The sequence below is a fragment of the Amblyomma americanum genome, chromosome 7, assembly GCF_052857255.1.
Source record: "Amblyomma americanum isolate KBUSLIRL-KWMA chromosome 7, ASM5285725v1, whole genome shotgun sequence".
Taxonomy (NCBI): Eukaryota; Metazoa; Arthropoda; class Arachnida; order Ixodida; family Ixodidae; genus Amblyomma; species Amblyomma americanum.
Window position 1 is genome coordinate 121,584,897 of NC_135503.1, and position 144,179 is coordinate 121,729,075.

The window sequence follows — 144,179 nt, forward strand, 5'->3', positions numbered from 1 at the left end:
CTCCCTGCTTTGGCAATGACAGGGCAGCTTTCGCTGGCCCTGCCTGGAACGTGGATGGCACTGCCATAGGCTATGTGAAAGCGGCCTTGGCAGGTGCCGGAGTACTGTGTGGTGCTATGCCCCTGCGCACCACATCAGCAAAGTTTTGTTTTGCTGTGAAGGAGAATGTGTGTGTAAGCGCAAAACGCCTTCTCGCTTCTTTAAATGAACTATTTTCCTTCGTCTTTATGGTGATTATCTTTTTTTTCTTCCAGGACGGACACGGCCTGGAGTATGGAGCGTGGTCTCCTTCACAGTTTGCACAGCGCGGGGCTGCGTCACACACATCAGACTGGTGATCATTCGAAGCACATTTTGCGCAAGTTTTGCGACCGCGGAAGCTCTGTGAGCCGTGGCCGAACCTTTGACAATTGAAACATCTGCGAGGGTTTGGTATGTATGGTCTTACATTGACTTTCAAATATCCTACGTCGTGTCGGGCAAGGTGGTGGTGTTGAACGTGAGGATCATGTGTTTTGTGTCTATTTCCTTATTGTCCTTCCGGATTTTGATTCGGTGGACATCTATGACGTCTTGGTCGGTGAGCCCTTCGAGCATTTCTTTTTCAGTAATGTGAACAAAATCATTTTCGGATATTACGCCTCAGACAGTGTTAAGTGAGCGTTGAGAAGTCAAGGAGACCGGGATTTCTCCTATGGACGTTAGGTTGGAGAGTTTTGAGTTCTGGACATTGTCACACAGTTCAAGCAATAAGTCGCCGCTGGCCGTATTTGCGAAGTTATAGCTAATGCTTAAGGTTTCAGTCAAGCACATTGACACAAGGAAGGGGGATATTATTCTTGCCTGTTTATCATGTTCTTCACTGTGGATCACGTGATATTTGTGGAAGTTAGTTTTCTTTTTGGAAAGAAGTCTGCCTCGTTCCGCCCTCTTTTGAGAGAGCGTACAGGTTTTTAAAGTAGGGGAGCCACAAAAAAAAATTGTTTTTCGGTCATGGTGCCAGCCACCCACCACGGAGTCCAACAAGGGGACAGGACAGGAACTTGATAGCAAGTCCTGCCCATGCCAGCTGTACACCACAACTATAACCAAACATAACGCGCAACTCAGGGTAGTTGGTAACACAAGGTTAAACCTCGCCGCCAGGAAAACCAAGTGAGTAGGAGATAGGAGATTTTTGAGCAAGAGATATGAATGTGAAAGATGGGGGAAGGATAGGAAAAGGCGACTGCCGATTCCCCTCAGACGGGTCAGGCCGGAGGTGCCGTCTACAGGAAGCTGGGGCCAAAGTGGTGTGTTGCCTCTACCGATGGGCCTTAATGGTCCAAACGCTCGGCGTCGGCTCAGCCACCAGGAGCCCCTTTTCCCCGGACACGGCGATGCCACGCACGGCTAGGCGCGGGTGCTCGGGTCCGCGGTGATGTACTGTTCACCATTCCTTGCGGGGATGTCCCTGCGGATGCTCCGGAACCCGTGGTGTCGCCACTCACCAACGCCGTCAAGCTGCAGACGCCCCCCTGCGGGGACAAAAGATAACAATGAATGGTCTGAAGTGAAAAAGAAAAGGAGGGAGCAGTGACACATTAAGATGCTATATCAACCGCTTCACTGCTCTGGCATTTTGATAACATGCTAAGCATGCATGCTGATAAAGCCGATCAGGTGGCAACTCAATCTACAGTACAATGTGTAGCAGAGGTGTTGGCAATGTGGAAATGTGCCCATAAGTTATAACCACGAACTGAATGGTGACATTACTGTGCCATATAAAATTGGTATATGTCACTAACGAAAATAAAAAAACTATTTCACATAAACATACAAGTAAAATGTACGCAACGCCTCAATACAGCAAGTGAGGGTTTGCATAAGTGCAGCCAAGGTACTCCAACCGTTCTAAAGAGGCAATGAAATTGTTTGGAAGCAGCGCAAAGGTGTCAAATCCGAATGAAACATAGAATATGAGGACCACTGTGAACAAGTAACTGTGTATACATGTCTTTCCGAGGTCATACTGCACCTGTAGTGCCATTCGACTGTGGAGCACAGACTGGCAACTCTTTAGAACTTTTTACATCTCTGATGTAACGTGTCTTGACCATGACAGTGGTGCGGAAACAGAATGAGATTTAAGGCTGCTCATTAAGAATGTGTAAAAACTACAATTCCTAGCATCAAGCTTTGGGAAGTGAAACAAGCTGCAGTACGGCATTGGTGACCTCTGTTGCTAGAGTGTGCTGGCTTGGCGTGCAGTAAAAAAACTGGCACAGCCAGCTATTGCCATAACAATAAAGACAACTTGTTCACAATAACAGGCAAAAAAAGTCGCAGAGCACCGTTAAAAAGCGCAGCAAAATAAAGCAGTGTGCTATGCTGGTGGCTATATCGCTTCACGTGTTGCAGCCAGAAAAAGAGGTGAGTGGCAGCCTTGTCAGGGTGACAACAAAACTTTCTGTACAACACACAAAAAGCAAAAAAGGACTTGGCTTCATGATAAACGATTTGTTGGAAAATTATTGCATTCCCAACTGGGTACAAGCTTAGTTGTCATAGAAAGCAATGCGTCTTACCTAACGGAGCGGCCCCTGATCTGTTGATGCCACATTGGGTGTGTCACAAGGATTGGTTTTAGGAGCGCTGCGTTTAGTAAACTTTGTTAAGAATCTTAGCGAAGGGATCTCGTCTAATATATGCCATTATGCCGATGTCAGTGTTATCTGCCAATTTCCTTGACTGTGTTGATTATTTTAAGTAATTAGGGTTATATTTCTCATCCCATTTCTAAAATTAACCCTGTCCTTTGCCGGATATGGTGCCAAAACTGGCAAAAGACAGGATTAATTGGAGATACACGAGGGAGGCCTCTGCCCAGCATGGAACTAACATATAAACAAATCTCCTTGAAACGCAGCGTCACAACTGCTTCCCGGACTCCCACAGGCGTTTTACCTCACAAATGTACGCCTCATTTTAGAATATACCTGTCCACACTGAGACGCACATAAGCACAACTGAATTAAGAAAATAGAACGCAACCAGAACTGCGGTGCACGTTTTCTCACTGTCTACTATAATTTGGGCTCAAACATAACTATTAAAAGTAAGCCTGGATGGCAAACCCTTGGGCAATGTGGATGTGGCTATATGGAGTAATTAGCTATATGCATGCATAGATAAATGAATGAAGGCTGCAAAAATGCTACAGATCAATGTTATACTAAGCTCGTGACTTGATAAAAGCACAGCAAACATTTGCTTTCCTGTCTTGCACAAACACATCTCTACCGGATGAAATTGCAGTCTCAGGGAGATACCGTTTGCAACAGACTGCGCACCTTGTGACCTGCAGCGATGCTGATGGCCAGAGAGATAACATGATGCTCCACTAGTTGCCAATGAACGGTAGCCAAAACCCAACACACACGACAAAGGCTCCATTCTGAGGGCACTGAGGACAGGGAAAAATTTGTTCTATTAGTGATGGATGGTGAATGCAAAGACTGTTCTCTTGGTATGCTACCGATCAATGTTATACTAAGCTCGTGACTCGATTAAAACACAGCGAACATTTGCTTTCCTGTCTTGCACAAACACATCTCTACCGGATGAATTTGCACTCTCAGGGAGACACCGTTTGCAATAGACTGCGCACCTTGTGACCTGCAGCGATGCTGATGGCCAGAGAGGTAACATGATGCTCCACTAGTTGCCAATGAACGGTAGCCAAAACCCAACACACACTACACAGGCTCCATACTGGTGGCACTGAGGACAGGGAAAAATTTATGTTCTTTTACAGATGGATGGTGAATGCACAAACTGTTCTCTTAGTATGCTACAGATCAATGTTATACTAAGCTCATGACTTGATTAAAGCACAGCGAACATTTACTTTCCTGTCTTGCACAAACACATCTCTAGCGGATGAAATTGCACTCTCAGGGAGATACCGTTTGCAATAGACTGCGCACCTTGTGACCTGCAGCTATGCTGATGGCCAGAGAGGTAACATGATGCTCCACTAGTACATAGCATCAACATACAGCCCACATTTCACGGATGGTATCATCAAGCCTGCATAACAACTCAGCTTCACAGGACCAAGCGAGTGGACTTTTCAACTTGCAAGTGGCCTCAAACCGAAATTTGCTGACCTGGTTGAAGCGACTTGTTGGCCATGATGCTTTGCAGACCGTATGCCAGCTTACAGAAACGAACACGTACCGCTCCTTTCTTCCAAGCAGTTCACGAGGAGTCGAATGGCTTGGAGGAGGTTGTGGCTGGGGAAAAGGGTGCAGGAGTAGGCCACAGAGCGTACGATAGGCGTGATGGATGGTCACATTCATGGCCACAGTTTACTCCAATAGCGCACGATGCTCACCTCATTTAACATTGAAATGCTCGCAGGCGCAAGGGCGACGGCGACCACTGCCACAATGTCGACTATGAAAGGACTTTGCCAAATGCTGCACATGCCACTGTAAAGAACACTGTGCACAGTAGCAACTTTTCACAACACTGAACAATCACACATAACCTCGCACATGAAGCACACAGCTTGAATCAGCACACCGTAGACTGCGTTTGTACAGCACCACTGAATTCGTTGCGGGGCACATCATCTTGATGAAGACAATGCAGTGATAAGTAAGCAGAGGCTTCCTGCCTCAGGGAAAAAATACTTCGAAGACAAAAAATTAAAAATAAACAGGAGAAACAAAGTAGCAATAATGCCAATCCTTGCTCGCAGGGTGACTGGTGCTGGCAAGGTGGCTGGTGCTGGCAAAGTGGCTGGTGCTGCCGAGGTGGCTGCTGGCTGGACATGCGAGGCTGGCACACAAATGTCTGCAGCAGCTGGTGACGCTTCTGTCTACCTGCCCGGTATAGAGCAGGAAACGCACCGTTGTCATCACAGAGGTTTCAGTGGGTGCCGGCTCACTCTGGGAACCCTGGAAACGAGGCTGCCGATAAATTGGCCCGAGGTTTGATTTGTTGGGCTCAGGACAGTCTCGATCCAGGATTCTCGAGGGAGCGGGCGCACACCTTTGCGGAGCTCACGCAAATACCCCGTTTGGACCGTCAGACTTACCCTCCTCCCCTCCCCTCTCTTACTCACTCCCGACAGATCCTCTTCAGACGCCTCCAGACCCGCTCTCTGTCATCCCCTCAGCTTTTATCCCACTACTGCGGCATATCCCCTGCATGCTCCCTATGCGGTGACCCCCCCGCCACACTCTCCCATATCATTTTTGGCTGCCCTGGCGACCCTCCCCCGCGGGAACATCACGCCATCTCGAGCTGGGAGGACTGGGAGGTCCTGCTTATGTCTGCAGACCCGACATCGCAGCTTGCTGCGGTGACTCCGGCTGCCGACGTCATGTCCCGGCATGACCTACTTGATGCAGTGCGGGACCGCGCAGTGGCCCAGGGACCCAGCTGGGTCTAAAACTCACTTGTTCAATAAGGTTTTTCTGTCTGTCTGTCTGCACAAGCTACATCAATCTTTGCTGCGACCTCCGGTTAGTAGTGCAGTGCGCGGTACCGTTGTAGACACCTGAACCGGCTCTTCAGGACACCAATCGTGCGCCCGACAACAGACTTCAGTGATGAATGTGCACTGTTGAACCTGGCAGCAGGACTGCCAGAAGTGTGACATCCTGGAATAGGCGTGGCCAACCATGGCTGCAGTGGGTAGGCGCCATCACCTGCAGGCCAATGAAGACTGACATTTTTCAAAATGCTTGCGCTAATAGTGCAGCATCTGCAATTTGCGCACATGAATTTTTCAGTTCATTATTTATTTCATCATTTATTACTTTTCTCCCCTCATTGTAAAGGTTGACGTTGAGGTGTTGAGTGCTACAGGTGGGGTTAGCCTTGCTTTGTCTGCCGGCAATTGCTCCACCGCAGCGTCCCTTCGATATTAACAATGCCACATCTACCCCGCTAAGCGCACAGTCTCTTATAATAGCACACATTCTCTCCCGCAGTCACCATCTATGCACACAATCAATCCATACAGTTCACATCACAGTCCACTCCAGAAGTCACCTTCTATGCACATATTCAGTCACAGTAGAACATAGGCCATTGTAGTGCCACACTCCATACACACATTCACTCACAGTATAAAGTAGTCCACTCCGGAAGACACCATCTACGCACACATTCAATCACAGTAGGCCATAGTCCGTTCCTGCTGTCATCATTTAAAAACAAGATCCGTATTCTGCAGAAATGTCTCTATTTGTGGTACAATAATAAGCTATGTGATCAGCCGGGATACTGGCGATTTGCCAGCCAGTACGTTTGCTGTATACAAATGGTGACAAGTACCTGTAGACATATCGGGTTTGAAGGAAAGCCTCGGCTGTATCTGACCTCACATTTTCTGAGCGACAGCATAAATAAATATTTCTTATTTTTTCACCCATTCGGTTTACAAGTATTTGCAAATCTGCATGTTGTGATATTCATGTTGTGGCATAGGAACAAAAACAAATATCTTAATTCTTACTCACACGATGTGCAGGAATAAGAAAATCTGCATCCTGTAGTATTTTTGTTATGTTATTATGTATCTATGTTACGTTATAATGACCTTGAAGAAAAGCCTCAACACTTTCTGACCTCTGATATCCTTAGCGATAGTAGTTTCAATAATGCAACACCTTCATTGACACCACAGCTGACTTGTGGAAACCCTGGATTTGCATTAATTTGAAAGCAAATTGCCTCAACAATGCATGCTCGGTGTTTACTGTACACTTGCTTAATCAGCTACATGCAACTGATCACACACCTGTGAAAAATCATGAACTAATATCATTTACTTTTTCACCCGCCCAATTTGCAAGTGCAAGCTAATCTTCGTACTATGATATTTACGATGTGGCGTAGGTGTATATTTTTTGTTGCAATAAAACAACTTCAGCCGCCGTCTCTGTTAGCAGTTGCTTTTTTTACTTTATGCCATAGTTTTTGCTAGCAAGGACAAGCACCAACACACTGACTTTCCTCCATTGCATTATCAACTGCACACTAGTACACTATGTTGCACAACAGAAGACAGTATACGAAAATCGTGAAACCAAACTGGTTGTGATACTTGACACAGATAAGAAAAAGAGGCTGGAAAACTCACTGGACTGAGCAATCAGAATCTAATCTCACAGTTAGAACACCCACATCACCCACCAGAAACTGTCATAAATAAAGAACATTTTACATGACATGAACTGTGCAAACAAGCTCATATTGTGTATTCCTTGTCCAAGAGTACGTTGTGCAACTCCCACTACTCCAGTAATGAGCACTGTTCTGCCAGTAATGTGCAGTTGCAGGGCTGAGAGCAATACATGGGCATGCAATGAGCTATGTGGGCAAATGCCAGTCCACTACCTATTTTGTTTCTACCTTTCAGTGTCACGTTGCCAGAATATACGAACTCAGACGCTGCAAAATACAGAAAATCAAAAAGGCTGTACTTCAGTCAGTTTGGAGGCTCCCTGCATAGTATGTTTCTTTTTCAGAAGGAACGATTGTGCCACTTTTTTGCTTTCCTTTACAGGCACAAATGTTGACCCGCTTTCTCCAGCAGACCATTCTCCCTTTAGTGTAATGAAACGTAGAGGTAAGCAGGCCGCAAACGAGTGCCGACGACGGCATGTTTCTGGTTACAGGAGACCAAAGGTCATGCACCGAAGAGCACCGCTACAAACCTGATTGTTATTGTTCTTACCACCATGACGTTCAAGGCATAGTACCCCATGCGGCAGAAGTTCGTCGGTCTGTTACCCTCGTTAGATGGTGCGGCTATGCAGATAAGTGTCCCATCGATGGCACCAACACATCCCGGGAATCTGTTGTCCAGCTGCTTGAAGCCTTCGCGCGCGGTCGCCAGTTCAGCGGGAGAGCATGAGAAGGGGATCCACTCGTGCCCCAGGCAGTTCAGAATCGCGTCGGAGACTGCATGGATGCAGCGACTCACGCTCGGCTGACTAACTGCTAAGTGTTCGTCGCTTGCGATCATGCCCTAAAAGCAGCCTGTGGCGTAAAAGCGGAGCGCACACAGCACCTGCTGCTCTACGGTGAGCGCACTTGACGTGTTGACACGTTGCCTCTCCAATCTTCCCGCAACTCGTCACACAGCTACCTCACCAAGTCCTTTGTCAGGCGAAAACGCCGCCTGAACAAGTCACCAGGCACCTTGAAGGCGTCTCAATGCTCACGATAATGCCTGTCCGACAGCACTGCTAGCCAGTCAAATACGGCGGGTAATGGCGGAAACAAAGCCATCGTCCGAACTTAGCGAACTTCTAGCTAGTCCGAACGTCGCAGGTTGCCTCCGCGCCTTCGTCGTCGTGGACGGTGGACTGATGATGCCGTAGTAACGTCTGCAAAGTGTTTGAAGCAGAAAAGTACGTAGAGACCTCCAGCGGCTATTAGCCTGCTTTGTATCTTCGTTCGAGTTCGTACAAAAATGGTGAGTCAACGTTGTATCCGCCATTATCTTATTACCATAATTCAGCCATCTCGCGCCCGTACCAAATTATGTCGGCCAAACGCGAAAATTTTATGTAATGGCGGCACTTACTTTGCGACACAAAACGTCATTTTGACTTTACTGAATTATGCGTGCGTATCACGTGATTCATGTGACATTCCTCCAGCCAATCGCATTATAGGAAGCAACCCTTCACTGTACGTAGTTTTTTTTTTCTCATAAGTGCTAAAACAAGCCAAGTGCCTCTCTCTCTGCCACCTCTAACTTCGTATCCCCCCCGACAATAACTCGTATTTGCCATCCAGGCACTAAGAATAGCTCTGCAGAAAGTCACTTCTCAAGGCCACGTCATCTTGACGTCAACGCAGAAAGAGAATTCGAAACCTAACGATTTCGCGCTACAAATTTGAAATATGTAAGTAGCATGTGGTTAATGAGAGAACCAATCTGAGAAACAAAACGGCGCCGAACGGCGGCCATGCGTGTCGAGAATAGGCCCCCTGGACGTGCTGATGCAATTCCTGGGCCCCTGTTAAACAGCACCTGCGCCGCTAAAAGCGTCAGCCCGCTCTCACTGCTGGAACCAGTCCTTGGCCAGCAGTCTTTGCCCACCACTCGTCACTGGCTGTGGCGGTGGCATGGAGCACATCGCGATCACAGCCGCCTTTTGTCTGATGCAGTTTGACGCAGCTACTGAGGCAAGGCATACAGAGCGAGGCAAATTATCTGCAACCACCGCGCTCCTGCTGCTATACCCGGACGTGCTGCTGCAATTCCTGGGCCTCCGTTAGGCACCACCTGCTTCAGGAGGCGCCGCTACTAGCGTCACCCCACTCTCATTGCTTGAAACATCCATCTACGAACAAAATTTTCTAATAAAGCCGAGAAACCATGTAAGAAGTCTCAAGAACCTTCAGAGACGCCGGAAATACTGAAAATTATTTCTGAGAAATACATGTTATATCACCAATTCTTAAAACCTCCAGACTCAGGATCCCGCAACTACCGACGGTGTCATGCAAGGCGGCCGCAAGGTGGACAAAGATGGAGAGGGTCGGTGTCCAGTGTGGACATAATCGATGCGTGGGTGGTATTGTGAAGCCCGTAGACGACGTACTACTTAGCAGCTGAGGTGGGCCACTCGATATTGCAGGCCTTAAGAAGACGGACCACGTCGTAAATGTACAGGGTGACGTCTTCATCTGGAGCCTGGCGCCGCGATTTCATCGTCGTGAATTTGACGTCGTGCCCACTGGCCAGGGGTAGAAAAGCGGCAAGAAGGGCAGCGGTCCAGGCCGGCCAAGTGGTGTAGCGGTGGCCTTCGTACAGGTGCCAGGCGCCACCACGGAGATGGTCTTCCGCGACGGCGAGCGTGGTGGCAGAAGACCAGTCAGGACGCCGGGCAGCAGCGTCGACAACTTTAATCCATGCTTCGGCGTCATCACAAGAACCATGGAACTACGGAAGTTGTACTGGCCGTAGTGGGCCCCCAGAGTACAGCGAAGCGCGGCCATGCGCTGCAGTGAAATAGGAGGATAACTCCCGGAGGGTGATGAGGGCTTCGGGAAGGAGGGCTAGGGCCGAATCCGCCGAGGAGGCATGGACGGCGTTCTCAGATAGGAGAGAGATCTCAGGCGCCGAGTGAGCCGGGCGTGTGACTGACCGGCCGCCTTCGTGACATGGCACAAACCCACGATGGGAGATTGGCCAGGGTTGAGTGGGGAGTCCCCATAGAATAAGGTAAACTGGTCCCAAACTAATGATTGTGCCTGGAGTGAAATTGTAGAGTAATTAAAAAGAAAAAGAAAAATAAATATCGGGAGAGAATATCAGAGAATTAAATATATTGTTGCGCCGCGGAGTTCGAGGAAGAAGAGGAGAGAGGCGCGCACAGTCTGACCTGGGCTCTGGGCCGTCGGCGACCAGCTTTCATCCACCGAGCTTTCACCTGTATAAAAGCCATTTAATCCGCTACATTTGGTGCTAGGTGCTGGGTAAATACGTCCTGGATTCGCCAGTACCTCGTCGCAGCCGCCGTGTAGCAGGTTTGCCACCTTTTTCGCCTCAACTGTTCTTCCCAATGCCTACCACGCAAGCGACGCAGACTCGGGTACAGCGACCTGACCAAGAGACGGCCTTGCTCCATCAGCGAGAGCCGCGTACGTTCCACGGCGAGACCGAAGAGGACGTTGAAGAATGGCTTCGGCATTATGAAAGGTGCAGCAAGTAAAACCGTTTGGACTCTACCGCCCGCCAGTACAATGTCGTTTTCTTCCTTGCAGGCACGGCTCTGACTTGGTTTGATAACCACGAGGAAATTCTCACTACCTGGAGCCGATTTGTCGAAGAAATCAGTAAGTCCTTCGGAGACACTCTTGCGAAGAAGGAACGCGCTGAGCAGCAACTTTCTCAGAGAGCCCAGCTGCCCGGAGAAACATGCACGCGGTACATCGAAGTCTTGTAACTTTGCCGCACTGTCAACCGGCAAATGCCAGAAGATGATAAGGTCGGACACCTTCTCAAGGGGATTGCTGAGGACGTGTGTCACTTCCTTATTTCACGCGACACCCTTGATACGGTTGCAGATGTCAGAAAGCAGTGTCGTGCATTTGAGGCGGTTAAAGCACGCCGGATAGCGCCCAAATTCGGCCGCCTCTCGAATGTCTCAACCGTCGCCAGCATCGACGTCCGCGACCCCGAAGACATTGCTTCTATAGTCAGGAGGACCGTACGCGAGGAGTTGGCTGCTCAGCGGCCACGTAAAAATTCTGATGTACATTACCAAGAGCCATCGAGGTCCGTGCCATCATGGGAACAGCCTACGCCATGGACTGCTGCCCGAAATGGCAACGGACCATGTTACACCACCGGCTCCGAGCGGACCCGGCAATCGACGTCGCACCCTTATTTCCAGCAGCGTCCGTCCCATCTTGGTGTAGTGCCTCGTGGTGCGCCCCGTCGCGTGTCTGTCGCCTCTCCTCAACCTCTACGGATCCTGATATGAGCTACCAGAGCCGCCAGCCGCCCATATGTTACGGCTGTGGATGCAGCGGACACATCTCCCGCTTTTGCCCGCGTCGACAACTTTCTCGACCCCCTGCACAACGCGCACCACGCTTCAGGAATGACGCCCAATGGGAGCGGCCACCCGGTAGCTTCTATCGGCCTCCTTCTCCCCCCCCCCCCCCCCCGAGGTGCACGCAATGACTCCCCTGTCTCCGATCGCAGTATCACTCCGCCGCCGCAGCGGCAAGGCCGTTCACCATCCCCACGTCGCCGCTGCGTTTTTCCACCGCTGGGAAACTAGGTGGTGCGACCAATGGAGGTAAGGTCGCCGGACGGTCAATTGCGAGAATACCTCTGCCTATCATCATGTTAAAGAACAAAGTGTCAGTGTGTGTTGACAATGTTGATACGGATGCTTTGGTTGATACTGGTGCCGCTGTGTCAGTTATGTGTCTTTCATTTAAGAACCGCCTTGGACACAAAGTTATGTTTGTGTGGGACAGAACTGGTACGTTTTGTGGAGTTGGGGGTGAAACTCTAGTTCCGGTTGGCCTGTGCTCGGCTTCAGTTGTACTAGTTGACGAGTGCTACAGAACAGAATTCGTTGTGCTGAGACGTACCACACATGACGTTATTTTGGGTGTTGACTTTTTGCGCGAGTGTGGTGCAACGCTTGACTTTGGTAGCGGTGAGATTTCTTTGAAGTCGAACACTATTCCGGCATTAGTGAATAACCTGTCCCGTTACCATGAAGGAGTTCTCTCCCTGACAGAAGATGTGCTGCTGCCTCCGATGACGGCAACATTTGTGCCCGTGAAATCATCGGACCATTTCTTGGGAAGACACTCAATAGTCGTCGAGCCAGATGTTCAGAACGGGGCGAAGAAAAATGTGTTGCTGCCACGTGCCATCCTGGAGGCAGTGGGTGGTCATGCACACCTCTGGACTGTGAATGTGTCAGAAGAGCCTGCTCGTCTTCCTTCTGGTCTAGTACTCGCGAGATTTGAGAACCATGTGACCCCCACAATTGAAACTATTTCTCATTGCAGCGGCGCCGCGCAAGCAAAGTCTGAATATGGTGCTGCGCTTGAGCGCATGGTCAACAAATCGCTCCCGTCTAGTGAACGCCATACCCTGAAAGACATTTTGACGGCTGATATCTAAGTATTCGAATTTGCCTCCAACGGATCTCGCAGCCATTTCCCTGCCTCTCGACTGCAGCATAAAATTGCCACTGGAAGCGCACCCCCTATTCTCCAGAAACCTTATAGAGTATCTCCGGATGAGCGCAAGTTAATTCAAGAACAGGCGGACGACATGCTGCAGAAAGGAGTTATCCAAGAGTCTTCTAGTCCTTGGGCCGCACCTGTGACCCTAGCCCGGAAAAAAGACAATTCTTGGCGATTTTGCGTTGACTACCGTCGTGTAAATGCGTTAACCAAGAAAGACGTGTACCCGCTACCCCGCATTGACGACGCCATCAATTGTCTGCAATCCGCCTCATATTTCTCTTCCGTTGATTTGCGATCTGGCTATTGGCAAATTCCCCTGCATCCATCCGACCGTGAGAAGACAGCTTTCGTAACCCCAGATGGCTTGTACGAATTTAATGTGATGCCCTTTGGTTTGTGCAACGCCCCCGCGACATTCGAGCGCTTTATGGACACTATTCTTCGCGGGTTAAAATGGGAAATATGCATGTGTTATCTGGATGATGTCATCATTTTCGGCAAGACCTTCCAGGAGCACAATGCCAGGCTGCGTGTTGTTCTCAAATGCATCGGCAAAGCGGGACTCATTTTGAACTCTAAGAAGTGCCATTTTGGCGGCCGGCAAGCTCTAGTTCTTGGCTTCCTCATCGACAAGGATGGCATCAGGCCCGATCCGCAGGAGATCGCTGCAGTCCGCGATTTCGAAACTCCACGCACCCTGAAAAGACTTCGGAGCTTCCTGGTACTCTCTTCTTATTTTCGTCGTTTCATTGCTGGCTTTGCGCAAATTGCCCACCCCCTCACATCTCTTCTGCATAAGTGTTCGCAGTTTGTGTGGAAACCCCTGAGTGCGAGTCCTCGTTCCATCTCCTCAAATCTTCTCTCACTTCAATACCCCTCCTGCGGCACTTCGACCCTTCTGCTGTGACGGAGGTTCACACTGACGCCAGCGGCGTCGGTCTTGGGGCAGTACTTGTCCAGCTGCATAGTGGGGCTGGGAACGTTGTTGCCTACGCCAGCCGCACGTTAACAAAATATGAGCGTAACTACACTGTCACCGAATTGGAGTGTCTCGCAGTTGTGTTCGCTGTGCACAAGTTCCGACCCTACTTATATGGACGCCACTTCACTATTATCACAGACCATCATTCTCTATGCTGGCTCATCGGACTTCGCGATCCATCTGGTCGTCGAGACAGCAAAGTTATATTCTTTCAAGCGCAGTGCCCAGCGCTTGCAAGAATATAACTTTGCTGTCTCGTACAAAAGTGGCCGCCGTCACGCTGATGCAGACTGCTTGTCCCGCCACCCATTGCCGACTTCAGTCGGCGATGAAGACTGTTTCGACGGTTGTTTAGCCTCGCTCGCGCCGACCTTCCCCAGTGAGGCGATCTTTCGGCGCGAGCAACGTCGCGAACGCTCACTGCAGCCCTTTATAGCAGCGGCAGAAGGAGGAGTAGATTCAACGCCCTTTACAGTCAAAGAAGAACTACTCCGTTGATGGTGCTGTCCTGCTTTTGGTCGTTCCGAAAAGTCTCCGTCGGCAAGTTTTGCACGCTATGCACGATGACATCACATCCGGACATCTAGGTTTCTCTCGCACTCTGCACCGACTTCGCCAGCGTTTTTAGTGACCGCAAGTTTATAAGAGCACCAAGCAATACGTTGCAACATGTGAAGAATGCCAACGATTTAAGCCACGAACCATCCCGCCGGCCGGTCCTTTGCAGCCCGTCAAACCACCCACTTCCCCTTTTGAAAAAGTTGGAACTGACCTTCTAGGTCCTTTCCCAAAGTCTTTTGAGGGACGTCGCTGGGTGATTGTGTGTGTAGACTATCTCACCAGATACGTGGAAACCGCCGCTCTTGTTACCGCAAAGGCTGATGCTGTTTCGACGTTTCTCCTACACACTGTTATTCTTCGCCATGGCGCACCCCGTGTTATAAAAGTGATCGTGGAAAGCAATTTACTGCTGATGTCACGGAAGAAATGCTCCGGTTTTGTGGATCGGACTACCGACACTCCACACCCTACCACCCGCAGACCAACTGTCTTACCGAACGCACCAACCGCACTCTGACGACAATGTTGTCCATGTACGTCTCGTCTGATCATCGAAACTGGGACGCAGTGCAGCCATATGTGACGTACGCTTACAACACTGCCATCATGAGGTCACCGGATATTCTCCCTTCTATTTGCTTTACGCCGCGTTTTTCTCGACACGATCTTCCCGTTTTCCTCCAACGAAAACGAGTCGGTTGGCCAGGTACTATGCCGTGCCGAAGAAGCCCGTCGTATAGCCCGTTTACCTACCCTGGCCTCGCAACGCCGTTCGAAAGAACATTACGACCTGCGTCATCGTGCCGTGACTTACTCTCCAGGAGACTTTGTCTGGCTGTGGACGCCAATCCGCAAAAGAGGGTTGTGTGAGAAATTCCTGTACAAGTACGATGGCCCCTTCGTCGTGTTGGACCAACTGACTGACGTGAATTACATCGTCGCCAAAGTGACGACGGATAAACGTCGTTCCCGCAAAAGACACAAGTTGTTCATGTGGCTCGCTTGAAGCGCTGCCATCGCCGATCTACCTAACTTTCTCGGGGACGAGAATAATCTGCACCCGGGGAAATTGTTACGCCACGGAGTTCGAGGAAGAAGAGGAAAGAGGCGCGCACAGTCTGATCTGGGCTCTAGGCCGTCGGCGACCAGCTTTCATCCACCGAGATTTCACCTGCATAAAAGCCATTTCATCCGCTACAATATGTAAATACCCAAACGTTCTCTTAAATGCGGAAATTTTGGAAACAATTAGCAAGGTAATCTGCCGGTAGCTGTTATGTAATTGTGGAGGTATTCGCAAACTTCATGCAATGCAAAACACCTGGCGCTCGCGCCGAAAGAGAGGAGGAGGGCAGTCGACAAAGTGAGTCCCAGCTTTGTAATGTAAATTTCTAGGTGTGCTCTCCTCTGGTGTGCAAACCTCCGGCAAGAGAGTATGAAATGCTCCACTGTTTCGACTTCACCACAAGCCGCACAAAGGTTTGTGGGAATGAACCCGCATCTATATAAGTAAAGATTTAAACGGGGAATCCTGCATCGCATGAGTGTCATCGCTACCTTACACTGCCGGGTTTTACATGCACGAGCCTTCCATGGGCACATGAGATGTTGGTAGTCAACAGTAAAGAGTAAGGGATCGTTGCACAAAGCGGTTATAAACTGAAAACGCTGAAATCGACTCATTCCGAAAAAACAACACTAGGGACGCTACAAGCAATAGGTGCCTTTGTAGCAGACTTTGCAAAAAGGTCTGCCGCTTCATTCTGTAAAATACCACAGCGACCTGGCAACCAAACAAAGTGCGCCTCTTTCACCCATCCAGGACCAAAAAAACTTGAGTGAGCATCTCAAAAAAGCGTTTCGTGTGGACTCCAGAGCCAACAAAACAGAGAGATAATCTGAGAGGAATATCACCTGAGAAGCGGTTGTGGGAATCTTTAAATCCGCCAGCCCAAGAGCCGTACACTCTGGTAGTAATATAGTTGTGTAATCCGGGACTCTAACCGAAAAGCTCCACGAGAGAGACTCTGAAAAAATACTAACTACTGCCTTCTGGCCGGCCCCAGACGCATCTGTTGCCCAGTATGGTGCCGGAAATGGGCAAGGTAATCAATTAGGAGCACAGTTAATGTCCTTGCAGGCAGATGCTTTGCGTTAGGTGAGAAAATATAATCAAAAGCAATATCCACAGGGGACGCTGCCCAACCAACTCTGCATACAAAATTGAGATCCACACCAATGCTCGATAAAAGGTTCTGAGTAAAAACAACTTGAGAAAGGCGGAACCTTTGCCAATGAGGAGTGAGAAAGAGGGCTGGGTGCAAGATGAAAATAGGTGTAGCCACACCAGGAACCGGCTCAAATGCCTGCAAAAAAGTCCTGACAGCTAAAAGCTGAAAATGGGAGTTATGGTCGGGATTACGGGCCTCTAGGTACAGAACTGCGGTGGAAACTGATTGAGGGAGACCTAGGCAGAGGCGCAGTGCGCGCCTTTCTAACAGCAGCAACGGATGAAGCTTATATTTATGGGAGCCAGAAAAGAGTACGCAGCCAAATTCGAAGATAACTATTGCATAGGCGATGTAAAGAAGTACAAGCGTGTCCCAGCGCATGCCGAATTTTCTATTACTTATTCGTAGTAGCCTACCTAGTGCACGCTCATATTTCTCAACGTTAGTCTTGATGTGGGACTGCCAATCCATACTGGCATCATAAATAACACCTAGATACCTCAGATTCCACCTGAAGTATGCTGACCGAGCGATAGTGTAGCGATATATATAAGGCATGTTGGTTTTAAAAAACTAGCACACTGCTTTTGTGAGCATTTAATACCAAATTTATTCTTTCCAGCCAAACCTCGAGTGCATTGAAGTAATCCTGCAGAGAACGATATAGGGCATGGATGTCTGTTGCAGAAGCAAAGAAGGCTATGTCATCTGCATAAACATCAACTGTAACATCTGGGTGCACTGGAATGTCGCACATCAGCAGATTGAATAGAAGTGGCGAAAGTACAGAACCTTGTGGCAGGCCTCTGGTCTGGGCATAGGTGTCTCAGGTGAAGGAACCGTCAGAGCAAAAGAACTGCTGTCCTGTTAAATATTCGCGGATCCATGCATAAATGTAGAATGTCGGGTGTAGTAATGCCAATTTAGAGAGAAGGATCGAATATTCAACACTGTCGTACGCTTTAGCAATGTCAAGCGTCCCAAATGCTCATACTTCATTCTTGGGCACAGCAAGGCGGATATGGATCGAGTGTCCACGGCGAAAGCCAATCTAAGCAGAGTTTAATGCGTTGACTTCTTAAACATGTGCTGATAGGCGGCTGTGCACAATTCTTTCTATGAGCTTTACCAAATTAAATGTTAGAGCTATCGGCCGAATGTTATCAATATGGAAGCCTTTCTTTGTATCTTTTAAGAGCAATATTACTTTCGCCAGCATCCAGAAGTGCGCAACCATGCAGTTTCAAATGATGTATTATTGACCAGATGGAGGGGGTCCTGAGTGAAGTCTAGCTAAGATTTTCAACATACCGACCGTGATACCATCCCAACCCAGAACAGAGAATTGCATTAAAGAAACTGTAGTTAGTAGCTATGACTTTTCAACCGCAACATAGTCTGAGCAGGTGTCCGGGGCGAACAGAGGGACTCTACGCTGCTCCTGTAAACGTGATGCAAGCCCTTGTGCGATTCGCTCTAACCCATCTTTCGCCTCATGTGGTGAGAGCACAAGCGAGCTGGTTAACTGCACGGCTGAGGAGTTCACGTTCCGTTCCGTAAAACGATACAAAGCCTTCTTATTCTTTGGGGTTGACAAATATGTGTTCGAATTTTGATTGTAGTCATCCTTTTCCTTTGCTATAGTTCGTTTAAACGAGGCCTAGAAATATTTGTAGTTGATCCAATTTGCCGGGCTCTGATTATGCGAAATGGTCCTCCACGCTGCTTTCCTCCGACGGAAAGCTGTCTAACACGCGTTATTCCACTATGGAGATGGTGATTTATTGCAAATAGCAGAACGCACAGTGAACTGCGAGCTCTCCGTAGCCTTCCAAACTGAAGAAAACACTCGCTGAGCCCTGTCGGTCCTACATGAATAAGGATCAGATGTAAGAGACGCGCGCAAATATGATTTGTAGGCTGCAAGATGAACTAATTTTCGGGCATAACCATGATTTCGGAGGCCACTCACCAATATGGTGAAAGTAATTGGCAGGTGTTCACTAGATGTGCCGCAGTTAATTGCGGACCAAGACCCTATACCTACTCCACTTGTTGCCAAGGACAAATCGAGAGCTGAGCGCGAGTGTCTGCAGATGAAGGTTATGTGAATCAGTATAGGAACCCTAGACGACGTGATGTGAGTTGAAGTCCCCTAGCTGCAATGATTACCCTGCTAGAATTTGCAAATAAGCTGTCTAGGTGGTTCTCCAATGGAATTTCCGCTCTATTGCATCTTCTCTTCTTGATTTAAAAATTATTCTATCTTCTCATAACCCAGATATTGTGCTCTTGCAAGAATCTTGTCTCTCCCCTGTAAAGTGTCTTTCTTTAAACAAGTTTCGTGTTTTCCGAGCGGACCGCATAAACGGTAGGGGCGGCGGGTTGGTGACCCTGAAAGAGCCTCTTGTAGCCTATCTGACTTGGAAGACATTCTAGAAGGGCCTTTTTTTTCTCTTGACCTGGGGAACGGACTTAGAAGGAGAGGTGGAAGCACGACGCTTCTGCGTAGAACAAGCTATTTCTACATCATTAGTGCAAGCAGTGTTGCGAGAAATAGTTACAGGGACGCTGTCGAGAGGCGGCACGTGAGACGGCACCTTGGGTGATGACGTGGCAATAAAACGTTGAGCACAGGCTTGCTGTGATGTTGATGCTAATGGAACTAGAGGCTGAGGCTGAGAAACAGCCTGATTTGCAACAATATCAGACAACGCCTGCGTAAAGCTGCTGAGCATGCGCTCGACCACAACGGAGAGTGCTTTTTCGACGGTTGAAACTATTAAGGCAGACAATGCGGCCTGGAGGTCAGGAGTAGAGGAACGCACAAGGCTGGCATAAGAATGTTTTTAAGGCGTAAAAATGTCTGCTAGCTGGCTGGAATGTCGGCAGGCGTAAGAATGTCTGCTCGTGAGCAGCGATACTGCTCAATTAATTCCAATATGCTTTGCTCCTGTGACCGACTTTCACAAGTGGCATCATCGGCGATGTGACTGTTACTGCATAGACAACAGCTTGGTTGCTCAGCGGTACAGCTGTCGGAAGAGTGGCCTTCACCACACACCCGGCATCTGGTCGCCGACGTATCCAACAGTTGGTGCATTGCAGGGGTCGAGGATTCAGCGGGTCCACGCGGTAGACAACTGGCCAAAGTTTCAACTCTGAGGGGCATGTGCGACCAGCAAATGTTATGACTGACTCCATTGAACACGCACTCCAGCCATCTTGCGAGAGTAGCGGTACACAGAAATAATTCCCGCCCAGGCATCCTGGAACTCCTCCAAAATTTCTTGAATTGAAGATGACGGGTCCAATCCACGTACAAGGCCCTTAGTCGACGCAAGCTGCTCAGGAATGAAGGGTTTAACCGGCAGAGAAGTGAAGGTATTACACCGGAGCAGATCCGACACACACTATAGGTTTGATGTTTTTTTTTATTTATCACATACTGCGGACCAAATACGGTTCAAACAGAATAGGCACAGTACAAAACAATGGAGTAGAAAACTTCGGCCCTGAAGGAAAGAAATCACATACATGCCGACGAAACAATTACTAAAAAAGGACGACCAACACTTATACAACGCTAAATATGCACAGGATGAAAGAAGCAAAACGCAGTGTCAACAACAAAGCGCGTCACGGGCAGCGCCAACCGATGGTTGAAATTACTCAGGGCAGGCAAGTAAAGGAGAATCATGAGGCAGTGCGTTCAAATCAGTAATCGTATCGAAAAAAAAAGAATACTTACAGGCATTCTTGCGGGCAAAAATGGGTTCAATGTAGTGTTTATGCTTATGACCAGATTTCTTAGATGACTGCTTAGTTATGTAATCCTGGGGGTCTATGCCTAGTTTTGAAAAATACAAACGACAGAGAAATGTAATTCGAGTCGTTTTTCTTCGTTCTCTTAAGCATTAAAGCATTGCTTCATGCAACTGGGGAGTCCCGGTGTTTGTAGTGGTTGTATATAAGACGCGCGGCTAGTCTATTTTTTTATTTTTTTCTATATCTACCGTTGCGTGAAGGTCCCACACAATACTAGAGTACTCCAACGAAGGTCTTACTGGCGCTTTGTACGCCTTGCTTGTCAGTTCACTTGACGATCTTCCTAATTTGTGCTTTAAGAAGCATAATTTTTTACGAGCTGAAAAGCATATGTTATTGATGTGCGCCGTCCATTTAAGCCTTTTACAAACAATGTCACGCCTCCCGAAAAGTCGCACTTCACAGGTGTCCAGATAGCGACTGGTTAGACTTTTCAGTTGTGGAATTGTTTTCGGATTCCTCATTTTAAGAATTCCATCCCCTGTCGGTACAAGCTCCACGGGAATCGAACAGACACCATTCTTTTGAAACGAGTTCAAAGGCAAGATTTCGACCGGCAGGCTGGCGAACCAGGCTGCCGAGTCTCATCCCGGGGAGGTGAAAGACATGCCTACACACAGCGCGCCGACAACCTTATATCACCCGCGTCAGCAGTGCTACCCTGAACGCTGGCAAAAACCCCTCGAACGTGGAACGGCCTCACCAAAAGAAACGCCCGGCACCACCAGGAAACGAAGCAGGTAGGCGGTGACGAAGACAGCTGACGGAGCACCGCTCGAGTGCCTAGCCCTTAATGTCACTTCCTTGTCCTCTTTTCCCAGCGCCTCCGATGTTTACTTGATCTCTGTTGTCCTGGCATCAGAGTGTTTATATTAAGCAATTTATGCTCTGGGATCATCATGTGGCCCATATAGAAAGTAGGTTAGCTCGTGTGTTTGGCACCTTTTGGAAATTCCAATGCACCTTAAAACTTATGATTTACCAAGCTCTGTTTTCGTCAATACTTACCTACTGCAGCCTAGTCTGGGCAGTACAAATACCGATTGAAACAAGCTTCTAACATTGCAGAAAGGCGCGTTAAAAGCTATAATTCCTATTCATTTAGGATCACCACCGGCTCATTTTTTTCCCTGATATAAAATCATTAAAGTTCCTGGCATATATGAGCAGCGTATTCTAACCTTACACAAGTCCTAGCTACACCGTAAAAGCTGTTTCCTTTCTAACATTGCTCAGTTAGGAACGTATACACATCATAAGAAGCGATACCATGAATACTGGCACGTCGCACATCCGCACACCAAGTATGGTTTCCAAGGATTATCCTATGCGCTACCTTTAACACTAAATATGCATTTTCTAACCAAATAAATTTTTTTATCTTCATTTAAGCATATACAAAACTTGTTTCGTCAACCTCTAACAAGAACATTTCCAAGTGACGCGCGGACTCTCGACTGTATTTGCCTACAACAACGACATCCTCGTCACGAGTCGTGCTCCTCAAGATCACAAGCGCCACCTCCGGGAGCGCTTTCACCGTCTCTAAGAATTTGGCTTGGTCATCAATTCCCAGAAACGTGTCTTCGGCCCTTCTGAGCTCAATCTTGGCTGGTCTTCAAGGAGTGGGGAGAACGAGTGACAGAACAAAAGTACGTGCTTTAGAGGCCGGGAGTCCATCGGAGGCAAGACGGTTCCTGTCTGCTGTTCCTTCTCGTGGCCCGCTTTAGTGCTAAATTTACTGCAGTACAAAACCAACTATCCCAACTTCATGCGCTTACGTTTCCTGTAACCGTGTGACATATGGCAAAAGACCATACCCCGCCACCTAGTTCGACGAGCGCCCATGGAAACCATGCCTACCACTGAAACCGTGTTCACGGGTGCTCCTATTAACATTGTAGGACCAGTCTAGCCAACCTCTGACGAAGGGAGCTGGTATATAACTACAATGGTTGGGGTCTCATGCGAACTAATCATGGCTCATGCTTTGTCATGAGGATTTCATGAGGAATTCAGTCAATTCCATTCGGTGAAAAAGTTGTTGAACATGCCCTACCATCCAAGTGCGACTGGCTTAGAAAGTTAACACCGCTGGTGTAGTGTGTGTGCCTACTTGCTCTTGTCATGCGTCCGTTTCGCTGCTTCCGCCATTGCGCATTATGAACCAACTAGCCCAGCAATTTACTCTATTGAACTGGATGTCTATGCCATGAGAATCCTAAAAGCTGGGACCGTTTCTTGGGGCGCCTGGTCTTCGCAAACAAATAGCTACCACAGGGGAGCACAGGATTTGCATTCTTTGAACTTATAGAGACCCGCGCGGCCAGGAGCAGTGCTCAGCCGAAGATGACGAAGTGTCGCCGGCATGCGCTGGAAAACGACTTGGTACCTTGGTCTTAGCAGGACGATGCCGCCACTGCTACCTGCCGCCGCCGATCTCTCCTCTCTGGCAGCCCTCTAATAAATGTGACCGCGGTCGGTTCCTAGGCGGCCTGAACATCGTGGTGACCAGACGAGCCATACATCCCTCAGCAGCGTTCTTAAATGGCTGGCTGGCACGACTCAGTCTTCGACCCGCCGCTACCGGCGTTCCGGCCACAAGTATTGGCGGGTGGTTAGCTCAGTTCGAGGCTGCGCTGTACCTCATTGGTATCATCCAGCCATCGAAGAACGTGGTCATCTGCGACATCCCCCCGCCCGACCTGCTGCGCCGACTCGTTTGCCCTTTATTGGGCTGCCGGCCATACTATGAGCTGCGCGCGGCTGCCTTGGCGGACTTCGGCGCCTGCTGCGTCTTGCTGCTGCTATACGACGCTGCAAACCCTCAACGCCACAGTCAGTCACCCGCCTGAGCCTCGCCTTCGGGCAAGGGCGTCTGCTTTGCACGACTTATTCGACGAACTGGCAGCGACTTGTTGCAAAAAATTTGCGCATAGCTCAAGCACATACCTGCTCTAATCTAGGGGAGGAGCTCTGTACCGACACGCGCGGCCAGCAGTGGTGATGAAGTGGCGCGGCCAGCAGTGGCGACAAGCGCTGAAGAAGGCCCTGGGACCTTGGCCTCAGCCGGGCGCTGCCGCCACTTCTCACTCCTTTCTGGAGCCCTCTAATATCAATGGCCGAAAAACACGTGCGAGGACCGATAAGTGTGCTGAAGGACCAGCGGACGAGCTGTTCGTGGAAGGGAAATCCACAAACGCTTATACAATGTAGTTGCGGGAGCGCTTGGATAACATCTGCACTCACGGAAGAGAGGAGCTGAAGACGGCCCAGTAGCTACAAAAATCATCCTACAATAAGTTGGCTGCGCTTACAAGGCTATCGTGCTCGCCGACTCGCGCGGTTCTCCACGGACGCTGCCTTGGAATGGATCATTCGGCATTTAAGAGATTAAATGACGTCGACTTGGCCGTCGGCTTAGGCCACAAGTTGACGCTCTTCTACATGACTATACTGAAGATATACGAGGGACGACCGATTGGTGAGCATGATTTATCAGCAGCTGTCATTACTACTAAGGACGATGCAAACGAATCATCGAAGGTGTCACATGCTGCACAGAATACACGATTCGAGAGACGTGGGTATATCGCCTGAGCTCACTACCGAGAAACGTCGAGACGCCAACAAGGTCGTGTAATAATTAATGGACATTATTCTCACTAATCTGCCGAAACTCAAAAACTGATTTTGAACTCCTGATACCTACAATGACATTCGTAGTCAAGTCTGCAAATCCCAATATCAACGGACGACACCGAAAGCCGGCAGAAAGGGCAGACGGGCACACCAGGACTAGAAAGTGAGGCACACTCAGCGAACGAACGCACGAGCCGGGGAAGACAAAGTAGGCTAGCGGGTGCTGTCCCACCACATGGCGGCGCCAGTAAATGGCTAACACTGTGGCAATATGAACACATTGTGTAACACTGCACAAGCTGCAACAATCTTCGCTGCGACCTCCGGTTCATAGTGTAGTGCGCGGTACCGTTGTAGACACCTGAACCGGCTATTCAGGAAGCCAATCGTACGTTCGACAACAGACTTCAGTAATGAATGTGCACTGTTGAACCTGGCAGCAGGACTGCCAGGAGCGTGACATCCTGGAATAGGCGCGACCAACCATGCCTGCAGCGGGTAGGCGACATCACCTGCAGGCCAGTGAAGACTGACATTTTTTTTTTTTCAAAATGAGTGCCACATCTGCAACCAGTCTTCCACGTCTTCGAACTTGTCACCATGAAATGACGTGGGAGGGCGAGGCGCATGAAGAAGCAGCGGTGGGGAAATGACGGCATTCTGGGTGGTCTGACTTGTCGCAGTGGACGTCATTGCGCGGTGTCGTGCCTTCAGGGGTCGGAACTCAGGATTTAGGCCTCGCAAGCGGCGGCTTGCCTTGTGGACAGGTGTCATGTCCACGGGTGTAGCTGGGCGTCGTCGGAGGCTCCCGGGAGCTCTTCGTGCATTGGGAAATTACCCAGCACCTGCACCAAACTGTCATCGATAGCCGGCAGAAAGGGCAGAAGGGTATTCTTTATTTCTGTATTGATGGCATTCAATTTCTGTACTGATGGCAGCTCTGCAGGTACTGCCATCAATACAGAAATGAAGAACATCGTAGATACTTTTGGCTTATTACGGTGTGTTCAGGAACCAACTAGGGATAAACATGTTTTAGATCTTTTCTTTTCGAACTCTCCGCATCGAGTTAATGCTGTCCATGTTGTTCCGGGCAACAGTGATCATCACGCAGTCATTGCATATATAAAAGCTGAGCATATCAGAGAAAACAAATGTGAATCTAGGCGTGTCTTCTTTTACTTCACTCAAATTTCTGAAAAACTTCTCAATCACTTGCCCGTTTTTGAGTGCTTTTTTGATGAGTGTGATGTGCACGAATTATCGCGTTTATTTGTGATGACACGGACTCATATAGGTTGAAAAAGCGTAAAAAGCCATGGGTGACGTCCAGTAGTGCCAGAATAAGAAAACGAAGGCGCGCGTATCTTAGATATAAGACAACAAAGAGTGACGATCACTTCGGAAGATTGCTTGAACTAACCCCAGTAGCACAAGGTGGCGGGCCCATGTGGGTCCGACATGGGCAATGAAGGCTGGTGGCTGCCCGCAATAAACCTACATGGGTCCCTCGTGGGCGCAGTGCTGGCAAAAAAGGTTTCGGCTGCCCATTTTATGCCTGAGTGGGCCCCTCGTCAGCTACGCATGGGCTTAAAAAGAGCGGCCAGCCCACCTGGGTCCCATCACAGTTACATGCGGGCAACAGTGCGGGCTCTATCATTGCGAAGTGTGGGCAGCCCCTCTTTGGGCTGCCCGTGCAGCGCCTTGAGGGAGCCACAGTGGTTTTGTGTGAGCAGAGAGATAGTATATCCGCCTTCGGCCTACATGGGTCGTGTGTGGAAAATACAGGGGCTAAACTTTGGGCTGCACAGCGGCGAAGCGTTGTAGGCATGCAGTTTGGGCTGTCTGAGCAACGCCTACGTTGGTCCCGCATGGGCTAGGCGTGGGCACATTTGTCATTTCCGCACCTTCCCCGCCTCTATCCTAAACAGGTATGAAAGGGCTAAGCATGGGCTGTATGCATGCCACCACAGATACATGCGGGCAACAGTGCGGGCTCTATCATGGTTCAATGTGGGCAGCCCCTCTTGGGGCTGCACGTACAGCACCTTGAGGGAGCCACGGTGGTTGTGAGTGGGCAAAGAGATAGTATTCCCGTCTTCGGCCTACATGTGTCCTGTGTGGAAAATACATGGGCTAAACCATGGGCTTCACAGTGGCGAACTGTTGTAGGCATGCAGTTTGAGCTGTCTGAGCACCACCTACGTTGGTCCCGCATGGGCTAGGGGTGGGCGCATTTGTCATTCCCGCATCTTCCCCGCCTTTATCCTAACCACGGTATGAGAGGGCTAAGCATGGGCTGCATGCAGTTCGTGTGCATAAAATATGGGGTTACATGATGGTGAAGTGTGGGCAAACCCAATAGAGGCGGCCCCTGCAGCACCCTCACGGATCCAAGGAGGCTAGCTGCGTGTGGGCAAACATACAATATTCCCGCCTACAGCCTACAAAGGCACTGCGTAGAAAATACGTCGGCGGCGCATGGGCATATATCAGCCATTCCCACACCTTCCCCGCCTACATATCTGGTAGAAAAGGGCTAAGTGTGGACTAATGCAGTGGCAAAATGTGTGTGCGTGAACCTGGGCTATACGACGGTGAATTTTCGGGCAACCGCGATGGGGGCTTCCCGTGCATCACTCTGACGACACTGTGTGTGGAAACAGGAGTATATTTCAGCCTGTACCTTCGTAAGTCCTGCGTCGATTCTTCTGGAGTTTGCAATGCAGAAACATCACGCGTAATGTTACCGATCGTTGCCCGGCGACACCTATGGACATGTAGTTCCACTTACGTTATCCTGGCTGCATATCCGACATTACATGTAAAACGGCTGCATGGGTACCACAGCGATGGAGCATGGGCGCATGGGTGAAGTGCGGGCATATATATATATATATATATATATATATATATATATATATATATATATATATATATATATATATATATATATATATGCTCCGTATATGGGCTGCCACTCAGCACGTTGATGAAGCCAGACGAATGTGGGCAAATAGCTTGCATTCCCGCGCTCAAGCTAAATATATTCTGCATAGAATATGCAATTAAGCATGTAATTTAAGTTATATTGGCTTCAAAATGACAAAGCATATAGGTAGACGAATTCCGGCTGCCAGCAATAACTGAGACGGTCACCTCTTCCGAAGTATACTCTGGTACAAGTGGTTCTTGTCAGTTTTGTTGGGGGTCATTTGATAGTTTGAATTTTTTATGGTCCTTTGATGTTCGACTTAATGAGATTTTGCAGTAATACACATTTTGTTGAAATCTACAATAGAACCTTTGAGATTAACTTTTTTTTGAAGTTGAGTAAAGCAGACTTGTTCTGCAGATCATATCTTTGTAGCATAAGGCGAAATGTGGTTTACGAGAAACTTGGTGCTGTGCTAAAAAATATGCAGTGAAAGCTCGTTAATCAGGTCGGCAAAAGACAAGAAAGGAAAGAGAAAAGCTAAAGAAAACAATTTGTAAAGTTGTTCTGCAAGGAGCTGAAACATTGTCGCCTGCTTTTGACATGAAAACTGCACGGCAATGATGCACGGAGGCGCGGAGCGCCTTAGTCTAACTGCAATTTTGTAACAGTTCGCAGTATATATTTACCATGACGCTAATAGCCACGCGCCAGCGCCTAGCGTACTTCCCAACGCCGTTCAAATCCAGCGCGCTGCTGCCAGGTCACGTGGCAGGACGCAGCACACCCTCCTCCCCTCCTCTCCCTCGGTGCATTCCGGAGTGATATCCGGCTAGGCCTTACGCCGCTCCGTGCCGTGGTGCGTGCTGCTGTTGTTCGTGTGCTGTTTGTGTCTGATTTCAAAATCGTTCCTTCAAACTTCCGTTTGGATTTGCTGCTTACCGTAGCTTGCGCCGCGTGTGAGCAATGCAGCCGTTCGCGTACTTTGTGAAAAGTGACCACGCCGAGAAGCATGGAGCCGTTTCATATTGACAACACGTTCGGCTTCAACCGTAGCAGCCGCGAAGCAAGAGAAGAAAGCGGTTACTGGAATGCGTCGAGTCTTCGTTTCCACAACACGTTCGACTTCAACCATAGCAGCCGCGAAGCAAGAGAAGAAAGCGGTTACTGGAATGCGTCGAGTCTTCGTTTCCACAACACGTTCGACTTCAACCATAGCAGCCGCGAAGCAAGAGAAGAAAGCGGTTACTGGAATGCGTCGAGTCTTAATTTCCACAACACGTTCGACTTCAACCATAGCAGCCGCAAAGCAAGAGAAGAAAGCGGGTACTGGAATGCGTAGAGTCTTCGTTTCCAGGTGAGACCCATAGTGTAGCGCAAGAGTGCGTGCAATTTGCGACCGCGAAAATAAACGAGCGAGCGCAAAGGCGGAACCAGAACCGGAAAGGACGAGGCGCTGTCAGCTCTGTCCTGTTCGTTTCCCTTCGGCATTGCGTGTGAGTCACTGGTTGTTTCCGCGGCAGCAAAGTGCATTCCACGTCGAATCATCAAACTGCTGGTCCGCCAGTGTTCACAGTGTATGCGTTGCGACGCGAGCGCCGAGGTGTATGCATAGATGCGTTTGCTGAATGGCAGGCACACGTAGGAGTCTTAAATGTAAATGTGGCAATTGTATACCGCCCAGCAAGGCGCGTGACTATGTTTTGGGCTTTCGTTAAGGTGGTTGCCCGACATCCTGTTCATTATTCGACGTGGAACGTGATCGTGCACTGCCTGCACTCGTGTTTTTGACACCAGTATCGGCTCGTTGCGGACTGCCGATAGCGTGCGCCGCTCGGTCTGTTTAGCGTTCTGTTATTCGCTACGCGTATGTGTGTCTTTATAGTGATCTGATGTGGCGTCTTAAGGTTAGAACACACCTCTACGAGCCGATTACACCAGCTGTCAAGCTCAGAGTGGGAGGGGTGTGACGCGTCAAGGCATGCAAGCGACTGAGTGAATTGAAGCGACGCGTCACTGCGATACCACAGCAGGTAGCTACCTGCTCGATCACTTTTGTAACATTGGTAACATTGCCTGCAGCTTGTAAAGTTCTTTTAGTTGCTGGCGGCCGTGAATAAAAATCATTGCTAAATGATGGCGAAGAAGTAACCCTGGAAAAAGAGCGCTTTGTAGCCCTTTCAAATTAAGTGGTTTTGAATAACCTAACGATGACTTCCAATCGCAGAGTTGGAGCACTTCTGGAGCAACGTTTCCTGCTCTTTTCGGAGCAACAGGGAGCGGTTGCCGAGCCGAGATTGCTCCGTGGAGCAGTCGGGACTGCTCCGCCGAAATCGGCGGATCCGACCGGAAGTTTGCGTGACGTTCTTATGCAGCGGCGATAGCGGCGCCCTACATGCTCTGGCCTGCATGCTCTGGCCAGAGCAAGTGTACTCCAATCGCAATTTCAGGTCGCGCGCTCTGCGCCGGATTCAGACGCTCTGTCACAGAGCGTGCAGACCGCCCCGGGCCTGCGATTGGAATTCACGATAAGTAGTACAGAGCTTATCATAAAAACTAGTGTGAGCAAGTGGCGTTATGTATATGAAGTTTGGGTGTTTAAACATTTTCTTGTGGTTGTGTGAAATGCCAGCAATACAAATAATTATCAGGAAGTGCCAGGCATTGTGGGTGCAAAATACACAGCTGGAAATTATTATGTTTATGCAGGTGAAGTGCTTTCTCTTCAGTAGTGAAGAGGTCTGAAAAGAGCTTCATCGGAGAAGATGTCTCCACTGTCCAGATTTGGGGCTGTTCTTGTCTGTGCCCGTTCAGCGTACATTGCAGAGCACAAGTATGTGTCGAGTTTTCTCAGATCTGTTTTTTTCACCTCTGCATTGAGATTAGTGTGTTGCAATGTCTGCTTTGGACCAGATGGCATGTATTGGCATTCCCCTATTCAAAATAACGTGTGTGTCCCTTCTCGATAGGTCATCATCAGATAGTGCCAGTTTCATGCTCAGAAAGAAGCAGTGCTTAAATACAGGGGGGTCTCGGCTGGCCTCGGAACCCTTACAAAACTAACGAGTAATCTGAGACTCCCTGTACTAGAATGTAGGGAGCACATGAATCCGAAGCAAGCAACCAATTTTCTTTTTCTTGTTAGTGGTGATTGGAACATTTCTCCTGTCATTTTTAAATTTCGTGGTGATTTTTAGCAAGAATCTTTAATACGTTTTCTTATAGCCAAGATGCAAAAAATGCAACAGAGCTGGCCGCTCAGCTCCAAGGCTACACAGCAACAATGAACACACTGGCATAGCCTCAGCTCAGCCGCTTTCTCTCTCTCCATCTCTAGTTCCCTCCCCACCTGTTCTCGAGTCACTAGAGACCCCCTTCAATGCAGCCAGGCTTTAAAAAATGTCAATATGAAGTAATGGGCTACAGGGCAGCATTCTGAGGTGATATTACAGCATGAGAACAATGCTTCTTGCCTCTAGTATCCATCTCCCATTGCACTCCTCATAGACAATCATAGTAGAACGATAACCATGTCAAGCTTCTGCAGTAATGCCGGTGTCACATGGCACTCCTCAGAGACTGGTCGAGCAAATACGTCTTATTTCACTTGATGAAAAGAATATGAATGGTGTTATATAGTGCAGCTATGAATGCACCTCAAAGGTGAAACATTAATTGGGGTTGACAGCTTCTCTTCTGTGGCCTCTCACTGTATAACGAAAGTAAAAACAGCGCTAATTTTTACACAAACCACACAGAAAGAACAGACAGGACAGCGCCCGTCCTGTCTGTTCTTTCTGTGTTGTTTATGTAAAAATTAGCGCTGTTTTTACTTTTGTTACACAATGTTACACCAACTAGTCCAGCAAGAGATACTGTTAAACTATCTTTTCACTGTTGTTGCAATATTTTTACTGCCTCTAGATCTGAGTGGAAAATAAGCACCGTCTACTGCAAACTACTTCAAAGTCTGTTGAATTATAGCCTGTGCGCAAAAAAGCTAAAAGTGTGTCACAAAGTTCATGCCTGCCCTGTCCAGCTTTGGTGGCAAGCGCTTGCACGTGTTGGGAACTGCAGAAGCGGATTGAATGCCCCGGCACTGTTCGCGGCCCCCAGTGACTCCTCGTGAGATTAAGGCTGTGCCGAATTCTTTCGACATTCCTTCATGTGTTCTTTTTTTATTTTTGGGAGCTGCATTCCTCTGTGCGTGGCTCCTGAAGAGTCTTCTTTTTTCCCTGTGTTGTTGTTTTTTCATTCTTTGCCAAGCGAAGGGGCGACGGAAACGCCGCGCGCTGGCAGTTGGTCTGGAGATTTCGGTGCGTGCGGTCGTGAGTAAGGTCAGCCAGGGAAGTGGTCGGCAAGGAGCCGAGGGGGAGAGCTCTGACGCGTAGAGCGCGGCGACGGTGGTCCCGAAGACGCGAGGCCCAAGTTCGCCTGTATCCGCAAGCCCCCCATCAACCCCGCGACGAGCAACCGCAGCCCGACGCTCCCTGCGACCGGACCTTGCCACTCCGCAGCTAAGCCATCGTTTCTCACCACTCACTTCAACTCTTTTATCTTTGTATTTTTGCTTTCTGTGTTTCTCGTAATCCTTTGTCCTGTATTTCCGTCTCGTAACATTTTTGTATAGCAATTGCCCTGATGTTTCTTTCTTTGTGTTAATTGTTGTGTTAACGTGTTCAATTGGTGCTTGTGTTATTTGCGTCACGTCAGTGTACGGCGCTACCTTGTCGGAAATATTGTAATACTTGGTTATTGTTTGCCTAATTAAATTAATTCGCTACGGAACTTGACCGGAGGCATGAGGCGCAGGCAACGACTAATCAGGCGTGGCCCCTATCGCCGGTCAGCAGTCGAATCACAATATTTCGCACGCGGGGTGGAGAAGTTTGTCGCTCCTCCCCCTCCGAACTTACGGAGAGTGCAGTGGTGGGCAGGTTGGCCCGATTAATTGTAACTTCGGCGCCAACCAACACCACAGCAGCCCACGATGTCTTGACAAAGTGCTAAATGAAAAAAGGTGAATGTTCACCATAAATTGTTACCTCTGTGATTATCTTGGTCAGTTTTGATTTTTTTTGCCATTTCACTTGCTTGGCGATGAGACTGTGCAAGTTCAGTGAATATGCTTGCTCTAATACACTTACAGGAAATTAGGAGCTTGTAGTGACCTGTTTGACTCAGCCTTTCAGCATGCTACCTGATATCATAGTTCAACAAAGCTTGAAAGAAACAGCATATACTATGGACACCAGTTGTTTGTTTGCGTCTTTTTTCAAATGCCTTAGACATTAATGTGCAAGCGCGGACAGAAGTAAACGGAGCGCGCCGCACAAGAAAGAACTGCTTTTCAGCGCCGCCTAGCAAAACCACACGTAAGCTCAAAATCGCGACACGCATATGCAGGCCCCCTACCAGCGCAACCCTCTCATTGCTCCGCTCGCCTCGCATTCGGCCGTAGTCAGGGTCACGCTGATGATGATTATCGTCGGATGGTTGTGCCCTTAGTAGCGAGCGGGCATTTCGGAGCGCACAGACCGCTGCCTTGATGCCACAAATCCCGCGGGGGTGACGGTATCATTATGTCGTTTCATCTGTGACAGCTGAAGGCGCGTTTCCATCGCAAATAGCGCGCGTCCTTCGAACTTTAGTTGCCTCTGGGATTCATTTCCATCTCGCTATAGACCAAATAAACTCAAAACACTCGATCCACCACCGCAGTTTCGGGTTCTTTTAATACAGTTACCGTTGATTTTCGGCTTGCACCCACGAGGAACCGATGGAGCGGCAAAGCATGCGCCCTGTGTGTCTGTACTGCACCACAGTGCTCCTGCATTGGAACCTCGCCTAGGAGGTCAGCTTAAAATGAGATGAAACCGCCGCTCTTGGCGCTTTTTGCAGCGCGATCCAGCGTCTCAAGGATAGTGACTGCTTCCAAATGTGCTGGATGCAGCTGTTGGGTTTCCACGCCTATCATCTCAAACAGACCAATGTCTATATGTAACCGGTAGCAGTGAAGTAATACAGCTCGCACAGAAGAGTTTGGATCGCTTGCCGGGTTCTGTCGTGGCTCATACTCTGATTAGTGGGCGATCACGGGTACTTATATGCCGAATTTCGCACGCGGGGCACGCAACAGTGACGCACTGCTGCCGCGGCATTCGTGTGGGTGAGACAGCGGGTGCTTGTAGTCATCCTAAGGATCCGAAGGTGCATGCGAAATGATTACCATGAGCTCTGCTCCGCACATGACAGCGCGATACGCAGCGCACTGTCTCGGTGGTGATAAGAGCAGGATCCAGTACAGGGGCAGTTTGTTTCGGGGGAGACAGGCAGGGTGCATGCACTAGTGCTGCGTCAGCGCCTGGTAGGGACAAGGCGAATCATCAGTGATAACTGTAGAAAATTAACACAAAACTGCGGCAGTATGCCGAGTGTTTCGAGCGCTTTTGCTTGCGAGTGAGACGCAGCAGAGTCCCAGCGGCAGCAAAAGTTCGAAACACGCGGGTTGTTTGCGGCGCAAACACGCCTCCAGCTGTCTCAAACGAAGCGGCTTAATGGTAGAGCCGTCCCAGCGCAATTTGCCTTACCAAGACAGCGGTCTTTGTTTTCCGGAATGTTCGCTAGCTACACAGAGCACGACCATCCGGTCATGATCATCATCAGCACGACACAGACACCGGACGAATGCGAGGCAAGCGGAGCATTGAGAGGGTCGCGCCGGAACCGGGCCTGTACATGCGCGTGGCGATTACGAGCTTTCGTCTAGTTTGGCTAGGCGGCGCTGACACGCAGTTCTTTCTTTTTCGGCGCGCTCCGTTTACTTCTGTCCGCGCCTGTACATGGACCACCCCGTGATATTTGCTCTGTGACTGGTAAATAATTTATAATTTATAATAATTTATTTATTCAGGCCTGCCATCAGGGCGCTCGGCGTCGTCTTTGATCGCACCCTCTCATTCATTCCCCACGCAGAAAGGCTCAAGGAGCGTGCCGAGACGCTGTCTGCCCGCTTGGCGACTTTCTTCCGCATAAGCGGCACACCGGCGCCTGCTCGTCTGAGGGCGCTTTACCGCCAGGTCGTGCTGCCTACGCTCGCCTATGCGTCGCCAGTTTGGTGGACTGAGCGTCCCCATTCTGGTTTGTGCTCTCGCTTAGTGTCGGTGCAGCGGTCCCCGCTTTTGTTGCTGGCGGGGGCCTATTCCACAACGAGCACGCGGGCGTCGCAGATTCTTCTGCACGCCCCACCCTTGGCGATTGACCTCGACAGGTTAAACGCGGAGTTCGACCTCTTCTCCCGTCAGCAGGACGTAGCTTTCGCGACGAGGTCCTTCCGTGCTCTCGAGGTCGAGGAGCCCTTCGACAGTTCCGCTCGGCACCCTTCGGAGGCTGTATGTTTCCCGCACAGTCGTTCGGATGTGGAGGCGTCGGCGGCTGCGGCGTTGTTGCCGGCGCATCACATCTACACCGACGGTGCTTACACCTCCGTCTCTGCTGGCGCTGCTTTTGTGCCGTTCGGCTTGCGCGGTCGCCTTCGGGCGGTCGGCCGTTTTCGGGTGGAGGGTGCGACCTCTGCCTACGCTGTGGAGCTGGTCGCCTTTACGGAGGCGGTCACCTTCGCGCGGTCGCTTCCGGTTTCGCCCGTTTGCTTTTACACAGATTGTCAGGCAATATTATCGGCCTTGGCTACATACGCCACACGAGATTACAACATTGACAAACTTAAATCAGACCTTTTGGCCCTAAAGTCTTCTAGACTGTTTAAACTTTTTCACGTGCCGGGAAATTCCGATGTCCTCGACAACGAAATTGTAGATGTGGCCTCGAGCGCGAGCTTGTCCCCGCGGGTGAGGCGCGTGCTGCGCCGACCCGTCTTGAAACACGGACCAAGGAGTCTACAACATGTGCGCGAGTCAATGGGTCTCTCGAAACCCAATGGCGCAATTGAAACGTGAAGGCCCTTCGCGGGCCGCGTTGCGATCCCGGACCGCACAGGGGTTCGGGCGCAGCAACGGCCCGTCCCAGGCGCTCACTTGTCGCCGGGACGGAGCGAGAGCGCACACGTTGGCACCCGAAAGATGGTGAACTATGCCCGGGCAGGACGAGGCCAGACGAAACTCTGGTGGAGGTCCGAAGCGATTCTGACGTGCAAATCGATCGTCCGTTTCGGGTATAGGGGCGAAAGAACAATCGAACCATCTAGTAGCTGGTTCCCTACGAAGTTTCCCTCAGGATAGCTTACGCTCGATGGGAGAGAAGTCACACCTGGTAAAGCGAATGATTAGAGGCATTTGGGTCGAAACGTCCTCAGCCTATTCTCAAACTTTCAATGGGTGTACGGGAGGCCTTCTGGGTTGAGGCCTCCCGCTGCGATTAGAGTGAAAGTTGTCCACTGGTAAGCAGAACTGGCGCTGTGGGATGAACCAAACGCCAGGGCAAGGCGCCCGAGTCGGGACGCTCATGAGAACTCATGAAGGGTGTTGGTTGCTTAAGACAGTAAGACGGTGGCCATGGAAGTCGGAATCCGCTAAGGAGTGTGTAACAACTCACCTGCCGAAGCAACTAGCCAAGAAAATGGATGGCGCTCTAGAGTCGCGCCTATCCCCGGCCGTCGCTGGCAGAGTAGCACGAACAGTGGGGGTGCTAAGCCGCGACGAGTAGGAGGGCCGCAGCGGTGGGCGTTGAAGGTGTCGGGCGCGAGCCCGCCTGGAGCCGCCGCTGGTGCAGATCTTGGTGGTAGTAGCAAATACTCAAGTGAGAACCTTGAGGACTGAAGTGGAGAAGGCTTCCATGTGAACAGCAGTTTAACATTGGTCAGTGGGTTCTTAAAGTAGGAGAAATCCTTTGAGAAGCGGGCGCGTTTGTGCAGCTCTGTCTGTCGAATCGGAGACGCCCCGCTGCAACCGAAAGGTAATCGGGTTAACAGTCCCGAACACGGCTACGGAGATCGGTCCTTCGGGGCCCAGTGCGGCAACGCAAACCAGCTCGGAGACGCCGATGGGAGCCCCGGGAAGAGTTTTCTTTTCTCTGTAAGGAGATGGAGTCCCTGGAATGGGTTCACCCCGAGATAGGGACGGTGGCTCCGTAGAGCAGTGCGGCTCTTGCGCTCTCCGGTGCGCTCCTGTCGGCCCTTGAAAATCCGAGTGAGGGAGTGTGATTTTCGTGCCGGACCGTACCCATATCCGCCGCAGGTCTCCACGGTGAACAGCCTCTAGTCTCTAGACCAATTTAGGTAAGGGAAGTCGGCAAAACGGATCCGTAACCTTAGGAAAAGGATTGGCTCTGAGGGCTGAGCCGGACGGGCTGGGGTCCAGAAGCAGGAATGGCACTGCACCGGGACTGGGCGAGGCTCGCCGCCGTCAAAAGCGGTGCGGCCGAGCCCGGACCAGCGTCGGGACCTTCCTGTGGAAAGCCACAGCTGTACTTGTTCCGGGGGCGTCGTGCCCGAGGTTCTTGCTTCGGCCGGCAGAAAACAGCCAACTCAGAACTGGCACGGACCGGGGGAATCCGACTGTCTAATTAAAACAAAGCATTGCGAGGGCCAGCATTGGTGCTGACGCAATGTGATTTCTGCCCAGTGCTCTGAATGTCAACGTAAAGAAATTAAAAAAAGCGCGGGTAAACGGCGGGAGTACCTATGCCTCTAACCCGAAGAAGTGCCTGGCTGTCTGTGGTGGCCGACGCAAAAAACAAGATCTCCAGAATCCAGGTTGACCAGCAGTTTTTTATCGCTGGAGAGAGGGTTCCCCAGGCCACCGCAACATCTTGGCGTTACCTGGGGCTTTGTTTCACTCCGACTGGAATGGAAACACCCCAACTGACTCCGGTTATTAAAGACTATATTTCAAAGTTAACGAAAGCACCACTGAAGCCCCAGCAGCGACTAGTCGCTCTGAGGTATTACGTTATCCCTCGCTTGCTCTATCAGCTTGTGTTGGGACCGATTTCAGCCAAACTGCTCAAGTGCGACAAAGTCTTCCGGGCGGCCATCCGTCAATGGCTACTCCTTCCTCATGACTTCCCTCTGGGGGCATTTTATGACCCTGTTAAGTACGGGGGATTGGGCATCCCGTGCCTCCGAACTTCTGTGCGGGCTCATCGCATCAAGCGTATCACCAAACTTGAAGCATCATCAAATAATCCATGCCGCATCCTTGCACAGATGGACTCTATTAAGTCCATAAGACGCCAGGCAGAGCTGTGCAACTTTCGAGGATTCACCATCGACTCGACGGCATCTGGTAACAACTACTGGAAATCATCTCTCCACAGTAGTAATTACGGCTCTCCCCTGCAAGGGGTCTCCTCGGCTCCTAGCTCATCTGCGTGGATCGCCGAAGGAACGAAACTGCTCCGTGGACACGCTTTTATCGATGCCGGGAAAGTTAGGTACAACTCTATGCCCAATCTGACCCGAACGAAGAGGGGTCAGGACGTACCTAAGCAGTGTAGAGGGGGCTGCAACTCCTCCGAAACATTGACACATATTCTCCAAAGATGCCACCGTACTTACAGGGCAAGGATTCACAGGTATAACGCTTTGGCAGCCTACCTGGCAGGTAGCCTCCGAAAGAGGGGCTACCAAGTCCTGGAAGAACCAATCTACGCCACCTCACTCGGGGACCGAGAACCAGACTTGGTAATCAAAAGGGATGATCAATTGGTGGTCCTCGATGTGCAGGTGGTGGGAGGCGGTATCACGATGTCCCAGGCCATCAATGCAAGGTTTCAAAGTACATGCTGCACGACTTATTAAGCCAAATTTCACGTGATCATGATAACCTTAAACCCATTGTTACTTCACTGACTTTAAGTTATCGGGGTGTTTGGGAAAGGGAATCTGTTAAATCCCTTAAACTTCTTGGTTGCCCAAAGAGTGACTTTAAAGTACTAACAGTTCGTTGTCTAGAAGGTGTGGTCCGGTGCTTTAGGATGCACCAGCGTATGACGGGCACGTTGGTGTCCTGAGGTTCGGGCCCTCCGGCTGCAGCCCCGCGCCACTACTAACATTGTACCACTGCGTCACAGTGGGAATCCGTTCGTTCTTGAAATCCTGCGCGCTAATGTAGCAGAATTCTGATTCGGCTAACGCGGCGCAGTTGCCGCTCCGAAGTCCCCCATTGATCTAAAGCTGATGAGGCCAGCCTGGCCTAGGGGGCTTCGTGAGTGACAGCGGCGGAGGTGGGGAGGACCGCAAAAAAATAGCCAAATGCCTCGTCATCTAATTAGTGACGCGCATGAATTGATTAACGGGATTCCCACTGGGATCGGCGGTACGAGTGCTTCAGCTCGGGTATCTACAGAAGGCACTTTCTCACAGCACGAAGAGAAAGAGTGCTACTGCTGAAGACACAAACACAGAAGGCTTGAAAACATCAAAACATCAAAGCATTCAACGAGCAAGTTCACATAATGAAAGCTCTACAAGCAAGAGGTCTTAGGCATTATATAAGCACTCTAATTACATACACACTTGTTCATATAAATAAACGCCCGCCGTTCAGGCCCGCTGCCTTGGCTGCCGTTCCGCTGGTGGTGGCTAGCGACCTTTTTTTTCCCTCGTTTTTTTCTTTTTATTATTAAATTCATTTTGGACCTGGCCCTATTCAGTTTATTTCTTATTGGTTTAAACCTGTTATACTTGTGGCACAGGCAGAGGCGCTTTTATTTTTATTCTTTTTATTGCCTCACTATATATTTATGCCCCTATCTACTGACTGCCTCTCCAGCCACCGCCACGGACGGACGCATGCTCGGGAGCTCACGCGGCCACCCTGCCTCGAGCCGGCCCCAAGTGAGTAGATCTCAAACTTTCCTTCGTATCTTGTTTCATCCTTACCACAGATCATTGATAATCATAGCATTCGATAGGCCTTAAAGCTACGAAATTATTGGTATCAACAGTTTCTTGTGCGGCTAATTAGTTTCTTAATTAGACAAAAAGCTCTAAAAAGCTACCAATTCCTTTAAAATCTTCCAGCTTTTTCCATCGTCGCCGCTCCGCAAGTAAACAACACACACTTGTACTCCCTAAACCACCGAATTGGCCACCCCTCTCTCACCAATTTCTCCGCGACACTTTTCCTCTCGACCACAGAAAACTCATTAATACACACCACTAATCAAAACACACAATCGGTCAAATCAATGGCTATAACCTTTGATTTGCTAGAGACACACTAAAACAAAACACTCCAAGGGATGTGCCTTTTGAACTCTGTCGAACGACACCATCGTCACTGTGGGGTCTGCATTATTTGGGCTTTAATTAACGAAAAACAGGAAACTCTATTGTTCCTGTCAAAAAAGTGGTCTGCAAACTTTTCTCTACGCGAAAGACAATTAGAGAACCGTATTGTGCTCTCCATTCTCTTTATTTGGACACCTGATTCGCACAGATTCACCTTACCAGTCAAAAGAAATTGAATTTTTTCGATATTTTCAAATTCGGATTCAGATTTATTTCAACAACACTTGGTTGCCGAGGAGGCGAACAAAAAGGCAATCAAAAGTTGCCTGACGAAGCGTCCGCCCCCTTTACACTCTACCACTGAGCAGTGGGCAGGTTTAACTAAAGAAAAACAGATCATAACACCAAAGAGACATTGCATATAACATTATACACGAAAACGTCAAAAAAGAAAAAAACAAGAAAAAAACAGCACATATTCATTTAAGGTACACAATTAAGAAATGCTGTAAAAAGTATATTCGCGAGTCAACATTGTTGCACAGAATTGCACATAAAATACAAATATCGGTGTGACTGAACATAACAAAAGGCAAGAAGAGCTCAACTAGGACGGCCAAAGTAAGGTTTTCTTTTCTAATAAAAACATGGATTTTTCTTTTTTTAATATAGGGCAGATATGTGCAGAAAAAGTAAGCCATTGCTATGTCACAAAAAGAAATGGGTTAACTTTTTGCTAAATGCTTTCTTGGAACGACTGTTGTGAATGGTTTCTATAATACCCGGGTACTTATTTAGAAGATCAGCGATTCGATATTTTAGCGTTTGTGTACCGTAGTTCCGTACGCACTAGTTCTTTTCTACAGGTCATATGCCAAAGGTTATGGTCGTGGTCTCTAAAGAAGAAAGTTTGCGAGAACCCAGCCGGGTCCATTTTTATTTGATCATATATTTTCAAAGCTACTGTTTTGTTCATGATATTCGTGATAGTTAATATCTGATGTTTTTCGAAAAGTGGCGCTGAGGGGGCTCTATATGGAGAGTTTTCTATTAATCCTAAGACTCGTTTTTGTAGTATAAGCAGGTTTTCCATGTTTGCTTTTGTCGTAGTTCCCCATACAAGAATACAATATTGCAAACGAGAAAAAACTAGACTATAATACAGCTGCTTTTTTAACCACATTGGTAGTAAGTTCTTTACTTTGAAGATAATTCCGATTGATCTGGAAATATCTTTTCGTAATTTTTCTATGTGCAGAGACCAGCTCAAATTTTCTTGAAAAATAACCCACAGAAATTTGTGAGAGTTTACTCGTTCTAGGTGTTCCCCACGAAATTGTATAATAGGTTCTCTATTGATGGCTTTATTTCTGGGACGGAAAATAATGTACTTTGTTTTATTAGTGTTCAAGGCTAACTGATTAATGTTAAGCCATTGTGATAGGTTACTTAGCCAGCTGTTTGTTTGCCTTTCAAGCATTTCTAAGTCTGTTCCAGAAAAAAATACATTAGTATCGTCTGCATACAGGATTATATCTGGCGTAAGTGGAATATCGATAATGTCATTAATATAAAACAAGAACAGTAAGGGCCCTAAGATGGAGCCTTGTGGGACCACATATTTTATTGTTCCTAGACCTGATTTTGCTTGGTTTATCTGCACGTATTGTTGTCGACTATCTAAGTAACTTTTTATTAAGTCAAATGCAATTCCTCTGATTCCATAGTTGTATAACTTTTCAACAATATATTGTGTTTGATGGAATCAAACGCTTTCTTGAAGTCAAAGTCCTATTGTATGATATTTTTGCTCAAAGTTTCTTATTATTTTATCTTTAGTATTAAGTAACGCTTTTTCAGTGGACTTGTCTTCCTGAAAGCCATATTGTTGTTCTACAATTATACCTTCTTATTTACAAAAATTTAATAAGCGAATGTAAATAATCTGCTCCATAATTTTTGAAAAGACTGGAAAAACTGATATTGGTCGGTAATTATTTAAGTCGTTTTCGTTTCCCCCTTTAAAAATTACTGACACTTTTGCAATCTTTAGCTCATGAGGGAACATCCCAGTAGAAAGGATTAAATTACATATGTGAGAAAGCGGACTGCTGATATGCTGTGCTACTGATTTTATGGGTTGGACCCTGAGATCATCTATTCCAGAAGATTTATTATTACTTAGCTGTCGTATAATGGCACAAATTTCTTCTGAAGTTGTAGGAACCAGGAAAATCGAGTCCCTGAATATTGATTTCATGTGTGTTTTATGCTGAATATTATTGTCTATGTTGGGATTGGGAGCCCCAGCAGCTTAAAAGTGATCATTAAGTCTGTTTGCCAGGGGGTCCCTGTGTAGGACACACCTTCAATTGTCAATTCGGTAAGGTCCCTTCTCTCACCCTTAGGCATCAAATTATTTACGGTGGTTCAAACTTTTTTGGGATTGTTATAAATCTCAGTGAACTTGTTTTCGTAATACATGGCTCGCGAACGTTTGATATGAGAATTAAGTTTATTTCTGAATTTTTTGAACTGCGTAAGAGTATTTGGATCCCTGGTTTTGATAAATAGTGCGAACATCTTGTCACGTTTCTTTATTCTTCTAACAAGGGCAGCGTTTATCCAGGGTTTCCTTGCCTTTTTTGTTTTTCGAAATTCATCGACAGGAAATGCAAGTTCGTATTGCTTTTTAACTTCGCTGATAAAGATATCATACGCTAGAACAGGATCGGCTGAAGAATATACTTGTTCCCAGCTTGTTTCTGCTAGTAAGTTCTGAAAAAGTGTTACTTTTTCTGCACAAAAATTCCTATATTTCATGGTTTTAGAGGTGGTATTTTGAGGTTCCCTAGTTTTAATGTGGTTCAGAAATAAAAATATTGGTAGGTGATCACTTTTTTCATATGATAATACTCCAGCTTCTAGGTCATTCATATCATAACTTGTAAAACACAGGTACAGTGAGGACGCAGATATTCCTGTTACTCTAGTCGGTACATATCAGGTTTTCACATCCGAAGCAAAGGAGGATATCCTCAAGCTTTTGTTTGTTAGGCTGAGGAGGGGCAAAATCAATATTTAAGTCTCCACATAAAACAACATGCTTGCCAATGTCTGCACAGTATTCTAGCACATTTTCAAGAAAATCCAAAAACACATCTACGGTTCCATTAGGAGGCCGGTACATGATAACAAAAATTGTGTTGACACATCCTATCACGATCGTTTCATAACTAGAATTTATAGCAGTATATTCTGTGATAACATTAAAGTTAAGATTGTTTTTTATGTATATCGTAACGCCTCCGCCACGTTTCTTTGTTCGAAATACTGATTTAGATTTGTAACCTTCAAAATTAATGAATAAATAAGAAAACGTGGTCAAAACATTTTGAAGTAGCCAAAGCATAATTATACGACCGTATTCTGCTCTCCATTCTCTTTATTTTGACACCAGATTCGCACAGATACACCTTACCAGTCAAGAGAAATTGAATTTTTTCGATATTTTCAAATTCGGACTTTGCCAAAAAACACGGTGTCCAAAAAAATTTTTTTTTTCAGGTTCGGGGTGGATTATTTTATCACTGAGTTGTCCTCTTTGGCGAATCGTTTCCTGTTTTTCGTTGATCTCATTTACTCTGCAAAGCGAGTAAACTGGCTGCATTGGACAAGAGCAGAGGCTGGTGTGACCATGGTGAAGTCTGACAGGATGAGAAGGAAGGATAAAGGAAAGGAAAGGAAAAAACATAAGAGAACGCAGGAGGTACAGCAGTCTCCGAGGGAATTTTTGAAGGAGAGGAGTTCCTTGGAGCGGCTGTCCTAACAGAAGCCGAACCATCAGAGTGGGGGGGGGGGGGGGGGGGACAGTGAAGTGATGTCTCACACTAGAGAGGATGAATTCGTTGGCGAACAGCTTCCAAAGTTGGATGGCCAGCGAGTGGAGGCACAGTGTAGTCACAGAGAGGAAGTAGATCAGGATTGCTCCAGCACGCATAGGATGGGGAAGGCCGATAAAAAGTTCTCACAGGCCTTGGTAAGACTGGCAGCAAAGATGGGAGACGATGATGAGGCTTCGCTCCTCATTAACACAGCTTTAACCAACTTCAGCAGGATGAAAACAATCGCAATGGAGGCAATGCAAGAACTTCATTGTCTACGAGGAAAGGTGGAGATCTTAAGAGAAAAGGAGAGATGTACATACTGCGAAGTAGTACAAAGAGCCCCCAAAGAGAAAAGTCCAGAAGCAAACGAAGAGGACAAAGAGCCCCTCGTAGGAAAACTGAGGCACTAGTAATAACAGTCTCGAATTCAAACAAGACATAACGCAAATTATTGGATTCCCTTTAAAAGACAAGAAATTTCATTTTAACAATAAACCGAAGGTAGCAGTAATAGTACATAACCCAGACATAGGTATTTTTCCCGTAATTGTATCAGACAAATTAATAATATTGAAAGCTTATGTGAATGCTAGAGAAATAGACATAGTAAACGTATACATTCAACCTACGGAGGACGTACAGCAAACACTTGTGGTCATTGAGGATCACTTATCAACGAGTACTGTCGATCAACTCTTTATAGCTGGGGATTTTAATAGCAAAAATACTCTTCGGGGGGGGGGAGGGCTGTATTACCGATGATAGAGGCATCAAGGTTCTGGACTTTGTCACAAGAAATAACTTAACAGTAGTAAATGACAGTAGCTCAATTCCAACATTTGAAACAGTCAACGGCCGTAGCTGGATAGATTTGACCATAACCTCAACAACAACAATGAAAAGTATAGAGGACTGGGAGGCATTAGATATTCCCAATAGTTCAGACCATAAGTATATTCGGACAACTTGGGCACAGGGAAGAATAGGCATTAGGAAACGGTTAACCAAAATGGGGGAATATAGGTTACTGGCAAAGCTCACTAACGATGAATGGTTTAAAGAGGCTGGCAACATTTCAATTACGTCGCCTCAACATCTAGACTCGCTCATTAAGACGTTTTATAACAAGATCAGAAAGTTAATTCACAAGTTCTCGAAGAAAGTTAAACCGCAAAACCAGGACAAAATAGCTAAGCTCTGGTGGTGTCCTGAACATTAAATGGAGAGGAAAAGACTTCGAGCACTGAGAAGAAGATATCAAAATGCAAGGAATGTATTAAGGGAAGAATTTAAGAAATCATACGAGGAGGCATTGCAAAAATATAATGAGCTAATCAATAAAAAAGGGATCAGTCATGGAAAGACTACTGCAATCGCATTAAGAATAAGAACCCATTCACACTACCATACAAATTAGCAGCTAAAAAAATTAAAGAAGGTACCATAATTAAGGCAATAGAAAAGCCTAATGGAGATGTATGTAGGACGTTGAGAGAATCAGCAGAATTCCAATTGGGAAGCCTTTACGAGTTGGAGCAAGCAGGGCATAGCTTGCCACAGGTACAATCGAGTTCTGTGGGAAATGAGGAGGAAGCTCGAGACCCAGCCATCCCGTTTGCAGCGAATGAGGTTACGGGAGTCATAAAAACCTTTAGAAAGAACATAGCGCCAGGACCTGACCAGGTGACAACAGGGCGGCTCCTACAACTTTATGACAGCAATAGGGATTTTTTCCTCAACATACTTAATTCAGCGTTAAAACTTCGATATTTCCCGAAGGCCTGGAGAGTAGCTAGAGTAATACTCATTCCCAAGAAGGGAACACCGGAGAGCAAAACTGACAATTATAGGCCTATAGCCATCAATTGCTTATTTGGGAAAATTTTTGAGAAGCTACTTTATCAACGAATCTATTTTCACTTGTCACGACAAAGAGCCTTTCCTGATAACCAATATGGGTTTACAAGGGGCAGATCGACCGTTCATGCCCTCAGCGGGATTATGGAAGCGTTAGAGGAGAGCAAAGCAAATAAACAGAAAATTCTTATAATGTCTATGGACATAAAGAATGCTTTTGGAAGCATATCTAAGGAGTCGGCATTGGAAGAATTAGAGAATCAGCAGATTCAACAGTATTTAATCAATACACTACGGTCCATGTTATCGGATAGGAAAATTGCCTATACTTTACCCGAGTGTACTTTGTGCTATAGATTACGAAAAGGCACTCCGCAAGGGTCACGAATGAGCCCTTTATTATGGAATCTTACAATTGCCAAACTTCTGAGAGGGAGGTTTCCAGATGGAGTCAGGGTACAAGCTTTCGCGGACGATATCACCATCACAGTACAAGCAGGGACAAGAAGAGGACTTAAAGAAGTGGCTAACAAAGCGCTGGATATGGTGCACGTGTGGGCACAAGGGGAAGAATTGGCCTCTAATCATAGGAAATGTGAGTTCATTTTGCGCGGTAAAGACTACCAAAAAAGGCCACCCATTCTTTACTTGGGAGGAAGGGCTCTCAGGTGCGTGCAATCTTTAAAAATTCTAGGTGTTACTTTCACTAGCTCGCTGGGTTTCCTGGAACACTTGGAAATCAGAGGTAAAGTACAGGCACTCACCTATCACCTCTCTCAATTCCACGGGAAGAACTGGGGAATGGCGCCAACACAGTTACAACAGATTTATAGCAGAGGCATTGAAATAATAATAGCGTATGCAGCTCCTATCTGGTTTTCTAACAATACACATATTCTTAGAAAACTAAGAAGTATACAGAGGATTCCACTTTTGAAAATCTGTAAAGGTTATAGAACAATACCTAATAGCACATTGAATGTAGTTACTAATATTGCACCCGTTCATCTCACATTACAAAGAGAGATTGAACTACATCGAATTCTTAATAATGTTCAAGCATTTAGTTGGCAGCAGCAGGATGTTTGGAGCGATGGAATAGTTGGTAAGGGCAACAAATGGTTGGTACATCCAGCAGAAGTTAGAGTACAACTATTCTACTGTTGAAACTCAGACTTTAAGCTATATACAGATGGTTCAGAACAAGAAGATAAGGTAGGAGCTAGCTATGTCCTTATGAACAAGGATGGAGAAGTTATGGATTATAAAATGTTTAAGCTTCCTAGACACGCAGATAATTTTATAGCAGAAACAATAGCCATCACAAAAGCAATAGAAAGAATTGAGTCTATGCCTATTACAGCTTCATATCAAATCCTTACAGATAGTCTGTCAACCCTGCAGGGCCTCAGAAATCCTCACAATTTGAATTATTTTATACAAGACATCAGAGCAGCATTTAAATGCTCCAGTCATAAGATAAGTTTGATGTTTGTTAAAGCACATCAGGGAAACTTTGGGAATGAGCTAGCGGATGAGATGGCAAAGAAAGCTGGGTTGGAGGGCCAGGCGGTGGAGACGCCAATGACAAAGACCTTTATCAAAAGGAAGCTTAGGGAGAAAAATGTCACACTTTGGAACAAAGAGTGGCAGGAGGCTGAAGAAACATATTGTTTCCAGTGGATTAAGAACATCAAGAGAATTCCTCCCCACTTTCCGCTGGATCATTTTGCAACTCAGGCAGTGTCTGGACATGGGCGTTTCCCCTACTACCTCGATAGATTTAACATCCTCGAGTCAAATATGTGTAAATGTAACAAACCGGCAGAATCATCCGATCACTATCTCACAGATTGCTCTTTAGTCGAGAACTTAATAGCGCAATTAGCAAAGTACAAAAGATGTCTGACTAACTCGAAGCAAGAAATTATCAAAAGAGGGCACAGCAGTAATCGGCAACATAGAGTAATAAATGATCAAATATACTAGGTATAGTAGAAGACATTACTTAAGGCAGCCGTGGTCTCCTCCGGGCGGCTGCCCTCTCCCACATTCTTTTATCATGGCAACCCATAGTATGCATCATCACAGGCTGATAAGCGACAGAGGTCGAATTTGCCCAGGATCAATCCCAGTTGAGAGGGGGTGCTTGCATCCCTAGCTGTAGGTGCAATCAGCTCACCACTGGGGCCTCCTGGAACATGGTGGCAACGTGACCCCAGTAAAATCATAGCCCCAACAGAGTATTCATTAGCGGGCCATGAAAGGACCCCACAAGGGGTGTAAAACACACCTTGCCACTACGGGTATCTCTTGAGCAGATGACATATAGCTCAAATAATTGAGCAAGTGAGAAAGTGGGAAAGAGAAAAGAAGGAGTATGTTATTTATGTTTATTTTATTTATTTTTTTTACTTTTGGTTTGGGGGGTACCTTGCTCCCATTCAGGCAATCTCCTCCTGAGGGTCGAGCATCCATGGCAAATACTGGCATAATGCCGGAGTGGCGCAATGGTGTGCGAGAACACTGGCACAGAGGCATACCTCAGTCTCGGCAACAGAGATAGGAAATTGGCCCAAAGTTGCAAATGGCTCCGCACTTCCGGGAGCCCACCACGGTGTTGCAGGCAGTGCGTCTGCGGCCAGGTTTCATGCAAGCTCTGTTTCAAACCCACCGATTCTGGGCCTCATTTTTTCTTTTTCCTATGGCCATAATGGGAGGGGCGGCTGATGGGGAGACAGCGGTGGGGCGGGGCATAATATTCACTAACAGAAGGATACAGGAGACTACAGCCACGATAGGAAATGGTAATGGAATAAAGAAAGAAAATGGTGGGGAGGTATATTCACTTGTATGCATATATAAACATAATGGTAAGTGAGAACTGCAGAATGGGATTGATTTGTTGGGAGAAGAGTGGAGGAGGTGGGGACGACGTCTTAAATAGTTGGAGTCACATAGTCCTGGCACTAATAGAAGAGAACAGTCAGACACATTTTGTGGTTATTTACGAGGGTAGGAGGAGTAAGTGAGGCCCTGTCGGGTTGAGAGCATTGTTCAGCATAGTAATATCTAGAGCATTACTTATTACTTTTACTGTTATATTTTTTCCTTTTTTTGAAATCTTAAGACTCATGAGCAGTTAATTTTCTAAACTTCATTAGGGGTCGGGGGGAACTAATCACTTCACTAGATATCTTGCAGCTCTGCCACGACCTTGAGACTTCGACAACTATGTTGGTCACTGGGATCGGCGGAACGAGTGCTTCAGCTCGGGTATCTACAGAAGGCACTTTCTCACAGCACGAAGAGAAAGAGTGCTACTGCTGAAGACACGAAAGCAGAAGGCTTGAAAACTTCAAAGCATTCAACGAGCAAGTTCACATAATGAAAGCTCTACAAGCAAGAGGTCTTAGGCATTATATATGCACTCTAATTACATACACACTTGTTCTTATAAATAAACGCCCACCGTTCAGGCCCGCTGCCTTGGCTGCCATTCCGCTGGTGGTGGCTAACGACCTTTTTTCCTTTTTTTCTTTTTTATTATTAAATTCATTTTGGCCCTGGCCCTATTCATTTTATTTCTTATTGGTTTAAGCCTGTTATACTTGTGGCACAGGCAAAGGCGCTTTTATTTTTATTATTTTTATTGCCTCACTATATATTTATGTCCCTATCTACTGGGGGGGGAAATCCGACTGTGCGGCCTGCTCGTGCCCCCCCCCCCCCGCGACCGGATACGGGCCGGTGTAGTTTCGGCTACTAGGCTTTGTTCCGGTGCAACGCCAGCGGTGGGGATGGGCTGGCCGGGGCCCGTCCTCTGGGGATGCAAAACCCCATGGGAGTGGCAGCGACTCCCAAGCGACTGAGTGGGCCAGTCGCGCACGTGAGGTCCGATGCCTGTGCGGAGCCAGGCCTGGTTTTATAACCAGGTTGGACTCACGGAATTTGGCTCAAAAGTGCTCAAAAATCAAAAGGCCTCTGCACGCGGGGGCGTGCGTGGCTACCGGCTGGCGCATCGGTTTCTGGCCACGGAGAGGCCTGGTCCGCGCGGGGGTTTCCAGCAGAAGGGCTCCTTGGGAGCGATGTCCTCGGGGAAGCAGCCAGGGGTGGCTGACCGCGAGGCCGTGAGGCTAGAGCGCGGGACGCCGAGGTAAGGGGCACCTTAGTACGACCGATGCGAAAACCGTCGATGTTGTGGAGTAGCGGTGGAGTAGGCCCGGGTTATCTCACCCTCGGCCAGGTTCTTAGCTTGTGGCCCGGTCAGCCCGGCCCTGAACACTCCCTCCTCAGTAGGTTTGGAGCAAGCCAGGGGAGGAAATGAGTGCAAGGTTGGTTGGTTGGAAGCACAGGTGGGTCCCCGGGAGTCTAATTCCATTGGCTGGATCCACCACACATACTTCCGGTGTCTGAAAAACCGCGAAAAACGCTTGATGGTTAGTAGCGGGGCAGCGATTCGCAAGTCAGAACCGGACCCCTAAAAGTCGTGGAGGAGCCCGAGGCAGCTGCCCCGGGTTAGGATTTCCTGTCTCCGAGTTGGAGCTATTGCGTCGTTGGGTGGTCGGGTATCCCGTGAGTGGAGCCGCACCATTGGTTAACATCGACGCCCTCCCTGTCGTGGCCAGACAGGAGTCGAGCAATGATAAAATGAGGGTCAATATCTCGCTGTCCCCATTCCCATCACATTACCCATAACCCTTCCCTCAGTCCCATTCCCACAACCTATGTCCCACTCCATCCGCTACGTCCCAGGGGAGTCTCCCCGGGCCCGCTCCCCCGGCTGTGGGTCGCTTAGTAGCATTACCCCATTTTTTTTTATTTTCCCACCTACGGGTGGCAAAAGCACAACATTGCCTTCGGGCCTTTTCATTTATATTGCGATCGGGTTAAGCCTGTTATACATAGTGGCACAGGCAGGAGCTTATTGGTTTAAGTTTTTTTTTATGGCAGCTCCAGCATACTTTTTGTCCCTATCTACTTAGCCTGTTATACGTAATGCACAGGCAGGAGCTTATTGGTTTACGTTTTTTTATGGCAACTCCACCATACTTTTTGTCCCTATCTACTTGGAGCGGGCGAGGCTGTCCTCAGCAACCTCAAACTATATTCTGTCCCTATCTACTTTTATATTACGATTGGGTTAAGCCTGTGATACTTTAGTGGTACAGGCAGGGGCCTATTGGTTTACATTCCTTTTCCGTTGCACCACCATACATATGTCCCTATCTACTGGCGCCACCGACTTTTCGGCCTGGGACGCACGGGAGCGGAGCTGCGGAGTTTTTTCAACTTTTCGACATCAAAACGAGTGAGTGGACAAATCTCCTTTCACACTCCCGTTCTATAAAGATAACGCGGATCTAGCGACGCAAACCACATCAAACTCGGACTAGTATTGGCTGAGAAAAGTGTCTTATTTACATCTGCTAGTCACATGGGAGGCCTAGGCCTAATCGGAGTTGAGTGACTGAGATCTCAGGAAACAAGCGCCAGCGCGGGGAAAAATACTCATGGAAGGTCAGAAAACCCATAGCGAAGACGGATTTACTAAAAGGAATCAGTAGAATCGACAATTTTTGGAGATATCAGCCTCCGAACTCTGCAAGCAGCGGCGGCCTCCCCAGCCGTGGGCGCGGCCATCTTGCACCGGCCACAAATATCAGCGAAAGCAGCAATAACTTTGGAGGTACATAACCGATATTCATCATCGACCACTTGCTTTGTTCAGAAAAATACGCGCAATCCCGCTGCGTCGTTGGTTTTCATGTAGGGGCTCTTGAAGTTGAAAAACCAAGGCCGATGACGTCAAACCCGTTGCCAGACCTTCAGTGGACTCCGCCAGATTTGGTGATTTTTGAGAAAAACGTTTCAAATCGCTGGAAAAAATATGCTTTGAAAAGAGAAGACAAACGGCGGAAGGTTTATCACGAATTCAACAACGAAGACAACAAATTGACGAATTTATACAGAGTTAAAGTTTCCCAAAAAGCGGAAAATCTAATAACTCGGCAACGGGTCCTCTGACAGATTACTATAGCCCCTAGTTGTAATCAGGGGAGTGAGACCCACAGTTTGACCTGTTTATGCCACGTTTATGCTTTTTAAAGGAAATGAAAGGGTTTATGTGGTGGGCCCATTATGAGGGGCCTTTCTTTTTTTCTCTCAAGAGAGCTGTTCCGCCGCTGTAATGGAGGTGGAGTGGGTGCAGTATCCATCACCTTGACAGAAGTGCTGGAGGACCGCGCAGCCGCGGTTGTGTTAGGATCAGGCCTCTCCCGACGGGGGGAGGTCCTGCGGAATGCCAACCCATGGACCGGCGCTCCCTGCTTTGGCAATGACAGGGCAGCTTTCGCTGGCCCTGCCTGGGGCGTGGATGGCCCTGCCATAGGCTTGGCGGAAGCAGTCTTGGCAGGTGCCGGAGTGCTTGCTGTTTTGCTGTGAAGGAGAATGTGTAAGCGCAAAACGCCTTCTCGCTTCTTTAAATGAAACGTTTTACTTTGTCTTTATGGTGATTATCTATTTTTCTTTCTTCCAGGGCGGACACGCCCTGGAGTATGTAGCATGTTCTCCTTCACAGTTTGCAGAGCGCAGGGCTGCGTCACATACATCAGACTGGTGATCATTCGAAGCATATTTTGCGCAAGTTTTGCGACAGCGGCAGCTCTGTGAGCCGTGGCCGAACCTTCGACAATTGAAACATCGGCGAGGGTTTGGTATGTATGGTCTTACATTGATTTTCAAATATCCTACGTCGATTGTGTCAAGCAGGGTGCTGGTGTTGAACGTGAGGATCATGTGTTTTGTGTCTATTTCCTTATTGTCCTTGCGGATTTTGATTCGGTGGACATCTATGACGTCTTGGTCGGTGAGCCCTTCGAGCATTTTTGTTCAGTTATATGAACAAAATCATTTTCGTATATTACGCCTCGGACAGTGTTAAGTGAGCGATGAAAAGTCACGGAGACCGGGATTTCCCCTATGGATGTTAGGTTGTAGAGCTTAAAGTGTTGGACATTGTCACACATTTCGAGCAATAAGTCGCCGCTGGCCATTTTTGAGAGCTTGTAGCCAATGCCTAAGGTTTCAGTCAAGCACTTTGACACATGGACGGGGGATGTTATTGTTGCCTGTTTACCTTGTTCTTCACTGTGGATCACATGATACTTAGGAAAGGTTACTTTTCTTTTTTAAAAAAGTCGTCTGCCTCGTTCCGCCCTCTTTTGAGAGAGCGATCTGATTTTGAAAGTAGGGGAGCCATAAAAAAATTTTGTTTTTGAGTCATGGTGCCAGCCACCCACCACGGAGTCCAACAAGGGGACGGGACAGGAACTTGATAGCAAGTCCTGCCCACGCCAGCTGTACACCTCAACTATAACCAAATATGACGCAACTCAGAGTAGTTGGTCACACAAGGTTAACCCTCGCCGTCAGGAAAAAAGGAAAAACCAAGAAGTGAGTAGGATACAGGAGAGTTGTGAGACAGAGATACGAAAGTTAAAGATGAAGAGGAGGATAGGAAAAGGCGACTGCCGATTCCCCCCGGTCGGGTCAGGCCGGAGGTGCCGTCTGCAGGAAGCTGGGGCCAAAGTGGTGTGTTGCTTCCGCCAAGGGGCCTTAAGGGTCCAAACGCTCGGCATCGGCTCAACCACCAGGATCCCCTTTCCCCCGGACACGGCGATGCCACGCACGGCGAGGCGCGGGTGCTCGGGTCCGTGGAGATGCACAGTTCACCATCATCCCCTTGCGGAGATGTCCCTGCGGATGCTCGGGAACCCGCGGTGTCGCCACTCACCGTCGCGACGCCTGCAAGCTGCAGGCGCCCCCCTGCGGGGTCAACCGAAAGGGAATCGGGTTAACAGTCCCGAACCCGGCTACGGAGATCGGTCCTTCGGTGCCCAGTGCGGCAACGCAAACCAGCTCGGAGACGCCGATGGGAGCCCCGGGAAGAGTTTTCTTTTCTCTGTAAGGAGATCGAGTCCCTGGAATGGGTTCACCCCGATAGGGACGGTGGCTCCGTAGAGCAGTGCGGCTCTTGCGCTGTCCGGTGCGCTCCTGTCGGCCCTTGAAAATCCGAGTGAGGGAGTGTGATTTTCGTGCCGGACCGTGCCCATATCCGCCGCAGGTCTCCACGGTGAACAGCCTCTAGTTTCTAGACCAATTTAGGTAAGGGAAGTCGGCAAAACGGATCCGTAACCTTAGGAAAAGGATTGGCTCTGAGGGCTGAGCCGGTCGGGCTGGGGTCCAGAAGCAGGAATGGCACTGCACCGGGACTGGGCGAGGCTCGCCGCCATCAAAAGCGGTGCGGCCGAGCCCGGACCAGCGTCGGGACCTTCCTGTGGAAAGCCACAGCTGTGCTTGTTCCGCGGGCTTCGTGCCCGAAGTTCTTGCTTCGGCCGGCAGAAAACAGCCAACTCAGAACTGGCACAGACCGGGGGAATCCGACTTTCTAATTAAAACAAAGCATTGCGAGGGCCAGCATTGGTGCTGACGCAATGTGATTTCTTCCCAGTGCTCTGAATGTCGGGGAGGGCTGCGGTCCGCCTGACTGGAGATGAAGCGAAGAGAATATCTGAGACAATGACCAAAACGACTGGAAAACCTGGGAATCATAGAAAGAAATCGGGAACGGTGCCGCAGAAGCCGAACAAGGTGAAGACGACCAAGAGGCTTGTTAATGATTCCTGTGGAATGACTGCGGCATTTGGACTTGGAACGGCAGTCGGAGGGTGCCATCCTGATGCCCAGGTAGCGGAAGTGCAACCTGCGGGTACCTGTTGTGACCGGCTATCCGGTGATGGAAACGTGACCAAGTTCATGAGGCTTCCGGAGGAAGGAGCGGCGAACCCCCCAGGGGCCGTTGCGAATGTTCCTGCGAAAAATCCTTCCTTCCGGGCGACTTGGAATGAGGAGCAGCAGCGCCTCATCATTACTGACGACAGGCGTCGCTGAATCTACACAGCCCGAAGCGGTGGGACCCGGCGGGGCTATGCAACACGAACTGGACCTTATGTGGAGCGTGAGCGGCGACGGCAATCCGGAGGAAACGATTGCAGCTCCGCTGTGCTTGGGGCTGCTTCGGCTGATGCCAATGCGGCGGATCCTCCTGGACCCGATGCTTTAGCGAAGTCTCCATCCGATGCTGGGCTGTCCTCGGAAATGTACTTGAACCCTTGTGCGGGAGCTAGGCCTGGCGAGTCTGTCGGGCCGGCTCATTCAACTGCACTCGCACTCGGTGGGTGCGGAGGATCGGCTGCTACGTCCGAGGGTTGGTCAAGCCAGGGTTTGTTGCAACCGAACGGGACCCTCCCCCCCCCCCCCCCCATCAGCGAGGAATCCGAAAAGGAACAGGCAGCTTCACTGCAACAGCCGGCAGCACCAGAACCCTGCACTGAGATCATGGGGTCCGCCCCAAGCGGTGGGTCAGGCACGACCCTCCGGCAGAGAGGCCGGAGCCTAAAATATCGCGATCATGCGATAAAAATCGGACCAAGGAACAGGCTGACCACGGGAGACTCAACGACCTCCTAAAGACGCTGTTGTCTTCCGACGAAGCGTCATCTGAAGAGGACAAGCCACACAAAAATGTCAAGGGCAAACAGGGAAACAAGAGGGCCAAAGGAACCCTTCCCTGCCCTAAGTCCTCCATGCCTGAGGAAAAGGTGTCGCCTGATGGTAGCGGTACGTTCATACCTAAAGGCAGGGACCCTAGAGAAACGCCCCCCACCGTGGCTCCAGGAACCACCCCTGGGCCGCTTGAGCCATCCAATTCGTCTCCACCGGGGCTGATGCCACTTAAGGACCACTTTATTTGTAATGACTGTGGCCGGGCCTACTCATCCAAGATTGGCCTAGGCCTCCACAGAAGGGCAAGCCATTTGGCAACCTACACTGATGACATCAATGTGGCCCGCATTAAGCCTCGGTGGTCCAGAGAGGAAAACGAGCTCATGGCTAGGTTTGAGGCCGACCTGATTGATAAGAGCGGGCGTCTCTAATATTAATGAGCGCCTTGCCGAGAAAACTCCGCACAGATCGCTTGAGTCGATTCGGTCGCACAGGTGGCTCGCCTCTTACAAAGCCATTGTTGAGACTGATGAGCAATAACTCTGAGGGGCTCATGGTGGGTGTGGCCTCTAAAACGGCTCTAGACGTTGATGGCGTTAACGCTACTCAAGGTATACCCCTCAGGTGTGAACCGCAGCCCATTCCTGAAACGGCCCGCAGTGATGGTGAAGGCGACCTCGGTCTACAGCGAGATGAGGCCCTCCGGAAGGAGCTGCGCCGGTTGACTTCCAAAAAATGTCCTGCCTCCTATGGTGGGCCCATGCTATGGGAAGCTGCCCGCCGCCTGGCACGTGGCGAGGATATTGCTGGGACATTCAACGCTTACCTGCAGGAACACTTTAGCAAAGCTGCTTGAGCCGGCAGACGCCCCACCACAGTGGGCCGGACTTCACAGCCCGTCAGTCGGAGGCGCAGACGTCGGCAGGACTTTGCAAGATGCCAAGAAGCCTTCCGCACACGGCAGGCGATGTGTGCTCGCCAGATCCTGGACGGGGCTGCGACGCACGATGTCAAGGATCCAGCCGCTTTTCTGGACTCCTGGACGGCTATTGTGGAAGGGCCGTCCGTCTCCCAAGGTCGAGGTGCCACAGCCTACTGAACATGGCGTATACCCCTTCCGCCCGGTGACAGCCAAAGAGGTGGCCGCGGCGATGCCGCCGGCGAACACGGCGCCGGGGCCGGATGGCCTCACAGGCAGAGACCTACGAGGGATGCCGGTGGCTTTGCTCCTGGTCCTGCTGGATATTCTGATATTCCTCCCCAAGATTCCGGGGGCGGACTCAGCCGCACAATTCAGACAGATTACCATCTCATCGGTCCTGGTGCGGCTTTTCCATAAAATCCTCGCGAACTGGCTCCTGGCGGAGATCCAGCTTGACTGTAGGCAGCGGGCCTTCCTGTCGGTGGATGGATGTGCAGACAACATACTTCTGCTGTCCACGGCCCTCCATGAATGCAAAACTTCGTGCAGGTCACTCTACATGGCCAGCTTGGACCTAACGAAGGCATTCGACAGTGTTGCTGTTGATAACATTTTTCGAGGAGCCGCAGTGAGGGGCTGCGGCCAAGACATCCTCGACTACTTGGAGGAATTTTATCAGACCTCTTCCACGGTCCTGGAGTTCGAGGGAAGAAAGAAGCTTGTCCACCCATCCAGGGGTGTTCGTCAAGGCGACCCCCTCTCGCCGCTCCTCTTCAACCTCGTCCTTGACGAGTGGCTGCATGCAGACAACCAGGGTGTTTACTTCGAGAGTGGTGACCTTCGAATCGATGCCATGGCCTTCGCGGACGACATTGTCCTACTGGCCTCCATCCCGCAGGGCATCCAGCAGAGAATTGACAGCTTTGTGGCATTCCTGGAGGAAAGGGGCCTGGCCATCAACCCGGCTAAGAGCGTCACCGTAGCGCTAAAACCAGCAGGGAAAGTGAAGAAGGTTAAACTTCTACAGAACATCAATTTCCATGTCAAGGGTGCCGAAATTGTGAATGTCACCACAGGTACCGAATTGCGCTACTTGGGGGTATGCTATGCGCCCTTTGGCCAAAAGCGCCCCTCTGTTGCTGCAACCCTGACATCCCTGTTGGACAAAGTGTCGGCGGCACCCCTGCGGCCTCAACAGAGGCTGTTAGTGCTGCGCTACTACCTACTACCACGCCTATATCACCAACTGGTCCTAAGCCCTCTCACGACTGGCCTACTGATGAAGCTTGACAGCCTGGTGCGGGCAGCGGTGCGCTCGAGGCTCCACCTGCCTCACGACCTCCAGAATAGATTCTTCCATGCCTCGGTCGAGGGGGGTGGCCTTGGCATCCCCTCAATAGGAACCTTTGTGCCCGGCCTGCAGGTGAGGCTCCTGGGGAGATTGGCAGATTCCTCCCTTCCGGCCTGCCGTGTCGCTGCGGATATGGAGCTGGTGGAGAGCCGACTACGCAAGGCAAGGGCCCTTTCGAGCTATGAGGGGGAGGACATCAGCACGGCAAAGAAGGCGTGGCGGTTTTGGACGAAGCGTCTGCACTTCAGCGTTGACGGCCGAGCTTTGGAGAGAACGAAGAACATTCCTGCTGCGATGAAGTGGACGACGGAGGGCACCTCTCTGATGAAGGGAAAGGAGTTTATTAACCTTCTCAAGCTCCGATTCAACGCTCTCACTTGCCTCAGTAGAACGAAGAGGGGCAGAGAAAACCTGAATCACATTGAAAACCTGAATCACGTTCTGCAAAACTGCGTCCGCACAGACCACGTCCGGAAATGTCGACACAACGTCATCCTGAAATATTTGGCAAAGACTCTTCGAGAGAAAGACTGGACCGTTCGAGTGGAACCTGTCTTCACCACAACGAAAGGGCGCCAGATCCCGGATTTGGTCCTCACAAGGGAGGGCCAGTCTGTCATCGTTGACGTCCAAGTGGTGGGTCTTAATGTCTCCCTCGACGATGCACATCAAGCTAAAAGAGCAAAATACATTGGAGAAGACCTTCATGCTCAGATCTCGGATCGTCCGGTCATCGTCACTACAGCGACTGTCTCCTTCAGGGGTTGCTGGGCAAAGCCCAGTGTCGACGCCCTGCGGAGCCTTGGCCTGGCGAATTGCGACTTTACCATCATGACTCTGCGCTGCCTCCAGGGGGGGCTGCAGGCCTTCCGCACCCATCAGAAGATGACCGCGCTCAACAGTGCGTGAAGTGGTGTTGTAGGCGTCCGCGGCCTTAATCGCTCCCTGCGAAAGCGGACATCGTGTAATACTGCCCAAATGCAGTATTTAATGCGTTATCCTCCTGTTCCTCTTTTTGTGTAGTACTGCCCATCTCTGTACTATTGCGCTTTTCTGTGTATCGAACCTTGATTCAATGAAACAGGCGGCATAGTTGGCGGCGCGGTGGGACACCTAATGCCACACTGGCGGGAGGAGGGGAGGACCGCCAAATAAAAAAATAAAATAGCCAAATGTATCGTCATCTAATTAGTGACGCGCATGAATGGATTAACGAGATTTCCACTGTCATTAAGAAGCTGACACAAAACATGGCACGGATAGACCAGCATAACATGAGCTCTTTGTGGGAATTTCAAACAGATCTGATGGTGACGAAATGACAACAGATCACCTCGATGTCACATTGACTGAAGTGTCCAAATTGAAAGCACTCCTGCTGGAAACAACCCATGAAAATCAATTCTTGAGAAGGCAGATTGATGAACTGCACAAGCAAAAAGCTTCTGCTCAGACCTATGCAGAAGTAACCCTTCAGACGAAAGGCACATCCCCAACAAAACCCAAAGTACAGAAACAATCGCAATGATTGTGACGTCAAAAATCCTGACAAAAGGGAAAGTAATGGATGTCATCAGAAAGGAAATTGATCCAACTGATCTCAGGATCAAGGATACCACATTGAGGCCTGGCAGAGAAGGGGTCATCGTCACGTCCACAGACTCAGACTCCCTGAACCGATTGAAGGACTATATAGAAGTGCAAGACAAGTTGAAATGCTTGGAAGTTAAAAAACCAAAAGGACGCCGACTCGAACTGAAGCTCGTTGGCATAGAGAATGATATCCAGGAAGAAGTGTCAGAGCGGATAATCCATCAAAACGATCTGAAATGCACCTCAGACGACATAGAGTTTAAAGAGAAATACCAAGGCAGGAATGGCACAACAGTAATTGTAGCACAGCTCATTTGGTTGCCAGGAAGATCCAAGGTGCAATAACTGTGGGCAACATGGCCTTCAGGCCAGAGACTGTGAGCTCCAAACATTCTGCCCGGTATGTCATAAGGCAGGTGTGCCGGAGGAGGAGCTTCACCATTCAATGTGGTCCTTCACATGTCCTGTATACATGAAGAAGAAGAGAAGGCAAAGATCATACAAAGGCTTGCTTAAAGACCCCGCCACATCATGGCGAAGAACATTTCAAAACCAAACACTTCAAGCAGTACAACTCAACGAGTCTTAACAGTGGGGGACCAAACGCAACAAGCAAAAGACAATAGTATTCTGAAAATAATACAAGTCAACTTAGCACATGCGTTTAAGCAAACCAGGCACTTAGGGACTTTATTGAAGAAAATCATCATGCTATTTCGGTGGTACAGGAACCATACCACCATAATAATCAGAGAATACCATTCCCAGTTAAACATAAGATAATAGCATCAACAGATAATCCCAAAACAGCAATAATTATACATGACGTCAACATACAAGTTTTTCCAATTAAAATCACCAGCCACATAGTGATAGCTTGGATAATTAAGGGGAATAAATCATTTGTTATAATTAACTGTTATTGTCCACCGAGTGACAGCATAACCCCGATCATCAATACAATAGACACAGAAGTAGCGAAATGGCAAGGTGAGAACATTATTATAATGGGTGACTTTAATGCAAAAAACACAATATGGGGAAGTAAGGAAAATGACAGCAAAGGAGACGACATACTTGAATTCACATTTAAAAATAGTCTAGTATTATTAAATGAAAGTGATTCACCACCAACCTTCAAGACATCTCGAGCACAAGGTTGGATCGACCTTACAATAGTAAATCAGTCATTTCAAACAGAAATCAGTAAATGGGAAGTTCTCAAGGAATATAACTACAGTGATCACCGCTACATACAAATAACTGTCTCAAGAGTGGAACAACCAGAAATATATCACCTTACTTTGAAGGCAAACTAAAAAATTCTTGAGGAACTAATTAACGATAGGTGGTTTCAAGGACCATTTAACTTGCAATCATCAACAATGGTCGATGATAATGTAGAAGAGCTATACGAAAAATTTGAAAAACTACAAAACAAATACAAGACAAAATTAAAGGAAAGTAAACATAAACTAAATCCATGGTGGTCAATAAATCTGGAAGTAGAAAGAAAGAGTAAGAGCAATGAGGAGAAGGTATCAAAGAGCAAAAGGTGAAACGAGAGAGGTTTTTAAGAAGCAATATTACAAAGAACATACAGTATATAACAATATGCTACAAGAGGCAAAAGATAAGAGTTGGAATAGACTCTGTCAAAAAATAGAGAAAAATCCGTTTACTCTGCCTTATAAAATCGCAAAAAAACAGTTGAAGGTACCACTCCAGATCCAAAGTTTAGTAAAACCGGATGGTCAACAAACAAGCAACTTAAACGAGACGATTGAATACATCTTGCACACGCTGTTTGAAACAGAGGACAGTGAAGGAAGAGAAGATGTAAATCCCGTACAAGAAACAGAGGAAGGCTATGGAAACATGATAGATGATAAAGAGTTTACTACAGCTGAAATCGAAGGGGTAGTTAAAAATCTAAGAACCAACGTAACACCAGGTCCGGACAAAATTAATGCTGACTTTGTCCAAGCTCTATATAAATCGCAAAATGAATACTTTTGTGTGCTATTTAATTCCTGCCTGAGGATAGGATACTTTCCAAAAAAATGGAGAACTTGTAGAATAGTATTAATACCAAAAAGTGATTCCCAAAAACAGACTGGAATGGAGAAATTTCGTGCTATAGCAATCAATTCAATACTAGGAAAGGTATTCGAAAAACTGATTAAAGATAGAATATATCATTATCTACATAAAAATAATCTGTTTGAGAAACACCAATATGGGTTTAAGCACAGAACTTCAACTACAACTGCTTTAAAAGAAATCAAAAAACGAAAAACACAAGCAAAATTGGACCACCTCGGCATAGCAATTATTGCACTAGATATTAAAAATGCATTCAACTCAATCAAACCAACAATCGTATGTACAAAACTTAAAAGACTAAGTAACTGAACATATGTTAAGACATCGGAAAGTTATATATGAAACTCAGACAAGTATTATAGAGAAACAGTTAAATACCGGATCACCACAAGGTTCTCCACTAAGCCCTTTATTTTGGAACTTAACATTGCAAGATATTTTTCATATACAGAAACCACCAGAAACTCACATGCAAGCATTTGCAGATGATATTATCATTACTATTAAATATAGATCGCGGAAAGACTTGGAAACAAAAGCAAATGAAATTCTAGATAAAATAAGCGGTTATGGAAATACACAAAACTTAAAATTTAATCCTGAGAAATCGAAAATACTGACAATTGGAAAGAATTATGGCTCACATCCCCCAAATATAAAAATGGATACGACTAAACTCAAAGTTGAAAACGAACTGAAAATTCTTGGAGTAATATTCGACAGGAAACTGTCATTTTTACCACGCTTGAAATACATACAAGATAAAGTTCAAATCTTAACAAAAAACCTAAGCAGGTTCACGGGACTCGGAAAAGGGATAAAAAAGAAATACTACGCAAAATATATGTACAAGCAATTGAGAGACATAGTATACGCATCTCCTGTGTGGTAACATACCAAGAAGCACGAAAAAGACTCCCATCAGCTTTCCAGTTCACGGCAAAAACAAATTTCGCCGATGTGGTGCGCAGGGGCGGCACACCACACCAGGCTTCGGCCACTGCCCAGGAAATGCCTGAGGCAGGGCCACCCCCGCCCCCGGCAGACGCAGCGAAGGCTGCCCTGCCACCTCTGAGCAAGGGCCCGCCGGCCCCTCAGTCGGCCGCCCGTAAGGCTTCCCCAAGTCGGGAGAATCCCACAAACCGTACACCTGCGGGTTCACCGCGGAAGTCCAGAGCCTCCAATGAGGCGATGGAAACAACTCAGAACTCGCCTTTGCTGCAGCAGAGGCACAGCTCCCTGGAGCGAAAAAGAAAAAAGACCCCGGTATTGGCACCCCCAAAACCGGTACCCTAAGTTTTAACTACACTAGTTAAATATGGCATTCCTTATACAGTGGAACTGCCGAGGACTAATAAATAACTACCCTGACATAAAACAGCTTTTAAACACAATGTCCCCGGTGGCTTTGTGCTTACAGGAGACCAACTTAGTTCCAAAACAAAAAAAATATTTTAAACAAGTTCAATATCTTTCGGTGTGACCGAGAGCAAGCAAGCAAACTGTCTGGAGGTGTTGCCATTCTCATCCAGAATGGTGTGGCAACCCGCGAGATCAAACTTAAAACCAAATACGAAGCCGTCGCAGTCACCATTCTTCATTTTAAAACACTCACAATATGCACCATATATCTTGAACCACACCTAACAGTAACACTTCATGATTTAGAATCCCTTTTAGAACAGCTACCGGAGCCATATCTGCTAGTTGGTGATTTTAATGCCCACTCCGGTTTTTGGGGCAGTGTACACACTGATGCAAGAGGTCGTATTTTAGAAGATTTTATTCTAAGTAATAATGTCTGCCTTCTTAACACCGGCAAAGATACATACTGCTCTCCGAGCACGGGAAAAATGAGTTGCATAGATTTGACTTTTACTTCACCTTCTATCTTTTGTTATTTTAAATGGGATGTCATCGATAACCCATATGGCAGCGATCACCTCCCTGTATCAATAAGCCTAACATCCCCACCACTAGTCACCCTAACGAAACCAAGACGGTGGAAGTTACAATTAGCCGACTGGGAACTTTTTAGAGAAAGGGCCAGCTTAGTTAAAATATTTTCAGATGACCTCAGCATAGACGAACTGAATGAAGCTATCACGAACTGCATTTTAACAGCTGCACGCCTGGCAATTCCTCGGTCATCTGTAGTAGTAAACCAGAATCACAAAATTTGGTTTACACAGGAATGCAGAGATGCAAAAAAGAAACAAAACAAAGCTTGGGGAATTTTTCGTAAGTACCCAACGCACGAAAACTTAAGCTTTAAAAAGGCAAGAGCAAAAGCTCGATATATTCGCCGTAATGCAGAAAAAACTTCATGGCAAGGTTACGTGTCCTCAATAAACAGCTCAATTACGTCAAAACAAATGTGGGAGATGGTAAAAAAGATAAATGGCAGCTACTCCCCATTCACAGTTCCATTTCTATCAACCCCTGGCATACAGACAAATTTAGAAGAACAGGCATATATTTTGGGTGAATATTTTTCTGCAGTTTCCAGTTCATCTCACTACAGAGAATCATTCCTGAAATACAAAAACGCAGCTTAAAAACAAAGACTGCCGACAAGTGGCAGTTCAATTGAGCCCTATAATAACCTACTTACAATTAAAGAAATTAATAGAGTACTGTCCGCTGGTAAGCAAACTGCACCTGGCCCAGATGAAATACATTATCAAATAATTGCTGGCTCATCTCTTTGAACCGGCTGTGGAGGCGCTTTTAAATTTTTTTAACAAAGTTTGGGTATCGGGGAAACTTCCCGAAGCCTGGAAGATGGCCGTTATTATTCCTCTATTAAAACCCGGAAAGCCCTCTACCCTTCCTAGCAGCTATAGGCCCATAGCTCTGACTAGCTGCCTAGCGAAATCTTTTGAAAGTGTATTGAACATCAGACTATCATTCGTGTTAGAAGACCGGGAGCTTCTGGATGTCCATCAATGCGGTTTTAAAAAGGCTTGCTCCACCACCGACCACCTGGTTCGTCTTGAAAACACTGTTCGTGAGGCTTTTGTACACAGACAGCATTGTCTCGCTGTATTCTTCGATTTAGACAAGGCGTATGACACAACGTGAAGATTTGGGATTATTCAGGACCTGGCTCAACTGGGCATCCGCGGCAGGATGTTGAACTGCCTTAAAGACTTTTTGTCTAACCGTACATTTCACGTCCGCCTAGGCTCAACCCTTTCAAGGAAGTTTATCCAAGAAAATGGAGTACCTCAAGGATGTATTTTGAGCACAACACTCTTTATTGTAAAAATGAATTCTATCAGGAAATTAATTCCAAGGTCCGTAATGTATTCTGTCTATGTAGATGATCTCCAGATAGGTTACACATCCTCGAATATATCAACATCTGAACGACAGATACAGCTAACAATAAAAAAACTGGCAATATGGGCAGACCAAAATGGCTTCCGTTTTTCTCGACAGAAATCGGTGGCCATTCTTTTTTCACTCAGACGAGGCATGCAGATAGATCCCACCCTAGAACTGAACGAAATACACTTAGCCGTGAAAAAAGAACATAAATTTCTAGGTCTAACATTCGACAGAAAGCTCACCTTCATGCCTCACATAAATGAGCTGAAAAAGAAGGCTTCTCGATCCCTGAACATACTCAAAGTGCTGTCGAGAAAACACTGGGGAGCCGATAGGACATGTCTGTTACAAATATACCGCTCTGTAGTACGCTCTACCCTGGATTACGGATGTGTAGTGTATGGGTCAGCGAGACCATCGTACCTCAAACGGCTAGATCCGGTACATAATTTAGGTTTACGTCTCTCCACTGGTGCATATAGGACATCACCCATAAACAGTCTCCATGTAGAGACCAATGAACCTTCGCTTACAGATAGAAGAGCCATACTCACATGCTCATACATTCTAAAAATTCGTTCACTGCATGAACATCTATGTTACAGTATCGCCACAAAGTGCCTTTCTAGAACACTCTTCAACAGCAAGCCGCAAGCTACTCGGCCTCTCCTCTTGCGATTTGAAGACATGTGCCGGAGCCTTAGCATATTAGACGTATTGCCAAACATTGCCCGAAGGCGAGGTCCACTGCCGCCATGGCACAATTTCCCTGAAATCTGTGATTTCACTCTAACACAGTTCCGTAAAAAACAAATTCCGCAACAACATATAATACAAGAATTCCTCACACTCGAGGAAAAGTATACTACTTGCACAGCATTTTATACCGACGGTTCAAAAACAGATGCATACGTTGGAAGTGCAGTTGTACAGGGAAATTGGAATAAGATAGTAAGACTTCCACAGTGCGCTTCCATCTTCACTGCGGAATGTTACGCCATTTGTGTAGCCATAGAAAAAATACTAAACGAGAACCTACCCAACAGTATTATTTACACAGACTCACTAAGTGTGCTCACAGCCCTTCATCCTAGAAAAGCAATAACCCCGCTGCTTGGCGACCTCATACACAACATTACAACAGCCATAGCTCAAGGACAAAACATAAGACTCTGCAGGGTACAAAGTCATGTTGGCATAAAGGGCAATGAAAGAGCAGATTTGTGCGCTGCTCAAGCTTGTGAAAAGCAAATTAAAAACATAAATGTGCCCTATAGAGATTGCATGAACTTAATACATATTAATGCAAGGAAAAAATGGCAGTCCACTTGGAACAACGAACTAAATAACAAACTACGGTTAATAAAACCAGTCCTAGGTGAATGGAAGTCATGTGTGCACCAGAAACGTTTAAAAGAGGTCATTATCTGCCGTCTCCGGATAGGTCACACACACTTCACACACAACTTTCTGCTAAGGAAAAAAGACATACCAGTTTGTACATGCGGAGATGAACTTACAGTGAATCACATTTTAATTTCATGCTCGAAACTGGAAAGGCTACGGAAAATGTGTTTTTCTCCTTTTTATAACCAATGCATCCCTTTTCATCCAGCACTGCTCTTGAGTGATAACGCAATTGTGGACATGTCCTGTGTTTTTAGATTTTTTACAGAAGCTGGTTTTCTTAAAAATATTTAAATCATGACCCAGTACTTCGCCTGATACACCTCGGCCATTCCTCATTCCTGAGAAAAAGGGTTAGGTCTGTATTTGATTGGTTGGAAGCCTCGAGATCCTTACCCTGGTAAGGATGGCTGCTGAGGTGACCCGACCCCCTTTAAACGTTTTTAGTAGTACCCATTTCTAGCACCTCTTCCTTCATCATCATGAGGTAATTTTAACTATTTAAGCGCTCTGCACCAGCGACGATTTTCACATTTCTATAAAATCATCCAGAGATTTCTCCTATACCTCCAGCTTGGCGCATGATGGCCTTAGTTGCCTATGCGCCATAAAACCCAACACAACACAACACAACGCATCTCCTGTGTGGTATTATGGCAGAGTATACAACAAAAGGAAATTAGGAGTTATACAAAGAATTCCACTAATTCTAATAACCAAAGCTTATCGAACTACCCCAAATGTGGCCCTCAATATTTTAGCAGGAATTCATCCTATTACATTAAAAATCGAGCAAGAAAACGAACTATATTCAATTATGCAAAACGAAAAATCCTTCTCCTGGGAAAATTTTACGATAAAAAATGAACAAATACATGATAGGTATGATTTATGGGAATACCACCCAGCAGAGAAACCTAAATTTGAATACGAAGAAGAGATCATTGAAGCGGACATTAACATTTTTACAGATGGATCCCAAGCGCAACAGAAAGATGCAGAAGGAAACATTATTGAAATCAAGAATGGAGCAGCATTCGTAGTAATGGATAAATCAGGAAACCTATTAGAATATAAACAATATAAACTTCCTACTTATAGTAACAACTTTCAGGCAGAAACGATAGCCATCAAGAAAGCAGTAGAATATGTTAATAAAGAAAAACAGGAAAAAACATATCAAATAATAACGGACAGTCTGAGTACTTTTAAGTAATTTAATAATCACAACAGTGATAATTCATTTGTTCAAGCAATAAAACAGGAATTACTAAAGAACAAGACATCGAGAAAAGTGTTAGCATTTGTGAAAGGCCATAGTGACAATAAAGGTAATGATAAAGCACACGAATTAGCAAAAACCGCATGGAAACAAGGAGATGAAATAGATATTTCCATGACAAAGCAATTTATTAAAAAACAACTTCAAAAACAAATGTTCGAAAAATGGAACGTATTTTGGAGAGAAGAGGGGAAAAGTACGTACACTTATAACTGGATTAAAAACGTTAAATTTATTCCTGGACATTTTCCAACGGATCATTATCAGACTCAAGCATTAACAGGACACGGAAGATTTCCATTCTACATAGCTAGATTCAATATCAGCGATAATACCCGATGTAATTGCGGAAAAATCCCGGTTAACTTTGATCACTATTTTGAAGACTGCTCACTTACAGAGAAACAAAGGAAAAAATTAACCAATATTGTAGGAAAGAATTTAGAACTAAGGAAACCGGAAATACTAAAAACAGAAAACACAATGCAGACAATAAGTGAAATGGTTAGGTTGATAGTGGAAAAATCCTATGAGTAATTACAGTTTTGATACCAGAAGTTACCCCTGCGGCCTTTGGCGAGGGGCGAGCATGCTTTGGAGGTATCAAAACCTACACCAACAACAAAAACAACGAAACATTAGGTTAGAAAGAAATCAACATATATATATATATATATATATATATATATATATATATATATATATATATATATATAAATTTACATTTTGAAAAACACATTGTAGCAACATCTGGAGGAGCAATGAAGTAAACAGGGAAGGAATTAACGAAACGCAGAAAACTTGTGAAGACAACCACAGTGAAGAGGAATTTAAACCGCACTAGCCTAAAGGATTGTCGATACATATATAACCGAAAATGAATTGATACACGGAGAGAAGCGGCAGACGTCAAGAGAAGAGGAAAACAACACAGACCAGCAAGAGCGGTTCGGCAAGGAGCAACTGAAAGCATAACGAAGCAAGAAGCTAGAAGACAGAAGTGAAGCATAACGAAGCAGAAGACAGAGTGAAGAAGTTTTTTTTCTTTTTTTCCCTCTTTTTCTTTTTTTTTTGCTCATTGGTTTCAATAAACGCCCCTGTTGCCGTGGCCGCTCCCTTGGCCGTGGACGCTGGATGGTAGCCACCTCACACTTTCTCCCTTCCACACATCTTTCTTATCCTTCCCCTTTTTTCTTTTTTTTCTTCTCCCTTTTGACAACCTGTCATTTTATTTATTTTGTACCTTTTTTTCATTTTCCCTCCTACCCGCGATACATTAGTGGTGCGGGGAGTCTACTTCTATTAGACTCATCTATATTCTGTCCCTATCTACAACTTCCTCTCCGGCCGCCGCCACGGACGGACGCACGCTCGGGAGCTCCCGCAGTCAGCCTACTTCAAGCCTACTCCAAATGAGTTGTACGCAGACTTAACTTTATTTCTCGGCTGATTATTCGCTCAGAACCTTGCCATATATATCAATCGATAGATATCGACGGTACAAAATTTTTGGTGTAATTATTTCCTTGATCGGCTGGTTAGATTCCAAATTACAGGCAAAAAACCCAGAAAAAAGCATTAATTCCTTTAAAATCTTCAATCTTTTTACATCTTTGCCGCTCCGCAATTAAAGAACGAACGCCGCTTCTCTCGATACCACCGCACCGACCACTCTTTCCACACCAACTCCTCCGCGACACTTTTTACATCGACCATAGAAAACACACTATTATACAACACTAATCACAACACCCAATAAGACAAACAAATAGCAACAACTTTTAAATCATTTGCCACACACGAAGACAGAACACCGCAAGGACCTCGCCTATCTATCCTCTATCGAACAACACCACAATCACTCTAACGACTTCAATACTTAGGCTTTAAATTAAAGAAATACACGAAATTCTATTGTTCTTACAAACACGTGATCCACAAAAATTGCCGTACACGAATGATCAATACACTATTACATTCCGCTCTCTATATTGTTTAGTTAGACCCCAGATTCGCACAAATCGGCCCACCTAGTCAAAAGATATCGATTTTTTTCTAATATTTTCAAATTCGGACCTTGTGTCAAAAACAAAACACGTGGCACTAAAACTTTCAAATACGCGATGGATGGCTCTATGACGGTGTTTCCCGCAGCATCCTCTTTATTTTAAAACTCTAGTCGAGAAAATCCTACACAAGGGCAACCACACCTACTCTTACACCAAGGATTGGGGGGAGAGAAACTTACTCCGGCATTCTCAAAGGAATGACCCCGCAACCCCTGAACACCTCCCCTTACGAGTCAGAGGGTGAGGAAGAGGGCGCCTCTGACGACTCGGGCGGCGAAGACGAGGAAAACAATCCCCCTTCAGTGGCCACAAGCCCGCCCGCTCCACCTCCCACTGCACAACGCGCCCCAACACCCGAGAGTTTTACACTTCCAACCGACAACGAGATACTTACAGAATTCATAGCAGAAAACGAGACAACATTCATGGAGGCCCTGCTCTCTAGCCAGCACCAGGGCATTAAAAAAATGACAAACAAAGAACTACTGCAGGCATTCCAAAATATCAAGAAGGCACTACTTGCTGCGGCATTAAAAAATTCAGAACTTCAGGGAGCACTCAACAGCATCAATGCTTACAACAACAAAACAACCACACCACCAGCCTCAACACCAGCCACCACAACAGACACGCATGCACCGCCAAACATAGTACAGGCCCCCACTACCCAAAAGAAAGCGATAATACAAGCCAAATCAGGTAATAACACTAATGCAGTGGCAAATTTTATTCGACAATCCTATGATCCGGGGGAATTCAACCTCACTGATGTGGAAATGAAGGTGACAAAGGACAAGGTCATTGTCACTTCATCCAATACACAGGCCATCACAAAGTTCAAAACCGCCATCGAACATAATCCCAAGGCTCACGACCTGACCACCCACACCCCAACACAGAGACCTCCAACCTTCAAACTGGCCGGCCTACCACACGGCCTAGACAAGGACACCATCATACCACTACTAATACAAGACAACCCAAACATTGCCACCAACACCGAAGACCTCACCCTCACGGCAGACTATACCAACCCCAAAGGCACACGGGTTGTCATCCTCACCACATCAATCACCACATACGGACACTCAAACAGAGGCCAACACTCCGCATTAAATGGCATCACTACCCCATCTACCTACATTTTAACACACCCATATGCCACAACTGCGCTACATACGGCCACGTGGCCAAACACTGCCGGAGTGAGGTGCGCAGGTGCTCTAAATGCGCTGGGCCGCATCACCATGAAGAATGCCGAGCACCCGTCCCAACGTGCCACCCATGCAAATGGGCTAACAAAAGCGATATCGAACACCCCCTGGGCAGCCGCAGCTGCACGGTCCTGCAGGAGCGGAACGCCTATGTAGAGTCCGCCTGGCACTGAGGGATACCAGCGATACAGCCCCAAACAACAAACACACCAAACACGACACCCTCCAACACAAAACACTCAACAGACACACAAAACGCATCAGCACACATCCAAATCCCAGCCAACCTCACTAATACTCATCCAGGCAAATTTAGCGCATGCAGCAAAAGCCAACGAATTACTTCACGTTTACCAGAAGCAACACTTTCACGACATCTCCCTCATACAGGAACCATATCATCACAACAAAATAACATGATTTACTCTTAACGACAGAATATTAGCCTGACCAAAATCCGAAAACAGCCATCATCATACATAACACCGAAGTTCAGGTCTTCCCAATCAAAATCACACCCACTCTAATCGCAGCACGCATCACATGGCATAAACATAAAATATTACTGATCAACTGTTATGCTCCACCAAAGGACAATATCAACATTGAACTTTCAATCATTGAAAACATCATGACTAACAATCAAGAACCCACATTCATAGCGGGCGATTTTAATGCTAAAAATCCAATATGGGGGGGCACCGTAGAAGACGACAGAGGCACCACACTCACAGAATTCATTAACACCAATAATTTAGCCATACTGAACAACCCGAACTCACCACCCACATTTGAAACAGCCAATGGCAGAAGCTGGATCGACGTCACTACGTCAACACCATCATTGCTCCCACATGTACACGATTTGGGAGTCCTGGACTACGAGAACCACAGCGACCACAAGAACATACAAACACAAATATTCCAGGGCAGATACCACCAGTCCAAACGCCTAACACAGAACGGAGCACAAAAACTACTGACCGACCTCGCGGGAGACAGATGGATGCACGAAACTGCAACACCAACACACCGTCACGCGACTCGAACATGTCGTAACACACTTCTGTTCCAAAATCAACAAACTCACAGCCAAATACGCAAAACACATTCACAACAAAAACACACCAAATCCATGGTGGAACACACATCACCCCAGGCCCGGACAACCTTACAACGCCAATCATTCAAGTACTATACAAGAAATTCTTCGCAAACATTTTCAACGCCGCACTTAAACTAGGACACTTCCCAACACAGTGGAAAGATTCGAAAATAATTCTAATACCCAAAAAAAGAATTCGACCATGCAAGACCACAACCGGGCCAATTTAGACCCATCGCACTAAATTCAATATTCGGAATTCTAGAAACCCTCCTTAAAGATCGCATCTACCACTTTCATTACACACACAACCTCTTCCCAAAGAACCAATACGGCTTCACACACAACGTCTCGACTAACATGGCACTCCACTCGCTTAAAACCACAATCAACCAAAACACTTCACAAAGCAACACCTCTCTACTTATTTCACTCGACATTAAAAACGCCTTCAACCTAATACTAAAAACTCACATTACCAACTTCCTCCAACAAAAACCTCACGACTCTGGTCAGACAGATACTCACAGACCGGACTATCTCCTACAACACTGGCCAAACCAAGATCTTTCAATCACTCATACACGGATCACCGCAAGGTCCCCCACTCAGTCCGCTACTCTGGAATATAACAATCACAGACCTCCTCAACACACCACTCCCAGACAACACATCAATACAAGCATTTGCAGATGACATAACAATTACAGTACACGGCACAACGAGATCATCACTCGAACAACGCGCTGCAGCAGCCTTAGAGGCCGTCCACCCCTGGGCCCACAACAAACAAATTCAATTCAGCTCACACAAATGTAAATTCCTTACTATCGGCAATAAATACCAAACCAGGCCACCCAAAATTAAGCTAGGAAACCAAACGCTCTCTAACACCACAACACTAAAAATTCTCGGCGTTACATTCGACTACAAAATGACTTTCCTTCCTCATCTCAAAGACATACAACAAAAAATAACAACACTTACTACAAACTTAGGCCGATTTACAGGACACTCATGGGGAATGTCACCTAAACACTTACGCGACATCTACATAAGAGCCTTTGAACGTATCATTTTATATGCATCCCCCATCTGCGGACCAACATCTCACCTACTCCGGAAACTAACATCCATACAACGCACCCCACTCCTTAAAATAACAAAAGCTTTTAGAACTACCCCCAACACAGCCCTCCCCATTCTGGCCAATATCCCTCCAATTCATCTCACCATCGAAAAAGAAAACGCACTATTCAGCATCTTACACGACAACACCCCCTTCACATTTTCTAACCATACCTTCCGAGCACACGAAATAGCGATCAAAACAGACCTTCGCCTCCTGCACCCCACAGACCGCATAGCCCTCAAGCACTCCAACGAACCAGCCAACACCTCCGATCTTTACATATACACCGACGGCTCACAATCTACATCGGGCACAGGAGCAGCATTTGTTGTCATTAACAACTACCAACAAACCATAACAACGAAGCAAATCAAACTCCACGACTACACCTCAAACTTCGAAGCAGAAGCCCTGGCCATCGAAAAAGCACTCGTGTACATAGCCGAAACACCACCACCACGGAAAACTATCTCCATACTCGCGGACAGCCTCTCCACACTAAAAGGTCTGGGAAACCCAACTAACACTAACCCCGCAATAAACAACATCAAAACAGTATACAGAGCAGCATCGCAGCACCACCCACTTACACTACGTAAAAGCAGATACAGGTATCGCGGGGAACGAGCTGGCTGACGAGGCTGCCAAGGAGGCAACCAAAATGGACAACATAACAGACACCCCAATGACGAAGCAATTTATCAAGACAATTACGCAAAGCAGCACGCAACCAATGGGCAACACACTGGCACACACAAGGAGACGGCACCACCACCTACCAATGGATCAAAAACCCAACACATATTCCACCCCATTTTCCCACGAACTACTACACCAGCCAGGCTATAACAGAACACGGACGCTTCCCACACTACCTACACCGCTTCCACAAGGCCACAGATCAAATTTGAAAATGTCACTCCCCTGCGCCGAACTTCAATCACTACCTTACAGATAGTCCTCTCACCGAATCCGAAAGACGCCCCATAGAAAAAATATTCGCCAACAAGTTACTTGCCCACAAACCCGAAATTATTAAAAATCATAACATGTACAAAAGCCTGGAAGAAATTGTCAAAAAAGTAAATTTATCCCTCGATCAAGTTTGACTCCCTTCCCTCGGGGCTCTCTCCAGTCTTCCCGTGCCCATACCACTGCCCATCGCACCATCGAGAACTATAGAACTACCTAACCACCTCACTACAGCGGCTTCACTAACTTTACTAACCCTACAAAAAACTAATGTCAAAACTCCTACCCCAGCTGCTTACTGTCTAACTTTCAAATCTGATCTGTTTACCTGAAATAAAACTCGGGGAGGGGGAGAGGGGGGAGGAAAAAGGAGAATGGTAATTCTCAGCTGTCAACAAATGGGGCCGGCCCCAGACCCAACTCGAACGCCAGGAGGCCGACATCGAACCAAGTCTTTGAGCACAACCCGCCCGGGCCCCGCTGCCCATCTTGACCACCAGAGCGGGTTACCCGCAATGGGCCCCGCAAGTGGCACTGATCCATCACTTGATGCTGAAATAATCAGTGCTGCGCCCTCGCAAGCGGCCCGTGAAGGGCACGCAAGTGGCAGGACAGCGGCACGCATAACATAAACTGCTGCGTAAAACACTGCTGCCATTGGACAGTCCGACTTCATCACAGTCCCATTAGGGCAATGGTCAGGGCCTCTGAGCCATAGACTACCCCAGAACGTGGCAGCAGACAAGCGAGCTCGCACAATCAACTACCGATAAGTCTAGGGTGGTCTAGTCGCACAACATAGCGACCCCCGAGTTATGGGCCTACAAACCCAGCCCGGGCTTCGAGAACATCAAATACCATGGGGAAAAAGCTCAAGATCTAAAACACTTTTGGTAAGGGGCCGTCTTCAGTGCAGCATCCCACTACGCCTCCACCCCCTCCTCGAACGTGGCGACGTGGGGGGAGGGGAGGTGCGTAAAGCGGGAAAACACAAAAACTAACAAACTAACCACTCTGGACAAGGAACAGCCATGGAACGCCCACTCGCTATCCCTCTTCACACTGCCTGTCGTACCACCAATTTCGCCATCATTCAATTTCTCGTCATTCAATTTCCATTCATTCCCACCCCTACTCATCACCTTCAACACCCCCAATCACAGGCCCTGAGGGTTGGACTTCAACATTCCCGATGAATAGGCTTAATAAATCTTAGCAGTACGAAAGGTTAGATGTCAAAATACAACACGCAACCCCACACCACCGGTTACACCATGACACGCCCACCCACTGATATCAGGATCCCAAATTCACCAATACTGCCATCCCATAGCACCCACAAACAACCGCAATGATTAACCCGACTCTCTTATGTATAATTGTGGGTACATGTGTGCTAGTGTACATGTATGTATCGGTGTGTGTGGATACATATATGTGCATATATATATGTATGCATACGTGTACGTATATGCGTGTGTGTATGTGTAAATATTCTATTAATCCTTTTCCCTCTTCTCTATTTTCCCTTATTTCTTTTTTTTGGCATGCGCGCGTGGTCGAGTATGCATATGGGCACGTATATATATCTCTACCTTATTGAACGTATACGGGTATATTTGCGTTTAGACACTTCATTCATTACTACTACAATTCTTCTTAATATGATTATTATCACCACTCTCAGTCTCTCTTGTTTTTGTTTTTTTTTTCCTTTCTTCTTTATTTCGTTCCCCCTTCTCATCCTCCCTCTTCGGCGGCTCCTAGGAACCGGCAACATGGGGGAGCGGAGCGGAGAGGTTGAGGGAACGAATTAATAGCTCACGAAATCAGAGCACAAAAGATAATGAAAAGAACTCACCACTACAGGCCACTAAAACCTTTTATTAGCATTTCAGAATCCCACTGGACCTCGAATTCTCCACCCCATCTACCCCCGGACACACCTGACCAAAAGACCAGGAATATCAAGATCAGAAGATTACATCAGAACTTCAATTAGATAACAAAATTCACCTGTTAGATCAGACCGAGAAGAAAGCTTGTCAACACCTTATCCATCATATTGTAACTACCGACATAATCATCTATTCTGTTAACCAACCATTATGCATAATAGTTAGTTATATTGATATTAATGGCGCAAAAGCAACTATGGCTATGATGCGCCAAACACAAGGTTAGGTTTTTGTTAAATGTTACGCTTTTTATACCTAGAGTTTGTTTAAAACATTGGCTTCATTAAGAAACTTAAAAATACTTGAAAGAGCAAAGAGTGGTTGATCACCTAAAAGCAACTTGGGGTGCAATGGGATGTATTCATTGTAGAGTGTTGTAAAATATTTTTTTCTCAGTTGTTCGTTTTGTACATGAAATTAAAATGTGGTTTACAGTGAGTACTTCGCCGCACATTTCGCAGAGAGGTTTGTCTTGTTTTGTAAGTAAAAAGTTGTGTGTAAGGTGTGTGTGCCCAATGCGTAGCCGACATAAAATAACTTCAGTGAAACGTTCTTGATGTCTACATGATTTCCATTCTCCTAAGACGGGTTTTATAGAATGCAGTTTGTTGTTTGCCTGTTCTTCCCATGCAGCCTGCCACTTAATTCTGAGTTTACTGTGCACTAATTTCAAAAAATCCTTGTGTGGTATGTTATCTTGTTTTATTTGATCAATTCGAGCTTGTGCTGCGCATGCATCTGCTCTCTCATTACCTACAATTCCAACATGGCTGGGCACCCAGCAGAATATAATGTTATGATTTTGTTTTTTTATTTTAATTATGTTATGTATGATGTTTCCTATAATGGGTTCAGCAGCGTTTCTACAGTGCAGCGCTTTGAGCATACTCAGTGAATCGGTGTAAATGACGCTATTTTTAATGTTTTCTTTTACTATTTGGTCTACGGCTACAAAGACTGCATAACTCTCGGCAGTAAAAACCGATGCATACTGTGGCAGTCGTATCATTTTTTTCATTTTTGTCTTGAATTACTGCACTTCCAACATGATTTTCTGTTTTTGACCCATCAGTGTAAAATTCAGTGAAGGTGTCATATTTTTCTTGCAGTTCAAAGAATTCTTGTAGTATGAGCTGATGTGGCATTTCCTTTTTATGTAAGTGTGTCAGTGTGAAGTCGCACACTGAAGGCAGGCTGTACCGTGGTGGTAAATTTTCATATTTTTGTGCAATATTCGGCAGGGCATCCAGTACTCCTAACTCTTCACATTTATCTTCAAAGCGCATTATTAGTGGCCGGATGGATTGTGGTTTATTGTTAAACAATCTTTCTCTTCGAGAGAAAGACAGGACCGTTCGAGTGGAACCTGTCTTCACCACAACGAAAGGGCGCCAGATCCCGGATTCGGTCCTCACAAGGGAGGGCCAGTCTGTCATCGTTGACGTCCAAGTGGTGGGTCTTAATGTCTCCCTCGACGATGCACATCAAGCTAAAAGAGCAAAATACATTGGAGAAGACCTTCATGCTCAGATCTCGGATCGTCCGGTCATCGTCACTACAGCGACTGTCTCCTTCAGGGGTTGCTGGGCAAAGCCCAGTGTCGACGCCCTGCGGAGCCTTGGCCTGGCGAATTGCGACTTTACCATCATGACTCTACGCTGCCTCCAGGGGGGGCTGCAGGCCTTCCGCACCCATCAGAAGATGACCGCGCTCAACAGTGCGTGAAGTGGTGTTGTAGGCGTCCGCGGCCTTAATCGCTCCCCGCGAAAGCGGACATCGTGTAATACTGCCCAAATGCAGTATTTAATGCGTTATCCTCCCGTTCCTCTTTTTGTGTAGTACTGCCCATCTCTGTACTATTGCGCTTTTCTATGTATCGAGCCTTGATTCAATAAAACAGGCGGCATAGTTGGCGGCGCGGTGGGACACCTAATGCCACACTGGCGGGAGGAGGGGAGGACCGCGAAATAAAAAAATAAAATAGCCAAATGTATCGTCATCTAATTAGTGACGCGCATGAATGGATTAACGAGATTTCCACTGTCATTAAGAAGCTGACACAAAACATGGCACGGATAGACCAGCATATCATGAGCTCTTTGTGGGAATTTCAAACAGATCTGATGGTGACGAAATGACAACAGATCACCTCGATGTCACATTGACTGAAGTGTCCAAATTGAAAGCACTCCTGCTGGAAACAACCCATGAAAATCAATTCTTGAGAAGGCAGATTGATGAACTGCACAAGCAAAAAGCTTCTGCTCAGACCTATGCAGAAGTAACCCTTCAGACGAAAGGCACATCCCCAACAAAACCCAAAGTACAGAAACAATCGCAATGATTGTGACGTCAAAAATCCTGACAAAAGGGAAAGTAATGGATGTCATCAGAAAGGAAATTGATCCAACTTATCTCAGGATCAAGGATACCACATTGAGGCCTGGCAGAGAAGGGGTCATCGTCACGTCCACAGACTCAGACTCCCTGAACCGATTGAAGGACTATATAGAAGTGCAAGACAAGTTGAAATGCTTGGAAGTTAAAAAACCAAAAGGACGCCGACTCGAACTGAAGCTCGTTGGCATAGAGAATGATATCCAGGAAGAAGAAGTGTCAGAGCGGATAATCCATCAAAACGATCTGAAATGCACCTCAGACGACATAGAGTTTAAAGAGAAATACCAAGGCAGGAATGGCACAACAGTAATTGTAGCACAGCTCATTTGGTTGCCAGGAAGATCCAAGGTGCAATAACTGTGGGCAACATGGCCTTCAGGCCAGAGACTGTGAGCTCCAAACATTCTGCCCGGTATGTCATAAGGCAGGTGTGCCGGAGGAGGAGCTTCACCACTCAATGTGGTCCTTCACATGTCCTGTATACATGAAGAAGAAGAGAAGGCAAAGATCATACAAAGGCTTGCCTAAAGACCCCGCCACGTCATGGCGAAGAACATTTCAAAACCAAACACTTCAAACAGTACAACTCAACGAGTCTTAACAGTGGGGGACCAAACGCAACAAGCAAAAGACAATAGTATTCTGAAAATAATACAAGTCAACTTAGCACATGCGTTTAAGCAAACCAGGCACTTAGGGACTTTATTGAAGAAAATCATCATGCTATTTCGGTGGTACAGGAACCATACCACCATAATAATCAGAGAATACCATTCCCAGTTAAACATAAGATAATAGCATCAACAGATAATCCCAAAACAGCAATAATTATACATGACGTCAACATACAAGTTTTTCCAATTAAAATCACCAGCCACATAGTGATACCTTGGATAATTAAGGGGAATAAATCATTTGTTATAATTAACTGTTATTGTCCACCGAGTGACAGCATAACCCCGATCATCAATACAATAGACACAGAAGTAGCGAAATGGCAAGGTGAGAACATTATTATAATGGGTGACTTTAATGCAAAAAACACAATATGGGGAAGTAAGGAAAATGACAGCAAAGGAGACGACATACTTGAATTCACATTTAAAAATAGTCTAGTATTATTAAATGAAAGTGATTCACCACCAACCTTCAAGACATCTCGAGCACAAGGTTGGATCGACCTTACAATAGTAAATCAGTCATTTCAAACAGAAATCAGTAAATGGGAAGTTCTCAAGGAAATTAACTACAGTGATCACCGCTACATACAAATAACTGTCTCAAGAGTGGAACAACCAGAAATATATCACCTTACTTTGAAGGCAAACTAAAAAATTCTTGAGGAACTAATTAACGATAGGTGGTTTCAAGGACCATTTAACTTGCAATCATCAACAATGATCGATGATAATGTAGAAGAGCTATACGAAAAATTTGAAAAACTACAGAACAAATACAAGACAAAATTAAAGGAAAGTAAACATAAACTAAATCCATGGTGGTCAATAAATCTGGAAGTAGAAAGAAAGAGTAAGAGCAATGAGGAGAAGGTATCAAAGAGCAAAAGGTGAAACGAGAGAGGTTTTTAAGAAGCAATATTACAAAGAACATACAGTATATAACAATATGCTACAAGAGGCAAAAGATAAGAGTTGGAATAGACTCTGTCAAAAAATAGAGAAAAATCCTTTTACTCTGCCTTATAAAATAGCAAGAAAACAGTTGAAGGTACCACTCCAGATCCAAAGTTTAGTAAAACCGGATGGTCAACAAACAAGCAACTTAAACGAGACGATTGAATACATCTTGCACACGCTGTTTGAAACAGAGGACAGTGAAGGAAGAGAAGATGTAAATCCCGTACAAGAAACAGAGGAAGGCTATGGAAACATGATAGATGATAAAGAGTTTACTACAGCTGAAATCGAAGGGGTAGTTAAAAATCTAAGAACCAACGTAACACCAGGTCCGGACAGTTAGTTAGTTATATTGATTTTAATGGCGCAAAAGCAACTATGGCTATGATGCGCCAAACACAAGGTTATGTTCTTGTTAAATGTTACACTTTTTTTACCTATAGTTTGTTTAAAACATTGGCTTCATTAAGAAACTTAAAAATACTTGAAAGATCAACCAGTGCTTGATCACCTAAAAGCAACTTGGGGTGCAATGGGATGTATTCACTGTAGAGTGTTGTAAAATATTTTTTTCTCAGTTGTTCCAGTTTTCTACATGAAATTAAAATGTGGTTTACAGTGAGTACATCGCCGCACATTTCGCAGAGAGGTTTGTCTTGTTTTGTCAGTAAAAAGTTGTGTGTAAGGTGTGTGTGCCCAATGCGTAGCCGACATAAAATAACTTCAGTAAAACGTTCTTGATGTCTACATGATTTCCATTCTCCTAAAACGGGTTTTATAGAATGCAGTTTGTTGTTTGCCTGTTCTTCCCATGCAGCCTGCCACTTAATTCTGAGTTTACTGTGCACTAATTTCAAAAAATCTCTGTGTGGTAAGTTATCTTGTTTTATTTGATCAATTCGAGCTTGTGCTGCGCATGCATCTGCTCTCTCATTACCTACAATTCTAACATGGCTGGGCACCCAGCAGAATATAATGTTATTTTGTTTTTTTTATTTTAATTATGTTATGTATGATGTTTCCTATAATGGGTTCAGCGGCGTTTCTACAGTGCAGCGCTTTGAGCATACTCAGTGAATCGGTGTAAATGACGCTATTTTTAATGTTTTCTTTTACTATTTGGTCTACGGCTACAAAGACTGCATAACTCTCGGCAGTAAAAACCGATGCATACTGTGGCAGTCGTATCATTTTTTCATTTTTGTCCTGAATTACTGCACATCCAACATGACTTTCTGTTTTTGACCGATCAGTGTAAAATTCAGTGAAGGTGTCATATTTTTCTTGTAGTTCAAAGAATTCTTGTAGTATGAGCTGATGTGGCATTTCCTTTTTATGTATGTGTGTCAGTGTGAAGTCGCACACTGAAGGCAGGTTGTACCATGGTGGTAAATTTTCATATTTTTGTGCAATATTCGGCAGGGGGCATCCAGTACTCCTAACTCTTCACATTTATCTTCAAAGCGCATTATTAGTGGCCGGATGGATTGTGGTTTATTGTTAAATAATCTTTTGGATGGGCACTTGGTAACAATGGGATGGCAGAGATGTTTAGGAGGAGTACGGGTTTTTAGGACGTATGCGCATGTCAGTGTGACTCTTCTATCCTCTAGTGCAGGCTCATTAGCTTCAATATAAAGACTGTTTACCGGGGATGTTCTATATGCTCCAGTTGATAGTCGTAGACCAAGATTATGAACAGGGTCCAGTCTTTTCAAGTAGGATGCTCTTGCTGAACCGTATACTATGCACCCATAGTCCAGCTTGGAGCGTACCAGAGAGCGATAGATGTGTAATAGGCATGTTCTATCGGACCCCCACCGTTTTCGCGAGAGCACCTTTAATACATTGAGGGCTTGGGATGCTTTCTTTTTAAGGTTGTTAATGTGTGGTAGAAATGTGAGTTTCTTGTCAAAAGTGAGTCCTAAAAATTTATGTTCTGGTTTAATTGGTAGTGTGGCTTGATTCAAGTATAGGTTGGGATTGAATTGTAGGCCTCGTCGCAATGAGAACAGAACAGCTACTGTTTTTTGAGGAGAGAACTTGAACCCATTTATCTCTGCCCAAGCAGCTAGTTTATTTAGTCTGATTTGTATTTGTCTCTCGCAGGACGATATGCTGGAGGAGGTGCATGCTATCTGTAGGTCATCTACATAAACCGAATACATTATGGACTTGGGTATTACTTTGGCTAACGAATTCATTTTTACTACGAAGAGTGTCGGGCTTAGAATGCAACCTTGGGGTACGCCATTCTCTTGGGTGAAAGTCATGGAGAGAGTTGTTCCTAGGCGGACCCTAAATGTGCGGTTAGCCAGGAAGTCGTTTAAGCAGTTCAGCATCCTGCCTCGGATACCTAGCTCTGCTAGGTCGCGGAGGATGCCGAACTTCCACGTGGTATCGTATGCCTTCTCCATGTCGAAGAAGACCCCGATACACTGCTGCTTGTGGATGAACGCCTCCCGTATGGTGTTCTCTAGGCGGACAAGGTGATCGGTGGTTGAGCATGCTTTTCTGAATCCACATTGATGAACATCTAATAGCTGCCGAGATTCGAGTACAAAGGTGAGTCTAACGTTTATTACACTTTCAAAAGATTTAGCAATGCAGCTGGTGAGGGATATTGGTCTGTAATTGTCAGGACTTGTTGGTGATTTTCCGGGTTTCAGAAAAGGTACTATTACTGCTTTCTTCCACTCCTCAGGTATTCTGCCAGTCATCCATATTTTATTGAAGAATTTTAACAGTGCCTGTACGGCTGTATCAGAGAGATGGGCAAGCATATTGTAATGCACATTGTCTGGGCCTGGTGCTGTCTTTTTACCGGAAGATAATACTCTATTTAATTCCTGGAGTGTAATGGGCTGGTTGTAGTCTTCCTGTATGCGTGTTCCGAATGGAAGTTTTTGTTTTTCAGCTATAGCTTTGTGTTTCTGGAATGTGCTTGTGTAGTGGGATGACCTTGAGACTTCAGCAAAGTGCTCGCCCAATAAATTGGCCTGTTCTTCCAACGATGTTTGTGTACCGGGTGTTGTCAAAAGCGGAAGTGTGAAGGAAGTATGGTCACCAGTGAATTTATGAACTTTGTCCCACATTTTCTTTGATGGTATTGAACTATTTATAGAGGACACATATTTCTGCCAGGAGGTTTTCTCAGCATTCCTGCGCACGTACCGCGATCTCGCCTTGGCCCTTTTAAAAATGAGTAAGTTCTCTGCAGTGTGGTACCGGCGCAGGGTGCCCCATGCTTTATTTTGCTGTTTTTTTGCAAATGTACATTCTTCTGTCCACCATACTTTGTGTTTCTTCTGTACGAGTCCTGTTGTTTGTGGAATAGCGAGTGTTGCAGCAGATATTATGCATGTGGTAAATCTTTCATTAATTTCATCTATGCTGAGGTCTTCAGAAAATTCTTTATCTAGAGTGGCACTTTCTGTAAAAAGTGACCAGTCGGCGAGGTGAAATTTCCAGCGCCGTGGTCTTGTGGGGATGACTGGAGTGGAAGACGAGAGCCTGATGACAGTGGGTATGTGATCACTTCCCAGAGGATCATTTAAAACATCCCATTTAAAATCGGTAAAAAGAGACGGTGATGTGAAAGCTAAATCAAGGAAGCTCATTTTTGCTGAGCTTGGGCAACAATATGTGGCCTTTCCTGTGTTTAAAAGACAGACATTATTTGAGAGTAGAAAATCTTCGATAATTTTGCCCCTAGAGTCACAGCGTTCGCTTCCCCAAAACGGGAAGTGAGCGTTAAAATCGCCAACTATCAGATATGGCTCCGGCAATTCATTGATCAGGCCTTCTAAATCTTGTATTGTTAATGTGATGTGTGGGGGGAGATATAAAGAGCAAATTGTTATTGTTTTGTAGGTAACGACGCTAACTGAAACTGCCTCAAGTTTTGTGTAAAGTTTGATTTCTTGAGCAGGGACGCCGCTTTGAAGGACAATCGCGACACCTCCCGAGAGTCGATTTGCCTGCTCGCGATCGCGTCTAAAAATGTTATAATGTTTAAGGATATGCACATGTTGTGGACCAAGATTGGTCTCCTGAAGACATAAAACTGTGGGTAACATTGACCCTAAAATATGTGTTACGTCGCTGTAGTTCCGAATAATTCCTCTACAATTCCACTGAATTAAGAAAGCCATGTTTATTTTTGGGGTGAGAACGCTAAGGCGTTTACTTATGCTCAGGGCCTGTTATGAGGGGTCTGTCTTTTTTTCGCTCAAGAGAGCTGTTCCGCCGCTGCATAGCGGGCGGACTGGGGGTTGTATCCATCACCTCGCCAGAGGTGCTGGAGGACCGCGCAGCCGCGGTTGTGTTAGTTTCAGGCCTCCCCTGACGGGGGGAAGTCCTGCGGGATGCCGACCCATGGACCGGCGCTCCCTGCTGTGAAAATGGCAGGGCAGCTTTCGCTGACCCTGCCTGGGGCGTGGATGGCCCTGCCATAGGCTCGGTGGAAGTGGCCTCGGCAGGTGCAGGAGTGCTGTGTGGTGCTACGCCCCTGCACACCACATCAGCGAAGTTTGGTTTCGCTGTGAACGAGAATGTGTTGGTTAGTGCAAAACGTCTCCTGGCTTCTTTAAGTGAAATGTTTTCTTTGGTCTTTATGGTGATAATTTCTTTCTCCTTTTTCCAGGACGGACACGCCCTGGAGTACGCAGCGTGGTCTCCTTCGCAATTTGCGCAGCGCAGTGCTGCGTCACATTCCTTGAATTGTGGTCCTTAGAAGCGCATTTCGCACAGGTTTTGCGGCCGCGGCAACTCTGAGAGCCGTGCCCGAATCTCTGACAGTTGAAGCATCTGCGTGGGTTAGGAATGTAGTGCCTGACATTAACTTTAAGATATCCGACTTCGATGGTTTCAGGTAATGTGCTTGTGCTGAATGTGAGTACCAGGTGTTTAGTATCTATTTCTTTGTTGTCTTTGCGGATTTTAATTCGATAGACATCTGTGACATTTTGGTCGCTGAGACCTTCTAGCATTTCTTTTTCTGTTAGATGAATGAAGTCGTTTTCTGAGATGACACCACGGACGGTATTGAGGGATCTGTGGGCTGTTATGGAGACTGGGATGTCTCCAATAGAGAGAATGTCTGAGATCTTGGAGTTTTGGGTATGGTCACGGATTTCTAGTAATAAGTCGCCACTGGCCATTTTCGATAGCTTATATCCGGGGCCCAGTGCATCTGTTAGGCACTTCGACACAAGAAAGGGTGATAGTATTCTCGCCTGTTTTCCTTCTACTGTACTATGTATGACATGGAACTTTGGGAAGGTTGTTTTCTTTTTCGGGAAAAAGTCTGTTGCTTCGTTCCGCCCTCTTTTCAGAGAGCGATCAGGTTTTGAAAGGGGGGGAGCCATAAAGAAAATTTAGTTATTCGGTCATGGTGCCAGCCACCCAGCACGGAGTCCAACAAGGGGACGGGACCGGAACTTGAAAGCAAGTCCTGCCCACGCCAGCTGTACACCTCAACTATAACCAAATATGACTCAACTCAGGGTAGTTGGTCACACAAGGTTAACCCTCGCCGCCAGGAAAACAGGAAAAACCAAGGAGTGAGTAGGATATAGGAGAGTTGTGAGACAGAGATAGGAAAGTGAAAGATGGAGAGGAGGATAGGAAAAGGCGACTGCCGATTCCCCCCGGTCGGGTCAGGCCGGAGGAGCCGTCTGCAGGAAGCTGGGGCCAAAGTGGTGTGTTGCCTTTGCCAAGGGGCCTTAAGGGTCCAAACGCTCGGCATCGGCTCAACCACCAGGATCCCCTTTTCCCCGGACACGGCGATGCCACGCACGGCGAGGCGCGGGTGCTCGGGTCCGTGGTGATGCACAGTTCACCATCATCCCCTTGCGGGGATGTCCCTGCGGATGCTCGGGAACCCGCGGTGTCGCCACTCACCGTCGCGACGCCTGCAAGCTGCAGGCGCCGGGGCACCAGGTCCGGACAAAATTAATGCTGACTTTGTCCAAGCTCTATATAAAAAGCAAAATGAATACTTTTGTATGCTATTTAATTCCTGCCTGAGGATAGGATACTTTCCAAAAAATGGAGAACTTGTAGAATAGTATTAATACCAAAAAGTGATTCCCAAAAACAGACTGGAATGAAGAAATTTCGTGCTATAGCAATCAATTCAATACTAGGAAAGGTATTCGAAAAACTGATTAAAGATAAAATATATCATTATCTACATAAAAATAATCTGTTTGAGAAACACCAATATGGGTTTAAGCACAGAACTTCAACTACAACTGCTTTAAAAGAAATTAAAAACGAAAAAGACAAGCAAAATTGGATCACCTCGGCATAGCAATTATTTCACTAGATATTAAAAATGCATTCAACTCAATCAAACCAAAAATCGTATGTACAAAACTTAAAAGACTAAAATGCTATAAAAATTTATTTAAAGTAACTGAACATATGTTAAGACATCGGAAAGTTATATATGAAACTCAGACAAGTATTATAGAGAAACAGTTAAATACCGGATCACCACAAGGTTCTCCACTAAGCCCTTTATTTTGGAACTTAACATTGCAAGATATTTTTCATATACAGAAACCACCAGAAACTCACATGCAAGCATTTGCAGATGATATTATCATTACTATTAAATATAGATCGCGGAAAGACTTGGAAACAAAAGCAAATGAAATTCTAGATAAAATAAGCGGTTATGGAAATACACACAACTTAAAATTTAATCCTGAGAAATCGAAAATACTGACAATTGGAAAGGATTATGGCTCACATCCCCCAAATATAAAAATGGATACGACTAAACTCAAAGTTGAAAACGAACTGAAAATTCTTGGAGTAATATTCGACAGGAAAATGTCATTTTTACCACGCTTGAAATACATACAAGATAAAGTTCAAATCTTAACAAAAAACCTAAGCAGGTTCACGGGACTCGGAAAAGGGATAAAAAAGAAATACTACGCAAAATATATGTACAAGCAATTGAGTGACATAGTATACGCATCTCCTGTGTGGTAACATACCAAGAAGCACGAAAAAGACTCCCATCAGCTTTCCAGTTCACGGCAAAAACAAATTTCGCCGATGTGGTGCGCAGGGGCGGCACACCACACCAGGCTTCGGCCACTGCCCAGGAAATGCCTGAGGCAGGGCCACCCCCGCCCCCGGCAGACGCAGCGAAGGCTGCCCTGCCACCTCTGAGCAAGGGCCCGCCGGCCCCTCAGTCGGCCGCCCGTAAGGCTTCCCCAAGTCGGGAGAATCCCACAAACCGTACACCTGCGGGTTCACCGCGGAAGTCCAGAGCCTCCAATGAGGCGATGGACACAACTCAGAACTCGCCTTTGCTGCAGCAGAGGCACAGCTCCCTGGAGCGAAAAAGAAAAAAAGACCCCGGTATTGGCACCCCCAAAACCGGTACCCTAAGTTTTAACTACACTAGTTAAATATGGCATTCCTTATACAGTGGAACTGCCGAGGACTAATAAATAACTACCCTGACATAAAAGAGCTTTTAAACACAATGTCCCCGGTGGCTTTGTGCTTACAGGAGACCAACTTAGGTCCAAAACAAAAAAATATTTTAAACAAGTTCAATATCTTTCGGTGTGACCGAGAGCAAGCAAGCAAACTGTCTGGAGGTGTTGCCGTTGTCATCCAGAATGGTGTGGCAACCCGCGAGATCAAACTTAAAACCAAATACGAAGCCGTCGCAGTCACCATTCTTCATTTTAAAACACTCACAATATGCACCATGTATCTTGAACCGCACCTAACAGTAACACTTCATGATTTAGAATCCCTTTTAGAACAGCTACCGGAGCCATATCTGCTAGTTGGTGATTTTAATGCCCACTCCGGTTTTTGGGGCAGTGCACACACTGATGCAAGAGGTCGTATTTTAGAAGATTTTATTCTAAGTAATAATGTCTGCCTTCTTAACACCGGCAAAGATACATACTGCTCTCCGAGCACGGGAAAAATGAGTTGCATAGATTTGACTTTTACTTCACCTTCTATCTTTTGTTATTTTAAATGGGATGTCATCGATAACCCATATGGCAGCGATCACCTCCCTGTATCAATAAGCCTAACATCCCCACCACTAGTCACCCCAACGAAACCACGACGGTGGAAGTTACAATTAGCCGACTGGGAACTTTTTAGAGAAAGGGCCAGCTTAGATAAAATATTTTCAGATGACCTCAGCATATTTTCAGATGACCTCAGCATAGACGAACTGAATGAAGCAATTACGAACTGCATTTTAACAGCTGCACGCCTGGCAATTCCTCGGTCATCTGGAGTAGTAAACCTGAATCACAAAATTTGGTTTACACAGGAATGCAGAGATGCAAAAAAGAAACAAAACAAAGCTTGGGGAATTTTTCGTAGGAGTAGGCTCGTGCCGGCGGTGCTCGTGCGTGATAGCGCGGACTGCGTGGTCTGTTTCACGAGCTCCTATGTTTTTTCAACACTTTTGCTTTGACGGACTTAGTTCCGCATGGATTGCGACGGGTATGAAGAGGTCGGTGAACGTTCCCTGCCCAGACGACGAAACAAAAGTCGCCCTTCAAGACGCCGAGAAAGCAAGAATTTGCCGCTTCCGAAATGTATATGACCCCACTTTGTTAAGACGAAAAATACCTCAGTGCCATGGCACTCTTTGGCCCCAGATGGCCTTGCGCAATAAAAATTCACACTCATCATTCACAAACATCACTTTCCCATCCCCAATAAGTTCTGCAGGGCTGCACATGCTGTGATGATCACTGCAGCTCGTTTCGGCTTGTGCTGTAGCCCCATATCCAGACAAGGGAAGCGGCGCTTCCAGACACCGAATGTCCTTTTCGACTACATTCCGTGTCTTTATGTGGGCTTTCCGGTACCTGCACGTATAAAGGAATATTGCGTTGATTTAATGCCACAGCTCGAAAATGTGGTCAAGCTTTGTCAACTTTGTCATGCACTGTCATTGGAAACATATTAACTAACCTTCCTTGCGGTGAATTTGCACAGTGATTGTGCATGGTAATATAGCGCCTAGAATGTAGTGCTACTCATCATGGAGCATTGTCAGAAGTTAGCGCCACACTGCGGCGGGCGAAGACGCTCAAGGGGAAGAAAAAAAGGAGACGTGGCGAAGAGCGCGTGGAAGGGAGAACGGTTGGAACGCGGTCGGCGACGGACGTGGGGAAGATCTGCTGGCTCCCCGAATTTCCAGACTTGGGCCTTAGCCGCAGACGTCTGGGCTACCAGACCTGGACAGCCGTCGTCGAGGGCCAGGCCCACCAGACCTAGGCACCGCAGTTCCCTTCCTGTGCGGCAGCTTCAGAACACAGGCCGCTTGGTCTTCGCTGCTTCCCAGACTACCAGACCTGGGGGCCGCCTTTCTATCCACCACGGCATGCCCGGATTACCAGGCCTGGGGGCTGCCTTTCTCTCCACCACGGCGTGCCCGGACCACCTGGCCCTGTCGTCCACCAGAGCGTCGACCTGAGGGCTTGATTGCGCCAACGCCCCGCCACACCTCCTCGCCCGACGCACCACCTTCACACAGCACACTCAGGACGATGAACGTTCCGCCCAACGTTGAGTGAACGCTTCCTCGTTGTCCTTCTACCTTTCCTTTGTCTGTCGCGAGTGTTCTCTTTGTCAGCTTTCCTGTTTATGTGTTTTTACCTCCTTTTCTCTTAGTTTCTCACAATAGAGTTTCCTTTTTTTCCCACATGCCTCCGGGGTTTATTTCTTTGACCTTTTACGCTGAGATAATGTGAACCTGCAGTCCTCTTTCCCATCACAAATTTGGCGTCCGCGACAGGATACGGCAGGTTTTATGTTTTTTTTTCCCTGTGATCAGCGAAATTTTTTCTTCAGCATGAGTGCGTCAGAGTTGGTTCCTTTAGGCGAGCGCATGGGCTTGCATGACGCCGAGTTACGTGCGTGGGTGGAGAAAGAGCTACGCAAGGTGCGCGAAGAGCGGCTGAGCGTGAAGCCACAAAGAGGGATATGGCATTAGAGGCTCAGATTTCTGAGTTACGAGTGAGGCTTATGGAGGGCGGTGAGCGACTTGCAGATGCTGAACCAAGCGTTCCCAGGGCTGTATCGTTTGGGGCCATCAACCCTCATGGACTCCTTCCCGTTTTCAACGAAGGGCGCGATGATCTTGACGCGTACCTCAAGCGATTTGAGCATGTGGCCACTGGTCAAGGTTGGCCAAGAGACAAGTGGGCCACGGCGTTAAGCCTATGCTTGGGGGGACAAGCTCTTCGGGTGTTCGGAAGGTTATCGCCAGAATCCTCTTTAGATTACACCAAAGCTAAGCTAGCGCTCCTGCAACGGTTCCGTTTCACCGCGGAGGGGTACCGCGAAAAATTTCGCCACAGTAAGCCCCACGACGGCGAGACCGGTAGGCAGTACGCTACGAGACTGTTTAGTTTTTTTTTATGGTTGGGTGGAAATGAGTGGTCGTGGCAAAACATTCGAGGAGGTTCGCGACATGATTGTCACCGAAGAATTTCTGAACAACTGCCACGCGAGGCTTGCGATATTCATTCGTGAACGGGAATGTAAGACAGTCGACGAGATCACAGTAGCTGCGGATAATTTTATGGAGGCTCAGCGGCAAACTAATTTGCTCATTTTCAAGGAGCAGGTGGGACCCAACAGTCGGACGTCGAGGGACAGTACTCCGGGATTCAAGACACAGGTGCGATGCTTTCTGTGCGATAATGCGGGACACAAAGCTTCGGACTGCAAGACGCGGCCGAAACAACCGTACTGCATGGTCTGCCGCAAGCAAGGGCACGATGCACAGTCTTGCCGGCGCAAGAACCCAGGAGACAGCGAGGTGTCAGCCCGTTGTATGCATCTTTCCAGGCCCTTGGTTGAAGTTTGGCCTGATGTCGCCAGTGTGGATGTGGGTTACCGGCCAGCTGGATTCAATGTCAGCATGCCTGTGCAGGCAGGCGAGCTGTTTGGGCAGCCGGTTTCTGTTTTGCGTGATACCGGCACTAACAGTATCGTGGTGCGGAGGGACCTGGTTCCCGAAGCAGCTTTTACGGGAGATAGAGCTACTCTACTCCTGGCGGATGGCAGTAGTTTGAAGGTCCCAGAGGCGGAGATCCTCATCTCGTCGCCATATTTCACGGGCAAATCCATCGCTCGGTGCTTGGAGACCCCACTGTACGACGTCATCATTGGGAACGTGCCAGGCGCTAAGAGCCATTTTCCATCAACGGGACGGGGCCGCCAAGACATCTGACTGTCCCTGAGGGGACGGGAGAGACTGAAGACTCTGCCATGCTGGGAACGGCGAAGGTTGCTCCGGCGCACAGGGATGAATCCCTCAATGCGTGGGAGGTGTCCAGTCCCACCTTCCAAAAGAAACAAGAGGAGGACACCACACTGGATGTGTGTCGGAGCAAAATTGGCAAGACTTATCCAAGCAGGAACAACACCGCCTATACATTTCATTTCGAGGGGGGAATTTTATTCCGTTCGTTCCAGTGTTGTCCAGGAAAAACAATACAGCAGGCTGTGGTACCACAAAATTTGCGTAATCAATTCCTAGCACTTGCGCATGAAAGTGCTCTCTCCGGCCATCAGTGCATCCGCAAGACCACTGAAAGGGTGCTCGGTGAGTTTTATTCGCCAGGAGTGCAGGCGGATATCAAGAGGTTTGTAAGGTCTTGCGACGCATGCCAGCGGACACTACCCAAAGGGAAGATAGGGAGAGCCCCCCTGGGTCGTCTACCGCTTATTGATACACCATTTGAGCGAGTGGCTGTAGACCTGATTGGACCGTTGCACCCCACTTCATCCAAGGGAAACCGCTATATACTTACGTTGGTGGACTTCACAACACGATATCCCGACGCGATACCTCTACCAGCGATCGACTCGGCCATGGTGGCAGAGGGACTTCTGGAAATATTCTCACGGATTGGTTTTCCAAGGGAGGTCCTCTGTGACCGAGCATCGAGCTTTTCGTCTTCGTTAATGAGAGAAGTTAATGGAATGCTTGCAATCAGGCATCTGTCTTCCACACCATACCACCCTATGTGTAATGGCTTGGTGGAGCGATTCAACGGGACGTTAAAGAGCATGCTCCGCAAGTTGTCTCAAGAGCAGCCCAAAGCTTGGGACCGTTACCTCGCGCCTCTGCTCTTTGCGTACCGGGAGGCACCGCAGGCTAGCCTGGGCTTTTCCCCGTTTGAATTAATTTACGGCCGACAAGTTCGAGGACCTCTGACGATTCTCAAGGAGGTCTGGACCGCGGGCCAGCTAAGCGAGTCAGCGAGAACCACATATGGCTACGTGCTGGACTTGAGAGCGAGGCAAGAAGAGACGTTGCGACTTGCGCATGACAACTTGGCGAAGGCACAGAAGTCGCAAAAACTATATTATGACAGGTGCACTACCCGCCGGCACCTTCGCGTTGGAGATCGCGCGCTGGTTCTTTTGCCTACGTCGCAAAATAAATTGCTAATGCATTGGAAAGGCCCCTTTATTGTGACCGGCAGGAAGAACGACTTTGATTACTGGCTTGAGGTCGGCCACGCGAAAAAACGTTTTAATATCAATATGCTAAAAAAGTATGAAGAGCGTCAGCCGGTGACGGTTTTCCAAGCGTCGTTATTCGTCGTCTTGGAAGAGGTTGAGTTGGAGCAACCTATACCTACCTTCGCTGCGAAGCCGGGTGTCGGCATTGAAGCCATCAAAAGGTCTAATGCGTTAGACAGTTCCCAGGCGGCCCAGCTGGACTCGCTGCTGGCTTCGCACGGTGATATATTCTCGGAGGTTCCAGGGCGGACCAACCTTCTTCAATGCCGCTTGGATCTGACGACAAAGGAACCTATCAATACTCAGTACCCGCTACCGTTTGCCATGAGGAATGTGGTGGAAAAGGAAGTTAGTGACATGTTGGCGCTGGGGGTCATGGAACGCTCCCACTCACCATACAATTCACCTTTGGTCCTTGTGAACAAACAGGATAACACATACCGCACTTGTGTCGACTTCCGGCGTATTAACAGTGTGCTCGTCGCCGACGCCGAACCCATCCCGAGGACGGACATTATGTTCGCGGTCGTTGGCACTAAGAACTACTTCTCGAAGCTGGACCTCACAAACAGTTACTGGCAGGTTCCTATCGACGAAACATCTCGACCTATTACTGCCTTTTCGACTCAGTCAGGACACTACCAATTTCGGTATATGCCTTTTGGGATCAAGACCGCGTCTGCTATCTTCACTCGCCTTATGAGATCACTCCTAGTAGCCCTTCCAGATGTAGTTCATTATATAGATGACGTCCTAGTCGCAACCGCTACTTGGGAGCAACACTTGCGCACTTTGACAGTTGTTTCGGCGCATTCGAGCGGCTGGTCTTACAGTCAAGCCTCAGAAATGCGAGATTGGTGCCACCCGCGTTGGGTGATGGAGCTATCCAGCCGGTAGATGCTATCGTGGCAAAACTGCAACTTGCCGCGAGACCCGAAACAAAAAGCAAGTTCGGTCCTTCCTCGGGTTGGCTGGCTACTACAGCAGTCTCATTCCCCGCTATGTGATCTCGCTCAGCCTTTAGTCAAGTTAACGCAGAAGACGGAAGGCAACCGTGTACGGTGGACGCCAGAACGAGAACAGGACTTTGACAGGCTTAAACAAGCCCTGACATCCAAACCAACTGTTAAGGCGCCTGACCTCGCAAAGGATTTCATTCTCCGCACGGACGCTTCTGGTACCGGTCTCGGGGCGGTCCTTCTGCAGGAGTACGATGGCATCCTTCAACCCGTATCTTATGCGAGTCGACAGCTCCTTCCCCGAGAAACGCGCTACTCAGCTATACAGCGAGAGTGTCTTGCGCTAGTTTGGGCGGTAGACAAGTTTCACATCTTCCTTTATGGACGCATGTTCACTATTCAAACGGACCATCAGCCCTTGGCATACTTAGCTCAGGCCAAGCACTTAAACAGCCAGGTGTTGCGCTGGAGCCTTGTACTACAAGAGTACACTTTTCATATTGAATATATCAAAGGGTCCGCGAATGTCGGTGCTGACTATTTGAGCCGGGCATGAATGACAGAAGTGTTCTCATTCTGTAACTCTGGTACATAACGGTCAATGTATTCGTGTTTTGTGAGTGTGTTCCGGGGCTTCCCCTGTTGTGTTCTATTGTGGTCCCTTATGTTTGGTTGACTGCCGTGTGTTCAGTGTTTTCTAGTCCGAACTGAGGTTGTCAGAACCGTTGGGGCCGTTCATCGTGCGTGTGTGGGGTGATGTGATGCGTGCTCAACAGTGACCAGTGTCTTCTCGTCGCGTCTTCAACTTCTGTCTTGTGTGCCGCTGCCCCACGTTGTCATTTTTTCCTAAGGAAAAAAACTCTGAAAAGGGGGCCTTTGTCAGAAGCTAGCGCCACACTGCGGCGGGCGAAGACGCTCAAGGGGAAGAAAAAAAAGGAGACGTGGCGAAGAGCGCGTGGAAGGGAGAACGGTTGGAACGCGGTCGGCGACAGACGTGGGGAAGGTCTGCTGGCTTCCCGAATTTCCAGACTTGGGCCTTAGCCGCAGACGTCCGGGCTACCAGACCTGGACAGCCGTCGTCGAGGGCCAGGCCCACCAGACCTAGGCACCGCGGTTCCCTTCCTGTGCGGCAGCTTCAGAACACGGGCCGCTTGGTCTTCTCCGCTCCTTCCCGGATTACCAGACCTGGGGGCCGCCTTTCAATCCACCACGGCATCCCCGGATTACCAGACCTGGGGGCTGCCTTTCTCGCCACCACGGCGTGCCCGGACCACCTGACCCTGTCGTCCACCAGAGCGTCGACCTGAGGGTTTGATTGCGCCAACGCCCCGCCACACCTCCTCGCCCGACGCACCACCTTCATAGAGCACACTCAGGACGATGAACGTTCCGCCGAACGTTGAGTGAACGCTTCCTCTTTGTCCTTCTACCTTTCCTTTGTCTGTCGGGAGTGTTCTCTTTGTCAGCTTTCCTGTTTATGTGTTTTTACCTCCTTTTCTCTTAGTTTCTCACAATAGAGTTTCCTTTTTTTCCTACATGCCGCCTGGGTTTATTTCTTCGACCTTTTACGCTGAGATAATGTGAACCTGCAGTCCTCTTTCCCATCACAAGCGTGGAGAACGAAGCTACACTCTTCATGGAGTACGAAGCTACATTATAAAGCAGTACTAAAAGAAAATGCTGGGCTTCGATCGCATATTCCGAAGAGACACATTTCGCTATGTGGCACGCCGTAGTGAAAGGCTCCGGAAATTTCTACCACCTGGGGTTCTTCAGCGTGCACCGACGTCGCACAGTACACAGACCTCCAGCATTTCGCCTCCATCGAAATGTGAACGCCGCGGCCGGGATCGAACCCGCGTCTTTCGGACAAGTAATCTTGTGACTGTACATTCGTAGCACCGCGGGGAAATAAATAAAATGACAGGACGTACACGACGCGAACGAATACAAATGAGCTGAACAGTCGTAACTGTTTAGATAAGGAGAAATAGCCGTTGCAGTTTCAGTAGACTTCTGCATCTGAGCCGCCCGGGCTATTGATGCGGACATGCGTGCAATCTATGCAGCCGGTCACACCAGGGAATTCACCGATCTCATAGAAGTTCCGCATCAGCCTTTCAAACTGCGAGACGGCTGGAAACTGCACCAGCATCGGGCGCAGGTGCTTGGTAATCAGCAAGGTGACCTTGCCAACTGCGCGGCACACCCATAAAACCTCAAAGCCAGGAGTAGCTGCAGCATCGGAGGAACAGGCTGTCCCCTGTTGTCGGGACTTTCACGCAGGGGCAACATGGTGAGCAGCTCCCGCACGGCGTTCTTGGAGAACCGATATCGGGCGAGGAACTGCTCGTCGTCGTAGAGCTCCATGGGGTTCCCCCGATCTCGTAACGCTGGCCGTGGAATCTTCGGCAACGAATGGGCCTCAGAAAATACTACGTCCATGGCATGGCAAGCGAACTCGAACGCAGCTACCCTCCGCGCGACGTCCGATCGGTAGGTGGCCAAGTTGGAAAATACAACGAAGTCAGCTTCAAGCAAGCTCCTCAGCCGACTTGAAGTTGGACCGAATTAGGATCGAGCGAAGCCGGTTGCAAGTCGCACTTCAATCCGAGTTTGGTTTATGAAACACGATGGAGCTCACTTTTTTATTTATTTTATTTAAGTATACTGTCAATCCCCAGAGGGATTGTAACAGGGGTGGGTATAAAAAAACAATTTTACAGTATTATTAACAAAGAATTATACCAGAGAGAGCGGCACAATCGACTGGTTACATTAATACAGGACGTGTCAAGGGATATGTACAAGGAAATCAAGAGGCAACAGAAAACTTACTGTGTTTCAAAATACATAAATAACAATGGTAAGTACACAATTTGTAAAATTAGGATCATAAAATACATGCAAGTAATGCAGAACAAAACAATGAAAGCAAAATGATCAATGTGATAATAACACAGATACCATACAATAGTTTGACTCTGCGTTTGGCCACAATAGTGCTTCTTCTACAAGCTGGGTAAAGTTTTCAGGCGAGCTTTGTTGTGCAATTACTGGATCAAGTTTGTTCCACTCGCGCACTGCGAGAGGAAAAAAGGAGTAGAGAAAGGCGTTGTTTTTACACGAAAATTCCTTAATTGTGAGAGTGTGTTTGTGGCGTGTGTTTCTAGAACGGTTGATACTAACAAAGGCTAAGGGATCAATCTTAAAGGAATTGTTAAGCAGTTCAAATAGGAACTTCAAGCGGTGTACCTTGGCTCGGTTAGTCAGCGTCGGAAGGCCTGCGAGATGCAGTAGTTCAGTTGAATATGAAACGAACAGCCTTGCGCTGCACGCTTTCTAACATGGTCACATCGTTATTCACATACGGAAACCAAGCTATGTTGGCATATTCAAGAACTGGACGAATGAGGGTGACATATGCGAGTTGCTTAGTGCAAGGAGCAATGGAAGTTAAGTTCGAGCCAAGTTACTTTTCTGCATTCGGGGGTTAGACGCAGGAGGCGAAACAAATTCAGAAATCACTCCGAAATATCATTCTTGTGCGAGCTTCTTAAGGAGAAAAAGAGTGCAAAAGAAAATTATTACTGCAATACACTGACAAACTTTATGAACCAAGCACCGCAGCGGGTTTGGCGTCATCTTGTTGCGTTAAAAAAAACCATTGATTATATTTGATATGATGGATGCGTGATTAGTGACACGTGTGCTATAGCCCACAAGTGTAATACATTTTTCCATTCTTCATTCGAGCGACCGCAAACACCGACTGTAAACTTGAGTGACTTACCGCCGAATGCAGAGATGTAACTTGGCTCCGACTTCACTTTATTTTGGCGAAGTCCGCGCGGAGTAGCCAACTGACTTCAAAACGCCCAAGTCGGCCAGCGCGTTTCATAGGCGTTCACGCTGGCTTGCTTCGTCAAGTCGAGGGCGTGCTTCGACTCAAGAGCACATTGAGCGTCTGTGATCGAGATTAACAACGGACTCATTTTCAGAATGCGTGTTACACGGCAAAAAAAGTATACATTTCGACGAATATTCGCTGGCACATAAGTAATATGACCGCGTTTTGAAGAAAAATGCTTCCGACGGGCGCTGCAAATCGGTGGTCTCGGCATTCATGGCGCAAATGATGTCTTCGGTTGGCAACTTCGATCACATGTGATCAGCCAAGCCAAACTGTAGCCAAACAGGCCGTCCACACTATCCACGCCGCTTTCATCGTGTTGGTGTCGTACACGGTCGCGAAAGATGACCCAGCCGTCCCAGCAACCTTTGTCCCAGCTTTTGTCGCCGCTGGACAATAATGCGTCACCGCAACGCAAGGCGGCACCGCAGTTCACAGTGGAAGAGAAGCAGCTGCTCACATCACTGGTGAATGAACACAAAAGGTTCCTTGAGTGCAAAAAAACTGATGTCGCCTCTTTAGCGAAAAAAAATGAAGTGTGGAAAGAGGTGGCAAAGATATTCAACTCACACCACGGTGTTATGCGGCGCGACCACCTCCAGCTCAAAAAGTGTTGGGCCAACATGAAACAAAAGTGGAAAGAGGATGCCAAGCAAAAGAGGGAGCGCCACAAGACCGGTAAGCGGACTATCGCATGCGATTGGCGCATTTGGGCCATGTTTACATTTTGTTCGCCTGCATCATCTGTATTCGTTAACGCGTGACAGTTCAGTGTGCTGAGCGTGAATCCGGTGGTACACGGCAAGTGCTGGAATGCGTTGTTATGGAACACTAGGGCACGCAGATAAAATTGAAATCGCGCTTTCTGCGAAATGTGCTGCTTGCTTTTTGCTCCTTCCGTCTTTATTGCATGAACCATCAATGCCAGGAGTAACCAGGCTGCCCTGACAGCGGAAAAAGCGGGCTGGCGGCGAAGCGGTGACGCCGCGGTCGCCAGTTAACCAGGATAACCTGCGTGACGTGAGCGTGCTCCTTAGCTATGCCCCACAGGGTATCCTGATAGCATGAGAAGTGGCAAGGATAGCCCTTGTTGCTTTTGGCGAGGACAGTACATGCATCCTGTGTTTGTGTCAACAGTGCTCTAGCAGAGTCATGCGCAGGGAGCAACCAGCCTTTTGAGTACGCGTGGACACACAGGCTTGTGTGTCCTACAGTTTTTTGTATGGGAGCAGTTTAAAAAACCTGCTTTCCAATCAACGTCAGGAAGGAAAAGAGGTGGAGGATATATTGTGACTGAAATACTTTGTTTTTAAAAGCTGGCTTCACTGTATGCTAAATCATTGTTTTCCAGGGGGAGGGCCAGCACCGGCTGCTATAGATCCTCTCACCGAGCAGGTGGGAGCAGTGGCAGGACACATGGCCACAAGGATATACAATGAATTTGACAGCGATGGGGCAAATGACCTGCCCCCTGTCCACACACTGCCCGTCGTGAGGCTGCTGCAGCCCATGATCGACGGTGGAGGTGACACGGAGTTCGACTTCACAGGTAGGGTGTTTTGCATCAGTAATGTACTGGAATAACCCTAGGATGCTGTGCAGGACAGAAATGGTTGAATCTCTCACGGGTATTAAACAGTAGAGCACAATTTAAAACAACACTGCATAAAGGCGCTGTGCGTGGGGCTGCAAGCGCCTCTTCAAATAGAGAAAGGCTCATCAGTGGGCATTGCAAGGGAAGGCTGCTCCAAGCAACGCCTGTACATCGAGGACACGTTTACCTTGGCACTATATGTGCATGTCAATGGTGTGTTGTTTTTCTGTGACAGGTGGTGGGGAGTAAGCTTGACTGGTGTGGTACTTGGCATGTGTTGACAACGCTGCAGCCCTGACGACACCTGTAGCAGCGTTCTCACATATGGCTGGTTCCTGTGTTTGCATCTGGTTTAGGCATTCTTGCATCAGTTCCCCAACTGTCAGCTTTAAAACAATTTTAGTTTGCGTGCAGTTTCTTGAAATGTGTACCATGCCTTGATATGCTTGCATGACGCAATGATCATCAGGTAAGGTAGCGGACTCTTGTCCCAAATAATTACTGCAGCTTGTCTGTTTGCAATGCTTACAGAAGTAACCCGGTCATTCTTTTGAGCACGTTTTAGCTTCGTATGCACGGATCTTACTCCACAGTAATTGATCTGTTGTCTTCAAAATTTGCTGTCCAGGCTGTGCTCCTTCCTGTTATAATATAGTAGGCTGCTGTTTAGCTTGTATATGTAGCATGAACTTGGGCAGCTTCTGAGGTTTTGAAGATAGCACCACTGACGACAGTTCTTTTGCACACAGGCGAACTGTGGAGCAATAATTATGCAGGCAGAATCATAACAAAAAATAGAAGAGTGCAGAGAGGTGAAGCCAAGATCTTTGTTACAGCTTTTATTTAGTTGCTGTTGTCATCTGTGCACGCATTCTTTACAACACAGCACCTTTCAGAAAGGAAAGTGTGATTCCTTTGCTGGCAGTTGCGATAGTGTTTACAACAATGGCACTGTAACACAATAACGCAGCAGTTTTCAATTGCTTTTTAATGTAGGAATGGCATCTGAAGTAATGAGAAAAAGCAATATTACATTGTAGCTTGCACGTGGAGCTAGCAAACAAGATGGATAGTGTTTCATAACCTTGGATGTACCTTTCCCACATATTTCGTTTTTTGTTTATTGCAGACAACCACTGGGAGCCAAGCAGTCCTGTTGGGGGGCACTCGGGGCCATCAGTGACCACTGCTGGAGCAAGTGGGACAGTTGCGGCAGCCCCAGAGGCAACTGAAGACAACAGCATGTCGTTGCCCATCGTGCAGCCAGCTGCTGCTTCTAATACAGTTGCCTCTGGAGCAGATGCCAGCTGCACCATTGCTGCAGCAGTGGCGCTGGTGACAGTAGGGCTCCTAGAGAGCGGATGGCCCTTTTGGAGAAAGCATTAACGGACGAGAACGAAGTCAGGGCTGGTCTCCTTCGTGAAGAACATGCAGTGCGCCTGCAGATGATGCAGGAAGAGCACCAGCATACACTTGGTGAACTCGACCGCAAAAAGGCTTTCAATGAGCAAATGTACAGGCTGCAGCTCCAGCAGCAAGAAAAAAAAACAAGTCTGAGGAACAAGTGCAGGCACTGGAGCTGGAAAAAAAACAGCTCGAAGTTGAAATTCTCCAAGCTGAGAAATTAATTAAGCAGGAAGAGCTCCGAAGAGTGCTAGAGGGTGCTTAAACTAAAAAACTAAAAAACAATTGGTTGTCGATTGCTTAAACACTCTTGCCGATGCCGGCATTGATGCCACAATCAACCTTCCCACACGTGTTGAAATGTTCGGTAGTAAATAGTTTCGTCATGCCTTGACCGCGTGAACGTTCGCCTTGAACACAATGAATCCAGTTCACTTATTATAGAACAAATAATGTCGGACCATTTCTTCGTTGGCTGTCGTGTTTTTCTACAAGCTGGGTTAAGGGCTATGAAGCAAGATAAATTGGACACAATCGAAGTCATTGACAGACTTCGACTTGACTCCGTACTGGAAAAATTCGACTGGGATCTGTTCCTAATTCGCACTTCTGAAAGCGCGCTTTACGATTCATTTGTTGAAACCTTTACGCTGTTGGAGTCGTGTAAAAAAAACTATAATCATAAGGCCAAGAAAGTCTGGTCTTCCTTGGATTAACGAAGACGTTTTATCGGCTATTGCAGAAAGGGAAATGGCTTGGGCCCGTTGTAGGCGTTTGCCTAAGAACACTCAATTGAGGGCACTGTACAGGGCAGCCTGCAACAGGGCTAATGCATTACTCCGATCAAAAAGACGTCAGTATTTCCAAGCAAGGTTTGTGGCGTCGAAGGGGAAGGCAGCCAAGTCCTGGGATGTTGTTAATCGCTTACGAGGCTGTGCACCTAGGAATGGGGCTGATTCCATTTCCCGTAACTTTGGGGCATTATCTCTGACGCTTTCTGATGAGTTCAATGCCTTTTTTTTGGCTGCTGGTCTGGCTGCGCATTCAAAAGTTCCCAATCTACCATCTCGCAGCATGCAATCTGTGCTTGAATCAGCATTTCTGCCACCTTGCACTGAAGACGATCTACGTTACATTCTTTCTGGCTTCAGCAGGCGGAAGTCTCCAGGGTGGGACGGTATCTCAGTCGATACACTTCAGAAATTTTGAACGAATAAAGCATGTTCTGCTCGCAGTTGTCAATGGTATAATCGCCATTCAAATAGTACCTGAGGGCTTGAAGAAGGCGGTGGTTATCCCTATCTATAAGAATGGAGTAAAAAATAAAGTTGAAAATTACCGTGGTGTTTCGCTCCTACCATGCATTGCGCTAATTTTAGAAAACACATTTCGACGGTGATGGTCAGTTTTCTTGAAGCTCATTGCGTGTTCCCTGGCAATCAGTTCGGGTTTATTAAGGGTCCTGGTACGCTGAAAGCGCTTGATGAACTATGTGATCTTCCAAACAGCTGCATTGAAGAAAGTGAATTTGCCTGTGTTTTATTTTTGGAAGTGTCCAAGGCATTTGACACGGTTAATTATGTTGTGTTGTCAGATAAACTCCACAATTATGGGATAAGGACGAAGACAAAGAAGACATGCCAGCGAAACGGAGACACTGGCTCCGGCTTTTATGATCAATTTTGCAGTGTTAATTATTTGTTGCTGCGGTATAACTATTACCACTGTATCCCTGAAGGTGCGGGTTACCAACCAGTACCGGTGGCTACCACAAGGTACGAAGTTTCGCCAATTTTCCGGGATATTCTGTGGAGGTCGGCGCCGTTCCTCTAAGCCTAAAAGAAGAGCTTGGAACTACCCATAGCGAGGCTTAATCTTGGCGTGGGAAGGCTATCGTCTCAGGCGGCGGCTGTACAAACCGAGATGGCGACGTCCATTGTTCTGGACCCGGCGATTTCCGGCGTTAGCCAGATGTGTGTTGAGGTACAAGGGGAAGAAATTTCTTCAGAGGAATTCAACAACGGTGCAGACTGGTCGCACGTTGGCCGGCGTATAAAGACCTTGGCCGGCGAAGGGTTTTCCGCTCGCCAGTCAACACCTACGACGACGAACTTTGCCAGGAACGTGAAAGCTTCGATGACGAGGGCAGCAAGGATGCCGGACGCCCTACCACGAGAGGAGACCAAGGTGATAGTGCGGCCTCGGGGAGGCCTTAACATCGCGAGGACTCAGATTGCCACCGTGGCATCGGCCATCATGACGGCGGCGAACGTTTCAAGGGACGACGGGGCAGCGGATACTTTCTGCCCCAACTTACAACAAAAACATTACGGTGGTGAGTACCCCCGATGATACACGTGCTTCACGTTACGCTGAGATAAAATCGATCTGCATTGGTGGCACAGAACACGTGGTTGGCGCATATCAAACCGCGCCATACGGCACCGTTAAAGGCGTTATTAGAGGTATCCCAATAGAGGACTCCCCGGCCACAATCGACCGGAACATTATCACCTCGAGAAATCCCTTGGCACTTGGCGTGAAGAGGATTGGCAGCTCGACCACAGTCATCGTGGCTTTTAGGGGCCTGAAGGTCCCGAATTACGTGTGCTATGGTCCCGTTCTTACCAGGTGCAGCCTATATCGAAAACAATTCGAAGTATGTAAGCAGTGCGGAACGGTGGGTCACCGCTGCGATGTTTGTCCAAACCCCCACGTGAAAGCTTGCTTCGCTTGCGGGGCCGCTGACCCCAAAAAAGATCATAGATGCACCCCCACTTGCAAACTGTGCGGAGGGCAACATCTGACCGGTGCCAATGTTTGTAAGAATAGGTACAAGACCCCATACATAGTTAAAAAGAGGCAATGGGAGCGCAAGATGGCCGAACTACAAGCGCAGCAGCCACAACTAACTTCTCTCAGAGCTGAGCAATTTCCATCGCTGATGTCAAGACCTGTAACACCTGGTGGTCACGCGTCCGTCTCAAAGAGCAGGGTCAGCAGGATAGACAGCGTAGCGTTAGCCGTAAGCGATCACAGTCACGTGACCGCGTGAGCTGGGCCGATGCAGCAAGGCACGATGCCAAGAAAGCACAGGGGGCTACCACCACCACCTCTAATAGAACCGCAACCTGTAAGACCGTTAGCACCATCAAGAACGCCGACGGCAACAACAGCAAGTCGAGGGAAGACGAGGTGATGAGGACGTTGAAGGAAGCCAACGAGGCCCTCCGGCGCGAAAACAACGAGCTCATGATGAAAGTTGAATAGGCACGAGGCCACTATTAGCAAGATGACAAACGAGATCGCGACAATCAAGAGCCTTCTGACTACTCATTTCACCAGCAACGAAACACCCCAGTCAGTATTATGTGACATCACATCGGGTAATCACAGTGCTCTACCACCAACATCCGCCGAGAAGGAACCGGCACCAAAGAGACGGGCAATCGAGAACCCAAGGGAGCGGAAGCTTAATGACCGGGTGGACAACCTGAAAGATAAGGTTGACCACATCGAGGAACATCTCGACGGGCTCGACGATTATATTAAAACAACCTTCACCAAGATGATTAACGACAAGTTCGCCGCCATTGAGCTGACATGTCAGCAGTTAACGAACGCAATACAGCAAATAACGCAGCAGTACAATCCGCAACAATCATAGCCACTTCAGCAGCAGCACCAACTACAACAACAGTGAAGGGTCTCGTGACCTGGCACTGGAACTGTAACGGTTTCGCTAGTAAGAAGGCAGTCTTGCAGCAACACATAACACAAGTAGCACGCAAGCCGGACATCATCCTGATACAAGAGACTCGCACTGATGCGGTATCGCTACCTGGTTATTGGGTATACGCTAAGTCTCCGAAGGTCACCTTCATTGAGCATGAGTTGCAAGACAGTAAAATTGAATACACTTTCATCGAGGTAGTTATGGGCAACAAACAAAAGAACAGCACTTTTCTGCTCAACGTCTACAGCAGCCCTTTACACAAGAAACAGAAATTCAAGACGCTCCTTCACATAGCAAGCACAGTGGCGGGGAATCACAGGCTCGTCGCCTGCGGACTCTTCAGCGCGGCGCACCCGGCATGGGGATATAACAAGGAATTGGCCAAGGGGCGCGACCTGTTCCAAGACACAATAGACCTGGGCTTCACCCTCATCACAGACCCGACTGATCCTACGAGGACTGGGAACTCTGTGTCCAGAGACACGACGCCGGACCTCACGTTTGTCAAGAACGACGAGAAGGGCAGTATCTCCTGGCACAACACGGGGTGTGAGCTCGGTAGCGACCACTACATCGTAGAGGTCATCATACCAGAGGAGATCAAGGCCTCGCAGGACACCAGAAAACATAATTTTACGGATTGGGATGTCTTCCGTAGCCTATTACCAACGGAGGTGGAGGAAATCGAGAACATAGCAGAATGGTCAGCCCTTATTGCGGGGAAGATCAGGGAGGCGACCAAGGTCGTAGAAACGGATGAAAAGATTGACAAGGTTGACAGCCGCCTGGCGCATTTAATCGCGGCAAAGCACTCTATCCTAAATAGATGGAAGAAGCAACGACTCCACCGGCGCCTCAGGAAGAAGGTGGCGGAGCTGAATCGCGCCATCGAATCCCATTGTCGGGTGCTCTGCACGCAACAGTGGAACGAAATCTGTAGCGCTGCAGACGGCCAAATGCATTGCGGTAGGACCTGGAACTTATTGCGGCATCTGTTCGACGAGACTAAAACAAAATCCCACCAACGCGACCGCCTCGCAAAGATCATTTACAGATCAGTCAAAGAATACGGGGAACCCGAAGTAATCAGACGTATAGACAGCAAGTACCTCCCAATTACACCCACGGATAGCCATCCCGAGTACAGCGGTCAAGCTAACGAGAAGCTGGACCGTGACATCAGCGTCGAGGAGGTTCGAGCGGCCCTGCACAACTAAACAGCAGGTCAGCGGTCGGCCCAGATAACATCTCGAACAAAGCACTCAAGAATCTCAGCGATGTGGCGATCGAGAACCTCACCGGTTATTACAATAAGTGCTGGAGGGCGGGGTCACTGCCCCAGCAGTGGAAGACTGCCAAAACAATCCTTATTCCCAAACCAGGCAGGCCACCGAACACGGACAACCTCCGGCCCATCTCGCTCACGTCCTGCGTGGGCAAGGTGTTGGAGCACGTCCTCATGTGTAGGTGGCAGGATTACCTGGAGGAGTCGGGACTTTATCCCACCACGATCATCGGGGTTCGCCATTCCCTCAGCACCCAAGATGCGATGATTCTCTTGAAAAACGATATCATTGACGCTGATACCCGAACGAAAGATAACAAGGCTATCCTAGGGCTGGACCTGCAGAGCGCCTTCGACAAAGTGAAACACTGCGATCCTAGCCCAGGTGTCCACACTCAATATGGGCACAAGAACGTACAATTACATCAGGAACTTTCTGACGGGGCGGACTACCGAGCTCTACGCCGGAGATCTACGGCTCCAACCGAAAAGGCTCGGCAGTGTCGGGACCCCCCAAGGCTCGGTCATCTCCCCGTTGTTATTCAACCTCGTTATGATCGGGGTGGCCAAGCGACTCTCTCGAGTTTAGGGGGTCCGGCACACTATCTATGCCGATGACATCACGCTGTGGGTTCCGGGAGGCAGCGATGGTCACATTGAGACCACCCTGCAAGAAGCCGTCGACGCGATTGAAGACCAGCTAAACGGATCCGGATTGATCTGCTCACCGGCCAAGTCAGAACTCCTGGTGTTACCACCAAAGTACGTCAGACGTAACAAAAGCAAACCGAGGGATTACGAGGCCATCAAGATCGTCACGAGGAACGGTCAAGTGATCCCTGAGGTCGACAAAATCCGGGTGCTTGGCATGATTATAGACAAGCGACGGGGCAACGGCGAGACCATTTCCCGTCTTACAGCCAAGATTACCAACGCAATACGCCTCATCCGACGAGTTGCCAACCGCAAGGCCGGTATGAAAGAAGAAAGTTTGATTCGGCTTGTGCACTCCTTCGTAGTTAGCCATGTCACCTACGTTGCAGCCTTTCACAACTGGATGCAGTGTGAAAAGAATAAGATCAACGGCCTCATAAGCCGAGCCTACAAGGCGGTGCTCGGCCTTTTCGAGTGTACGGACACCAACAAGCTCCTGAAACTCGGGGTCCACAATACCCTTGAGGAACTTGCGGAAGCGCAACAGACTGCCCAGCTGGAGCGGCTCTCTATGACCGAGGCCGGTAGGCGTATACTTCATTACTTGGGCTTCACGCCCAGGTTGAAAAAGGCCACTAGTGACGTTCCTGTTCCTGACGGGACCCGATGCCGGATTCGGGTAGACCTCATCCCGAGAAACATGAACCCTGAGTTTAATAAGGAGCGAAGAGCGGCGAGGGCCAAATTCCTCATCGACTTTCATGCCAAGGATGCGCACGCCAGGTTCGTGGATGCGGCTGAATACCAGGGAGACAACACGGCGTTCGTAGCTACTGTCATCGATGCGTCATCAAGCGCCACGAGGGCAGCGGCAAGCTTACGGGTCCCAGAGGCATGTCAGGCGGAGGAGGTAGCCATTGCCTTGGCCATTGCCGACCCCGGATGCCAAACGGTGCTGTGTGATTCCCGAAGTGCAGTGCGGAATTATGCCAAGGGCAAAGTGTGCGGTGAGGCTGTGCGCGTTCTGTGCTCGACTGACCTACAACGGGAAGAAAGGTATGTCAGACTCAGGTGGTTCCCGGCGCATGCGGGCAACGATGCGTCGGAGAAGCACGCTAACCACAACGAGACGGCACATGCAGTGGCGCGAGCGCAACCAACCGCGCCGCTGCAACCGACCGTCCAACGTGGTGTAGTGCCAAAGACCACATGACAACATTCAATGAACTTACGCAGTTTTACCGCCTCGCTCGAAGGACTTTCCCACCTCCACACCCGGGACTGAGCCGAGCGGAGGCGGTGCTGTTTAGACAACTACAAACTGCTTCTTTACCAACCCCGGTGTTAATGGCTCATCTATACCCAAACTTATATGAAAGTGATGTGTGTCGCGTGTGCCAGCGGGAGAGGGCAACTCTGACGCACATCCTATGGGACTGCACAAAATTCCCCGACGAGGCTTCTAAAAGCATAACGATTCCGCCGCGACTCGCGGCTGCGGTGGAATGCTCTGACCGTGACGTGCAAACCTGGGCCGTCCAGCAGGTCTCGGCGGCTCTTGAGCGACAAAGGCCTCAGATCCTCCGCTTAGTTGCCGCCTGGGCCCCCGTCACGGCGCCATTAGGTCATGATGCCATTAGGCCATGACGTAAATAAAGTTGTTCCTCCTCCTCCTCCTCCACAATTATGGGTTTAGGGATCCTTTTCTGTCTCTTCTTGTTCACTATCTATCCAATCGTTCACAACTCGTTGAAGTAGGTAAATTAAGAAGTGGCCTGCTGCAGATTAAATCTGGCGTTCCTCAAGGTTCTATACTTGCACCTATTTTGTCTAATTTATATGTCAATGACTTGAGCTCTGTCTGCAAACTGTGCAGTGTTTTTCAATATGCAAATGCCCTTTAATCATACCTGTGTCAACGGTCAAATACTTAGGTGTATTCTTTGATTCCGACATGTCTTGGAATACCCATTTGTCTTTCGTCTGTTCTCAGCTTCGGAAAATTGCTTCTTTGCTGCACTCTATTAAGACCCTTTGCCCTATGTTTGTATTTGTACGCAAGCAAATTGTATACGCCTTAGCCTACAGTGTGTTATGTTATGGCATTTGTTGCATTTACTTCTGTTTTGCCTTCTGGCAAAAGAAGGTCAACAGCATTCTGAAATCTATCCTTAAATAAGTTTTATATGGTATGGCACGAAATGAAGGTAGTAGCGTTTTTGAACTATTACACATGCCTGACTTCTCTCACCTTTTTTCTGAATCAGTCGTTTTTAAGCATATTTGGACAAGCAATTTGTGTACACCATATATTCCGGTCAAAGATCTGTGAACTCGTGATTATTTTCTCGTGCCTAGAGTGCGAACCCGGTACGGCCAGCGTCTGTGAAAACATTATGTTCCTTCTGTTCTCAACCGGTTACCTAAAGAAATGTTTCCTGCTAACTCCAGAAAAATAGTGAAAGCTTGTCTTGACAAATTACATTCTTAGATCCAGCATTCTGTTTTGATTCTATGATTTTACATTTTCTTTGTTTTCTCTTCGCTTGTGTGCATTTTTGCGTCCGCGCTTTTCAAATTCATTTTAGTTTTCTGACCCTCCCTTTTTTTGTTTTTGGCAATTTGTGTGCTCGGTTCATGAGTTATGTGCAGTCTGCTGCCGGGCGCTGCCACTGAAGCCTTCTAAGGCTTTGGCAGGCCTGCATTTGTATTACAATGTGAAAATTTAAAAAAATTATTATTATTAATTAAACAGTGCCCCAGGTTGGGTGAAAATGGAATAATGTACTGTGAATGTTTGTGCAAATATTGCAGGTGGCAAGTCCATATAACTGCGCCTTGTTTGCATGCATGTATGCTTTTAAGCACATGACATCCCTGCTGCTCCCTTACATGTAGCATGCAAGACAAGATATCGCATATCAGGTGGCAAGCAGGATTGCTGTGTGACATTTTTACACCTTTGGATGTGCATTCAAACAGCACTTTGTGTTCACAACAATTAGCTCGCTGTATGCTAATTAAGTAGTACTGCTCTTTAGAGAAAAGACCAACACCTCCTGGTACAGCTTGTCAAAACAAACTGCACAAGAGCTTAGTACAAGTGTCTCAAGTTGTCAGTGAGCAGTTTGATGAATTCGCAGCACACCTGCTGAAGCAATCAGAAAATGCACATATGCTGCCAGGTCAGTATGAATTTTTACTGTTGAACAATGCACAAACAGCATACCTGCCCTACGATCACGCCGTTACACCTGCAGCAAATCAAGGCAACTTTTACACATGTGTAAGCAAAGCCAACGAGGCGGCAGCTCCTAAACCAAGTGAATTGTGCTACTTGAAAATCCTTCGGGGCATGACGAGCAAAGATATTTCCTTCTTCAAGCAACAGCCCCGACATCAATCACGCCTAGGACTGCATGAAATGGTCACAGCATCAGTTTCAACCTATATACTGGCTCGAACAAGAATGCTATAACCTTGCATGAAATCTGCAAAAACGGCTTATGCAATGCGATGTTTCTGCATGGTTTCCTGAACAAAACCTCCCAGCTCAGCTGACTAGGTCAAAGAAACCTCATGCGACAACAGCATGCTACAACTCATTACAGCCAACAGTGACTGCGAAACAAGCGATGAAATGAACACAAAACATAATAAATGTGAAAGCACAGAAGGTAAGAAGTCCTTAGGGAGAAAAACTGGTGACCCAAACATAAGGCAATCAAGCCACACAGAGAATACATTCAAGAACAACACACAGGTAAACAAGAAGGCAAATAATTTTAACAGTACATAATACAGGTGCAACTGAAGCATTGGTTAAAAGCTACAGCCTCTGTCAATGCACGATTGTGCCAATTTGCACCAGCGTGACGTGCATCACATTACCACCTATGTCGACATAATGAACTCAACTGCCAGTAATGCTTCAAAATCACAAACTTGAACTGGAAAAAAAATCATAACAGCAGTGTCAAAAAGTACACAACACTGCAAAGTTTCCAAAACCTGGAACTTCCACTGTACTGTGCAATGTCAGTGCTCGTTAAAGAACCCTGCGTGGTTGAAATTAATCTGGCATCCTTCACTACGGTGTAGTAGTGCTTAGTAGTGCTTGAGGTCCCAACACAGCAAGGGCTATGAGGGCAGAGCCCTTGCTGCGTTGGGACCTCAAGCACTACATATCTACCATATATTTCCTTCAAAAAATGAATGTTCAGATGCTGTTAGGAGTTTTTCATACACTTTGAAGCTGCTGTTCTGATTTTTTTTTAAATCTTATTTGCATACCTGAGTGTGAATAAACATGCAGTTTTGCCCTACGAACAGCTCCTCTGTATCAGAAGGTTGCGTGCCTGCATCCCTGTCAAGCTGTCACTTTGACCACTGACAGGCGGCAGGTACGGTGGGCGAGTGGCACTGTTTGTAGTGGTGGAGCTGCACAAAGGAACGACACAAGAGCTTTGTGGAGGCTGGGGATCTCGCAGCAAGCACGCCAAGTTGTGCAATGCTGCGCACGCTGTGATGATCATGGCTGCTTTCTCAGGCTTGTGTTGTAGCCCCATGTCTAGACAAGGGAAGCGGCGCTTCCACACACCAAAGGCCCGCTCCACACTGTTTCTTGTTTTTATTTGTGACTTGTTATACCTGCATATATAAGAGAATATTATAACTTCACCTTCATGATTGGTGATTCATGCAAGCTTTTATTCCGTCTTTAACAATACATGTAGGGTGTCACTATGTTAGGAAAGTAATTTTCAGTGCCCTGTAGAAATTCGTGACACTCTTGCACCATAAGAGACAGCAATATATACATTGTGTGGAAGCTGAGTGAATTGCTGCATTTTCTTTTGCACATGTACAACCTTGAGAGGTTGCAGACCGCGGATATGGAGGCCAGCAAGGTTGCAGCATTGCACTCATGGCTGAATGCTCGGGCTGTACACACCACTGTACACTGTTTAGCGTCGTCCTAATTTGAGCCATGAATCTATTTGATGAATGTAAATTAACCTTGCTGAATGGAGGAGTCTTGGACACGTGTGTGGCCGCCACTAATAAAAATGTTGCCATATCACATGACAGGAAAATCGCGAAAATGCACTTGCATATGGATTTGTGTTCAACAGTGCATTAGTTGTATAGTAGGCAAGCCAGCAGTGATGTTTGCAAAGTTCGTGTTGCACAGTATCAATGCCTTCTTGTCGACTTACCTTCCTCGAGGTGTGTTAGCTGGGCCAGGATCTGCCAGAGGTGTCATCAGAAATGGCTGGCAGGCGTATCCGGCATTGCCCAGCAGCACTCCTCGCACCCGCCGCTCCTCATACAGCACCCGCACACGGAGTTGTCGAAGATTCGGCTGTCGTGTATGGACCCCGGCCAGCTGGCTACAATGTTATAAAACTGCAGCTGTGGCCCGGTGACAGCCTGCATCAAATGAATCATACGCTCATCAGCAACACTAGCCCAGCGCACTTTAGCATTGTATTTCCATGGCTCATCATAAACTGCCCTGTGTAGTGGTGTTCCTTAATGCTATGTCACTCAATCACGCTAAGGTAATTCGTGTAAAGAAGCGCAGTTCTGCAATCCCCAAAAAATCTGCTCTCTCGTGCGCCACTGAGGAAAACACGTATTAGATTGCAAGAACATAAAGGCACAAGTACGTTTGTAAAGAGTGCAAAAGTGGCGCTCTACCGAGCAAAGGAAGGTATATTTTAAAGCGGTCAAAGGGTTCTAGAGAAAATGCTTGGTCTTGAGCACGACTACGGAGCCCACAAAGCGCTGCGCTAATACTTTACATCTGATCCGCCGTTGTAGCGCTCGAGATAAGTGAACGTTTGCGCAAACACGTAAAATAGTGCGCCGAAAGAGCGGACGTGCATTGTAAAGCATACGTTAAAAAATCGTCAGCTCTCGGGAGGGCACTATTGCTTACCTGCACGTTGATGGAGAAGTAGCCCTTGTGGCTCCGGAATACCTCCGCATTTGGACCGCCGGGGCTCTTTATGCGCACATGGGCGCAGTCGATGCACCCGGTGACGCCGGGGAATTTGGCCACACCGTAGAAATCCCTCATCACTTTCCCAAACTGCGACACATCCGGAAAGTTCACGAGCAGAGGTCGCAAATGTTTGGCTATAAGGAGGGTCATCTTCCTGACGGCACGGCACACAGTCGACTGCGGGATCCGGACCAGATCTCCAGTTACCGTTTGAAAGGTTCCTGCGCCGTAAAATCTCAGAGCCATCAGCAGCTGAAGCATGGGAGGCACTGGCTGTCCTCTGTTATCGCTGCTTTCCCGCACGGGCAGCATAGCGAGCAGTCGGCGCACTGTGCTCTTCGTGAAGCGGTACCGCGATAGGAACTGTTCCTCATCGAACAGTTCCATCAGGTTTCCCCGGTCACGAATGGCCGGTCTTGGTATCGGAGGCATACAGTATGCCTCCGAAAATGCAACTTCAACGGCATGGCACGCGAACTCGAAAGCAGCGATACGCCGAGCAACGTCCCTTCGGGTGGCGGCCATTTTGAAAAATATGCACGAAGTCGCTCCCAAGACAGCCCATGCTGTGTCTTGAGTTTTGATCCGGCTTGGCACGACTTCGATCGAGCCAAGTTGGGCGCAAGTCGTCTTTCAAGTCAAGTAAGGTTTATGGCATGCGTTGCTGGTGAATTGAGACTGCCGGAAGTCAAGTCCGAGCCAAGTTACATCTCTGCATTCGGCAGTTAATGTTGAAAGACACGGCTATGGAAGACGTTATTCTTTCCGAAGAAAGAATTCATTCAATTTTACGGAATTTGAACACCAAAAAAGTCAGATGGTCCAGATGGCATTCCTAACGAATTCTTTAAACGCTACGCTGAATGGATTGCGATGTACCATATTGTTATATTTCAAGCATCTCTAGAACACCACAGTTTGCCTGCCGACTGGTTACGGGAAACTAGTCATCCCGATCCCAAATCTGGCAGCATATACAATGTTGAAAATTATAGGCAGATTTCAATAACTTGCACATAAAAAATCCAGGAGCATATCTTATCAAAAAGCATGTTTCACTACTTCGAGAATTCTGATACCTTCAATCCAAATCAGCATGGCTTCAGAAAACGCCTGTCAACAGTTACAGAGCTCAATGAAACCACTCATGATTTCTCATACGTGATTGACAGCAGAAGCCAGATTGACGCTATATGCTTAGACTTGTCGAAAGCGTCTGACCGGGCTTATCTTGGCGTTAACAAAAAATTATGTGGATAAAATCTTACCTGGCAGACAGAACGCAGTTCGTAGAAGTAGGTGGCACAAAATCTGAAATGCTGCCAGTCACTTCGGGAGTTTCCCAGGGATCTGTCCTGGGTCCGGTTTTATTCCTAAGTTACATTAATGACATTGTCGAAAGTTTGAACACCAAAATTACAGTTCGTCTATTTGCAGATGATTGCCTCATTTATTCAAAAGTTTCAAGTCAGGAAGATCAGGTATTGTTGAACCAGGTTTTAAACATTATAGAAGAGTGGTGTTCCACATTGAAAATGTAAATAAATCATGATAAAACAGTTTTGCAAGGATAACTAGGAACACAAAATATTTCCCCTTTCGATTACCAGACAGACGGCAAGCCTATAACACATGCCAGGGATTTCAAATATTTAGACATGACCATATGTGAGGATTTGAATTGGAAATTACATATGAATAATAGTTTTCGTTTTCTTCCTAGAACAAGTCAACATTGTAACACCTTACCATGGGACATAATGGAAATTAATTCCCTTGAGCAATTTGAACAATCTATCCTCCACCACTTCGCCGCTGATACACTAACAGTATACCAGTCAGACATGTATCCCTTCCTCCCTTTTACTGTTATGAAGTGCGCTGTAACCTGAAGTGCGGTACCTTTGATAGCTCTGTAACATGTTTGTTTATATAATTTCCCTACAATTGTGTTGAACGGCGAGCTGATTGGATGTGTATCCGTGAAGAAAATTTTATGTCTAAAGAACTGGCGCTTGCTTGAATTGTGCGCTTATGTTGTATTTACTGCACTGTGTTTTTATTGCTACAAAAAGCCATTGAATTCTCACGCTGTATCTGCCTAAAAAGGGCTAACAGTATCAATAAATAAATAATAAATAAGTGGTGCTATGTTTGTTTTTCGTGCAATGCATTTCGTTTTTTTTATTATTATTATTTATTTTTCGATGTAAGGTTCTTTTGTATGTCTTTTCAATTGGTGTTTTTTTTTACTTTCGGTGTGTTTTTACCATTTTGCAGATTATCATTTTCCCTCTTTTTGTTTCGCAGGGCTGTTTATTTTTGGGTTATTTTTTCTTTGTTTTAGATGGCTAATTCATTTTCTTTTTCGTTTATTCACGTGAATCTTGATCATTGCAAAAAGGCGACGGGGGTGCTTGTGGACCGCTTGGGAGAGGGGGATTTCGAAGCTCCATTTCGCTCCTCCTTTACATCTTATCATTGTCCGTGTAGGACCGACAGGGCACAGCTGAGGTTTTCTTCAATTATGAACGCCTGTGAGAGTTCACAGTTCACTGTGCGGCCTGCTGTTAGTAATAAATCGCCATCCCCATGATGGAACAATGCGCGTGGGAGTTTCTTCCGCAGGAAAGCAGCACGTAGGAGTCTTTTTCACAATCAAGAGGCCGGCAAATTGCATAAACTACAAGATTTTCTCCGCTTTCTTTAAAAGGGTTGTTGCTAAAGAAAACTACCACTGTAACCAAAATTAAGATACATAAGCCTTTGGTTATATCATGCTGTTTGAATAGGTTGTCCTGTTTATGTATGTTATGTATGCTGTTTGATTCTTTGTGTTCACTGACAGGAGGTCCCCCTTGAAAATTACACTCAGGCATCTCTTCCTTCATTATGTTTGTGTACGACAGCCCAAAAATTTAATAAAAACATGAAAGCAAACATATATTAGTCAAATCCAAACAATGGGAAGGCTTTCTATTGTTTTATGGGGGGAAATATAAACTCATATGCATTGCAGTTATTAAGTTCGGTAGTGCTGTCTCCGCAGAAGACGAAAGATGATTTAGAACGAATAGCACAAGGGCTTCCATCACGTTTCAAAGAGCAGCGCATATTTCCTCTACTCGCCCCCTTCTCCTGCTGAGGCAGTGTTGCGCTTGAAAAGTCAGAACTCCTAAGTATAGTTTCATCGATGCAGTCCTCGGCTCTGGGTTGAGATGGTATCACGTTCGGTATGCTGAAGATTTTAGCACAAGAGTTCACTTACGACCTGCTCGATTTGGTCAATTAATCACTAGAACCTACATGGCTGTCATACGCCTCATACTCCTGGAAGGTGGCGAAAGTAATATTAGTTTACAAGACTGTAAGAAATGATTCCATAATGATATTATTCCGATGATAGCTTTAACTTCCAATCTGGTAAGGCTAATAGAAAGAAATGTGCATATCAGTCTATCAACGTGTATTTCAGACATCAATGCTTTCATCTCTGCCCAGATTGGCTTTCGCCACCGATGCTCAATACGGTCTGCTCACGGCGAATTAGAAAGAAGAATCCGCCCTGCTATGCAGGACAACGAAGTGTCAGCATCAGTGACGCTCGATAATTGCCTAGTGCTACGACAGCTTTGAACATTCGATTCTGCTCAACATATTCTCACTAATGCAACCATCGTTGTACGCTTATGCATGGATTCGTGCATTTTCAATAGGCTCAAATGCCTTCTTAACTCCGGGCACCTATGCTGAAGCCAGAGGCGTCCCACAAATTTCTTTGGCTCCCCCACTCCCGTCTCCCCGGTACCAACGTTAGCACCTATTCTGCCATATGCCATCAACCCACCGTGATTCTACTCCTAGCCCCCACCACTTATCAACCGTTTTCCCGCTCTCTTCCTTGGTCTCTGCCGGCCCCACGTCCCTTTACCATAGCTTTCTCTTTGTGATGCGCCACCAGCGCCCTCAGCTCTAGCGGCGGCCTGACGCTCGCTCAGGCGGGAGAAGCAAGGTGAAGAAAAGGAAGTGAGACGCGGGGCGCGGGGCGAACGGCACGAGGAGAAGAGCTCGAGCAACGGAGCAGGCGAGGTCACGGCTGAACGGCTTCCTGAACCCGGGTGACCAGGCCTGGGGAAGCCGTCCTCGCCCAGTTCTGCTCAACCAGGAGCCTGCTGTCTCGTGTCTCCTGCCTGTCGCTCGCTGCCTCGGAGTGCGGGCGCCGTGCCGGGAACAGGCAGGTGCTGCCTGCCCGGAGATCCTGCCGGCCTTGCTGTGGGATCGTGCCTGCCGTCCCGTGGCTGGGACCCCCTGCCGTGAAAGGGTGCCTTCCTGGCCGTGCCCGGGTGCCCAGACCTGGGCGGCCGTCACCTTTCTGGTGCGTCGTCAGCGCCACCGGTGCTGGTGCTCCGCGCCCGGCTTCCGGCCGCAGGAAGAACAACCCTGCGGAGGTACCTGGCCCCGGCGCCTTTCCGGCGACGGGCCGCGGAACCTCACACCGGAGCCACTCCTCGACCCTAGGCCGCACAGCTCCATACTCATCAGTGACTGCTCTCCTATTTTAAGTAAACCATTTTTGTTACATCTACGGACGTGCACGGTCTGGGACGACTTTTCTGGATCCTCCGGGGCCCCACCTCGGAGGACGCTTGAACCTGCTGGGGGCCTTTTCCCCTCACACTCTTTTCCAATCTGCAGTTTAGCTTTCCTTCGCTGCCTCAGGCCCTTCTTCACATCGACTGTTATGCTTCACAATCGCTCGCTAGCGTCCGTTCCCGACCAATTAACTGCAATTTCCGGTTGTTGTTGTTGTTACCTTATCAAAAGATGACACATACCACACTGGGGGATTGGCCAAGAATCGGGTAACTATTCACCTGCATTCAGGTAATTAAAATGAAAAGCACACGGGTAAGCAACAAAGGAGGATACTTCCTCATGAACAGAAAAGGGATGAAAGTTTTGACTTCAAAATTAGTAATAATAATAATAAAGAGAGGAACTGCACGGAACAGAATTAAGCCAAAATGTAATATTTGAGAGAAGTAAATTTTGTAACCCTTAGCACGGCAGTCGGTGAGGTTCTAGCAGAGAATTTAGAACAGCGGTACAAACATATGTGGCTGAGCCCAAATTTGGTGGACCCAAATGATAGAAAGAGCGGGCTGCTTAAACTAAGGCCAAGGAGCCGCAAGGGCTCCTCCAGCAGCCTTCTTCCCAAAGAGGTGTATCGGCGACAATAGAGCAAAAAATGCTCAATAGATTCAGGCTCACGGCAAAATGCACAAAGGGGAGAGAGCGCCAAACCTGACCTGTGTAAATAGAAATTTAGAGGAGGTATACGACACCGCAGCCTCGTCAGAGATACTTCAAGCTGCCGAGATCGACAAACTTGCCTGTTCCAAGAATATCTGAGGTGCTGATAATTCGCCGATGATACAAGTGTTGTGTCTTGGGTGCATAAAAGCGCACGTCGCCGAAACTTAGATGCTCTAATATAGGCTGTAGCCGTGATGATAGGCAACACGGGGCCACTAAGGGAAGCCTTTGCGAGCGTATCAGAAATCGCATTAACTGTCACACTGCTGTGACCGGAACCCATACTAAATGAACAAGACTCAAATGCAGAGGAAGCAGGGACAAGAATGTATTGAAAATGGGACCGTCAACATGCGCGGCGAGGGACGAACACAGAGATAAAGAATCGGTAATTACCGCCACTGCGGTAATAGAGGGGCGTAGCTTGCGCAGCGCAAGTATTACTGCCAGAAACTATGCTTGAAAAATGGGTGAAATCTGGAAGCCGCAGAGAAAAGGACCAGTTTAAATGTGAACAGAATATTCCCACCCCCGCCTTTTCACTGCACTGCGATGCGTCGGTTGCTATTAAAATATTTGTAGGTAAGGTCCTTAGCTGATCGTCTAGTAGACCATTTAGAAAACAGGGTGGCAAAAGTTTTGCATTTTGAGGGTAAATATCGTCGAAAACAATGTGGACAGTGGGCCCTCTGCATAGCGCAGGAAGGATGTCACAAATTTTCACATCTAAAGACTCAAGTAATCTTTGCACAAGCACTGCCTGCGGGGCATGAAAACGAGACAAAAGGGCACTAAAAAAGGAGGTCGGCTGGCAACAGAAAATGCTTTGTGAACGGTGGAAATGAGATTCGTAGATTCTTAGGCAAGTTTGAACAGTTAAAAATTGAAGTCGAGATAAGAGAGGGGGAATGCAGCCTTCAAGGTAGCACATTGGTAGCCACAAATTTTGGGAGGCCGAGGCACATCCGAAGTGCTTCCCTCTCCAAAAGAACGAGAGGACGAAGTTTGTATGTAGCCAAGCCTGAACACAACACAGATACAAATTCCAAAATTGGCCTGACATACCTTTTGTAAATCATTAATAGCGTATCTCTTCATATGCCGTACCGGTGACTACACAGTCTACGCAACATGCCCACGGCACGAGCCCTCTTCACCGCTACATGGCCCATGTGGGGTCGCCAGGTGAGGTTCGCGTCATAAATGACCCTTAGGTATTTTAGAAATTGAACCTGGTGTATTGGTTGTAAGTGGCAAGTGAGAGAGACCACTACAGGATTCTGAAGAGAGAAAACAAGGATGGCGCGCTTGCTGACACTTCATGTGTAGGTTGCTCAGCCAGTGCTCAAGTGTACTCAGATATGACTGCAACAAACCATGCAGGTAATGTATGTCTGGCGCGGCCGCAAAACACGCAATGTCGTCCGCGTAGACGTAAGTACGTACATGTCGATGGCGAGGGATTGAGCTCAACAGAATATTTAAGAGCCCAGGAGAAAGTACAGCTCCTTGCGGTACACCTCTCGTTTGTTTGTGCCTCTCTGAATGACCACCATTATGAACGAAAAAGAATTGCCTATTATAAAGAAACGCAGATATCCAAACAACTATATAATCTGGGAGAGACTGTAGCCTATGTATTAGGATGGAGTGTTCTACACTGTCGTAAGCTTTGGCGACATCTATCGTAACCAAAGCCGCGACCTGGCGTTGACGACGAGCAAGGAGAATTCTGCTCTCAAGATCAGCATGTGTATTCCATATCGAACACCGTGGCCGGAATCCAAGTTGACACGGGCTGAGTATATTTTTGCTGTCCACGAAGGCTGAAACCCGAATTAGTAACATCCGTTCTATTAATTTTACCACCTTTGACGTTAAAGAAATTCGCCTAATATTATACAATTCATAGCCTCCACCCTGATTTTACAGTGAAGGAATCACCTTGGCCAGCTTCCACTCAGGCGGTATCCAAGAGTGTAGATGGAGTAGTTTATGAGGTGCAATAAGTTCGGACACTCCTCATAGAGAATCTTGAGCATCATTGTAGTGACACCATCAGGGCCAGCAGCAGCCGCTGGAAATCTCTGTACAACTTGGGAAAGCTGCGATAGATTAACTTCTGAGGCATTATTATTTGGCACCACTGACGCAAACAACATTGGTCGCAAAGGCAGTAGACACGAAAACCGCTTTTGCATGCCCATGGAAATTAATTCAACCGCCTGGATAGCTTCTTTAGGTGACATAACTAATGACAGTAAATTACTAGAGGACGTGAGCAGTTTTCTAGACCGTAGAATGCCGAATAGTGCACGTCGGTTGCCCGACTTCGAAAGATAATCGAAGTGTTCTGAGTCATATTTTTTCCTTCGCACGAGAAACTGTGCGTTTAAAGGTGGCAGCAATAAATTTATAATCACTCGTTATTTGGGAAATGGTTATGAAAAAGTTTTTCCATGCTGCCTTCCTCCAACCTGTAATCTCTTTCTTGTACAGTCCGGATTCCACCAGGTAGAAGAATTCCCTTTTGTTGGCCGCGTCAGAAACTCCGATTTTTTACGGCATTCTTCTATAGCCAGACATACGTTTCTTGACTCATGGGCCTCTTCTTTATTCTTTCATCGAAGCCATTTTCTGCTTTCTAGCCCCTACTTCAACCTCAATCCCTGCCCATATCTCCATCCGGTCTGTCATTCCCCCTGCGTATGAATCTTTTTTACCTCCTTTGCCAGTTGGGGTCACTGCTCGCGCCAGAACGTAATGCTTTCTCCCACTTTTCCTGTCGAGCAGCCGTCGTCCGATTGTGGTCCTTTTCAGTGAAAAATTTATTACGCCACTCCGTAGAATGTGCGCGAGTTTGACATTAAACCAACGACCTTGAACTGCATCAATAGGGCTCAGCATTCATTGGGTGACCAATCTCTCGCGATCAACCATTAATTTAACTACCACCTGCCAGGATCTCAGGGTGGGTGCACTGCCTATCCAGTGTGTGGAACGCACTCAACGTTAGACACCAAGCCGCGTCTACTTACCCGATATACCGCAGCTTTCGCTTTCTAACCAGGTTCAGCAGCAGCTAAACGGCAACTAAATTTTTACCCCGTTTTGTCTCTGGTGCACTTAGGACTTTAGGGGGTTTTCTCTCTTCCCTCTTTCTCTACCGGAGGCGTTGGGATCCCTACCTACTCGCAGATGGCATCTCCAACCTCCCGGCGAGGTCGCTGTGCTCTCAGACCCTTCTCATTCATGCGCACTTGTTTTGGCGACGGACCCCCCTCCCTCGGAGGTGTTTCCCCTCTACATCTCCCTGTAGTCGCGGTGCTCTGCACATCCCAATCCGCTTCCTTCGCATTCGTCTACATTTATGCATCCCCGCACGCCCCGTTCAAACCGCCTTTTGATGAGCTGTTCCTCTTGGCGTTAAAGTCCGGCAACAATAGCGCCACGTACGAACTGTGCGGGCCCCAACGCAACGAATCCCGTGAATCCGCGCTCGCTCAATAAGAAATGAACTTGTCATTTTAAACGATCCCGCTTCGGATGCCACTTATGGGACCCGATACTCTGAATCATGGATCAACATAACCTTCGCTCCCAGGTCCCTCCTCGGCTCAGAACCGTTTCAAAAGCCAAATCAATGTTTGGACACTATCACTGAGGTCTCTGTTGGCTCTCCGTCTATGGCTCAGCGCTGCCTCACGGTGGCCTTCCGGCGTCGTTCGCTCGAGCGCTGACTTGTGTTGACCCGAGGCGTTGACAACCTTTTTTGACGACCGTCTTCAGGCGCTGATGGCCAAAAGTGACCTGTTGTCGAGGCTCCGCACCCAAAACTGAGGCCGTCGCCTGAACTCGCGGTCAAGCGAAGCAGCGCCCCCGCCTCCCGACTTTGTCTCCAGCGTTGTCGTGAAGCTGTAATGAGCCCCACCTATCGCACCGCGCACCAAGCGCCTCTGAGTAAAGCCGAAAGTTGGGCGAGTTGACCTCGCTATGTAAAAAAAATAGCGCGAAAGAAACACGAATGACGGACAGGAGATGTAGACAAGCGCTAACTCGCAACAGGTGTTTATTGCTGAATGTACCATGTGTTTCATGGTGTCATGTGTAAACTGCATACGTTCAGCAATACACGTCAGTTGCGAGTTAGCGCTTGCGTGTGACATCCTGTCAGTCTTTCGTCTTTCCTACGCGCGATTTTTTACACCAGAAGTGTGTCTCGGTGCTTACCGTCACAGGATCAGGACTCGGCGCTGCGACAACTCTGTTGCGTCGTCACCCGCAATAATATTTTCGCCGCTCCTTTCCAGCGCACTTTCGGAAAGACCCCAGAACCAGTATTTGTTGCACCTCTGCACACTGGAGATGGCATACAAACCACTTCCATGCGCCAGTCTGCAGCGCTCCTACTGCGAACATGGGTCGCTGCCATTGATCCATCGGTCGACTCCCCGCTTCACGTGTCTACTCGCGCGTCACTAATTTTCCCTTTCATCTCTTCCGCACATCCAGACCTCCCGTTGATACGCAGCGAAATTCAGCCGCTCGCCACCGCGCTCAGGACAAGCGCCACTCGTCGAGTCGACGACATGACTCTTCACCTGGTTGCTGGCCTCAGCCATGCGCACTCGCAATTTTTTCCTCTCATTTTCAACGCCGCCCCACGTTTGGGGTAGTTTCCATTTGTGCTGGGAAGAGGGCGCGCCATCTTTCTTTGGACGTCAAACCGTTCTCCCTCTCTTCTTATCGTGCAATCGCAACGAACTTTACCTTACTGGTTCAGTATTTAGAAGAAAAGAGCGCATTGTCAGATATTCCAAACAGGTTTCGGCGCGGGTTGTCCACTGTTACACGGTCCATTACTACTTGCACGATTTTTTGTAGAACGTTCCAGAGCTCAAATAATCAATGGAGTGTTCCCTTTTTCCAAGGCTTTTGACAAAGTGTCAAAAAAAAAACAGAAGCTTCACAACTGGAACAAATAGCAGTCATTGCTAAAATAATAGCATACATCGAAAACCGCACCCAATATCTTAACGTCAATAACAGCATTTCTGTTGTTCTTCCAGTGGCATCGGGCGTACCACAGGGTTCTGTCAGAAACTGGTCTGTTCCTTATTTACATCTTGAAATGATACTGTGACAGTGAGACGATGGCGTCATTGCCATCTTTGTTAAACTTTGTGCACATGACTGTGTTGCGAATATAACGGTGAGGTCACCACATGCTCAAGGAATCCTTAATACGAATCTCTGGAATATTTACAGCCGGTGCGAAAAGTGCAAAATGGCTTTAAATATTCAAAAAATCTTTTTCCACGTGTATAAAACAAGAAACAACCATTACAACACGTACATAATATTGCTTGGGAAGTGATTAAAGAGGTACCTGATCTGCGGATGTCTGGATTTTGTCCTCCACGTTTGCTGAGCTGAAGCTCCCGTAGCTAACGCTCTTAGGTCTACACTGAAGCAGTGTTGGCGTAGAATTTTTTGACGTGCTATGCGTGATGTGCCACCATAGACATGGTCAGTGGGTACAGTGCGTACAGACATTAAGGCTCGTAATGTGTAGTGCTTTGCATCATATTTTTAATGTTTATATTGAGTACGCCAGAACCAGATGGACGGACAGTGTCTATGGAACGTGGCACCTACAGGAACTACAGGGAGCCCCAGTTTGAGTTACCCTGTCCCAACTATTCTTCGCAGGAGCACCATCAGCAGCTGTTGAGTGCGCACGCCGGAAGTGAAAGGAGAGCCGCCGCCTTTCCTCTGAGACAGCACTACTTGTGGCCCACGTTGAGCTGCTCCCCTGCCTGTTCATCTGCTGTGCCAGGGAACTTGCGCGCTTTTGTGTGACGTGCGTTGTGACAACTTGTGTTGTGGGTGAACAAAATGCATCACTACAATTAAATATTTAAGGCGCTAAGAGGCCCCAGCAGTGAAATGCACAGCAATAACAAAAACACTAAATTTAAGCTGGAACCACCTTATTGACAATATTTGCTGCACCTCACGTGGGATCCCATGGAGCATTCTAAGTAAACTGTCGACAGCCCTGACACATGTGAACTTCCAGCGTATAAAGCACTTTTTGGTTAGTTGAGTTTAGTGCCGCAAGGGTGACCAAGGCCAAAGAGCGCCAAAGCAATGCATATTTAAATATAGTTTACATGTAAAACGATGTATTTATCAAACGCTGCGAGCAATAAACAAATAAAAGACTAAAAATCCAGTGTATATGGCTGGAGCGAAATCACAAGATCTAAATATCGCTACTTAAAATGTGGTGTAATCATAGCAGCAAAAAAAGAATGAAATAGAGGCTGAATGTAGGGCACTGCCAAGAGCAAGAGGGCGAGGAGTTGTCTCCGACCGTGCATGGCTACGGCGCCTCCTTGTCTGTGACAGGGTACCCTTTAGATGATGTAATATGAAAAAAAACTAAAAGCTTTAAAATTCCAGTGCCATTTAAAAACTCCATACCTTTGTCGAGTGGTACCATAGGTTCATCACCCAACGGAAGAGATGGATGCTATGGTACGTGATAGTCGTAAACGTTTACAAAATGCGAATGACGATGCGTTTCATACAATGGGCAGGTTAAAAGAATGTGCATGACTGAAATGGAGGAAATGCAGAGCTCGCATTCTGGTCGTTCTGCTCCCATTAGTTAATAATTGTGTGTTAAGTGTGTGTGTCGGATTCGTTGTCTCGAATGAATGACTTCATAAAATCTGCTTTTGCGATGGCAATCCTTTCATTGTTTTATGTTTGGCTTTGTGAGGTGCATGTTATTATTTTGTTCATGGTTTCATTAAACCTGCCATTTAGATTTCAGCGCTCGCTTAATTGTTCCTTTGTAGTCCTGGCAGGGCATCTCCATTTTGTAGACGTCACTCCTGGTTGCATTTCCTGCCACGGAGTCAGCGGGCTCGTTTCCTGGAATCTCAATATGGCTTGGAACCCAGCAGAAATGTATATTGATCCCGCGTATCGCAAGCTGATGAAATTATTGCAGGATACAGGGTAAAAAGAGGGTTTTTTGATCTGTTTCGAGCTACGAGTTAATGCAGTCATGGCACTTCTGGAGTCTGTGTAGATTACTGCATTTTTATTGTGTTGAGTACTTATTTCGTCCAGTGCTGTTAATGCTCCATATAATTCAGCACTGTACACGCTTGCTTTTGGTTTAATTATACTGGAACGGCCGGTTGAACCCTTTTGCATGGCAGCTGAACCAACCCGGTCATAAGTTTTTGAGCCATCTCTGTATAATTCTGTAAATTCGCTATATTTTTCTTCATTTTCAAAAAACTTGCTTTGTATAGATGCCAATGGTACAGCTTTCTTATCGTACTTGGCCAATACAAAATTACGTTCCACGGACGTTTTTATCCAGGGTGCAACGCCATTTTCGTACGGGAACAGATGCTCCTAAAAAGATTGAGTTCACATGATTCGGCAGTCTGGCTTATCCTGAATTATGGTTGGTATGTATTTTATCTTATTTCGGAAGAGAGCCATCTGACGTGTACTTTCCAAAATAGGTTTTCAAGGGTGTTCCAGCAATGAAAATATCTTTTTTGTGTATGTCAGTCTTAAGAAAACTCTTCGTGATTGCAAAGGAGGTTCGTGGCATTCCACACATAGGCTCTGAATTGGTGACGTACGGTATGCGCCTAAAATATTCCTTAGTCCGGAATGATGGATGGGGTCTGCAGCTTTCAATGTGGATGGTCGGGCTGAACAATAAACAATGCACCCATAGTCTATCTTTGAGCGAATCAGTGATTGATATAGGCGGAATAAGCAAAACCTGTCTGCACCCCATGTCTTGTGGTACAGAATGAACGTTTAGGATATTTGTTGCTTTCTGAGCGCGGAGATTCCGCTGTTTGATGTGGGGTGTGAAAGTTAGTTTCGAATCAAAAATCAAACCAAGAAACTGTTGTTCGGTTTTTATGGGGATGGTTTTTCCATTGAGATGCAGGGATGGATGTCGAAGTAGGCCGCGTTTGCGTGAGAAGCAGACTGAAACAGTTTTTTCTGGCGATAACCTGAATCCATTTTCATTCGCCCACTTTGTAAGGCGGCTGACAGTTCTTTGTATTTGTTGTTCGCAGATAGCAAAGCTGCATGATGCAAAGCTGATTTGCAGATCATCTATGTACAACGGGTACTGCACACTAGGCGGGATAATATTTGTTAATGGGCCGCCGCGGTGGCTGAGTGGTTGCGGCGCTGGGCTGCTGGCTCGAAAGACGCGGGTTCTGTCCCGGCCGCGGCGGTCGAATTTCGATTGAGGCGAAATTCTAGAGGCTTGTGTGCTGTGCGATGTCAGTGCACGTTAAAGAACTCCAGGTGGTCGAAATTTCAGCAGCCCTTCACTACGGCGTCTTTAACAGCCTGCGTCGTTTTGGGACGTTAAACCCCCCTAAACCAAACCATATATGTTAATGAATTTATTTTTAGGGAAAATTTTTCCAGCAATTCCCGTGTTTACGAGGTCCTGGAGGATTCCATACCTCCAGGTTGTGTTGTATGCTATTTCTATATCGAAAAATACCGACATACAATATTCGCCATTTGCGTGGGCCTCCCGGATGAGTGTTTCAAGGCGCACCAATAGGTCTACCGTAGATCGGGGACATCGGAAACCACACTGGAATCGATCTATTCGCTTCTTCATTCCTAAAATGTAAACTAGCTTTGTATTTACGAGACGTTCAAAGGTTTTTTGCATAGACAACTGGTCAGAGTTATCGGACGATAGCTTTCAGCAAGGCATCAGTCTTTTCCCGGCTTGAGTATTGCAGTTTTCCATTCATTAGGCAGTTCACCTTCATTCCAAATACGGTTAGAAAAGGACAGTAATTACTGAAGTGAAGGAGGACGGAGATTTTGCAGAACGCTGTAATGAACTCCGTCTGGACCAACCGCAGTGGCCTTGCCGTTTACTAACACTAGTTCTAGTTCATATAGTGTGAACTCGCAGTTGTACTCTTCGCTTCCACTTGAGTGTGGAAGCCTCGTTTTTTGGCATTTTCTTTGCTTCAAAAACTTCTATGTATATCCTGCAGAACTCAATACATTATAGAAATGTTCTCCCAAGATATATGCCTGTTCTTTTAGGGATGTACTCCCAGCATCAGTTAATAGGAGACGGATCGTAAACGCCCTGTTCTCACCACCTTCAAGTTGCATCGACAACTAACTTTGTGATCGCCGTATTTTCTTTTTCTTCATCGATAGTTAGATGTGCGACACCTTCGTGTGTTATTATGGCATATTCTTTAAATACATCCCACTTGACATGCCCAAGCTTCCACCGAGGAGGCCGAACAAACTGGAGGCGGAACAAACTGCGTTGTGCATGGAGCTGTGACTTGGAGGGTAGGAAAATGATCGCTCCCAAAAGGGATTTGTATCACATTGGAAGAGTAATACAGGGACAACCCGGGCGATGCAAGCGATAGGTGTATTGAAGAGTAAGTTGTGTTCGCGGTGCTAAAGTACGTCGCGTCACCGTTGTTCAAGATGATACTGATTGTTGCGTCAAGTAGCTGTAGATGATTTTCCCATGCATATTTGTCTTATCGCTGCCCCACTGTTGAAGATGAGCATTCATGTCTCCAAGGATCAGAAAAGGTTTTGGCAACGGATTGACTAAGTCTAGGCTATCATTTACCAAAGAACTATTTGGTGGAAGATAAGGAGAAACCACGGTGATCAGACATTTCAGCTGAGCTCTTACAGGGGCACCTTCTAAAGGCGTGTTCAGGGTTAACTCCTTGACTATTACACAGCAGTTCGCGACAATGGAAACACCACCCCCAGCGGTGCCAACGCGATCCTTTCGAAAAATTGCATAGTGTTTCAATAGATTTTTGTGTGTGTTGTTTAACAGTGTTTTATGAACACAAAATAAGTGAGGTCGGAGTTCCTCTAATAATACGCAGATATTGTTATAGTTATGTCATATGCCATGACAGTTCCACTGCATCAATGAAAGAAACAGCCATATTTATAAATGAGGGAGTGTAGTCACAAGGTAAGCATGAAGAAAAACACAATTCGTACTTATAAACTATGCCTTAAGGCCTACGTAACGTTCTCACCTGGAGTTGTGATACGGAGTTTTCCTTTGCCGCCGTCGCCACGGCCGCCAGAAGGGTGGCGGTCCCTCGGCGGCAAAGATGCCGGTAGGGTTACCGAGACCTTCATGTCCTCCTCACAGGAGCTGGAGTGCTGCGATGGCTCGTGGCCTTCGCGTGACTTTTTGCAGCAGCTGCATCAGACTCCGCTCCAGGAGCAGAGTCTGTAGAAGCAGCCTTTGGCTGCTTGGTGAGGTGGAGGACAGCTCCAGCTCGGCGTTGCTGCTCTGGGTGCCTGTCACCGAGGAGGCCACAGCCGATGACGTCTAGGAAGGGCCTCCGGCGGAGATCCGATGATTTTCCCGAGAAATCTTCAGGCCTGTGGATTGTGTGACGGCCTTTTGTGGATGGAGTTGGTAACTTCGACACCAGGTCCAGCAGCTCGACCTGTGTGCCAACTGAAACTGAACGCGGTAGCGGTCCCCGCTTCACCGCTTCGGTCCCAGCTTCACCGCTTCAGCAAAAGTGCTCTTCTCTTGGAGTGTGAACCGCTTCCTAGCCTCTGGGTAAGATATGTTCTCTTTTGTCTTCATGCTGATTATTTCATTTTCTCTCTTCCAGATAGGGCACGACCTAGAGTACAGGCCATGTGCGCCAGTGCAGTTGATACATTTCGGAGTGCGCCCACATTTCTCTTTGGTGTGTTCGTCTTCGCCGCAGGTGACGCATGTAGGCTTTCTCGGCAACTTCTTCAATCTCTCCATCAGTACTCTATAAAAGTTCGTATTCCGAAATGACTCCTGTGGTGAAGACTTCGGTGAAGTGTCCTGCACATCCAGTTGGCCAAGCTTTTTAGATTTAGCAGTCTGACGCTTCGGTCTTTAGTGTCGATTTTTACGAGGTCTCCTGTTCTTTGCTTCTTCGCTTTGAAGCATTTGCCAACACAGTTTCTGATATTCTTTGCAATTACAAAAGCTGATAAATCAGCTACAGGCTCGTCAGTTATGGAGTGCACAAAAAAACTGTAAAGCTTTCTCCGTTGACTTTTGCGGCACATATTTGACGTCGGTCCGGCCCCTTTTCAGGGACCGACCAGGATGTTTTTGTTAACCATAAGATAGTGCGTGTTCGGCAGCCACGCTGATCGCCCACCATGGAGCCCAACATAGGAATGCAACTGACGCACTAACCATACGTGGCCACTATAACACCATGCTTAAGGGCCAAGGTAGACCAGTACGCACAGGGTTAACCCTCGCTGCCGGGAAAGTAAGAAAATAAGGAAGAAGTGAGATGATAGGATAGGGGGAGACAGAAGATAGGAAAGAAATGTGCAGAGGGGGGACAGGAAATGGTAACTGGCTGATTTACCCGGGCAGTACAATCCAGGGGTACCGTCTGTGGGAAGCGGGGCTGCCAGACTGAGCGGACGTCTTTTTCGGAGCTCCTGCCTGGGTATCTGGCTCGCGCGCCCAGGCGCGTGAGGCGCCGCTGTTTTTTCTGCCTGCCCTGCCCTGCCTGCCTCCTGCTGGTGCCGGGGTTCCTGGGGGCCCTCTGGTACTGGTTCTGGCGGTTTTCCAGCGATCCCCAGTCTGCTGTCGGTGGCCTCTTGACCGCGTTTGGCAGTTTTTTGTCGCTTTTTGCGGTTTTGGCCTCGGCCGGGTGCCCTGGTGTGGGAACCGCTGCCGTTCCTGTTGCCTGGCCCTACCCGGGGTTCTGGTCGTGGTTGCGGCGGTCTCCGGTGGGGTTCTGGACCGGCTGCCGGAGGCCTTTTTACCGCTATATTGCGGTTTTCTGGCTGCCTGCCTTTTGCGGACCGGCCTTGGGCGTGGCGGCTTTTCGTTGCGGCCCCGGAAGGAAGAAGAGGAAGAAGACGGAGCTCGTTTTTCCGACCGCTTGAGCTGTGCCGCTGCCTCGGGGCCCCTTTGGGGTCTATCGAGACGTCCGTACCGGAGGTGTCTGGAGGGCGAACACGGTCGCTGCTGCCGCCATGAGCGCTTCGGGTGCTTCTCCTTCGGCGTCGGCGGCGGTGCCCGTGGTTGCCCTTCGTCGGCTGTCGCCGGGCGCGACATCGGACCCGGGCGTTTTGGCGGCTGCGTCTGCTTCGCCGTCGTTCTCGGAGGCCGGGGACGACCTCCTTGCCGGAGTGCCTGTTCCGGTTTCGACCACGGTGTTAGAAGTACTTTAGGTGATACGACGGCGCGCCTCCGCCGTGCAACCGCCGCGGAGAACATTCGGACGAACCTCCGAGAATGCCGTGAGAGGGCGCCACTGTGTGTCGGGCCCACGTGGTCGGGCCGGTCGGGTCTACCGTGTCCCATCGCCGCACTATTCTAGCGCTATCTCCGCGCGTGGTGCTCACTCCACGTGCTAGCTAGTTCTTGTGCTGTGCTTGACATTCGCCGTCGCTCACGCGCTCTTCACGAGAATCATTGCTCGGAGAAGCGATTATTCTCACCGACCATTGCGCCCAGTCGCACAGTGATGAAAAAGTGACGACATGGGGAGAAAGTGCTTCGTTCCTCGATGTAACTCCGGTCACAAGACGTGCTCTGAGAAGGTGTCCCTGTTTGCAGCTCCAAAGGATGAGGACCGCCTTAAAGCTTGGCGACACGCCATACCGCGCAAGGACAGCTTGCTGCAGCCGACTGACCACGTGTGCGAGAAGCACTTTGAACTGAGCTTCGTCACTAAAACACGGGAGGCTCATTTCAACGGTCAAGTGTTAGCAAGTGCGCCACGAATAGCTACTTTGGCTGGTGACGCCATTCCGACGATTTTTCCCGGATGCCCGGATTACTTATCGAAGAAGACAAAACGAAGAAAAGAGCCTATGGATCGTCAGAACCCCGCCGCTCCCAAGCGGCATCGTGCTGCAGACGACGGCCCATTGGGCACACAGGCACCCAACGACGGCGGAACTTCAAGCGAATCCCTGCAATCATCCAATGTGGAGAATGGAAGTGCGCCTGAAAGCTGCTCAAGTTCGACCAGTCCGGATGCTGAACTCAGGAAAGGGCCTTTTGATGAAGTTTTTCACAATCATGGGTGCATAACTTTGCCAACTGATGCGTGGGCATGCCATAAAACTGACATCGATGGGGTGCGGGCGATTGTGTTCTGTGAGGTGCAGATTTCTCGAGCCGCAGTGGTACTGCCCGATGCTGTTGAACCTGATGGCAGGTATAGCTATATGGGTGCTCCTCCTAGCCATATAATAGTAAGGAAAGCAATCAGCATCGACTCGGACCTTGTTGTAACTGTTGCCTTGCTAGGTAAGCGTGTGACTCTTGTCTCTTGAAGTTCCTTGCGATATAGCATGCACTGCTGATATTGAAAAGCTGTTGCTGCATGTGCACCAGATGCGCTTGTGTGTTGGTGGACCAGGAGTCAAGCAGTACACAAATGTTCGCCCAGCTACTGCCTTTGTTGACATCACAAGCCGGTGGCGGCACAATAACTGCGCTTTCTTTGTAAAGGGTACCGAGACTGCATGCCCGCGCTGCAAGTGCCTAGAAACAACACTTCGAATACACTACAAGCGCATGCTGAGCAAAAGTACAGGAAATAAGTCCGTACGATACGTCCGCATGACTACTGCTAAAAAGGGCAATGGTGCTGTCTTCAGAAGGGCTCAGTATGCTTTGAAGAAATCGGTTAGCCGTCTGACAAAGAGAGTGAAGGCACTGACGACTCAACTCAAGGACACTCAAAAAAAGTTATCGTCCATTTCTGATGAGGCCCTAGATGACAAGCTCCGGCATTTGAGACTTCCAGAAGGGCAGACAGCAGCTATTAAAGAATGCATAGCAGCTGCCAGATGCACCAACAAAAAGAGCAGACGCTATACCGAAGAATGGCTTTTACTCTGTCTTCTCTTGCATATACGCAGTCCATCAGGGTACTCTTTCCTAAGAGACAACATCTTACCACTTCCTTGCACATCAACTATAAGGAAGCACTTATCTATGGTGCGTGTTAATTGTGGCTTTGACACCCGTTTCCTCTCTGCCTTCAAAAGAAAGCTGGCGACAAAGGATAGTTTTAAGCGGCATGGAATTCTGATATTTTATGAGATCCATGTCCGCAAGGAAATGAAAGTTAATGCGAGAACAATGACCTACATTGGTCATGCGGACTTCGAAGACGAGGTACAAGCACCCAACCAATTGGCAGACCATGGACTAGTCTTCGCGTTCCGTTCTTTTGGGGAAAATTATTTCCAACCTATTGCAGTCTTTGCAAGCCGTGGACCAACGAAAGGGACAATACTGGCACAACTTATAATGAAGGCTATCCTTCTACTTGAAGATGCTGGTGCACTTGTCGATGGAATTGTGTGTGATGGTGCTGCAACCAACCGGTCAATGTGGAAGCATTTCGGTGTAACAGGAGTTCTATAAGGCGCTAGAAATAGCTTTTTGAACCCTGCATGTGACGACCGTGATGTTTTTGTTTTTTCGGACGCACTACATCTCATCAAATGTGTACGCAATCGCCTGTTGCAGTACGAAATGTTTAGCATCAATGGGAGCCGAGTGTTTTGGTCGCATTATGATAAGCTCTTTGTGGCGGACATGAAAGCTGAAGGCCGACTCAGGGTATGTCCAAAACTGTCGTTTTCTCATTTGAATTCAACTAATACAGAAAAGATGAGAGTAAAGCTGGCTACTCAGCTTTTTAGTACGAGCGTTGCAAACGGCCTGCAGTTTTATTCCAAGAGAGGAATAGAGGGACTCCGAAATGTAGAAAGCACAGTTGAGTTCACAGTAATAATTAATAATTTGTTTGATGCACTAAATCGCAGACATCCAAACGAAGGGCTGAGGTTGGGTGGCGAGGACTTTAAAGTGCTGGAGTCTTCTTTACAGTGGCTGAATGAGTGGGAGAAGGATGTCAAGGCTGGAAAAATTGATCGCCACAACTTTTTATCAGACTCAACTGCTGAAGGGTTGCGAGTGACCATACTTTCCACAATGCAGCTTTCTAAACACCTTTTGGAAAAATGCGACTTCAAGTATGTCCTGACAGAAAAATTTAATCAAGATTTTCTGGAAAAATTTTTTGAAAATGCGACTTCAAGTATGTCCTGACCGCAAAATTTAATCAAGATGTTCTGGAAAAATTTTTTGGCGTCATCCGTCATGCAGGTGGCCAAAATGAACACCCCTGTCTGCCAACTTTTCTGCAGCTTTACAGCATGCTGTCTATTTACAGTCTAATGAAACCGCCTAAGTACGGGAACTGCCAGTTGGAGGCTAAAGAGGAACCGCGTCTGCTGAGTCTTTCAGATCTGACAGCTGCATTTTTAGAAGATGCGCCCAGTCAGTCTCGATTGAAAGAGCTTAAGGCAAAACTTGATGGCTATGTGGAGAACGAAATTGAATGCGAGGCTGTGTTTGAAAATGTCTCCATGGCGACCAGTGTGACAGATTGCATTGTTTACTATGTGACAGGCTTTCTGTCCAGGAAGCTACTGAAAAACACGGGCTGTTCACAGTGTAGACTCGGGCTAGTAGCAACAGATAATGTGGCAAGAAAGCCTGAAGCAGCTCTCGTAATGTGCAAAACCCGTGGAGGGCTTAAACATCCTCACTCCGCGCTCTTCTACTTTGTGAAGCAGACAGAAGAAATATTTCAGAAGCACGCTGATGACAAAGAAGTGTATGACATCGCCATTGACTACGCGCTAGAAAACTTCAATTTCTCTTTTCCGTGTCCAGAACATAAAAGAGATATAATGGCACAAGTGTTGCACTACTACGTCGGATTGCGAATGCACCAGTACTGCAAACAGCTCAAGAAAAATGAGCCCAACAAAAGCCAAAACCTTCGCAAACTCTCAAAGCTGGCATAAGTGGCATGCTGCCTTTTTATGGAACAACGTAATGGGTTGTCATGAGATGATACTGTGTATAGGACTATGGCTAAAGATGTACAGAACTACGTTTAGAGTTAGTTTCCATGTGTGTTGTCTTTTTCTGCCGTTGCTGTCGATATTTCGTTTAAATTTATGTCACTGCCGTCTTTGTTACTTGTCAAGAACTGCTAGCATCGCTGATGATTACTTTGCTGTTCACTGGCATTCGTCAAAATAAATCATGTGTATCGCGAACTCTGCCACTTGCCTCATTTCCTCTGTGTTGCGGAATCGCATCTGCAGCTTGTTTGCAGTTTACACAAGTACCAAAGTGTTATGCACTCTCATGAAACTGAGTTGGAGGCATTGGGCAAGTGAAAAATAAAAATTAAAATGGTAAAAACTGAACATATCAAATCACAATGCGCCGCCCCAACAGCACCACACTCCGCAGTTCGGCACATCGCGATCAACGGCGATTTCGCGTTTAAAACCGCCTATATTCGCTTGCAATGCAAACAAAAGCGTTCAGCGACGATAACAGTGCCATGCAACGTTAATACTGTCCGCTTAAGGAGCGTAAATCAACGCCGCAGCGCCAGAGTTCACTGGATCACCCGTAAGACGGAACGTGAAACAGGCTCGGCAACGGGCACGGGCGGCCCGACTCACGATAACGCCATCTAGAGGCGGACGAGGGAAGTAGGTACAAATGTGCCTCGCCTCCGGGGGCGTCGTCGTATCACCTGAAGTACTTCTAACACCGTTGTTTCGACCGCGCAGCCGTCTGTGGCTGCGCCTCGGACCGCGGCCGGCTTGGAGCTCTCTGGGCGGTCCGCGCCGCCGTCGAACGGTGTTGTTCCCGGTGGGACCTCGGGGGTGCCGGGTCCCTCGGACGTGCGGGGGACGGTGTCCGGCCGGGAGCGATCGGATGAGCTGGCTCAGTTTTTGGAGTCGCCGGCTGATCTGGAGTCGCTGTTGGAGGTGGCGGCTGGGCTGGTCCGGTCGGTGCCGGGGACGGGCTTGTCCTTCGAAACGGTGCCGTCGATGGATGCCGCTGTGGCGGCGCAGGAAAAGATCTTGGCGGGGCTTAATGATAAGGATAACAAGCTGTCATTGCCTTTGCGCACGGCGCTCGCTACGCAAGTGGCGGACGTTGTGCGGCAGGCGGCAGATTTTTTCAATTCGGTCGGTTTTTCGAAGAAGGAAGACGTCTATATTTTAGTTCTAAGTTCACTAGCTTTCAGCCCCACAATGGGGCCTTTATTTTACTCTAGTGTCAGTTAAAGGGCCGAGTAATTAACCGTCTTAAAGAGACGATGGAGGGTACCTCCCGAAACCTCCGCTCGCTAGCCGGCGGAAAGCGTCGCCGTTCGGGCAGCGTTGGATGCTCCCGCATGCTGAAACAGCTGTATGCGGAAGCAAACAAGATCATTGAGCTCCAGGACGAGGCCCGGAATCTCGTTGCCGCTGGTCAACGCCCGCCCTTCCTGGAGAGCCAAACGCCTGGACGCCGAACCACCACCACAACAGAGAGCTCAACCCCAGCCATTATCACCACTCTTCCAGTGGAGGCAGGGGACAGGAGCTCCATTCTGCTACTGCAGTCCCCGGCAAGAGGCCCCGAAGCCAGCACGCCAGCAGCGCACTCCACGTCGCTGATCAACATGGAGCTGGATGGCTCACTCGTATATCCAGCAATATTGATGCCAGCCCCGGACGCCACGCGGTCGACGCCCGAGGAATGTCAACCCGCCTCACCCCCTCCCGGGGAATCGAACGAGACCGGCTTCCCTAAAGAAAGAATGCGAGCTATGAGACAGTGCTATATAGACCCATCGGCAGCAGGGGGAACTTCCTTTCCGCAACAAAGGAGGTAATAGCTGCAGAGCTCTCCAAGCTGCCGGGAGTACAGGCCGTGCGCGTCAACCACCGCCGCAATGTAGTGGCAGTGGATGCCAACAACGCAACGGGCCTGCAGCCTCTCCTGGCTGTCGACACGGTGTGCGGCGTGCGGGTTCGCGCTCGCGAGGCTCGCACGAACACATGCGCGGGAGTGCTATACGGCGTTGACCCCGCCATCTCGGAGGACGATCTGGCGGCCAACATCCAGAGCAGAGTGCCAGTCATCGGATGCACAAGGAGAGGCCGAAACCTTGTCCTGCGCTTTGTGGGCCACCCCCCCCCCCGCCCCCGAGGAAGTGGCACTCTATAAACAGCGACGCCCTGTGCGCGCGTCTCCCGCGCCCGGTGCAGTGCCGACAGTGTGGGGTTCTTGGACACGCGACGGCGGCGTGCACATCTCCTGCGCGCTGTCTCCGATGCGGCAGCGGGCACCAGACTAAGGACTGCAGTGCCGAATCACCAAGGTGCGTGAACTGCAACGGCGCCCACGCATCAAGTGAGCCGCGCTGCCCACGATGGCAGGAGGAGCGCAAGGTTGCGTCACTCCTCGCCACAGCGAGTGATTCCATGACACGCCGCGAAGCCCTACGAGCGGTGAGGGCAAAACATCTCGCACCTTCCGCCTCAATCACCACCACCGCGCAGCCATCCTCCAACGGAACAGACGGCGCGACAAGACCCCCTCAACTGCAGCAGATGGGGCCAAGTTACAGCGACGCCCTGCGAGGACGGACCGGTGCGACGACGAAGGTGCGCAGCCAAGCGACGGAACAACGCAAGGACGCAGTCATCGCCGCCCTTTCGGCAGCCGTCAGGGAACTGGCAGACTTCCTGCCAGTCGACTCACCAGCGCGTCAGCTATGCGACGCAGCCCTGGCGGCCCACCAAGCCCTGAACCGAGATGGCTAGTGAGAGAAGCGTGCCCAGGCCGCGCATAAGGCAGTGGAACTGTCGTTCATTGCGCCGCCGCCACGCTGAACTGGTCCAACTCCTCCCGCGTATCGACTGCGACGTGTTTGCTCTGCAAGAAACGCACGTGCGCGCGGAGGAGATTAAAATACCAGGATACATTGGCAACAGCGGACCAACCAGTTGCGCCACTACGTCCTGCAGCGCTGTGCCATGCTACGACGCCGCTCACCGAACTGGAGCCCCTCGCACGGCCATCTATGTGAGAACGTCCCAACCACATGTGGTTGTGACCGTGGGTGACCTGGTGAGTGACACCGTCGAGTGCTGTGCGGTGATCGTCCGGGTGCGTAACACAGACACAGCTGTGGCAAGTGTGTATGTGCGTCCCGGCGTGAGTTGGAATGCGGCCTTCGTGGAAAAGCTAAGCGACCGCCTGGGCAAGGACGCCGTCATCTGCGGGGACTAACGCCCACAACACACACTGGGGGTGCCAGGGGACCAACCGACGGGGAAGGGAGCTTCTGGCCGCGACTCAGGCGGCGCGCCTGAACATCATCAATGATGGCAGCCCCACGCATATACAGCGCGTGGGGCAACACAGCGCCATCGACCTCTCCCTCGTCACTGGCACCTGCGCCTACCTGTGGGAGCGCGAAGCTGACACGCAGGGGTCGGATCATTACCCGATAACCCTCATCCCCTCCTACCGTGATCGAGCAGCGACGCGCTGCTACAGTGTGGTGAGGTGGGCGAAGTTCCGCGAACTATCCAGTGCCCCGGTTCCCGTCGGGAAGGTCTATTTCGCTCACGTAGCGCAACCTGCGCGCACGGCGACTGCCCGGTGCACGGTACCGATCGGCGCCCCGGTTCCTGACGTCAAGCTACTTAACCTTCGGGCTGCAAGGCGAGCCGCGCAGCGCAGAGCGATCCGGACGCGCAAACCGGAGCACTGGACGCTCTACAACCGATTGGACGCGGCCTGTCGTCGCCACGCAGTACGCCGCCGCAAGCAGAGCTGGAAGCGCCTCTGCGCTGCCCTGAGAGACACTCGCCGCCCTGACCGAGCGTGGCGAATTCTCCACGCCATGCTGCACCCGCCTGTGACGCGCTGCCCTGCACTGGCCATCGCCCACGGCTACGACACCGCGACACTCGTGGAGACGCTGGCAGACAGCTTCGCTGCACCGAACTGCGGGGCGCAAAACATCGCGCCCCCCAACCTCCCTCTGCCACCTGTCAACAGCCGGCTGGGCGTCACCATCGCGAGGCTGTGCAGGGCAGACTTGGCTGCCCACGAACTGGAGCGTGCGCTCGAATCACGCCGCGACAGCCGCAGTGCCCCCGGTGCCGATGGCATCACATACAAGATGCTGCTAAACATCGACAGGGGGCAGCGGCCAGCTCTGCTCGCGGCGTACAACGAGATCTGGCGCAGTGGAGACATTCCGGCCGAGTGGAGGAGCGCGATCGTGGTCCCCATCCACAAGAAGGGCCTCGTACCGGCCGGTGTCGCTTACATCATCGGCGGGCAAGATCCTGGAGGCGGTGGCGCTCCACAGACTGGAAGGGATAGCCGCTGTTCGCGAGGCCGTCTCCCGAGCAAAGCGGTTTCCGCGCCGGACGCTGCACAGCGGACTGCATCGCCCAAGTGATGAGTATACTGGAGCAGGCAAAGGCAGAGCGTCAGGAGGCATATCTGGTGCTTCTCGATGTGCGCAGCGCTTTCGACATGCTGCCACACGAGGTCATCATGGACGCACTCCGCTGGCTGGGCGTTTCCGCGCGGCTACTCCGCTACGTGGAGGCCTTTTTGACTGGCCGCACATTCCAAGTGCGAGTGGGCAGCACCTGCAGCACCGAGCGAGCGGTCACCAAGGGAGTCCCGCAGGGCAGCGTCATCAGCCCATTTCTATTGAACTTGGCGCTCGCACGGCTGCCGCTCTCTCTGCCGAGCTCCAAGCATTCCATCCGGGTGGCCATCTACGCCGACGACATCGCCATCGTCGCTACGGCCCCTACCCTGCATGGACCCGAGCTTCGGAGAGATGTGCAGGCGTCGCTGGATGCCATCTCACAGTATTTGACGGGAATCGGCCTATCAGCCTCCCCGGAAAAGACTGTGGCGATGCTGTTCAGCCCGAGGCGACTGGCAACCAATACCACACCGCCCCTGCAGCTAGCTACAAGGCACTCCCCTCCCATGGCAGCACAGAGGAAAGTACCTGGGCCTGAGCATCGACTCCAAGCTCAGCTACAAGGCTGCGGTAGGTGAGCTGAGATTGATCAACAAGCGCGTCGCCGCTTTCGCGTCCCGTCTGCTCGCGCGCTGAGAGGTACCGGAGGGTACCGCAACGGCGCGCGTACTATACGCGCTGCCGCTCCTGCAGCTTCGCCCCGCGCAGTGGGAACAACTGGACCGGGACCAGCGCGCAGCAATGCGGAGATTCGCGGGCCTCCCGAAGGGATCCAACATCGGTCCAACTCACGCGGAACTCTGTGTCTGGCCGGTCTCGCTTCGCGCGGAGCGCACGCCGCTCAATCATATCGAGCGCCTGCATCGAGCAACTGGCACGGCAGAAATCATCGCCGACCTGAGAGCGTCGCCGCGCTCACGCATGGGACAGGCGCGACGAGATTTCGACTAAAGTTGTTGTTCGCGCGAAGCCAGCCCCAGCACCACCTCGCCAGCCGCCCCATCGAGCACCGGCGCTCCGAATCGAGACAACCATCCCGGGAGTGCAGAGCAAGCAGCGCACGCCGCACTGCGCAATCCGGCAGGAGACCGCTCAGCGAGTGGAACTGGACTACGCCTCCCGTGTCCATCTCTACACGGACGGGTCCGTCTCACAGGATGGCAACTCGGCCACAGCTGCCTGCACCGCGCCCGCGATCGGCGTCACCAAGCCGTGCCGCGTGCGCTTCTCTGCGTCATCAACAACGGCTGAAATCTCTGCGCTACATCTGGCAGCTGATGTGATCGCCGAGACGCCAGACCTGAAGCACGTCGCTATACTCAGCGACTCGCGATCAGCTCTCATGCAGCTGCAGCGTCCCTACCGCGCCGCGATGTGTGTGCAGTGGCTGTTTCATAAGCTGTGTTCACTAAGTGCGCGAGGTTGCGACATCGTGCTGCAGTGGGTGCCAGCACACGTGGGGCTCCCTGGCAACGAGGCAGCCGACCAACTAGCGAAGGCTACGCACGGTGACCCGGCTGTGCCATATTGCGCAAATATCTCAGCCTTCGATGTGGCACGCCACATCATCCGCTACAAGGTAAACATGTGCCACCCGGACCCACGAGTGGCATCGGGAAGAATGCCTCGGTCGCTCCCATTCCTCGCCCTCGGCAACCGCGCTGTCTCTGCTCTCCTGCGGCTGAGAATCGGCTGCGTTTGGACAGCAGAACGCCGACACCGCCTCACCTAGGAGGGCGACCCACTCTGCGCGGACTGCGGTGCAACAGAAACTGTGGAGCACCTGTTGTGTTCGTAACCCACCCACGCGAGTGCGCGAGCAGAAATGACCGCGACATTCAAAGATCTAGGGCTCCCTTCGGACAACGTAGGGGCTCTGACCTTCCCCCAAGCGCCGCACCAAAAGGCGAAAAGTGCACTTTGCGCGCTGGCCCGCTACATTGACAAGGCGGGCCTCCTCAGACGCTTTTAACAGAAGCCCACTTCCTCGTATTGTGCCCGCCAGCCCTGACACAAAGCCCGTGCGCCCCCACTTCGGATGCCTGCAGACCCGCTGCCCCCCTCGAACCGCCATGCGTTGACCCCGCGCTGTTTGTGCCCTCTCCCTTCGCCAGTTTCCCCGACCCACGGTGTAAAAGTAGATTGGTGAGGGAACGGCGCGGGCGAGCGGCTACGCAGAAAGGAGGTCGGAGCATTCTGCTTACACGGCGGTCAACAGAGGGCGCTACCGACTGTTTCCCGGGTCTCCCGCTTTCGCGCTTCGCGCCGTACGATTGTTTTTTGTCCGCTTCGGCTGGTTCCTGCTCTCACGCGAGCGCTTAGTAAAATCTAATCTCAGATCGACTTATTCTATGCGGCAGTGCGATGGTGAAGTGCTTCGTGCCATTTTGTAGCAGCGGCTACATATCGTGTAAAGAGAAGTACTCTCTTCTCAATCCGCCCCAGGATGACGCAAGGCTCGAAGCGTGGCGGCGGGCAATACCTCGCATGGACCGTGTACTACGAAGAACAGATCGTGTGCACGAAAAGCATTTCGCTCCCCACTTCATTTTGAAGACGTGGTCAACGGAAGTTGATGGCCACGTGCTAATGTCCGGCAAGAGAAGAGCGCGCCTTACAAAAGACGCCATTCCACCTATCTTCGAAGGGGCGCCGAGCTACCTTTCAAAACGGATCAAGGGTCCTCGCAATACAGCGAAGCGACTATCTGGTCGCGCATCTTCTTCTTCAGTCTCTCAAAAGAGCCGCAGCGTAATGGGATCAAGATTGCTCGCCGACACGACTCAACCTGTGGCCTCTTCCGATGAAAGCGACTGCGTTGCGAAGTCCTGCGAGGCCTCACCGTTTGAAACAGTCTTCAACGAAGCGGGCAGAATTTGCTTACCTCAGCATTCATGGGCAGCACGTCGCACCGACGTTGAAGGGGTGAGAGAAATTGTGTTTATTGACGCACAGGTAATACACAGGCAAAGGGACGGTTCTTCAGAAATTTTCAATAGAAACACTTTGCATCTGTAGAGTGACCTCACAGTTGAGGTGCATGTCTTTGGCAGGCCAATTTATTGTGCTGCTGTTGGTGTAAGTTCGTTTGCCACGTCGCCATCTGATATCGAAGTCATGCTCAAAACCATTGATAGCCTTAACGTATGCCGGGGAGGGCCGAGTTAAAAGGACTTCCCGAGTGCGCTTCAGTAGACTCCCAGAAGAGCTGGAGACACAACGATTGCCTACTACTATTGAATGGAGGAGTGATATGCCATCATTGCAGCGGTCTCGCTGACACCTTGAGGTTGCACGCCGACCGCCAAGCTGCGAGAGCGAAAGAGGAGCGACCATGGAAACGCATAAGGTTTTCGGTGCATCCTTCCCAGCAGGAAACGCTCAAAGCTTTGCGCCGGGCAAAATCAGTGCTCCAGCAGTCACGAGCGCGACTTATTAACAACAAACTGTTGATCAAGCAGATAAAGGACACCAGGACAGAGCTAACAAAATTGCAGGAGGAAGACGTCAAAGATAAACTCCAGGCTCTGGATATGCGTCCAGCGCAGCTGCTTTTGTTAGAGGAATGCATTTCAGCTGCCAAGAGCACAACAAAAAGAAATCGGCGATGCGCAGATGACTGGATTCTCTTGAGTCTCCTTCTACACATACGCAGTCCTGCTACGTACTTTTTGGCGAAGCAACGACATTTTGCCTTTGCCATGTGTTAGTATTGTAAGGACGTATGGTGGGCTTGAAATGTGGTTTCTATGAAAACTTCTTCCAAGCCTTGGAGCTTAAAGTCTCCAAGAAAACTCATTTTCATCGCCGAGGACTGCCGATAATGGATGAAATTTAAGTGAGAAAAGAATTGGCTGTAAACCGAAAAACGATGACCTACGCTGGTCTCGTCGATCATAGGGAGAGAGAAAATCACTTTCTACCTACCTTCTAAAAGACTGCGATTTCAAGTACGCGTTGTCGGCCAAAATGAACCAGGACCCCTTAGAATGCTTTTTCGGAATTACCAGACAGGCGGGAGGTCAAAATGAACATCCGGCCTTTCCCACATTCTTGCAGTTATACCGCATGTTAAGCATGTATTCTTTGTTAAAACCTCCACAATTTGGAAACTGTACTGCGCCTGATAACACACAGGCTGTCGTTGTTACTCTGGCGGATTTAAGGGAGGTATATCAGAGTTCAGATATGCAGCGCCCAAATAAACTGCAAGAATTGAAGCAGAAGCTTGATGGGCTGATCGAATAAGGCAGCTGGGAATGTTATGACCTATTTGGGCTAAACGAATGCGACGCAGACGTTGTAGACTGCACTGTATACTAAGTCACTGGCTTTGTCTCAAGAAAACTCGCAAATGAGGCCTCCTGTACGATTTGCAAAGAGGCGCTTGAGGGAACAGAAGGAATCGCAAAGGTGCCTGAAGCTGAGCTGGTCAATTTAAAAACGAGAGGCAGGCTGACGCACCCGAATATGCATCTTTTTGATCTTTTCAGATAGTGTGAGGAAAAGTTTGTAAAATATGTGAGTGACAGGCATGCGTTCGATAGGGCAATTGATGCTGTTCTGGAAAAGTTCCAGTTTACATTTCCATGCAGTCTTCACAAACAAGACATGCTTGCGAAACTGATCCACTATTAAGTGGGCTTGCGTATGCGTGAATACTACAGGCAGTTGAAAAGCCAGAAGGACAAAAAGAGCCAGGACTTGCGAAAATTGTCAAAAGTTGTGTGAGCCCGTGTTTCGAAGCGACTGCATGTGAGCTGAAATTTACTTTGCCATGCATATTTTTCCTCACTTTATTCTCCCACATTTACCAGTTGTTTCCGGACTTGTGCTTCTGTCAAAATTGTTCAATAAATTTCTAAGAGCTTTGACTTTCATTCAGTGAAGCGTCTTCATGATCTTTGCGGGGCGAGTATGGATATAATTCATGTTATCGTAATATCACGCGAGGCGATCCGAGGCGATGCGCCCGCGTGCATTTTCGGTATTGGTATGGGTCTTTTCCTTGCACAGGGTAATGTTCGGCAATATCTAATAAATAGCAGAGTTAGTACGAAGCCTGCAATGCGAAATAAAAGGCGGTGTTTTATTAAGCGCATATGCACGCCACGAACGCTATGCCGGCTAGGCCCTCGTAAGCGGTTGCTTATACTGATTTCGACGCTTTGTTTAAAAGAGGTGACATGTTTTTTGTGTAAATAAAGGATACTTTACATCCCTAAAGTAAAATACCAGAAGAGGAAATCTTGAGGATAGTTAACCACGCAGTTCAAGAAAATACGGGCCCAAAGCACCGTATAGCGCTCGCGCCGATGTCGCCCGGTCACTCGCGGAGCGGGGAAAAGTTGGTCGTGCCATCTGTCGGCTGCCTCCAAAAGTAGAATGTTATGACAGGGCGCTGGGCGCGGGCGTTCTCTCACCTACACTACTCTTACACCGTGCCCCGACCAGACCCGTTTTCTACTCTGTCTCTTTTTCCCCCTTTCCCCCCTCCCCCATGTGCAGCGCAGCGAAGGTGATCTCTAAATAGAGAGAGACAGTTGCACGCGCTGCACAGAACTATTTCCAACCAGCATAGAATAGAATCACAGAAGAAGGCGGCAGATTTCCAGGCCCTGATCTTTGATGCCCGGGGCCGTGCAGAGGTGCTCCGCGACATGTGGGCGGCTCCCAGGCGGAACTCGTGGCGGCCAGACGGGAGGCCGAGGCCGCGCGGTGGGAGGCGGTGGTGTTGAGAGAGCTCCTTGCCTTCGCCGAGGATCATTTGCGTTCCGGCCTCATGGAGCCTCCGCGCAGGACGTTTGCGGAGGTTTTGAGGTCCGGGACGGCGTTGTCTGCCGGAGGGAGGACGGCGGGGGACTCTCTGCCGCCGCCGGTTCCGGGAACTTCGAGTGAGGTGCCGGTGAGCCGCGAGCACGCGCATGCCGCATTTCTGACACCTGCGGCGCCGTCTCGGACGCCCGCTCGCGACGTGGCGGCGGTGCTCAAATCAAATATTGATCCGGAGGCCGCGGGTATCGGGCCGGTCGTCCTTCGCCACACGAGGCTGGGAGTTACCGTGCCCCTATTCATCGTCACCGCTGCTGCCTAACGCCATCGAAGGCTGCAAAACTACGCATATCAGGAAGCAAAAAGCTCAAGGAGTCCAACAACACCTCGATTGCCCACCAAATCGAGTTTTTGGAAGCAGGAGGGGCAAAAACACATCGAGACCACGCCGTTTACCTCGGCGGCTTCCCCAACCAAGAGCACGGCCACCTTGGACTAATTCACAGACGGCGACCTATTACTAGCGTTAATAAACACAAAGGACAGAGAGCAGTGCCTCAACGAAAGATTGCGGAAGCATCGCACAACTGTCGCAGCGCTAATGGGAGGTGGCCATTTGGCGACCCATTGCCGCAAGTGCAAGACAAAGAAACACGGCGAAATAGAGGAGGAAGAGTGCACCCCTCTTTTTCGCAGCACTCGCGTGCTGATGCGGCTCAACAAGCAGGTTGATAGGGAAATATTTGAGGCCTTTTGTATTGATAAGGCAGGAGATAAATGCGTGAGCACCCCTTCAATAGCCCTCACGAGTAAAGAAATTGCATACCTGGCAAAAAGCACGCGATTCAATCTATTGTGAATTTACATTTTTTTTTCTCTCTCTCATTTTTAGTACTCTATATGTCAGCGATAGCCAGCATTCTTGTCAATCAGATTTGTCTTGTATTTCGACAATGCGCAGAAGCGCATAGTATATCTTCTCATGCGTGTGTAATAAACGGCAGTTGAAGTCTAGCGTCTGTCCTGTGTGTTTCTGCTCTCTGTCCTTTGTGTTTATTAACGCTAGTAATATGTCGCCGTCTGTGAATCAAAAGCACCAACTAGCCCAACTTAATTCTTTAATAATCTTGGACTAGCGCCAACGGCGGACCAAATCTAACTTTCGTAATTTTGGCCGTACAGGAATGCCAGACAACTCAAATTGAAGAGAAAATTAAGGGCTACACGTCTGTAGAGTTTGTTTTTGTGTAGTGTAAACCGAATTGTGGAAAACCCCGGATGACGTCATATCCAGGGTCTTCCAAGTACAGTGTAGCAAGACCACTGTTGGTTTTCTGCTAGGTTCAGCGGGAAAGCCGAAAAAAATGTTTTTTCGCAAGGAAAGACGCCCACGAGGTCGCGCAAGAGTAGGAAAAGAGGTCTGGAGGAGCTGCATGTCAGCAACACACCTGCAACACTGACCGAAAAGCCAAGCGACTACGGGAAGCCGACTTTACAGAGCGCTACCAGTTTACGGAATGGGCTGTAACTTCCGAACGCCTTCAAGTACATCACCGACAGGCCACTCAAAATAAACAAGAAAACAAGGGCAACAACATCCCTCCTGGC

General features: G+C 48.1%; 1 protein-coding gene, 1 long non-coding RNA gene and 1 pseudogene across 3 annotated transcripts; all 3 read left to right on the plus strand.

The window, feature by feature from the left end:
- The first annotated feature begins 27,778 nt into the window (after positions 1 to 27,778).
- LOC144099519 (uncharacterized) lies at positions 27,779 to 76,056 on the plus strand. Of its 2 annotated transcripts, XR_013307420.1 has the most exons (4): positions 27,779 to 28,280; positions 29,633 to 29,756; positions 38,653 to 38,717; positions 74,801 to 76,056. It is a non-coding gene; the product is annotated as an uncharacterized LOC144099519 (long non-coding RNA). The 2 variants fall into 2 exon arrangements; XR_013307419.1 differs by lacking the exon at positions 74,801 to 76,056 and having other exon boundaries at positions 38,653 to 39,797.
- LOC144099636 (large subunit ribosomal RNA) lies at positions 34,809 to 36,140 on the plus strand (annotated as a pseudogene).
- On the plus strand, positions 68,685 to 72,738 carry LOC144096845 (uncharacterized). Its single transcript, XM_077629699.1, has 2 exons — positions 68,685 to 69,528; positions 71,292 to 72,738. Exons 1-2 carry the CDS (start codon positions 68,685 to 68,687, stop codon positions 72,572 to 72,574), a joined length of 2,127 nt encoding a protein of 708 aa, XP_077485825.1. The 3' UTR covers positions 72,575 to 72,738.
- Positions 76,057 to 144,179: the final 68,123 nt, after the last annotated feature.

What these genes read in the sequence shown, in the direction of transcription:
- LOC144096845 (XM_077629699.1), top strand. Translation starts at nt 68,685, where the DNA reads ATGACCCCGCAACCCCTGAACACCTCCCCTTACGAGTCAGAGGGTGAG. An exon ending in AGACTATACCAACCCCAAAG is followed by an intron (nt 69,529 to 71,291) that starts GCACACGGGTTG and finishes CATTACCAACTT; the next exon opens with CCTCCAACAAAAACCTCACG.